This window comes from Thamnophis sirtalis, unplaced genomic scaffold, assembly GCF_051295495.1.
Source record: "Thamnophis sirtalis isolate CommonGarterSnake01/CBP01778 unplaced genomic scaffold, rThaSir2_p1.2 scaffold_8, whole genome shotgun sequence".
In the NCBI taxonomy this organism is placed as follows: Eukaryota; Metazoa; Chordata; class Lepidosauria; order Squamata; family Natricidae; genus Thamnophis; species Thamnophis sirtalis.
The window spans coordinates 34547202-34691380 of NW_028261388.1; the positions used below are offsets into that span (position 1 = coordinate 34547202).

At 39.1% G+C, this 144179-nt stretch overlaps 1 protein-coding gene across 7 annotated transcripts; it reads right to left on the bottom strand.

Moving 5' to 3' along the window:
- Positions 1 to 4845: 4845 nt before the first annotated feature.
- CD47 (CD47 molecule) lies at positions 4846 to 86624 on the bottom strand. Of its 7 annotated transcripts, XR_015697479.1 has the most exons (13): positions 86028 to 86624; positions 72825 to 73178; positions 55032 to 55058; positions 42468 to 42557; positions 27847 to 27948; positions 26535 to 26627; positions 21723 to 21818; positions 20063 to 20155; positions 17902 to 17960; positions 15524 to 15555; positions 11685 to 11709; positions 11075 to 11105; positions 4846 to 4965 (listed from the first exon to the last, which is right to left on the bottom strand). XR_015697479.1 is itself a non-coding variant. In XM_087721428.1 (12 exons), exons 1-11 carry the CDS (start codon positions 86074 to 86076, stop codon positions 11080 to 11082), a joined length of 987 nt encoding a protein of 328 aa, XP_087577554.1. In that variant the 5' UTR covers positions 86077 to 86622; the 3' UTR covers positions 4846 to 4965; positions 11075 to 11079. The 7 variants fall into 7 exon arrangements, 5 of the variants coding, with proteins under 5 accessions (XP_087577554.1, XP_087577556.1, XP_087577557.1 ...); XM_087721428.1 differs by lacking the exon at positions 17902 to 17960 and having other exon boundaries at positions 86028 to 86622; XM_087721429.1 differs by lacking the exons at positions 4846 to 4965; positions 17902 to 17960 and adding an exon at positions 9634 to 9719 and having other exon boundaries at positions 86028 to 86623.
- Positions 86625 to 144179: the final 57555 nt, after the last annotated feature.

The following is a 144179-nucleotide window of genomic DNA, read 5'->3' on the forward strand; positions in this document are numbered from 1 at the left end:
TTCAATTTCACACTCAAGTACATCCCTGGGGGGAAAAATTTCATGGCGGACGCTTTGTCCAGACTCCCTCAATACAACTGCTCTAAACTGAGCATTGTTCAGCCTGTTGTTCCCACTTCCAGCCTGGGGGCTCCGGTGGTCACTCGCCAACAAGCACGCTCGAAAGTGGAGGTGCCTCAAGATTTTCTCTCTGACCTCAAACGCGCTCTTCCCCAGGATGACTGGTTCCAGAAGCATCTAGATGAGTGCACGATGAGGGACGATTTACCGTGGATCAGAGCCAAGCTTTATGTCCCCACCTCTCTTTGTCTCGTCGTCCTCCAACGAGCTCACGATTCCAAGTTGGCGGGTCATTTTGGTTTCATCCAAACTTTACATCTAGTCAAGAGGCAATTCTGGTGGCCCTCTTTGAAAAAGGACATTGAACTGTATATTGCTAGTTGTCCGGTTTGTGCTGCTGCTAAAAGGCCACCTGGAAAACCACAAGGACTGCTCCAATCTGTGGCACGGCCTGTCGCCCCTTGGAAGGAAATTTCGATGGACTTCATTGTTGAGCTTCCAGAGAGCCAAGGGCATACCGTCATTTGGGTCATTACGGACTTATTTTCGAAACAAGTTCATTTTGTACCTTGCCACAAAATTCCTTCTGCTAAGGCTCTCGCTAAACTCTTCATTTCCCACATTTACCGTTTGCATGGAGTACCTGATCGCATTATTTCTGATAGAGGTGTCCAATTCACCTCAACTTTCTGGAAGGAATTTCTTAAGCGCATTGGCTCCGCCCAGGGCCTTAGCTCCGCCCACCATCCTCAGACTAATGGGGCCTGTGAAAGGACCAATTCTGTTTTGGAACAATATTTACGTTGTTTCATCAATTATCAGCAGGATGATTGGGTTGACTTGCTATCGCACGCTGAGGTGGCCTACAACAATTCTGTTCATAGCAGCACTGGTTTTACCCCTTTCCGGGTTGTTTTTGGTCAGGATTTTGTTCCTATTCCTGAGTTGCCTCGTGACCAACCGCAGGTTTCTTCCGTCGCTGACTGGAGTGAGCGTCTGAGCCATGTTTGGCCTTTAACTCTTGCTACTTTGGATGCTGCACATCGCGCTCATAAGAAACAAGCTGATAGGAAGCGTACGCAGCCTTATCAGTACAAGGAGGGTGACCTGGTCTACTTGTCCACAAAGTTCCTTCAGACCACACAAAAATCCAAAAAGTTGGGGCCTAAGTATGTTGGTCCTTTCCCCATTATCAAGATCATCAATCCTGTTTCTGTTCGTTTGCAGCTGCCTAAGCATCTCAACCGTGTTCATCCCGTGTTCCACGTTAACCTCATTAAGCCTGTTCGTGTTTCAACTTTACGTCCGCCTGATGATCCTCCACCTGCTCCCTTGTTGATTGATGGTGAACGGCACTTTGAAGTCCGTGAAATACTGGACTCCCGCAGGCGGCGTAATCGCATTCAATACTTGGTGGCTTGGAAACATTTTCCTCCCTCGCATACGGAATGGGTTGACAAGTCCCATGTTCGTGCCCCCGACTACTTCCGAAGTTTTATGCTGCTTATCCTGACAAGCCTTAATTTTCTCTTCCCCCCCCCATCTCTCTTCTATGTTTTGTTGTTCGTCTGTTTGTTTGTGCTTTCTCGTTTTCTAGGCCTGGTCGCCTTTTTCCAGGGGACAGCCGGATGTCAGCTTCTGCTTTGCTGTCGCTTCAGCTGCCATGAAACGGGGAGGGAGGGCATGGTATTTGGGAGGGGTTACTCATTGTGCTGGAGGAAGGTTCTGGAGTTCACCGACTGATCGGACTACGCATGCGTGGGTGTTTCCCGCCAGGACTAACGGCACTGACATTCCATCTTCGTGATGCCTTTTGAAGTTATCTCACACCTGACACTTAAAAGAATTATGATTGGACTGGGACTATGATGCCAAAGGGTGGGGAATGGGCTATTCTATATATCAATTGCTTTCGCGCCTAAATAATCAGACTTCGCTACGCTTTGCCTTTAACCATTCTTAATTAGTAAAAGTACACTTGATTTCTACACATGGAGTCTCGTGGTCTTTCTTTCCTAATTAATTAATTAATGGAGAGGAGCTGACAGCTACCTGCTCTTTGAGCAGCAGTCAGGAGTCTAAGAGAACTGGAAAATTGCAGACCGGGTCTTTCTAGGATAGTGCCACCCCAACCTAAGGATGTCAAAGTCCCGGATCAATACAATACAATAGCAGAGTTGAAAGGGACCTTGGAGGTCTTCTAGTCCAAACCCCTGCCCAGGCAGGAAACCCTATACTGTTTCAGACAAATGGCTATCCAACATCTTCTTAAAGACTTCCAGTATTGGGGCATTCACAACTTCTGGAGGCAAGCTGTTCCACTGATTAATTGTTCTAACTGTCAGGAAATTTCTCCTCAGTTCTAAGTTGCTTCTCTCCTTGATTAGTTTCCACCTGTTGCTTCTTGGGGCTCCAGGCACCCATTCAGTCTTCCCAGGGTTCAGCCGAAGCCTATTGTCTCATCCAGCACCCAAAGTTTCCAGGCACTGCAAGACAGCAGCAACAGCATCACTTGGGTCACTAGGTGTGGGGACAGAGTATCATCAGTGTACTGATGCTACCTCAATCCATGGTGACGGATGACCTCACCCAGCAGCTTCATGTAGATGTTAAAAAGGAGTGGGGACATACTGAGCCCTGTGGCATATCCCAACAAAGTAGTCATGGGCTGGAACTCTTACTCCTCAGTATCACCAATTGTGACTGGCTTTGAGAAAGGAGCCAAACCAGGGCAATATTTTGCTATCCAGCTTCAACCCCCACAGCCAGCCCAAAAAGATAGCATAGTTAATGATAACGAATATTGCTGAGTGGTCAAGGAGAGCAAGGATGGTTGTATTACTATTAGAAAGAAGCAAATTAGATCTACACGTGAGATGTGCTACATAGGAAATCTTTACTGTCCAGAAAGAACATTAAGTCAAGACTAAAGTTTGCTCACAAACACTTGGTAGGCAAAGATAAGGATTTATGGAACAATGTGCTCTGGACACATACAAGCCAAAGATACTTTTATTCTATTACCATAACAAAAAAAAATATTTGGCACGAACCAAAGATAGCATTTCACCAGAAGAACCTAATAAGGAACTATAAACGGTGCATGAGGCTGCAAATCAGGACCTGGGCAGCTCATCACCACAAAATCCACTATGAATTCTTCATTGTAACAAAAGGTGTTTGAGAATAATGTGATATCATCTTGCAGAAGACTGAAAGTCAAGCATAAGAGAAAGAAAGAAAAAGAGACAGAAAGAAAGAAAGAAATAGAAGGAGGGAAGGAAGGAAAAGAAAGAAAGATAGATAGATGGATGAATACTGGAATGGCCAAGTCAAAGCATAGATCTAAATTCCACTGAGATGCTATCAGGTGATTTGAAATTTGAAACAGCCCAAACACAGCACAGGTGAAAAGAAAATCTGCAAAAAAGTAGGGAAAAAATTCCTCACAGTGCCAAGCCTGAAAGCCATCTTTTCCTTTTTGGACTTTAGGCCTGCCACACTTTTTATTATTCTATTATGCATTTTCTATTATGGGACAATGGGAGGTGGGATTATACAGAGTTGGGTGATATGTAGCCATAACAAAATTCTTTCTAGAAAGCCACGGTCATCCTTTGTCTCTACACCTAGCCGGAACTGGATGGGTGGAAGCTGCCAGCGTGGCAGGAGAAGATTGGACCATATGATGGACTTGTGGGTGTAGGGGGAGGATCTTGAACTTTCAAGTGGGTGGGAAAACCTGGAAGCTTTCAGATTCGGGTTTTCCCAGATGTGCCAACATGGCTCTCTTAATAAATTGGAACTTTGAGGAATTATTGGTCTTGGACTCTGATTTACTTTTGGATGCTATTTGGAACCCTGACACCCAGGCAATGTCAGGCAATAGTAAATGATTGATTGAAAAAAGGTTAAATTGAGGTTGTTTCTGTCAAAGGGCTCTACCAGGTGCAGTATTAGAGCCACAGATGTACGTAATCTTCTTCATAGAAGAAAATGGCACATCTTTTAATTTTCTGGTGAAAAAATGGTTGCAAAATCATTTTTTTTCTTTTTAAAGTTCATTTAAGTCACCTTTATATATTATTTAAATAAGAAAAATATTGATATTTCCATATATATATCTTAGAGAAAACTTTACATGGGGTGTACTTACTTTTTCACATGACAGTATAGATTGAGAATGCAGTTGTTTTTAGAGAACAGTGAACAAAAATTCAAGAAAGAAAATCATACAATCTATCATGCATTACAAATATTCGTTTAAGTGGTCTCCTAGAAATCTCTTCTGTGACCTTGAGATACTTTCAAACATTCCAGTGCTGGCTTGGCTAAACTTTTTTTAAAAAGTGGGGCTAGAGTTCATCACTTTTTAAGGTGTGGGCGAGAGGATTGGCAAATAAATACATACATACATTTTTCTGGAAGGAAAGGAGAACCTTTGAGCAATCCCCACTTTAGCAAAACTGAAAACAAACAAACAAAAACCCTGGCCCAGAGGTGACGACAGCCAATGTATCAAGATTGTGATGTCCAAAAGTAGTCCCTCGTGATGTTTGGTCTCTATGCAAAACAGCATTTTCAAGATCCTCTGAGAAGTGCAGCACTAAAGAGAAAGTGGACCAAGAGTGTTGTGGTTTTTGCTCTCATCCATCTGTAAGGAAGGGAAAGGGGGGAACCTCACGTGCATACACTTACTTCTCTTTTAAAATTACTACAGCTGCTGTGACTATAAAGTTACATCAGGTGAGCCATTACAGCACTTTTCCAAACATGCAAAACAACTAATTTCCTGATTTTATTTCTCTTTGAGTAGTGCATCTTCAAGGCCACGGTGTATCAACAAAAGTCTCTCTCCACTTGTTTCCATGTCCATAATTGGATTCAATTACCGTATAACCAGTGCTGGAAAATAAAAAAACAAAATCCTTATTCAAAACATGAGTTTTCTTCTTTTCTTTCTTTTTACAACTCCGTTGAGCATCTTGCTCATGAATTACTTTTATACCTCCAGAATAAAAGGGAAGGCAAAAGGACAACTGTAACATTGTCATTTCATAGATAACTCTCTATGTAAAATTGCACAAAATTTTCACAATTATTTTCAGTTTCCCCAACATTTATTTAAGTACATTTCTCATGTGTGACAAGATAAAAACATATTGGATCATCTTGAACAATAAAAGGAAGAAAGGCTCTTTGTTTACATTTAAGGAAGGTTTTTGCATCTAATGCTGAGTCATGAGGCTCCTTTTTCAACCAGATTAAATGTTTGTCAACTTTCAGAGACAGCATTCAGCAACCTCAATAGATTATTATAGGAATTTAAAACCCAATGGGCATATACGTTATTGCATGACTCTTTAGACTCACCAAATGTATTAAAATTAACTATAAAATTTGAGTAAATAAATTTATTTTTTGACTGAATCTAAAATAAGAATTTGCATGTGGAACAAACTGATGAAACACTCATCATTATCCAATTGATTAATTGCTTGACTGCATAAGACCTAATTACTTACTAGTTAGGACGCAGTGAAAGATTAATTAATCTCGATCCCCATGTAATGGCTTTAGTATAAAATAAAAATCAATGAAGTCTGAAGTAAATAGCAAGTCAGAGTGAAATGCTGCACACACAATATGAACATTTATTCAATAATTTTCCCTTTCAGCTGATTGATGGCAAATATGGCATTCGCTACTACTATTAAGCCAGTAAAGAAAAATACATTTTACAGACTGCGTGCTTGAGTCACTGCAGTCAGCTTCACAGCTATAAATTAGTGAAATGTATCTACCGTATATACTTGAGTATAGGCCGACCCGAATATAAGCCAAGGCACCTAATTTTACCACAAAAAACTGGAAAAGTTATTGACTCGAGTATAAGCCTAGGGTGGGAAATGCAGCAGCTACCGGTAAATTTCAAAAATAAAAATAGATACCAATAATGTTTTTGAATATTTATTTCAAAGAAAAACAGTAAACTAGCGGTGTATTCAATGAAATACTTCACTCACCTCATGATGCTGATGTCCCGCTGTGATGATGATGTCCCGTGCAGCCGCGGGAGCTATGTCCCGCCTCCTATGACACACGGCACAGTGATTCCTATCATTGGATCACTGTACCAGAGGAGGTGGGACATCGCTATGTGGCTGCTTGCCATAACAAGGAGGAGGTGGGACATCGTTGCAGAGCGGCAGGAGGGGGAGGAAGGGGAATCGTAAGACAGCCCTGCATTACATTAGAACGTGAGGAGGGGGGATGGTGCGGTGCGCGCTGCGCGGCAAACTGACACAGAGGGAGGGGAAACTCACAGGGGCACTGGACCATTCACGAGTGTCACCCAGCGGCATGGCCCCGCCCCTTTTTCTCCTCCATTTCGGGCAAATTTTTCACTGACTCAAGTATAAGCCGAGGCGGCTTTTTTCAGCCCAAAAAGTGGGCTGAAAAACTAGGCTTATACTCGAGTATATACAGTACTAAATTTTTAAAAATTGCAAAATCTCTGAAGTTGTGATGTTCTGACTAAAATTCTTTCAAATCCTTTGGAGGGGGATTCAAAATTTTGCACTATTTGGTGCTATATTGAGATCTTAGCTATTTTAAAATGACTTTATTTTATTTTGGTGCCTCTTTCCTGCTTGACCATGGATAGAAGTAGCATTGTTAACCAAATATTATATCTAATGTGATACAGCCTGGAATACTTCAATATATCTAAGAATTTATATTAAACCTAAGAACATAAATTTTCTCTATCCAAAATGGCAGTAAACATCCCATCAAACTGAACCATTCGCCTCAAATTCCTTATATATTCTAAAGACTTGGGAATTTTTTTTTCTTTACACTAGTTTAGGAATAAACATGAGCTCTTCAGCATTATTTTCATGTGGAGTTTTGAAATTCAACAGTTTACAGACATTTGAGGAGGTAATTATGTTTTCTTGATATGCCAGAGGGACAACAGGAACACTTACTTTAACAAATATATTTCTGGAGCAATTGTGTCAAAAATAACACTGAACAACAAAGATTTTGCTTCCTGAACACTTTTGGGCATATCTAAGATTTTTGGCAGCTAATCATATACAGGTGAAACTCAAAAAATTAGAAAATCGTGCAAAAGTTCATTTATTTCAGTAATGCAACTTAAAAGGTAAAACTAATATATGAGATAGAATCATTACATGCAAAGCAAGATAGTTCAAGCCATCATTTGTCATAATTGTGATGATTATGGCTTACAGCTCATGAAAACCCCAAATCCACAATCTCAGAAAATTAGAATATTACATGCAATCAATAAATCAAGGATTCTACATAGAACAATATCAGACCTCTGAAGAGTATAAGCATGCATATGTACTCAGTACTTGGTTTGGGCCCCTTTTGCAGCAATTACTGCCTCAATGCGGCATGGCATGGAAGCTATCAGCCTGTGGCACTGCTGAGGTGTTATGGAAGACCAGGATGCTTCAATAGCAGCCTTCAGATCTTCTGCATTGTTCGGTCTCATGTCTTTCATCTTTCTCTTGGCAATGTCCCATAGATTTTCTATGGGGTTCATGTCAGGCGAGTTTGCTGGCCAATCAAGCACAGTAATCCCACGGCCATTGAACCAGGTTTTGGTGCTTTTGACAGTGTGGGCAGGTGCCAAGTCCTGCTGGAAAATGAAGTCAGCATCCTCATAAAGCTCATCTGTGGAAGGAAGCATGAAGTGCTCCAAAATCTCCTGGTAGACGGTTACGTTGACCCTGGACTTAATGAAGCACAGTGGACCAACACCAGCAGATGACATGGCTCCCCAAATCAACAGAGACTGTGGACACTTCACACTGGACTTCAAGCATCTTGCAGTGTGTGCCTCTCCATTCTTCCATACTCTGGGTCCTTGGTTTCCAAATGAGATGCAAAAGTTGCTCTCATCAGAAAAGAGAACTTTGGACCACTGAGCAACAGGCCAGGTCTGTTTTTCTTTAGCCCAGGTAAAATGCCTCTGACGTTGTTTGTTGTTCAGGAGCGGCTTGAGAAGAGGAATATGACATTTGAAGCCCATGTCCAGGATCCATCTGTGTGTGGTGGCTCTTGATGCACTGACTCCAGTCTCAGTCCACTCCTTGTGAAAGTCCCCAACACTTTTGAACGGCCTTTTCCTGACAATCCTCTTCAGGCTGCAGTCATCCCTGCTGCTTGTGCACCTTCTTCTTCCACACTTTTCCCTTTCAGATAACTTTCTATTAATGTGCTTTGATACAGCACTTTGGGAACATCCAACTTCGTTTGCAATTACCTTTTGAGGCGTTCCCTCCTTATGGACGGTGTCAATAATGGTTTTCTGCACAACTGTCAGGTCAGCAGTCTTTCCCATGATTGTGATTCCTACTGAACCAGACTGAGAGACCATTTAAAGGCTCAGGAACCCTTTGCAGATATTATGGCTTAATTCGCTGATTAGAGTGGGACATTTTGAGCCTAGAATATTGCACCTTTTCACAATATTCTAATTTTCTGAGATTGTGGATTTGGGGTTTTCATGAGCTGTAAGCCACAATCATCACAATTATGACAAATAGAGGCTTGAACTATCTTGCTTTGCATGTAATGAGTCTATCTCATATATTAGTTTCACCTTTCAAGTTGCATTGCTGAAATAAATGAACTTTTGCACAATATTCTAATTTTTCGAGTTTCACCTGTATTTATAACATTGCACCAAAAGAGCCATGGTGGCGCAGTAGTTACAATGCAGTATTGCAGGCTAACTCTGCCAACTACAGTTTGATCCTGACCATCTCAAGACTGACTCAGCCTTCCATTATTCCGAGCTCAGTAAGAGGAGGACCCAGACAGTTGGGGGCAATATGCTGACTCTGAAAACAGCTTAGAGAGAGCTGTAAAGCACTGTGAAGTGGTATATAAGTCCAAGTGATATTGCTATTTCTGGAAGAGGTACAGTTTGGGCATACCTAGACATACTTAGGGTGGCTGGATGCTGCCTGCAAAGCTTGCATGCATAGATGCTGCTCATTTTATTGATACCAGTTTCCATGTATTTTGATATAACTGTTTTAATACATAGGATAGTCTAGGCACATGTAATTTACATAACAAGTAAGCCAGTTATAGACTTGCTATGGGACAACTAGTGATAGCAGAAATGTCTCACTCATGTTGGAACAGTGGTGATATGTTTTACATTTGTATCAAGTACAGCTTAAGCCTCAAAGATGCACCACAACCGTACTTGTTAAGGAAGCATATGAACTTATTCTGGTTATGAGATTGGTGATCAAAACAACTGGGTTCCTCCCATTTGCTATGCAAGATGTACTGTTTATCTTAGATCTTGACTCAGGTGAACTTGGAACTCAATGTCATTTGTTATCCCAATGATAGAACAGAATGATCACATGAAAGTCTGTAACTTCTGTCTGATGAATGTCACTTGCACCTCTGCTAAAAATAAGAAATAAATTAAATACTCCAATCTGCCTTTAGCCATAAGACAAGGGTCACATGATAACAATCTGCCAGTACTGAAGCTATCAAAGAAATGAAGCTTAGACGAAATAGACGAAGATGCTGCAACCAGGAAGGAACAGTGACGATGATCTGGATTTTGAAGTGTGCTTGTCTGGTGACAACTGAAATTAAACGATGAAAAGCTGGGTTCAAAACTGCTAGAACGGTGTTTGCTATCACCAGTACGAAGCTTTATGTCTTTCAAAGCCGCCAAGATGATTTAACAAATTTCTTTGCACAGGTTAAAACCTTGGTTTTTGTACTGACATTGATGATTTGTTCAAAATTTTGGGTTGTGAGCATGACCCACTAGAATGGCATCTCTTTATTGATTCATCAGTGTTAAGCCTCAAAGCTGCCTTGCTACACAATGGCAATGTACATCCTTCAGTTCCTATTGTCTATGCTAAACACATGAAAGAAACGAATGTAAACAAGGAACTGCCGTTGAAGCATATCCAATACACCAAGTGCAACTGGAATATCTGTGGATATCTAAAAGTACTCACTGCTGCTTGCGATGCAGCTTGGCTATATCAAGTACTGTTGTTACAAAAGAATGTGCAAAAGAATCACATTACATGAAAGAAATGGCTACTCCAAAAGAATTTGGTTCCAGGCCAGAAAAACATGAACCACTTGTTGACCCAAAAAAATATTTTGGCCTCCACTTCATATAAAATGTGGACTGAAGAAAAAAATTGTGAAAGTAGTGAAGAAGGAAGGTGCAGGTTTTCATTATTTGAAACAGATGTTTCCATGAATATAATGCTAAGATTAAGGAAAGTATTTTTTGTTGATCCACAGATCTCTAATGGAAAACAGTTCGAAGATCTGTCAGTAGCGTGAGCTGAAATCACCTGGAAATCATTCAAAGATGTTGTTGAGAATTTTCTTGGCAACTGCAGAGCACCAGATTATATTCAATTGGTTGACAAGTTTCTTACAGCACACAAGATTGTAAAGTGTAACATGTCACTGAAGATTCATTTTCTGCAACTGAAATTCATCAATGCTGGCTGACTATTGTTGGATACTGCAGTGAAATGCATCAGACACTTAGTACAAGTGAAAATTAGCAGCAAAACACTTTTAGGCTGTTAAACTCGTGCAGTATGTTGGAAACATTATGCAATTAAATAAATTATAGCCAATAAAAGAATTTCATATTTGTCAAAATTACTATGATTTTGAAATCATATTTGTGTTCAGTCTGAAGGGGGTCTAATCCTAATCATCAAAAGGTTTTCAGGAAGCAAAACTTTTGAAAAAAAATGTGCAGTGTAATATGCACCAAGATTCTGAAAAATAAGAAGAGCAATAGTTTGCAGCACGTTGCTGCTGCACATTAGAAAAGAAACAAGGCCTACGGTTGTGAGATATAGGAGCGTAAGTCATAATGTAAAGTCCATATCATAACCAAGCTGTATGCCATGTTGACAAAAATGCACCCCAAATACAGACAATGGCTACTCACCATCATCATTCTAACATTACTCCTTTTGCATCTTTTGAAAAAGCAAGCAAAGAGTTAGTAATTTGTCAAACAAACAACAGAATAGTTCAAGCATGCCATAGTTCCATGTAACATGAAAGGAATGGGAGCACCAGCGTTAACAAAAATAGCCCTGGATAATCCAAAAACAATTAGCATTCCTCTTGATTTCAAATCAGCTGAACCAAATCACCAAATAAGAAATTGGATATCCAATAGGAAACAAAGCAAAAGAAAAAGAAAAAAGCACAGCACAATCCCAGAAATGCATGCACCCCATGCAAAAGGCAGGGTAACATCTACCTTTAAGAAGAAATCTGCTTTCACATTAAGAGACTGATTCTTTTGGCCAAGCAATATATATGGTCACTATCCCATTTATCCTAAAAAAATACCATCCAGTAGACATACCAAAAACTACTGCATCGCAAAGCATTTAGTAACACCAGAAGACCACCAGTGATTTGATGCCATGATTCATGTTACATTATCCTGCATACATGTCTATTTCTAAATGGCACCAACAATCATTCTCTGATGTCAATCAAACCACCAAGATCAAATCTCCCAACTAGACAAAATTACCACCTACCATTAAGTGAGTCTTCAACAGCTTTCTGTAAAATATTTAAAATACGTAAAGCTTTCAAGCCTAGTTTGGAGGTCCAAAATTTAAACAACTCTAATTGATATATACAATAAATAGTGATTCTATAAAAGAAATAAAAGAGGTAGCAAAACATTAGCAAGATTAGTGACAGGTTTGGTTATTTCCAGGTTATAAATGATGATGACATGCCTGCTTCAGAAGTACTTCAGTGGCAATAGCTTCTCTTTGCAAGTTAGCAGTAATGCAGAAAACAAACACTACAAAGAACAAGTAGCTGTATTCAGCAAGATCGTGTCGGCAATGACAACTGTGGAATACATTTCATTAAACTGGCAGCAAACTGCAAATCACAGAAACAAGCTGAACAACCAAATCTTTCAAACACATCATCAAAACTTTAACAAAAATAGTAATCAGTTAAATTTATGTCAAAATATTGGAATACAACAGCATTACTGCTTTAACGGTGCCCCCCCCCAAAAAGTACAGTTAAGGAAAGGGATGTGATGACCTCATCAGGAATATACAAATGCTGTAACTGAAAACTACCAATATGCACCCCTTTTCTTTTTATTTCAATTAATTTCAATATGTTCATTATTTTTTTAATGACATCACTAAAATGCCCAAAAAATAACCTAGATACTAAAATAATAATCTTAGGAATGCTTTATTTAACCACATTCATTTTGGCCAGGCACTAACTATTTAAACTGGACTAAAGTTTGTCTATGTATGTTGCATGAGACACAAAGCATAGATCTCAGTACCTAATTTCTATTTCTGTATTTTTTTTTTCAGCCTGAATCAATCCACTGGCCTGTTTGTTCATCTAGTCCAGTAAAGATTGGTAGATATGTATTTTCTACTTTCCAGTCTAAGGCTGAGAGTGAGTGACTGGCCCAAAATCACTCAGTTGGTTTGTCTGGCTAAGGGAGGACTAAGAACCTGGGTCTCCCAATCTTAGTCCAGCATATTTCCCACTGTACCACACTGGCTCTCAGAGAGATAATAAGTTATGTTGGTACATTGATGGACAAGACATGCACAAACACACATGCTTTACGTACACAGAGAAAAAACTGAGTCTTTGCCAGGTAATGATTGTATTTAAATGTTTTTTTGTTTTTCTGATTACTGAATTGTACAGATAATTTAAGAACTTTCCAGAAAAAGGGCACACAATAGAATAAGATATAAATCATTTAAGAAAATCTGGTTAGCCTAAACCAGGATGCCCACAAAAGCTGTATTAACAGGATTTGTATTGCAGATTATGTTTTCATGTATTGTTAGAAAACTAGTAACAATAGACTAGAAATCAGGTTTAGGAATTATTTCAAACTTAACAAATCTAAAGATTTGGCCAATGCCATTGCAGACGTAATGCCACGCTATGGTTAAAGCAAGCCAGAAGAGATGGAGTCACAAATAGAACAGGTGTAAGAAATTTGAAACCCAATTTCTGTTCTGTTATTTAAAGTTAACTTCTCCACCATGTCTGAGTGCAAAACCTGACACACCCACAACAGTGCACTGCACATTACACACCTGCTTTAAAGAAAAGAAAAATACATTTGTTGCCAAACTAATAAAAAAACCAAGCCAAAGAGTGGCTGAAGTTTGATGACTGAATTTCAAGTAGTCCTTGACTTACAACCATCATGAAATCTGCCCATTTACATTTGTAAGTTGTGAACTTGTAAACTTTTGTGACCAACCCAATTTTGCATTATTATTTTTTTTTTGCAGTGCTCTTAAAGTGGATGTTGTGATCACAAACCAACTGCCAGGGTTGGTAAGCAAATACCACTGTTGTTAAGCAAACCAGTGATTTGTTATAGGTTGGTTTTGGTGGAAACCAGCGGTAAATGCTGTTTTTCAGTACAAATGCAAAACTCAGTTTATATGACTGCAGGATGGTGCAACTGGCTATAAATACAGAATGGTTTCCAAGTGCCTGACATGCAGTTATATGTTCATCGGAGAGACTGGCGACCATCGGAATGTTGGAGTCATAAATATCCGAGGAAGCCCACTGTAATCTCAAATGGTTAAGTGACCAGTCATAAGTCAAGCACTACCAATATTAAAAGGATTTGTAGTACAGCTTATTTTTTCATGTACTGTTGGAAAACTAGTAACAATAAACTCAAGTAGTACACTGAGTTACAGCAAAGGCCTAGAACACCCTATCTACATTTTATTAGACACGGATTTGCACCAATGTTCACAGGTTCTTCCTACTTTCCATGCATATCTAAAGTGACAATCTTCCTACTTTCCATGCGTATCAAAGGGAAAGGAGCATAATAAAGGCAGCATCAATGAAAGACAGTAGAGATGGCATCTCTAATCATCTCAGGCAGCAGGTACTCTTGGGAAATTTTGCATCGTAATTAATTAATTTTTATAGCCACCCATCTCAATTAATAACTCTGGATGGCTTACAATTCCAAATCTTGTGATTTCATGAGGTCTCATTAATAACCAATGTTATAATATTTCAGACGTATTTTTTTGTCTCTGGATGGCCAGTTTAGCACACCTTCTGAAGCTGTCCATAGATTTGCATTACCCATCACTATTGTGCAGTCTGTGATTTCTAATCACTTCATAGTATGATACTGGCTTTCTTCAATCGTTCAAGAATTTATAGGGGATCATGCAAGACAATAATTCACACATAACATATTTGCATTGCCTGTACCAGTTATCCAAAACTTAGCAAAATATCTATCTTAAAAATGCAAATGTTCATCCAAATCAACATAGCAGTGAATCTTTTAAATGTGTTTAATAATTAAATTATAAAGTAGAGATAAGACAGCAGAAAAAAAGAAATAATAATTAATTAACCCAGAAATTGATTTAATTGTTAAATTCTATTTTAGTCAGATGGACATTTCACTAAGCTTTTACTTTGTCCAACTTCTTTGTATTAGTTTAGCTACTTTTTTTATTTGGCCACTGACATGCCACCCAAAATTGGCCTCCAGTTAGACTAGGATGGAGTGGGGGATTACAGTAGGCAGCACTCTTAGAGAATACATATTAGTTTAGCTATTCTTTCATAACTAAGCATGAATAAGTCAATTGCAATTTGGTTCAAACCCTAAATTAATTAGCATGACTGTATTTTTCCAACATTTTTGGGTTTTGTTTTCTAAATGGCATTTCCTCCATAAATGGTATTTTAGTTTTTTATTGTTTTAATATAAAAATAAAGAAGAAGAAAGGATATAAAGAGATTGTAAAGAGACTGTATAATGGCACCCAGAGGAAAAAAGGAGAAAGAAACCAAATCAAATGAGTCCCCTGGACTTGGATAGCTTATAGTTTCAAATAAAATTGAATGAATGAATGAAATGTAATTAATCTATTACATGCAGATAATAATTCAACCTAATTTTAAATTCCTCATTAAATCTTCACCATATGTAATAATATAATAATACTGATCACCCATTGACAGAACATCCTGATTCCAGTGGATAACTGTTCAAGCTGCAAGTCAAGTTTGCATTTTGCAGTTTCAATATGAAACAGGGTAAGAAAAGATATTGCCAGAAAGACTTCTTACAGTGTAGAATGAAAAATGTGGAAACCCAGGTTTAATGATTTCCAAGATAGCTGATACTGACTTGATGGCACAAAATCAGTAAAGATCCTTGAAGAAAGTATAGATAGCCAGTTGCTGACAACCAATAGTTTTCTGTGGGTTTTGCTATCTACCAACCTGCAATTATGAAAGCTCAGCATCTCATTACAAATTTCCCCGAGCCATGTAGACACCCCAAATACATTAATGGTAAGCTTACCCTTGGAGGCTGATGATCTTTCAAGTTGCAACCTAGGTTAAAAATATAGAACACATTTTCTAATTAGATAACCAAAGCACAAATATCTAATCACTTTGCATAGGTGATATCATCAGAATTTAAACCTAGTGTCTCATTAATTATTTTTAAATGAGAGATTATTTCTATCTTTCAGTTATTACAATATGACATCCTTCATAAGCTAAATTAAGGGGGGAAAGTAAGAAAAAAGCCACTGCAATGTTAAGGAAAACTCTAAATAGTTGAATTGCCTAAGACAGGAATGAAAACTTAACTGAAAACTAACAAACTCTCCTTCTACGATCATTTTTCTAAAACAGGGTTTGTTGTTGTTAGTTGTGAACTTGCATCTGACCCACTGCAACCTCTGAACAATGTTCTGCCAGGCCTTCCTGTCCTCTACCATACTCTGGAATCCATTTAAGCTCACACCTTCTGTTCATTTTCTTGTATCTGGAGCATAAACGCTGGGACACCCACCTATGTCACCTTACAGAAGGCATAGGAAGAAAATTGGGTAACTGAAACAATTCTAATAATGGAAGAAGTGATACTGGGATACAGGCATTGAGGATGATCCTGGAATTACTATCTAATCTGACCACATGAAAGAATTATTTCCTGGTAAGACTATAGTAAATCTATAATATCCTTTACCTCCCATCTCCTAGAATTCTAAGCATGCAGGTAGAAAATTAATGTTGTGTTAAAATAGTCTCAACATTCTAAGATCACCCCACATATTTTTGTCCCTTTTTGGTGTTTGCATGAAGGGGAAAAGAAGACTTTTTGGAAGAAAATATAAAGTTGCTTTTTAGGTATGAGAAATCTATTAATACAGTAAATACTAATTACAGACACTGTATGATGAAACTGCATGTGTGAACTGGTTTTCAGGAACACACCAAACAATGCTTATTGTAGACTGTCATTCTTGATTTTTTTTCTCTCTGTTGATTGAAGTTTGCTTTCTCACGCTATAATTTAATCATTTGATTTATATTTTCCATTAGGTGCAGCTATTTGTAACAAAACAACAGGATATAAATATTTTTAAACTAACCATGACTTCATTCCAGCTGGCACTACATATAAGGGCAATAACTCTCCACATCAAAGCTGACTCAAATCATTTATTATTTAATGCAGTTTTAGATTGCTTTATTTGTTATTTCAAAGCAGTCTTTTATCAGCACCTTTGTACACTGAAATCTTGCTGTTTAAATTAAGAAATAATAATGGGACATCAAAATTCTAATTCTACTATAGAACAAAGGGCCACGTAAAGCGAACCTCTGGGATTTGTATGCAAGATAATCAGATGTGAGCCATCAATTTGAGTTCTCTGAAGCTCCTTTAAACTGTGCCGCTGAAATTCAATAGCAAAATGACAATTTTATTGGATTTTTAACTAACTGCCTTTAGTTTAAACTGTTTTAAACTAAAACAGTTTATTGATTATTTATTTATTTATTTATTCTGTGCTGCCCATCTCAATAGTAAGTGACTGTAGCCAGTTTACAATATAATAAAAGTTAAAAAGTGCAAAAAGCAATTTAAAAAAAGAGTAAAAATTAATAAAAAATAAAAAATAAAACCAAAATTATACACAACCTCGGGGAAAGAATCTTCTCTATCCTATCAGGCACCCCTCAATGTAGAGGACCCCAGGAGGGCCACAGGCCAAGCAGCAGAGCCAGGTTTTTAAGTTCTTCTGGAAGGCCAGGAGTATGGGAGCGAATCTCACCTCTGACAGGGGAATATTCCAGAGGGCAATTATATCATGGATTATATCATGGGTAGAATTATTTCATGCATGAGCAACCTTGCCCTACATCTAAGGCTCCAGAGTACCTATGGATTGCACTATAGAAATTTCCTGATAACTCTACCAACATTATTTGATGTAATTTTCTCAAAAATGGCAAAACAGGTTTTGTATCTTAAGCCTTTCAACCTTGCACATTGAGTATGGTCTCCTTCTAGAAAAAAATGTTTGGATTTCATTTGATTATTCTTCTGGTTTAATATTAGTACTCTAAATACCACACTGTCCTTCCTTCTTCTCTGATCACTATCCTATTCCCTCTAGCCTTAGGAGGCCAACATGAGGGAAACTGATCATCTGCAACAGTACTCACTGCAACAGAGAGTACTAAGATAGAAAAGATCAAGTGGCTTGAACAAAAATAAAGCAACTTGCAGTACTTCTGTCTGCTAACTGAATGCACAAATGTATTATAATTATAATTAAGTTCCTAATGGGAAATATATAACTTATAAATTGTGGGGTTACTATTAACCCAATATAGTACACCTTTTTCTCTTTGTACTATAATAGAAATAAAATTAGGTACCTGATACACCTTTGGAAGATTGTAGCATACCAATCATATATGATGAGATATGCCTTTCACTGAAAAACATGCATAACAACGCAATGCCTGAATAAATTAATGCAAAACATATACTAAAAAGTAACTCTAAATGTAACGCTTGAGTAGATAATTCTGGACTCAAATACTTCTCTGTATTTGATATAACTCAGGATTAAACAGCCACTATTGAATAATGTTTGTTTGACTTTTACTTGTTTAAATAGTCACAGTCATGCCTTTGCTTATATTTCTACCTAGTATGATCAGTTCTCTATCTATGCAGCAGTGAAGATTTATGCACAACGAAAATCATCATTGTCTGAAGTAATTATTGAGGATGAAAGCTCCAGTCACAGCAGGTTCTTCATCATATATATTACAAACATTTTCTATAGGCACAAATTTAAATTTCTATGAACAGAAACAGAATGGTTGAAATTCACACACTAATCCAATATTTTAAATATGGCTTGCTAAACAGGCCAGGGTCCCGGTCTACACAAAATACTATGATGTTATCTCATGATAAAACATAGGCTAATAGCACATTATGCTTAGCACTGTATCTGAACCAATTAAAAATAGTAATTCCATGCAAAGTAAAGAAATAATTTATGGCATTGAATACAATGATAATACAGTCATCTTCAATTTTTTAAGATACTGATTATTAGACCATTGGATAAATGTCCACAATCAGCTGATCATCTATACTCTTAATGATGTTGAACGCTCCTTTAATTTTGGCAGCTTTTAATTAATTTAAGTCATAAATTAATACCATAAATGTCATAGTTTTTACTCTTTCACTCTAATCTATTATAAAGTTTCCTAATTTTGCCCTAATTGCTTGAGACTTCAAATATTCAAATGTAAAAGTATGGCAAAAGTAATTTAAAAAATGAAATGTTTCTGATCAAGGATATATTAAAACATATTCCAGTTGTGGCTCATGTGAAATATATCACATAACTGTTAATTCAGCTAAAGGTCTTAAGTGCTGTTGTAGTGTTATTATTGAGTCTATAACCAACCAAACAGTGCTATATGAACTTTCCCAACAACCAAGGCTACATTTTCTAACTGCATGTTCATTAAGCAATATCTTTTGTCAGAAGAAACTTAGATAAGTAATAGAAAAAGCATATATTAAGTGTGATTCATTCAGATATTTATATGCCTAAGCATAGATATATGATAATTATTTAAACTAAACTTTAAAAAAACAACATGTGACCACAGATGATTGACTGGATTTAATTGCTGTATATGTGAATTGCATACAGGAGGGGGAAAAGTATGGTCTGTGGACATTGATTAAAAACAATAACCTTGTAAATGTAACATATGACTGAGTGCCATGATAGGAAAGGCCACACATCGTATTAACTTTCTTCATTCGCAAACAATACTATGATCCAAATATTTGTTTTGTTAAAAAAAAGATTGAATAAGAATTCCTTTTTAAAAATCAATAATTTTCTTAACTGAATACTTATATCTTAAGCCTGTTGTGCCTGTTCCTGACTATTCAGACAATCACTCACACCCTAGTCATCTCATAAATGGGTAACTACCTTGTGCTCCACATCAGGCTTTCTGTAAAGGCCACCCAGAAGCTACAGCTGCCTCAGAATACAAGAACACCCACAATTATAAGCATCTTCTATTATGCCCATGTGATGACAGAACTCAAGTGCAATTTCAGGTGACAGTTATTATATAAAAAGTCTATTATGACACATAGCCTGGATATTGATACTGAATGTACTATATTGGGTTATAGCTGAATGTTTCTGCCCAAAGTGATTGGGCAGAGTGGGATGCCTTCAATGAAACAATATCATTGTGCGTTCTTCTCTAACAACACCTGCCTTTTGGAATAGCATCCCACCAGCTGCCACCCTGATGACATTCTGAAAATCTCTGAAAATGTGGCTACACATCCAGGTATAGAAGTAATTGAGTTGGATATTGTGCCATTACACAGTTTGCCTTCTGGATGCTGATCATCTGTTTCTTTTTCTTTTGTCATAATTGTTTTTTTTTTTAAAGAAAAGTAACCTACCCAGAATAATCTGGGAGCAAATAATCTTAGTATGAAATAAACGAGCAAACATTTTCTACAGAAATTACTTACCAATAATAATAATGTAAATTAAGCCAATTGCTGCTACAGCACTAATAATTGCTAAGCCTGCAATCAGAACAGCTCCTTTTGTCGGCTGGCATTCTGTTGAGAGAAAAAAGGAGGTCATTTAAGTTAGCGGTGAAAGATGATGATGAGGAGGCTGGTACTTTCACCAGCTCTGAACAATACTGTATAGATGTTTGAGTGTCCACATACTTTAGATTTTTCAGACATGATAGTAAAACATGCAAGGACATGTTGAAATTATATACACAAATGAGGCTTGCTTTTTTTCATGGCTTTGCTATATAAAAGTTAGGACTAACAGAATTTTTTTATTATTATTTTCATAGCAGAATAGTTTGTGCATGAGTCTGCTTAACCTGTATAGGGAAGGTTGTATCAGTTAAAACAGTTACATAACAATTAAACATTTTCAGTTGTAAGAAGCCACCCACAACCCAGAGGCCTGACAGGCATATCTGGAATTTTAAGAGACTGCAAACTCTTACAAATATATGCCATGAAGGAAGCCTGACCTGCATGCCAAAATGTCTGTCATGGTAACATATCTGTTCTCACAAACACTAATTCATCAGATAGCAGGATATAGTAGAGAAATAGTGGAGAAAACTGTAAGCTCAAAAATGATACTATTTAAATTGTATCAAAATGCTTCACAGTTCATATTATACAGAACTTCCATATCTGGGCTTCCAAAAAAAGTGCAATAATCACTAGGTGGCAGCAAAGAGAGTTTTATCTGTTATTTGGAATTTTACAGCTCTGATATGGTAGCCCCATATTAAGGTAGTATCTTCATTTATAGCTTTATGTGTTATATTTGTATATCCCACCTGTTACACAGGCATTCAAGGTGGGAAACATGAAAGCAATGCAAAAGATTAAAATACTAATCTTGGTCAAAAGAAACAAATAGTCAAATGTAATGTTTTTGTCCTCTTTGGCAGCTCCTTAAAGCATCCATGTCTTTTCCCAGAGTTGAGTATCAGCTACAAACAGCTGCTGCAGCAAAACCCCAGGAAAATCTATGCTTGGCTTTAGAAGATGCAATGGATGCTTACATGCAGGCCAATGTGCAAAGTGCCTTTTCCCTCTTGAAACTGAAGCCATGCACAACCATAGCACGTAGCAACTAGAAGGAAGGAAGAAAGGAAGGAAGGAAGGAAGGGACCATACTGAAATGGGTTAAGAAGATAGGAAGGAAAGCAAAAGGGGGAGAGGGGGAATAAAATGAATAAAGAGAAGGTAAAGGGGGATCATTGGGCAAGGAAGGGGAAAAAAACAGAGACAGCAAGCTACAGAAATTAAGCTACAGCTAAGCTAATCTTCAAAGATATTCATTCTTTTCAGCAGTGATGCTTGCGATAATTTGCACTTTTGATTTATTACCTTCTTTTCAAGACCCTCTAAGATGATGCTGAGCTGCAAGGGCCAGCATTCTTTCCCATGCTAACTAGGACACTGGAAGTCCAGAAGCATTTGATATGGGTTGATAATATCTGAAAAGTATTGAATTTGATATAGACATATAGCTACGCTTTGTTGTCATTTTGTTTTAGTTTGTGACAGTCACAGTAGAAAAGTTAAGTAACTTCTTCAGAACCAAGCTGTAACACATATTACTTTGATAAAGTACATAGTTTACCTGTCACGCACAAAGCAAATCCAGCCACAGCAATTACATATCCAAGTGCTTTCAGAGCTAGCAAAATAACTGCAAAAAGTGGTTGCTTCTCAAAAACTAGGGAAAGAACAATAATGTTACTGAGAAAAGAACATATTCAGAAACAAATGAGAAATAGAACAAGTCAGGATCTTTTAAAAAATAATTTAAACTTGTGCAAATATGTCTCTGGCATCAGGTATGAAGCAGATAAAGATATCAGGATGGACGAATGAAATAATCCCAGGGTAACTCTTTTTTATGTGCAATTCCCAATTATTTTTTCTTGTGTTCCAATTGTATCTGATGCTCAAAGAGTGGCAGGAGAAGTCCCTAAGTTTTCTTGGCAAGGTTTTTCAGAAGATGCTTGCCATTGCCACCTTCTTAAAGCTGAGAGAAAGTGACTTGCCCAAGATCACCCAGGTAACTTTGTGCCTAAGGCAGAACTACAACTTCTGGTCTCCTGGTTACCACCCTGATGCAATCACTACGCCAAGGAGGCTCTCACAACTCTTAGTATAATGTAGTAGAACAGAATTTGGATACTAAAGGCAAACAAACAATACTGGCTGACACAAGACTATATGGAACTCCTAGGCCACAATGACTTATGGCTCCATCTTCTACTGATGCAAATATTTCTATATTTCATTTCATTTCATTTCCTTTATTTGTATGCCGCCCTTTTCCCTGGGGGGACTCAGGGCGGCTCACAATTCAAAAAGGGAGGGGGGGAAAGACAAACAGTATTCCAAAATGGAAACAATACAACATATTAAAAGAGAGCACAACAGTCACACAATTCGGGTGGGGTTGGAATCTTAACCCCAGGCCAGCCGGGACAGCCAGATCTTCAAAGCGGCGCGGAAGGATTGGAGGGTGGTGAGGGTCCGAATCTCCATGGGGAGTTCGTTCCAGAGGGTCGGAGCAGCCACCGAGAAGGCTCTCCTCCGGGTAGTTGCCAGTTTGCACTGGCTAGTAGATGGAATTCGGAGGAGGCCTAATCGATGCGATCGTATCGGTCTAGTGGAGGTAATTGGCAGTAGGCGGTCTCTCAAATACCCAGGCCCACTACCATGAAGGGCTTTATAGGTGATAAGTAGCACCTTGAAGCGCACCCGGAGATCGACAGGCAGCCAGTGCAGCTCGCGGAGGATAGGTGTAACGTGGGTGAAGCGAGGTGCACCCACAATCGCTCACGCGGCCGCATTCTGGACTAGCTGAAGTCGCCGAATGCTCTTCAAGGGCAGCCCCATGTAGAGCACATTGCAGTATTCCAGCCTAGAGGTCACAAGGGCATGAGTGACTGTTGTGAGGGCCTCCCGGTTCAGGTAGGGACGCAACTGGTGTACCAGGTGAACCTGGGCAAATGCCCCCCTGGTCACAGCTGACAAATGATGTTCGAAGGTCAGCTGTGGGTCCAGGAGGACTCCCAAGTTGCGAACCCTGTCTGAGGGGCGTATAATTTGACCCCCCAGCCTGAGAGATGGAACACTTGGCCAATTCGCGGGACGGAAACACAGCAGCCACTCGGTCTTTTCTGGATTGAGCACAAGCTTGTTGGCCCCCATCCAGTCTTTAACAGCCTCCAGACCCTGGCTCATCACATCCATCGCTTCGTTGAGTTGGCACGGGGCGGACAGATACAACTGGGTATCGTCCGCATATTGGTGGTATTTTATCCCGTGCCGTCGAATGATCTCACCCAGCGGTTTCATGTAGATGTTGAAAAGTAAGGGGGACAGGACCGAACCCTGCGGCACCCCATACGTTAGGGGCCTAGGGTTCAATCTCTGCTCCCCAACTAACACCGACTGCGACCTGTCCGAGAGGTAGAAGGGGAACCACTGTAGAACAGCACCACCCACCCCCACCTCCCGCAGTCGTCGCAGAAGGATACCATGGTCGATGGTATCGAAAGCCACTGAGAGGTCAAGGAGCACCAGGATGGAGGCGTGGCCTCCATCCCTGGCTCTCCAAAGATCATCGGTCAACGCGACCAAAGCGGTTTCTGTGCTGCAGCCAGGTCTGAAGCCTGACTGGAAAGGATCGAGATAACTGGCTTCCTCCAAGGACCGCTGGAGCTGAAAGGCCACCACCTTCTCAACAACCTTCCCCACAAAGGGGAGGTTGGAGACCGGACAATAGTTATTTAAAACAGCTGGATCCAAGGATGGTTTCTTCAGGAGGGGTCTCACCACCGCCACCTTTAAAGCGGGGGGAAAGACCCCCTCCCGAAGAGAGGCGGTAACAACCGCCTGGATCCAGCCTCGTGTCACCTCTCTGCTGTTGACAACCAGCCAGGAGGGGCATGGGTCCAGCACACATGTGGAGGCTCCTACAGCTCTCATCGCCTTGTCCACATCCTCAGGGGTAACAGCTTGAAACTCAACCCAGCGATGGCTTACCAGATCATCCCTTAGTGCCTTGGCTGGTTCTGCAGAATTGGAGTCCAGGTCCGCCCGGAACCGAGCAACCTTGTCTGCGAGGAACTGGACGTAATCCTCAGCCCTACCCTGCAGCGGATCGCCCGTATCCCTCCTATTTAGGAGGGAACGGGTTATCCTAAACAGGGCGGCTGGGCGCGACTCAGCAGACGCAACCAGAGAGGCAATGTATGTTCTCTTAGCCATCCTAATTGCCCGAATGTACTCTTTGGTGCAGGTTGTTAAACGTGCTCGGTTCGGTTCGGATTTACTGGTCCTCCATAAGTGCTCTAGGCGTCTCCTTTGGGGCTTCCTCTCCCGGAGTTCCTCAGTAAACCAAGGAGCCCTCCAAGATCCACTGCCTCGGAGCGGCCTTAGAGGCGCAATCCGATTAAGAGACTTCGTCGCTGCCAAGTGCCAGGCAGCAACCAGAGTCTCTGCCCGACTGCAGGCGAGAGTATCAGGAATAACCCCAAGTTCCGTCTGGAACCCCAAAGGGTCCATAAGTCACCTGGGGCGGAACCACCTGGTCGGCTCCTCCTCCCTACAGTGGGGGTTTGGTCTCCGAAAGTCAAGCCTCAATAGGTAGTGGTCTGACCATGACAGGGGCAAGATCTCACTACCCCTCAGACCAAGATCACAATTCCACTGCTCCGAGAGGAATACGAGGTCGAGCGTGTGACCCGCTGAGTGGGTCGGTCCTCAGATTACTTGGGTCAAGCCCATGGTTGTCATGGAAGCCATGAACTCCTGCGCTCCGTCAGAGTGACCACTGAGCAAAGGCAGATTGAAATCCCCCAGAACCATAAGTCTGGGGAACTCAACTGCCAGCTCGGCTATCGACTTGAGGAGCGAGGGGAGGGCTGCTGCAACGCAGTTGGGAGGCAGGTACGTTAGCAGCAAACCCACTTGACCCTTGAGGTCCAACTTCACCAGCAGGGACTCACACCCGACAAGCTCCGGAGCAGGGATCCTACGAGGTGCTAGAGACTCTCGGATAACAACGGCCACACCCCCACCCCTTCCCTGAGCTCTCGGCTGATGGAGCACCTGAAAACCTTCTGGGCACGAGTCCCACTCCAAAGCCAGGTGGTGTGAGTAATCAGGACCCTGGCCTCAGGCTGCTGGCGCTAAATGCCAGGTCTGCCCTCTCATCCAAAATTAAGTCCCGGACGAGAGGAGCTTTCTGAACTACAGACCTGGCATTTAGCGCCAGCAGCCTGAGGCCAGGGTCCTGATTACTCACACCACCTGGCTTTGGAGTGGGACTCGTAGGGCCGGAAGGAGGGATCTCTGTAACGTAGCGAGCCCTCCTTCCCCGGTAATGGCCAGCCCTAAAGTCCCCGCCATATCTGCCCCTCCCTGTTATGACCGTAATGCTCTGGCCCACTCCCGTGTCCGTAGTCCCATCAACCACCCCTATGGTTCCCGCGTTCCCCGACAGGCCCTCCGAATCAAACACACTCATTTGTTCACTCAAACAGTCCCCACGTAATAATTAAAAACACATAAAATACAACAATAATGGGGTAATAAAAAAGTGGGATCATTCACACATGCAAGTCCCATACACTCACCATACCAATTTAAAATTGCGCAGCGTGCAAAGGTCGTACAAGAAAACCCAGCCACAATCCACAGATGGTATACAGAGGGGGAGGATAACGTTTCCCCCCTCTAGTAAAGCTGAAAAAAGTCCCAAATGTCTAAGAAAGTAATGTGAAACCGGGAGTCCTCCTACGCCCAGATGTTTAGAGGCCCAGCTGGAAAAGGGCCAAATGGCCAAGGGGGGAGATAAACTGAGGCTCCCCACTGTCAATAACAGGCAGTAGAAAAAAAAAATTAGAACGATTGGTATTGGTACTTTCTAAGCTTTGGTGCTCTAAGCTAGTGCCTACTTGGCCTTAACCTAATGCCAACCCCAACCACAAGTACAGTCCATAAACAGCCCATCAGTTATAGTACATCTACTTATAAGCAAAAGTTTTATACATTTTTCCCCAGTGGGTATTTTTAGCTCAAATTCTTCTCTCCCAAAGGACAGTAAAAGATCATCACTTCAAGAAAAGTGATACCTTCATAGATCAAAGGAATCTCTAACTGATGCTTTGACCTATCAACGAAAAAAAAAATCTCCTTGGCAATGTCACAAATTGGTACTCTGGTACCAATTCAAAATTTGAATCCTTTCCTCCTTCTCCGCAAATGTTGTCTAAAACTCAACGAGAATACTGTTGTTCAGTACCAATAGATCTCTACTAATTCTATGATTTATTTCCCTTCTGCATTCCCCCTGCCCCTTCAGAATTACATTTAACTTAGTCTCTAAAAAGAAATACAGTAATCAAATAAATTAGAAGATTCTTACCTGATGTGAACAGGAAGTATAAAAGAGGCACTACGATGATTGCAGGGATGACAATGAGGCCAATACCAGTTTTAGTCAATGTTGTATATCCATCTGGATGAGGTCAATTTTTTTTAAAAAAAATCAATTCAGTCTTTACTGTCAAACTATTATGTAAGAATACTATTTATATTAAGAATAACTGCAATGGGAATCACAATAAATAGACCATCAAGTTTAAGCCAAAGGATATTTCTACTTTTTCCAAGTTTTTATTTTATTTTATTCCTATCTTTCCCCATCATTAGCCATACTGGCTAGGAATAAAATTGCTACATCTGAAGAAAAAAGTTGTCTCTTAGCTCTGAAATGTGCAACTAATAAAGCTACAGTTGGAAAGTAAGAGAGGGAACAAATTTGAGTTATGACTAAATATATACCTTCATCAATTCATATTTAATCCATAGAATTTTTGGATATGTCCACTAATTATTAGTTCTTAGCTAGGATGCAATATTAACATTGGAAGAGAACATGTAAAATAGCTTATTATAAGAGTTTCATTCTTGGAAATAATTGTGATGATTGTATTCTAAAATTAGCAGAAAATTATGAAGGTGACCTACTTAAGTGCCTCCTGAGGGGAAGAACGGCACAAGAGAAATACCATTTTCCTGTTAAATGTTTACCCAATAGTAAGGGGAATGTATCCTACTAATACAGGATGAAAATATTCATGCAAATATTTTTATATGACAAGAATTAATACTGGACATGCTTCATCTATTTGAACAATTCTATATTTTAATAAAGGATTTCTACTCTTTCTAGTCTCAATTTTGGCTGTTTATGACTGCAAATTATTTGAACAAATAACAATGCATTCAAGATTCCATTTATTTTATATCTGTGGTGATTTATTAAACAAGAAAAAAAAGTATGTTTTATATAGTAAGGTAAAAATCAGCAAGGACAGGGAGAGGTACCATGACCAAATATTACATGCGCTCTGAGATACCTGTTTTTGTAATATTTTTAATAAATAAATATTTACTATTTAGCAAGAATAATATACACCCAATATATTCAAAAGATATGTTGAACATATAAAACTAGGGCAGTTACAATAATAGAATTAGAAGTAGTAATTTAATCAGGGTTAGGAATAATATCTTTAATTCACTTGGTGACATTTTGAATCTTTCATACATTAAATTGCCTGTTTTTATATAAAAATTATCACATATTGGCTATTATCAAATTCAGTCTTGCTATATGTAGCTTAAGGCCCAATTTAACTTGATGGAATACATTTATTTATTAAAATTCTTACCGTTGGCATAATAAATGGCACCAATCACAGATAAAAGTGATAGTAATACTCCTGTAACACTTAAGCCAATTTTCTTTTTTAATGGGATGTCAAACTTTGTAGCTAAAAGAAAAATAAAAGATAAAAACAACAATTAGAGACTAAACACTTAAATAAATACATGGCTTTCAAATTATGCTTTTGAACAGCATCAACTGAATATGAATGATGTATGTACGTATGTATATATAACTTTGTTTAGATTACATTCCCATATTATTTATTTATTTAGATCCAATGCTCCTGTGGTTTTACAAACTACAGGAAAAAACATGAGAGCCCACACAAAAATCAATGTACACTTCCAATGTGTTTATTTTCCTCTAATGAAATGATTTTAATCTAGTACACAATATATTTTTGCACAATATGCTTTGATTTAAAATTTAAGTCAATTTAGAAATTTATCCAGAGGTGTGGAGGAGGAGGAGGGATCTTTCTTTTCCTGGAAATGCTCTAATGTAGGGTTATTACAGTAAATCATCTGGATGGTCCTTAGAACTGTGGTTACACGTGTAAGTACAAACTGCAGCAATCTGCAGCTATTCTTTACTTGTCAGCTATTCTTTGCTGTTGCAGTGTGTTTCCCAGGCATGAACAAGGACACGGGATGATACAATGTAATGAACCTGTAACATTCACTTATTTGAATGTATAACACTTGATTCTTTCAGTGTGTGAGAACATGCACATTCTCATGAACACCAATGATGTAATGACTAACCAATTATTGTGCCTTGGAGGCTTGTTAACCAATAATGTAATAACACGTAAAGTAAGTGAGAACTAAGAAGCTGCAAATGCTATAAAAATGATGTCTCATGATTAATAAGCTGCTGTTGATTCTGTAGTTTCTGATATCCATGGAATGCTTAATGATGTTGATTCTTATGTCAATTCTGGATGCTCAATAAACTTCTGTTGGTTCAGCTATCTGTGGATTGGATTATTTTCATTTCATCGTCAGCCTCAGGACCCTAATGCAAAAAAATGGAGCAGCTGGACAGGCATCTGATAGGGTTGCTGTGACCTGAATTTCTGCATTGAGCAAGGGCTTTGGACTCAATGGCATGTATGGCCTCTTCCAACTTTATTTTTCATCTGCTTTGTAAAATTCTGAAAAGCATGGATTTAAACGAAATCCAGATCACACGTAGGTTTGGGAGGTGCAAATTGTGTATCTCCAGCTTTAAAACAATCCAGAATGAATTTTGTAAGGCAAAATAACTCTTACACTGCCAGAGATCTAATCTTAAAAAATCACACATAAGGAAGATTAACAAGAAAACAATTAAGACAACTACCTAAAAGGAAAGCTAGACAGAGGGGGGGGCACCACACCCAAAAAACAAACGTACAATTCTTAGGCATGCTTGCTCTTTGGAAGCGCACCCCCCCCCCAAAAAAATCTGTATGATCCCAATTTTGCTGTCTGTTGGGAGAGTACTTAAACCATCCTAACTAAAGCTCTCACAGGTTCTGCTGTGACATTAATCACTGAACAATTGCTATGTAACTATTTAATTGTTCCACATTTTATCTTTTTTCTTCCTTGGTGTGGTTATCTTTTACACTATTCTTTCCATTGATTTTTTTAAAAGTCTCTGGCAGAAGTCTTGGCAAGTGGGCAAGCTTTAGAAATTGATTAAACAATAAAAAATAAATACATTCAGCTTCCCCATTTATTATCCAACACTTAGCATTTCCAACTGAAATTGTCACATAACTTAGGTAGCAGTCATGGAAAAACTTAAAACAAAAAAATACAATTAAAAGCCAATTATCTAGGAAAATAGAAAAATCATGGAAAATAGAAAGGTTTTGACCCAGCACTGAACAATGCCAATGTGCATGCAAATGAAACCTTTCTGGAGAACATCAATGATATGTTGCCTCAAAAAAATCCTAGGTTCTAAAGATCGTTAGAATTACATAAGATTCCAATACCACTGTACTTGCCATTAAATTATACCTCTCTTGTCTAAATCTAGGTAAGGCTTATCGCTAGCTAACACTTGTTTTCGTTCTTATAATCCAGCAGGATGCAGTGTATCAAAGCTTGAAAGAAAGACAAGGAGAGCCAGTCTTAATGTAGGCATGAAGCTGTTAAGTATGTTAAACTAAAAAAAATTAAACAAACAAGTTTGCAAACAATTTATTGAGAAATTAATGCAAATCACCAAGGAAATATAATGATCTTGTTTATTATTTGTATGGAATGATAGCAATTGCAGTAAATATAATGAGCAACTATGACTGATATAATGAAAACATAAATGATCAATTTATAATCATTATGAATAATAATAATAATAATAATAATAATAATAATAATAATAATAATAATGAGGAAAGGCAACGTTTACCATCACTAAAAACTGTGCCCCTATCATGAAAACGGTTAATGCAGTGTTTTCAACAATTGAACCGAGATCCATCTTGGAAACAAACCAGTTAATGTACAGCGCAGCTGTAATAGTCACTAATGAACTAGGCATTAAAATTAAAGTACCTAGTCACAAAACAGAAAAAGCATCAAAGCCAAAGTGGAAAATCCGTTTGAACAAAAAATCAAAAAATTAAGGGCAGATGCTAGTAACTTAAAGAACATGCATGAGCAACGGCTTAAAAACAACAAAATCATAGATCGGCTAATCAGAAGATATAGATTGGATACAAGAAACATCAATGAAGCTGTAGAGATTGTAAAACAGCAGATAACAGCAACAGCTAGAAAAATTGAAAGATATGAGGCACGAATCATCCAATATAAACAAAATCAGCAATTTCGATCAGACCAATGGCGTTTTTATCAAAGTCTTAATGTGAATGGTGACACCAAAAGTGAAAAACCAGAAAAACAGGCCACAGTTGAATTCTGGAAAGAATTGTGGGAAAATGCAAAGGACTACAACAAGGAAGCAAAGTGGATACATGACTTTGAGAAAAGCATTGGCAACAAACAAATGCAAGTATTAGAAATAACAACTGAGATGGTCAAAAATCGAGTTAAAAAGGTAAAGAATTGGACATCACCTGGAAACGACCAATTACATGGTTTCTGGCTCAAATATCTGACCAGTTTACATGCAATATTGGCCAGGCAACTGAATGAAATTTTACAAAAGGGCCAAATTGATGAATGGTTGACAACTGGAAAAACATACTTGATTCAGAAAGATGCAACTAAAGGAACAACACCTGAAAACTACAGACCAATAACATGCTTGCCAACAACCTTCAAATTACTCACAGGCATTATTGCAGATAACATGATGGATTATTTGGAAACAAACAACATCTTGCCAGTAGAGCAAAAAGGCAACAAAAGAAGGAGCAGGGGCACAAAAGATCAGCTTCTAATTGATAAAATGATATTAGAAAATTGTAAGAACAGAAAAACGAACTTGAATATGGTCTGGATTGATTACAAAAAGGCATTTGACTCACTGCCACATAGTTGGATCATAAATGCTTAGAAACAACTGGCATTAGCAAAAATATTACATCCTTTACTGAAAAGGTGATGAAACAATGGAGAACTGAGTTGGCAGTAGGGAATGAGATCTACGGAATGGTTAATATCAAGCAAGGAATTTTCCAGGGTGATTCACTTTCACCTCTTCTCTTCATCATCACAATGATCCCACTATCAGTAATCTTAAAAAAATGAAATTAGGCTACCAAACAGCCAAAGAAGCTGAAAAAATTTCGCATTTACTATATATGGATGATTTGAAACTCTATGGAAAGTCAGAAATAGAAATCCAATCATTGACAAACACAGTCCGAGTATTCAGCACCGATATTTCAATGCAGTTTGGCATGGAAAAATGTGCCACTGTATCCATAAAAAGGGGCAAAATCACTGCATGTGAGGGAATTGAAATGCCCAATGGCCAATTAATTAAATGCAAAGAAAATGAAGCCTACAAATACTTAGGCATTCTGCAGTTGGATAACATCAAGCATGGAGAAGTAAAAACTATTGTCAGGTGAGAGTACACCAACAGAGTTAGGAAAATTTTGAAATCTAAATTGAATGGTGGAAATACAATCAAGGCCATAAATACCTGGGCAATACCAGTTATAAGATACACAGCTGGTATAGTTAACTGGACACAAGCTGATTTGGACCTTTTGGACCGAAAAACCATGAAACTAATGACAATGCACTACAGTTTACATCCACGTGGTGATACTGATAGACTATACCTGCCCAGAAAATCAGGTGGCAGAGGATTATTACAAGTGAAGCAAACAGTTGAAGAAGAAAAACATGCACTGGCTGATTATTTAAAAGAAAGTCAAGAACATCTATTAATCGAAGTGAAGAACAAAAATCTACTGAAGGCCCAACAGACGAAACAAGAATACAGAAAAGATGTGATAAAATCAAGAATGGAGAGTTGGCAGAACAAAGCACTGCATGGCCAATTCCTGGAAAAAATAAAAGATAAAGTGGACAGTGAACAAACTTGGTTATGGTTAACAACAGGTACATTAAAGAAAGAAACAGAGTCACTAATCCTGGCTGCGCAAGAACAAGCTATCCACACAAATGCCATTAAGGCCAAAATCGAAAAATCCTCTGATGATGCCAAATGCAGACTTTGCAAAGAAGCTGATGAAACTGTTGATCACATACTCAGCTGCTGTAAAAAAATCACGCAGACTGATTATAAATTGCGGCACAATTCAGTAGCACAAATGATCCATTGGAATTTGTGCAAAAATTATAATATTAAAACAGCAACAAACTGGTGGGAACATCAGCCTGAAAAAGTCACCAAAAATCAGATGGTCAAGATCTTGTGGGATTTCCGTATACAAACAGACAAAATACTGGCGGATAACACCAGACATCACACTGGTTGAGAAAAATAAGGTCACAATCATAGACATCGCAATACCAGGTGATAGCAGGGTCGCCGAGAAGGAACATGAAAAAATTGCAAAATACCAGGACTTGAAAATCGAAATTCAACGACTATGGCACAAACCAGCAGTGATAATTCCAGTGGTAATTGGCGCACTGGGTGCTATTCCAAAAGCACTGGAATTACATTTAAAACAGTTAAAAATTGACAAAATCACCATCAGTCAAATGCAAAAAGCCGCACTGCTTGGATCTGCACGCATATTACAAAAATACGTTACGACGTCCTAGGCCCCTGGGTGGGACCTGACTAGTAACCAATGCCAAATCCAGCAAAACAACTGGCCGCTGTGATACAATTGTATAATAATAATAATAATAAATCTACAGATACACTCATGATTTGTGACTCATAATTTGTGGCTGTAACTCTTTAAGTAGTTTATAACTCTTGTATAAATGGAGGATATGAAAATAACAAACGAAATGGTGCAAAGACAGTGAAGAAAAGTGAAGAACTGGAGGGCACCTGGACCAGATGATTAAAGGCACTTACAATTGTGCACAACAGCCCAAATGAACCAGATCTTAAAAACACCTGAAAATGGTGAATGGATGACAACTGGAAGGACATTTTTGATCCAAAAAGATAAAGAAAAAGGAAAGGATCCTGGAAACCATAGGCCAATCACCTGTTTGCCAACAATATACAAGCTCCTTACTGGTATCATTGCAAACCAAATTTATGGATACTTGGAAAGAAATAACTTGCTTCCTGTAGAACAGAAAGGATGCTGCAAAAATTCAAGAGGAACAAAGGACCAACTGCTAATTGACAAACTAATCCTAAAGAATTCAAAGAAAAGACCAACCAACCTGTTCGTGGCTTGGATAGACTATAAGAAAGCATTTGATTCAGTTCCCCATAGCTGGATCAAGAAATGCCTGAAAATCTTTGGCATCAGCAGCAACATACAAAAATTCATGGAAACTTCAATGAACCTCTGGAAAATGAAGCTTATAGCTAATGAAGAAGTACTGGGCGAAGTTGAAATTAAACGAGGCATTTTCCAAGGTGATTCCCTTTCACCCCTACTTTTTATACTCTCAATGCTACCACTGACAATCATTTTAAAGAAGATGAACTATGGATATGAATTTGTAAAGAAAGGACTGAAAATTTCGCACTTGGTGTACATGGATGATTTGAAGCTGTTTGGTAAAACAAAAGCTGAACTCAATTTATTAATTGAAAGCACAAAAGAATTTAGCCAAGACATTGGTATGCAGTTTGGAATTGACAAATGTGCAACAATGGCAACCAAAGCAGGCAAGGTCATAGAAGATGATGGAATAGAACTTGAGAATGAAGAAATGATAAAGGCAGTAAAACCAGAAGAGGGCTACAAATACTTGGGAATTTTAGAGGCCTCTGACTTAATGCATAATAAAGTCAAGGAATTAACTTCAGCCAAGTACATTCGACGAATTCGCAAGATATTAAAAGTCCAAATTGAGTGGAGGAAACATCATAAAAGCCATAAATACCTGGGCTATACCTGTGATTCGATACTCTGCAGGAATAATTGACTGGACCCAGATGGAGTTGGACAATTTGGACAGAAAAACAAGGAAGCTTATGACAACGAATCATGCTTTACACCCTAAAAGTGATGTTGACCGATTATATCTACCAAGAGCAGAGGGTGGTCGAGGACTTCTACAAGTAAAACAGACTGTGGAAGAAGAAAAACACACCTTGAATGATTACATCCAGAAAAGTGAAGAACTAATGATTAAGGAAGTAAATAAAGGAAACCTTTTAAAGACAACTAAGTCAAAAGCTGAATATAAGAACGAAATAATTGAGAAGCGAGCTGAAAATTGGAAAAACAAAGCTATGCATAGCCAATACTTGAAAAGTATTGAAGGCAAAGCTGACCAAAAGCTAACTTGGAACTGGTTAAATCAGGAGCACTGAAAAAAGAAACGAAGGCTTTATTTTGGCAGCTGAAGAACAAGTCTTAGCCACAAACTGCATGAAGGCAAAAATTCAACATGTTACCAGCAACAGCAAATGTCGCCTCTGTAATGAGAAAGATGAGACAATCGACCACTTGATCAATGGGTGCAGGAAAAATTCACAAACTGACTACCTACAATGCCATGACCACGTTGCTAAGATCATTCACTAGAAATTGTGCCAAAAGTTTGGATTTGAGTGCAGCAAAAACCACTGGAAACATCAGGTTCAGAAGGTTTTAGAGAATGAGAAAGTCAAGATCTTGTGGGACTTCAGAATTCAGACTGACAGGCACTTGGCCCACAACACACCTGACATAACAATAGTTGAAAAGAAAAAAGTATGGTTCATTGACATTGCAATACCTGGAGATGCACAAATTGAAGATAAACAGCAAGAAAAAATCACAAAGTACCGGGGCTTGCAAATTGAAGTTGAGCGACTATGGAAAAAGAAATTGTGCTTTCTCCCAATTGTAATTGGAGCCCTTGGAGCAATACCCAAAGGGCTACCTCGCTTTTTGGAAATTTTAAATTTATCAAACTTGAACATTCTGATTCTACAAAAAACCACCCTACTTATATCCTCAGTTCCTAGGTCCTTGGTGAGGATTTGAGCTATTGAGCTACCAACCAGCCCCAAAGGCTGTGAATCTCACCAAAGATTAACCACATAATAATAGATCTACAGACACACTCATGATTTGTGACTGATACAGCTGGAAAGGCTGTAACTCTTTAAGTAATTCATAACTCTTGAACTTTAAATAGTTTATAAGCCACTGTGCTATTCCATTAAAGGCAGGAACTGAGATCTAGGTTGGGAAAAGAGAGTCCCTCCTCCCATCTTCATCCAGTCCAAACTATCCTGGGATACTGTAGAAGTTTATTGGTTTGACTCGGGATTTGGATTTTCCGCCTAAAAGCCTTGGGAGAACTGGAATCACTACAATAAAGCTGTCAAAGATACAAAATCATGGGTGCTTTCCTATTTTTAAACAGTTTCCTCCACCTCATTTAGCTTTATCTTTGCTTCCTTTCCTTGTCTTTCTGTTTAATTGTATGATCTGTTTAACGTTTAAAGATTTCTAGGTCAAAATATAATACAAAGTTCCTATAAATGGAGCCACAATGGAGCTTGTTTCATCACTGGTATTTACTTAATTTCCTGTAAACTGCTTCTGGTACATGAGTCACTTGCTCTTTGCAAGCAAGTCTGGACTTTTTATGTTGTCATGGTTATGATTACAGGATCAAAGCTACAATACCTTGTACTTCCCTCAAATAAAGGCAGCTTGAGTTACAAGATGTTAATATTGTGAAATTTACTTCAACTGAATTTGGTTGGAACTGTTAATGTTAATAAATACCTCAGACTAATTTACGCTGGTTTGAATGAAATATTGCATAAGGCAGACATACAGTAGTACAGGTTAATTTAAAATATTTATTTTCTAAAATATAAGATTCGTATCACTGATTTAAACAAAGATTCTAATTTGAAAGAAAGACATAGGGAAATCAATATTGCCACTATATGGCGTTCATGATATTTTTTTTTTGCAATGTACTTCAAATTATGAAACATGTTTTTTCCTATATTTTATACTAGCAAATTATTGCTTACTAGAGATAACCTATCCAAACTCCCTTAACTAACAGGATTTCCCCAACAGCAATGCAAGTCTGCCTTTTTTACCAGCAAAAGCAAGGCTTTTTAAATGGACTATTCCAACTAGTGGTTGTTAAGGTCATGTAGCTCCTAAAGAGAGGTATTTGGAATTACCGAACACTATTACCAACCATTCTTATTTTTGCCAGAAGCACTTTTAACAAACTGGCCATTTCTATTCTAGACACTACAATTTCAGATATTGCATGAACCAGGAAACTCAGCACGATTTTTGATATGTACGAGAAAATACACCTTATAAATCAATATTATCGCTGTAGCTGTTGCACAAGGCGAAAAAACACAGCATGGTTTTTGATATATAGAAAGCAATCAGTTCTAAAGAACAACTTTTAACAAATGAAAAGCTACTAATAATTTCTTTCTACAACCTATTTTTTAGATGTTTTTCTTGCCTTTATAAATTCTTATAAATGACTCAAGGTGGCAAACATAACTAATGCTCTTTCCTCTTCCTATTTTCTCCGCAACAGCCCAGTGAGGTAAGATGTGACTGGCCCAGAGTCATCTTTTATGCCTACGACAGTCTCCTGATTTCTAGCCTGGTATCTTAACCATTGGAACTGGATTTTTTTTTTGAAGAAATGTTTGAAAATTAAAGTCATATGGATGTGGTACATAACACCACGTAAATTAAATCAAATAGATGACAAATATACAAATATTTGTTGGAGGTGCAAGAAAGAGGTCGGAACATATAAACATATGTGGTGGATTTTGATAGTGCACAAAAAATATGAGACATAGTATTTAGAGAAATTAGAGCACTTTTGAATGTAAATGTAGATATGTCACTGAGGATTGCATTACTGTTGCTGGTGGAAAAACCGGATATAAATGAAACAAAAAAGGAATTAATTGTAAATTTGATAACGGCAGCTAGATTAGTGATGGGTAAATATTGGGGACGAAATTGGAATATTCAAAGAAATGAGTGGTGTAATGAAATTTGGAGTATGGTAACAAATGATAAATTAACAATAGAAATTAAATTTAAAAAAGGGATGATTAAAGCAAACAACATAATGAAATATGAGGGGATTTTATAAAAATAATATTAGTGAAAGGCAAAGGGAATAAACCTACTCAAGAATTGTGCCCTTGGAGGGCACAAGGGCAGAATTGGAATATATTGTATATCTTTTAGTTGTTATAGAAGAAGAAATATAAGGAAAAATTGTCTCAGGGAAGGGTGAACTATAATATTTGTATTTTCCCCCTTTTTTGAATTTAGCTTCATATGTACTATGTTTGCATTATTTGTATTTAAAATAAAAAAATATTTTTAAAAAAGAAATGTTTGAAAACAGTTTTATATTGATTTACATAATCAGTGTGCCATGAAGTAAGGCCAGTAGGTATAGAGTTAGCATCTTCAAGAAAGATTATACTGCACAGATATAAGAAAAATATAAAGCAATTAAGTTATTATACAGTTAACATCATAATTAATAAACCTAAATATTATAGCAAAATAATTTGCTACTGCCTTGGATATAAAGATTTGTGACTCACATTTTAAATTTCTTTAATGTCTACAATGGATTGTATTAGTGTGTTAAGATATTTTAAATGATAAAAGTATTATAAATACAGTAGCTTTTTAAGAGCTCCACTTACTGTATGAACCAAAAGCAAACCGTATCTTTTTATTTTAGATTTATGTTTTATAATATTCTTAACACGCTGTTTTCTGTACCATTTGGTGCTCCTAGTGCAGTACAGCGTACTTACTACAGTGCAAATAAAAATAGTAAAATAGCCAGCACAGAGAAATTTATTTATTTAATTTGTGTGCCATCCATCTCACCACAAAGTTTACAAATATTTCTAAGTAAATTGGAGAAGAATATTATTTAGTAAGTAAAATAAAAAACTTGTTCTTTCTCATATATGCTACCAATTAGAAATATGATTCAGTATAGAATGAAAAGTATATTAAGATTGGCCATAAAATTTTCACTCAGAGAACTAAGTGAACATTTCCAACAACTGGGATTGAAGATTAGCTTTATTTTTTCTTTTTTTTCATCAGCAACCTGATTTAAATGATACCTTTCATTTTGATATTTGGAGTTAATGCCACATCATTCTACTTAATCTCTATTGATTCCATATAGATAGGAAGGATTACTATGATTTTTGCCATAAAATCAGATTTCACGCATAGGGATTACGTAGACAAATCTATGCAGTTTTTAGACAACATTTTTGGAAGTGCCATTGGTATCTATCTAAGGCTGAGAGAGAGTGACTGGCCCAAAGTTAACCAGTTTCTAGTTTCTCTGCCTATGACAAGACTAGAACTCTGGCTTCTGCACTCCTATTAACCCTTTAACTACTGAACCAACTGAGCTCTCATGAATATGCTTATTCCATCTTTAATAAAAATTACCACAGGATTTACAATATAAATCTATTTACAAAATAAGCAAAAATTATATTAAGGAAGACATTCTTACTTAATGTTGATAAAATGATAACATAAACATAAAAATGTATCCAAGATTAAAACAAAAGAGGTTCAAAGTAAGTTATCTTAAAGAAAGCATTAAGCATTAGATTGCCCCCACCCAAAACTCTTTCAGAAGGCACTGAAGACGTGGTTCTGCCAGCAGACCAGGGGAACCCAAAGCAGGATGGAGCACATTAAATGGTTTGTATGAATGTGTGTTGTTGCTGGGGTGGGGGTTATTATTTTACTAATCTATTATTTTATTATTATACTTTTTATTTCTTTCATATAATTTTTATATTAGTGTTAAGTCGTGTAAGAGTGGGGAACGACTAGCACATGTGTGCACAGAGAACTTTTACCTTACCTTAAGCCCCCCTTGAGTCGCCATGTGTGAGTAGGGGGCAATATAAATTTTCTTAAATAACCAAATAAAGAAATCTTATCTTCCCCTGATATGATGTGATGATGGAATTCTGTTGGTTATACTTTTTCTGTTTTAATGGAATTTTTTGTGAACCACCCAGGATTAGCATGTATAAGACAGGCAGCTAAATAAATAATTGTTCAGCTTGTTTATAACATCAAATATAAATCGTATGATACAAAAATACTGAAACACATTAATCTGATCTAATAAGAGAGCCCTCGTATTCACAAAACAATCTGTAGTCCCAATGATAGAGTAGGAAAATCCTCAGACTATGAACCTTCATTTAACTGTAAATGAACAGCTCCTTCAATCCCTACAAATTCAAAGTAATTATGATGGCTTTATGATCATTATTTACTGACTAAACTCTATTTCTTTCCCATAAGGTAAAGGTAAAGGTTCCCCCACACATGTGTGCTAGTTGTTTCTGGCTCTAGGGGGCAGTGCTCATCTCTGTTTCAAAGCCAAAAAGCCATCGCTGTCTGGTCACCTCCATGATCATGTGGCCGGCCTGACTAAATACCGAAGGTGCACGGACCATTGTTACCTTCCCACCAAAGATGGTCCCTATTTTTCTACTTGCATTTTTACATGCTTTCGAACTGCTAGGTTGGTAGAAGCTGGGACAAATAATGGGAGCTCACTCCATTATGTGGCGCTTAGGGATTTGAATTGCCAAACTGCCGACCTTTCTGATTGACAAGCTCAGTGTCTTAGCCACTGAGCCACCACATCTTATCTTTCCCATATCTCTCCCATAGAAAGATATAAATGTAGTATTTACTTAAACTGGAGGAAAATATACAGTAAATAAAGCAAAATCTATGTTTGGATGATATCATTTTATAAGTATGACATGAAAATATAAACTAAATGGCATAGCTAAAAACCTTGTAGAATAGATTTTTATCGAATATCAGAATTTTTTTAAAAAAATAAATGAACAATAGTCTCCTCACACTATGTTTTGAAGCTAGATATGAAACAATTTTTCCAGTTCCCAATCTAAAGAAACAAGTTTTATCATTAATAACATTAAAAGCCATTAAGATATGAAGCTGAAGCAAGAGAATTACAGTTGGTCCTTCCTTCTTGCCTACTTTTCTGCCTGCCTATTAAAGTACCATGTTTCCCAGAAAATAAGAGAGGGTCTTATTTTCTTTGCCCCCCCCCCCAAAATAAGTGCTTGGCCTTATTTTCGGGGAGGCCTTATTATTTTTGAGGTGCAGGAGGCAGCGAACGTGGTCACCTAAAGGCTGCTGCTGTGTTGCAATATTTTCAGGGAGGGCTTATTTTAGCGCATCCGCTCAAAAGCCCAATTGGACTTATTACCTGGGGAGGTCTTATTTTCGGGGAAACAGGGTAGTACCTGATCAAAGTTCTAGCATACATCTTAATTTCATCCATAAATCCTTAGAAATGTATATCATAGGATACTTTGTAGCATATAAGTAAGTTATATTACATCAGGTAATAGTACCACTGCTTTCAGTGAAACAGTAGTTACTTATTAGATCTTCAGGATCACACCCTTTTATATGTTATTAGAAGCCTGAAAATTCAGGATTGCAAAAGAATATATACATCTGGATGCAAAAGAATATATCTATCTGGATGGTTGCAAATTTGAAATAATATTGTATAAAAAAATTACATAAATATAAAAATAAATAATAAAAATAAAATTTGCCCAGACTTATGTGTAAATATTATCATATTAAAATATGAAGCCTATTTTGAATTATGTTCCAAAATATTCCATGTTTTATGGGGATTTTAATACCTCAGGAAAATGGATGCTATCTATACCTCTGGTTGGGGGCTGTGACAAAGAAACTACCATGCTTCCTGGGTCCCACACAATGGCAACATTTAATAGAAGGGATCTAGAGAGAAGGGGCAGTAGTAGCAAGCATATTAGGTAGGCAGAAACAATGGGAGACCTGCAGTACCTGAGGTGATCTCCAGTTATCTCAGGCACGGGGCATAGCAAAAAGAATTATATTAAGAAACTAACAAGACTCCCAGAGTGCACTAGACTATCTATGACAGTGTTTCTCAACCTTGGTGATTTTAAGTCCTGTGGACTTCAACTCCCAGAATTCCCCATAGCTGGCTGGGGAATTCTGGGAGTTGAAGTCCACAGGACTTAAAGTCACCAAGGCTGAGAAACACTGATCTATGACAAATGATCATTAAACCTTTAAAGAACTCTACTAACTTCTTCACTTCAGGTGGCAACCTGTTCACATAGCTCATACAGTTAGGCAATTCCTACTGAACGTAGCCTGAAGCACTTTTCATTGGTTCTGGTTTTGCCTTGTGCACAAAGTACGGTAAGTCTACTCTCTTTTCAATATGACATTCAGTTCTTCAAACAGAAGTAGAACCATTCATTAGCATTATTTGGGCATGATCACTCAACCAAGTCTTTTTAACAATAGGACCCTCTTGTCCACATTTTACCATTTTATTAAGGAAAATTTCATTCAAGATACTGTTGAAGACCAAGAACTGAGGTCCAAGTACTCTCAACAAAATTCTCCTAATCTCCTAATCTAGTAATTCTATAAAGTAAATGGATTTGCTCTGGCATTGCAGAAGACACATACTGATTCCTTCTCATTGTAGCATATCTATCAAAGTTCAGAAACATATTGCTTTTATATTATTAATATAAAACTTAATTTATAGAAATAATGACATTAAAAGAAATGACATTTTCTACAGAATGATAGTTGTTTGTATTCAATTTGTGTCACTCTATGGCCAAATGCTGAACACCCACAGCCAAGTACAAACTTTTTTTTTAGTGCAGAGTGTTATAGAAGGTATTAATAAATACTCATAGATGTCACAAATGAAAGGGTAGCAGTTTTTAATTAATTACAGTGTCACCTTTTATTCTGTTATTTCCGCAGTCAAAAAAACATTAGTAAGCAATTACACAAACTGCTCAAAATGAAGATGCTTACATAAGTTTTTAATCATGTAAAGCACAAACTTCTTTTGCATTATTCCATACATATTCCAAACATACACACATTAACAAACTTTATTGATATCAGTATTAATAAAGAAAAAGGAATTTAGTACTTACCTACTGTAGCGAACTGGCACCAGTACAAAATAACAATCACTATTATGATGGAAATGATAGAGTACCGCTCCATAGGCTGAAACCAAGGTTCTATAAACAAAACAAACACAGTACAGCTTCAGGAATGAGTGCATATTTATAATATCTTTCACATTATTTTTGTGCTGACCATTTAGACATTTCTTTATCATTATAGCAAAAAAAAAGCCAAATTATTTACAGTACAATTGTTATAGTTTCCACATTAAAAGCATAGTACAATTGAGTATTTCTTGATATCTTAAATAACTTCTGTTAGCAGATTCTTCATCTAACTAGCAGTGTCCTATATTTAGAGGGCAAGGTTTCTTCAAATCATTCATCCTGAAATGTGCCACTCCTCTACTATTGTCTGCCTATCCACGACAATAAACATACTTAAATCTAATAAACTTGTGTTTATTACATTCAATTTACAACTTTTGTGATTTCCAGCATAATGTAAGTAAGAGCAGTTACTAAAAATGTAAGCAATACTGAAGGACTGGCAGCACGTAACAATACCTTTGGCATCTGCAAGTGGCATTTGAAAAATATTCTCAGAATAGGTCACAACGAAACCAAGATGAGCAAGCTCATAAAACAAAGTGGACCTTTGTCCTAACATGCAATCTATTGCAGACAAAAGCAAGGCTTAATAAAACAACTCAATTTGTCATTTCTATTGCCTTAGTTCAAACCATGGAACAACTCAGTCTTTTGGTTGTGTTTCAAATTATCATGCTAGCACTATCATCAGAGGTGGGTTGCTCCTTGTTTGGCACAGATCAGGCAAATCAGTAGTGGCGGCGGTGGGAGGCTCCACTCACCCGCTTCTGCACATGTGCAGAAGCATTGTGCATGCACACAAGCATGGGCGAACTGGGAGTGCAGGGACTTGCGACCCACTTCTGACTATCATCCTGAAGTTTTGGAAATCTGTCCCCAACATTCTTGCACATTTTTATTTCCTTCACTTTCCTGCCCAGTCACAGACTTTTCTTATGAGAATTAGCATACTACATTCTATTAATTGCAACTATTGCATCCCAGAGGCTTTGTAATTTTCCACTTGTGACCTTAAACTGTAACTGTAATCTTTTGTCATGGCTTTAAAAAGCACTTTCAATAAATATTTGGATGTAAATATAAAAAAACCAGTCACATACTTTTTGGCTGCAAACTGTGGTCTGCAGAAAGGGCTACCTTCTTAGATTCTTATTTAAAATCTAAAAATTATGAGGGTACCCAAAAGTGTTACTTTTTGCTATTTTCTATAGCATTAGTGAGACTGTACTCTTTATTTCAAAGGCTCTTTTGAAGACTGTAGAAATAAAACTTACTATAAGCATGTCCTATTTTTATCTATTTGTATATTAGTTTATATAGTTGATACGGTCAAATGACTTAATCAATAAAGACTATATTCCCTTCCCTTCCCTTCTACAATTTCAACAAGGGAATGAAAACATACCTTCTTACCTGAACGTTGTTTCTCATGGATCAGCAGGACGGCTCAGAAGTGGGTATTCTCATGCTCTGATTGGTCCAGAGACTGAGTCAATAATTCTGAAGCCACACCTATGACTCTCCTCTTCCTTGGCCCCAGTTTAACAAGGACATAGCATCAAGGATGTCAAACAAATAAGGGAAGACAAACAAGGGAGCTTCTCCCCACCAACTAGCTAACAACCAGCTCCAACCATTGGGAGGGACCTGAGCCATCCTGCTGATCCATGAGAAACAACGTTCAGGTAAGACAACATATGTTCTCCATAGATGTAGCAGGATGGCTCAAGAGTGGGACGTACCAGAGTTAACATCCTGATGGGTGGGTCACTAAGACTGTTCTGTCCATCTGGATGAGTGTACTTGCTGAAGCACTCTGCGGCCAAACTACACATCCGCTGATGCAAATGCATCCAGCCGATAGTGCCAAATAAATGGAAACGGTGATGTCCAGGGCGCTGCTCTGCAGATATCCTCTATGGGGACACTGGTACTCCAGGCAGCTGAGGTGGCAGCACTCCTTGTGGAATGCACCGTTATTCCTTCTGGGACTGGAGGTGGTGTGCCTTGTAGGCCCTCACAATTGCACCTCTTAACCACCTTCTGATTGTGGACGGGGATACCCTAGCCCCCAAGAAGGAAAGCTGGAAGGAGACAAAAAGAGCCTCCAATCTTCGGAACAGGGCTGTCCTTTTCAGGTATATTTGTAGAGACCTACGGACATCGAATCTAAGCCACTGACATTCCCTCTCCCCAGATGACCCCAGGCAAAGGTCCGGGAGGACCATCTCCTGAGATCTGTGGAAAATAGAATTGACCTTTGAGAGGAAGGTTTGGTCCAATCGAAAAACCACTCTGTTCTCGTAGAAGATGCATAGGTGAGGTTGTGAGGAAAGTGCCCTGAGTTCCGAGATGTGCCTAGCTGAGGTGACCGCCACCATTAAGCATTAGGAACTGGAGTGAGACTGTTCTAATGTGCTCAAATGGTTCGCCCACTAGGGCTTGTAGAACTGTGGGGAGATCAAATGAGGAGAACCTGTGGACCACCAGGGGCCACAAATTGGAGGCCCCTTTCAGGAAACGACAGTTGATCAGCTGTTGGGTTAAGGGTGGAAGATGACCATCTCCCAGAACTGTGGATAGTGCGGCCACCTGGCGATGGAGTGTGTTATGCAATAGGCCTCTCTCAAGGCCATCCTGCAGAAACTCCAGAACCTGTGGTGGGAATGCTACAATGGGATCGATGACCTTCCCCACGTACCACCTAGCAAACACCGACCAAATCACGTTGTAGATGTGAGTTGTCGAGTCCTGGAGGCCTTGATGGTCGAGATCATCCTATCTGAAATGTTGGCCACCCTCAGGATCTGCCTTTCATGTGCCAGGTGGTCAGCTGGAACAACTGGGGCTCCGGGTGGAGCAGGACCCCCTGACACAAGACAATTTTATCCCGAGGAATCCTCCATGGGGGGAGACTGACAGGCGGAAGAGGTCCACAAACCAGGCCCTCCTGGGCCAGTGTGGAGCCACTAGTAACACCTCTGGCCCTTCTGCCTCCAGCTTTCTGATAACCCCTGGGAGGAGTGGGAGGGGAAGGAAGGCATAGAGAAGGCCTGCCAGCCAGCGGCAACAGAATACATCTATGTCCTCTGCTCCATGTATCAGGAACCGGGAAAAGAATCGTGGGAGCTGAGTGTTCACCAGTATCGCAAAAAGGTCGACCTCTGGCATCCCAACTTCCCATGGTCTACCATGGCCCTGCTGAGCCAATCGGCCTGTATATTCGCCATTCCCGAGATGTATTCCGCCACAATCGATGCCAGGTGTCTCTCCGCCCACGTGCTCAGCTTCAGGGCCTTCACCCATAAGACTTTGGAGTGGGTGCCCCAATGTTGATGTACATGGGCCTTCACCACCACAATGTCTGTTAGCAGGAGCACATGTTGGCCCCTGAGCCGAGTCTGGAAGTGGAGGAGTGCTAGACAGGCTTCTTTGAGCTCCAGCCAGTTTACATTGTGCGGGAGGTCGGCCTCCATCCACCGTCCCTGCGCGAACTGGTTTTCTAGCACTGCTCCCCAACCATAAAGGATGGCATCTGTGGTGAGCATTAGGTGAGGTGACTCCCAAATCTCGGAATCCACATTCAGGGCTGGGGACAGCCACCATCGCAGGGAGAGAAGAACTTATTGAGAGATGTGTAACAACACTGTGGATCCGTTGGTGCTCTGGCACTGGAATGTAATTAGCATCCACTGCAAGGTCCTGGCATGCAAGCAGGCCCAAGGCACAATGCTAATACAAGAAATCATATTTCCTATGAGGCTGGACTACGTGAATACAGACACCGACCGAGCCTGATGTACCTGGCATATTAGTTGGACGAGGCTGTCTCTTTGGTCCGGCGACAGGAAGACCTGCCCCGCACCTGTCGATGATAGCCCCCAGATGCTGAAGTCTCATGATGGGTTGCAGGTGGCTCTTTTGAAAGTTCACAGAGAACCCCAGATTTTGCAATGTCTGTACCGTCAACTGCAGATCGTACCGTGCCCAGGCCACAGATGTTGAACCAACTAGGATGTTGTCCAGGTAGCACTGGATCCTCAATGATCTGCCCAAAGATAAGCCACCACTGCCAACACCTTTGTGAAAGTTATGGGCGCCAACGCTAAACCAAACAGGAGTGCTCTGTATTGGTAATGTATGCCTGCATATGAAAATCTGAAAAAATTCCTATGATCTGAAAAAATCAGGACGTGCAGGTACGCCTCTATTAGGTCAATGGAGGCCAAATAGTCTCTCTCCCTTAATGCCCGCTAGGATTAATTTCAATGATGACATATTGAATCTGCAATACACCAGATGACGGTTGAGGGATTTTAGGTCTAGGTAGCTCTCCAACCCCCTGATGCTTTAGGGACCACAAAGACGTTGGAGTAGAACCCCAACCTTTTTTTGCTTCCGGGACCTGTTCTATTGCCTGAATGTCAGGGAGATGAGAGATTGCCATTCTCATGAGCTTACTCTTTTCCTTGACCTTGGACATAGGGAATATTCTAAAGCAATTGGGGAAAAAGGAAAAGAACTTGAGCCTAAGACCCTGACATACTGTGCTAAGTACCCAGGCATCTGTGGTGACTGCCTCCCAAGAACCCACAAAGATGGCAAGGTGACCGCCATTTGGAGGATCCCCGAAGGAATTACTTCCCCCTGCAGAAGGAACGGCCACTTTCCCTTCTAAAGGGCCTTCTGTTCTGGGACTGATAGTGGGACTGATATTGAAGGTGGTACCTCTGTTTGTCCCTGTTAAATCCTCTATCCGCCTGTCTATCCAAGTGAGGCTGGTAATACCTATAAGATGGTGTTTCCTGGGCCGGCAGTGGTAGGCCAGTCTGTGGTAGTAAAGCGTTGTGCCTTGTTCCAAATGCTTGGAGGCTGATGTGGGAAGGACTTTCTTCTAGTGACTCAGGTGACCCAAGGTGGCGCAGTGGTTAAATGCAGCACTGCAGGCTACTGCTAGATCAGCAGTTCAGCGGTTCAAATCTCACCGGCTCAGGGTTGACTCAGCCTTCCATCCTTCCGAGGTGGGTAAAATGAGGACCCAGATTGTTGGGGGCAATATGCTGACTCTCTGTAAAACCGCTTAGAGAGGCCTGAAAGGCCTATGAAGCGGTATATAAGTCTACTGCTATTGCTATTGCTATTCTTATCCTTATTCCTGACCAGTATTGGTTCGGGGGACTCCCTGAATAAGGAAACCCGAGTAAGGTGCAACTGCTAAGCTCCACTTGGATTTAGCATCCACCTGCCAGTTGCACAACCACACCAATCTTCTGGTAGCAATTGACGAAGCCAAAGCTCGGGATGCGAACTTCACCACTGTAAGGGTGGCGTCCGCTGAGAACTGAGTCACAGCCAGCAGTTTATTGAAATCCTGCTGAAGGCGGACATCCTGGGGGCGAGATCCTTTCCTGGATATGTTGTAACCACAACAAGGAAGTTCTATTAAAAAACAAGGCAGCTGAGGCAGCTTTAATTGCCCAGGCAGCCGATTGGAAGTTCTTCCAAAGGGTGAGTTCTGCCTTTTTGTCCTCCGGTTTAAGATTGTCTGCAATGTCCCCTGCCACTAGGGCGGAAGATGTGGCCAGGGTCATCACTGGTGCATCGACTGTTGGGATCTGAAGGATCTTAGAGAATGCTTGGTCCATGTTATAGAACCGGCGGTCATTGCTCCCTGGTTCTTTACTACTTCGGAAAATAACTGTGAGGCAGGAATTTCCTCCTTGTCCAGTTGGGCCTGAGTAAAGAGGGCATCGCCCCAAGCCAACTGGGAAGGCTGAGTCACTGGTGTCTGGGCAGGTGGGACCTGGGAAGGTATCTCTAAATCAACTGTTCCCCAGGCCTTGTGAAGGAGGGACTTAAGCAACAAAGGAGGAAAGCAACCCGAAAATGTAGAGGATCTGGGTTGGATGAATCCTCATCCTCCGATATATGTAAGTCCCTCTGAGGCTCCTCCCCCAACAGAAAACTTCACTAGCCACTCAAGGTGAAGCAGGCCTGGCCTCCATGGGAGCCCTGGCCTCCCTGCTGTGGATGGAGTTATGCCCTTTGTTCCCAAGTTGCTTGGCTGGGGCCTTGTCCTTCTGGCATAAGCCAGACACAATGTCATGGGAAATGGCCTGCGCAATGATTTTCTGCATGTGCTCAGGAATGTCCTTCATGAAGTCCTTGGGGGAGGGATTCATGTCTGGGAGGAAAATCATCTCTAAGGATTGAGGGTCCCTGTGGGCCAAGGGAGCATGTGGGATCATGTTGGACACAGAGCAACCAAATGGATCCCCCTGGAGTTTCCCCACATCTCTCCCAGACAAGGGAGGAGACAATGAAATTTCCCTTCCCCTCCTAAAACGTTTGGGGGAAGGAGAAAGGGAAAGAACCGCCCTTCCTCTATCAGTAGATCTGGATCTTTGGACAGGTGGGCTAACCCTGTGGTTTGCAGAGGCTATTTGTCTCTCTGCTCTAGCTATCCTCTTTTCTAGGGCCCTCTGCCTGCGTTGTTATCCCTCTCCACTGCTTTGGATTGGTGTTGAACCACAGGTGCCCTGCCTTGTTTGGACTTCGACGTGGCCTTCCTGGGAGGGCTGCCCTGGCTCTGGGCACTGGAAGTGCCTGCCTGCCTATTGGGGCTGTTGTTGGCCACGGCTGTGCCTGGCTCTCCACTCATGGTCCTTTGTGTTAACAGCAGTGCTCCAATTATGTCCTTGGCTCTGGCAGCCTTCTGCGGCTCTCTCTCGCCTCTCTGCTTGTTGCCGCCGCAATTTCAAAGCAATCAGCTTATCTCTAAGCCAATCGCAGCGCTTTCCACGTGGCAGAGCTTAAAATGGCCACTGTGATGTGGTCCGGCTGTCAGAGCTCCAAAATGGCCACTGTGCATTGCTGGAGAAGTTTGCTGAGGCGCCGCTGCTCGCTCCTGCTGCTTGTTTAAAGGAGCTGTCACATTCTGAGCATGCGCTAAAATAAAGAGTTTAAGCGGGAAGCGCTCGACACCCGATTGGCTGATCGTTTGACAGCTCCTGTATAAAAAGGGAGCTGTCCAAACGAGCAGCGCGCATTCCTGTCTAAGAGCCGGTTCTGAAAGTTAGCCTGTATTTGTTAGGGAATAAAACTTGTTAGCCTTTATTCCCGTCTCCGCCTCAGTTATTCTGACTACCCACGGTCCTTTGGTACACACCACTGGCGACGAGGGTGGGATTTTCCAACTGAGGTGTGAGTAGCTGAAGTCACTCGCTGAGTCACTAGAACCGCGTTTTCCATTCTAACCCTGCCGCGACGAGACGTCGCTGATTCACTGACAGGAATGGTCACGTTAAACTTCGCGTCATTCAGTTATGGCTCCGAGACATGGGAGTCATACACCGCCCATTTTGAATGCTTCCTGGTCGCCCACGACCTTACCGAGCTGACGGATGAAAGGAAATGCGCATTTTTCCTGTCAGTCTGTGGAACGGACGTGTTCCACACTGCCAGGGCTCTCACAGCCCCTGAATCTATCAAGGCCGTGCCATGGCCCGTCCTGATGGCAAAGCTGACGAGCCATTATGCCCTGTCCCCATCCAAAATAGCCCGCCGGCACGCATTCCATCAATGCAGCCAAGCCGAGGGAGAGTCAGTCAGCACCTATGTCACCGCCCTGAGATCGGCCGCCCTCCACTGCGAATTCCGGGATCTTGACGAGGCCCTCCTCGATCGCCTGGTGTGTGGCCTCAGAATCTCAAACTGCAAAAGCGGTTGTTGACCAAGGCAGACCTCTCCTTCCAATCCGCATTCGATGAGGTTCGGGCTTCCGAAATGGCCATGGCATCCCTAGCTACCATTGCGAAGAGCCGGTCTACCTCGACCGCACAGCCTGCCAATACATTCAATACAGTTGCCGGTCTACCTGATACGGAGAGCGATGAATCGGACGCCGAAGGGCAAGAGGAGGACATTAACCGCCTTTATGAGGCGAACAGAAAGAGCTTACCACGGCGGAAGGGCGATCCTAAATCTGCATGTAGTGGGTGCGGAAGCAACCATGAGAGAGCCGAGTGCAGATTTAGGCAAGCCCTCTGCCAGCGGTGTGGCAGAAAGGGCCACATCGCTCGGGTGTGCCGAGCCGTGCAGCCCATGTCCTCCTCAGAGTTACAGGGCGATCGGTCCCGACAACCTCGGAACCAGACGGAGGGCCCAAAGAAAGCTAGGATGGACTGCCATGCCATCCTCCGGAATGCCAACCAGGGCCTCTCATGCCACAATCTTCAGAAAAAGATTCAGCTGACTGTTAACCTTGAAGGGAGGCCCTGCGAAATGGAGCTGGACACCGGCTCCGCAACATCCATAGTGTCCTGAAGTACGATTAAGCGCCTTTTGCCCCAGCTGTCAAAGTGCCAACTACAAGACTGTAACCTTACATTACGGGACTATCAGGGCAACCTGATTCCAGTGATTGGCACCTGCAAGGTCAGGGTGCAGTTTAAGGGGTTTGATGGCCGGTTACCCCTCATCATAGTCGAGGGGCGGTTGCCCAGCCTTCTCGGCCTCGACTGGTTCCAGTCCCTCGGCCTTCAAATCAGTGGCATCCACCACCTAAGCACGTCGGCCCTAGACTGCCTGGTCAATGAGTTCTTTGCCGTGTTTGATGGCACCCTGGGCAAATACACTGGCACACCCGTGTCGTTCAACCTCGACCCGTCCGTGCAACCGGTACAAATGAAGCCACACCAAGTACCCATCGCGCTCAAGCCGAAAGTGGACGCCGAGCTAGATAAGCTCATGGCTCAAGGCGTCCTGGAGCCAGTGGACCATGCACGATGGGAAACACCCATCGTGTTACCAATCAAACCAGACAGCAGCGTGAGGATTTGCGCAGACTACCGCTGCTCTATCAACTGCGCTCTGCCCTCCAACGCGTACCTGGTGCCAGTGGTTCAGCACCTTCTCCACACCTTGGGCGAGGGGTCTATCTTCGCAAAGCTCGACTTCGCCCAAGCTTACCAACAACTAGTGGTGGACAATGAGGCAGCTGAGGCGCAAATGATCGTCACGCACCGGGGCGCATTCTGATGCCGCAGATTACAGTTTGGAGTCAGCATCGCCCCAGGACTCTTTCAAAGCTTGATGGAGCGGCTGCTCCAAGGACTCTGAGGCGTCGTTCCCTATTTTGACAACGTCCTCATATCCGCAGCCTCCCTCGATGAACTCATGGCCCGCCTGCGGGAGGTTCTCCGTAAATTCCAACAAGTGGGACTCAAAGTCAAAAGAGACAAGTGCCAGATCGCGGTGCCCCAGATAGAATTCCTAGGGTTTCTCATTGATGGCAGCGGCATTCACCCCACGGCTGCCAAGACCAAGGCCATCGTGGAAGCCCCTGCACCTACCAATAGAGCTGAACTACAGGCCTTTTTACTACTAAACTTCTATGCTATGTTCCTGCCACATAAGGCGTCTGTCGCTGGGCCACTTCACCGCCTCCTTGACTCACGCGTGGCCTGGGTTTGGGGCCGCCGGGAGGCCTCCGCATTCCTAGCTGTTAAACACCTCCTCATCTCCAACGACGTCCTCGTCCAATATAGCGAGCACCTGCCTCTCGTGCTCGCTTGCGACGCTTCACCCTATGGGGTGGGCGCCGTCCTCTGCCACCAGCTACCCAGTGGGGCAGAGGTGCCTGTAGCCTTTTTCTCCCGTACCCTATCTGCCTCCAAACGCAATTATGCCCAAATCGATAAGGAGGCTCTTGCTATTGTGGCCGGGGTGCGGCATTTTCACCACTACTTATACGGCCGCACTTTCGGGATTGTCACCGACCACAAGCCGCTGCTCGGGTTGCTGGCCGGCAACCACCCTGCCCCGCAGGTTCTCTCCCCACGGATGACACGCTGGTTTGTCTTCCTCGCCTCCTACGAATACCAGCTGCACCACCGCCCGGGGAAGCAGATCACCCATGCCGACGCATTCAGCTGTTGCCCCCTGCCGGAGGCCCCTGAAGACCCTGCTGCTGTCGCCCCAGTATTCCTGATTGACGACCTCAATCTGCCAACTTCTGCCGCCGACATCGCCCGGTTGTCCGCAAGGGATCAGGTAATTTCCCGGGTGCTAGACTGGGTTAGGCGAGGGTGGCCAAAAGACCCCGTGGATCGTGCTTTCCTTCCCTTCAAGTCCCGCCTGGCGGAGCTGTCCGTCCAGCGCAGCTGCCTACTCTGGGGCCACCAAGTAGTGGTGCCGGCCTCACTGAGGACTACCGTTCTGCAGCAGCTACATCACGCCCACCCCGGCATCGTCCGGATGAAGGCCCTGGGCCGTAGCTATGTGTGGTGGCCTAAGCTTGACCAAGACATAGCAGCCCATGTCGCGGGGTGCCCGCAGTGCCAGGGCACCCAGGCCTTGCCTCCCAAAGCTGAGCCCCGTACATGGGAACCGCCATCCACACCCTGGTCCCAAGTGTACGTCGACTTCGCGGGCCCCATTCAGGGCCGCATGCTATTCATTGCCGTGGACGCCTTCTCAAAATGGGTTGAGGTCGTCCACATGCTATCCACCACTGCAGACGCACTCATTGCGATCCTTCGCCACCTATTTGCCACTCATGGCCTTCCCGACGTGCTGGTGTCCGATAACGGACCACAGTTAACGTCTACCAAACTTGAGGCGTTCCTGGCTTCCCAGGGTATCCGACATGCCCTCACCTCCCCCTTCCACCCGGCTAGCAATGGCTTGGCGGAGCACGCTGTGCGCTCCGTCAAAGGCGCCCTCGCCAAAATGGATCACCTTCCCTGGCAAGAGCGCATAGACGCCTTCTTGCTCGCCCACCACTCCACCCCATCACCAGACTCCAATACTAGCCCGGCTGAGCTACTCATGGGTCGGCGGTTACGAACAACCCTCGACTGCATGCACCCTGCTTACTCCACCCCAACTCCCTTAGATTCCCATGGGGGTGCCCGATCCTTCGCCCAGGGGGAGGCAGTGTATGCCCGGAATTACGGAGGGCATCCCTTGTGGCTACAGGGCATTGTGATTGACCAGACCGGGCCCTGCTCCTACAGGGTCAGGCTCCATGACGGCATAACTTGGAGATGCCACTGTGACCAGCTGCGGAGCAGACGCCAACCACCAACCGACCAGCAGCCACCGACCGACCCACAAACTCCGGCGAGCGACGCGGGGCCCAGAAACGAGGAGGCCGCAAGAGAACAAGCAGCCAGTGCCCCAAACCGAAGCGGCGACTTACTTGGTGGACAAGCACCATCCTTAGCTCTTCGACGGCCCGGGCGATCACCATCCTCCGAAGCAGAGTCCTCAGCCGAGCATCCAGAGTCGCCAGGCAGCGCCGGAGGGCCTTGAGCGTCTGGCCGAATCAGGCGGCGTCCAGCATATTTACAAGACTACGCTTGCGCGAGCTTAGGGGGAAGGAGTGTCACATTCTGAGCATGCGCTAAAATAAAGAGTTTAAGCGGAAAGCGCTCGACACCTGATTGGCTGATCGTTTGACAGCTCCTGTATAAAAAGGGAGCTGTCCAAATGAGCAGCGCACATTCCTGTCTAAGAGCCGGTTCTGAAAGTTAGCCTGTATTTGTTAGGGAATAAAACTTGTTAGCCTTTATTCCCGTCTCCGCCTCAGTTCTTCTGGCTACCCACGGTCCTTTGGTACACACCAGGAGCCACGCAACCTCCGCTAGTCTAGAGAATTCCTCTGCTCCCTAATGCCAGTAAGGTGAGGGTTTTCCCCTTTTGGAGTAAGGCAACCACATAGAATAGGGGGCTGTGTTAGAATGCTCCTCTAGTAACTCCCAATATTGTTAGAAGTTAGTTTTACACATTGATGTAATTTAAGCTTTAATCCAAAGACTGAGGAATAATTCAGAAGTGGAGCCAAGGAAAATAAATCCTCTCTTAGATCAGACTGAGTTAAACTGGGGCCAAGGAAGAGTAGAGTCATAGGCGTGGCTTCAGAATAATTGACTCAGTCTCTGGACCAATCAGGGCATGAGAATAACCAATCCTGCTGCATCCATGGAGAAAAGGGTAGACTCTTTGGACATCCTTTTCAAACATAGTGCTACGTCCTTCCACAGAACATAGCAGTGCTTGAGCTAAATCTACTGTGCTGCCCAAGGGCTAACAAAGTAAACCTCACCAATTCTCTGCTGGCACAGGGATCAGGGGATACCAGGCACTTCCTGCAGGAACCAAGGCTTCTGCATTTCCTCAATTGCAGATTTTGACCCAGTTAATGTGGTAGTATATGCTATTTATACCACAAACTATGATTGGATCAAATATGCTTTTTGAATTAAAGAAGTAATATGTTGATCACCCAATTCTGCTATGACAATATTGAGTACATTATGATCCCATTCTTAATTTCTTTTTAACAGCAGCTGTGAAAGAAGAAAGGCTGATGCAGTTGCCAGGCTAACTGAAGTGGGAGGACTAATTCAGAAAAATTGTCAGAAAGAGTGAACAAGCCTTTGTGCAGCTTCATTTTCCAGATATTCTTCTTACCGATTTCTGATGACTTATTTAGGAAGGCTGTAAGGGGGAAAAAAAAAAACAGGGACAACTCTAATTTATATGTTTGGATATGGTTAATATAAGGTACAATTCATTAGCCCACTGAGTTTCCCACCGCACTTTGTTGCTAGAAAAACATGGCCAGTCTTAGGCACAGATAAATGTCTAATCTTCAACTTGTCAAACTAGTTCCGACTTCAAATCTACTATTATTTTTTTTAAAAAAGCAAAATAATATTTGGAAGTGGGCTACTATTACATTAACTGAAGCTATCTCCATTTAAATCCTTTTAGTTTTTCACTTCACTTACCCTATTTGTTGATCTAAACCTACCACCAAGTTAATCTTTGCATAATTCTGGATCAATATATAGATTCAGGCTCAATTAATGACAATGTTCTAAATTCATCTCAAATACTTACAGAATTGATGTTACCACAGTTTTCTTACCATCTGATACTTTCTCTATAATATCACTTATTCCATGAAAAAGCAAGACCTTAAATAAACTACAATAGATGAAAGATATGAAAGGGAAGTGGAAGAGGGGACCAGCTTCTGTCTATTTATTATGATATAAGAAGAATATACCGCATATAACCTAATGACAATTCATAAAGTTTCACATATTACTTCTATCTGTTTGGGTGGATGGATGTAACATTTTTATTGAAGTTTTGTCCGTGTAAGCTGCCTGGAATCACCAAGAGTAAGTTGGATGGCCATTTATTTTTTCTTTTAACAACTCTAAATCCCTTGCATTGGGGTGGAGTTGGGGTGACTGAATGGAACTAAGAGTTTAAATGGCCTGATGTCTATGTGGAGCTCACAGCAGATATATTCTCATTATGACCAGAGAGAGAAATATCTGCTGCTACCTGGGACCGAACTCACGGCCTACTGATTGTGAGGCGAGAGCTCCACCTCTAGGGGGTGGCCCATACATGTTCTTAAATAAAATAAAATGTCAGCAAATAATTCTAGCATGCAAATAAGTAAGATGGAATGTAGATACCTCCAGACAAGACTTCAACTGAATAGTCATTGTATCCTCCTGTCTTTTTTTAAACTGAAAGTGTACTGTTTTTCAGGGACACAACCAATCCAGAAAAAACAGGACAGTGGAGGCTTTTATGCTTTTCACTATACAGCAGTTATCACTTAATAACTGTTTGAGACAATGACCCTTCACCATTGTGATGGTGTTAAAGAAATAACTTCACCACCAATGCCTCCATCAATGAGCTTTGCGGGTCTGTAAAGCAGAGGAAAGATAAATAAAATCATAAGTACATAAGTCACATAATATCTCACTTAGTGACTGCATTGCTTAATGAACGTTACCAATCCCACCTTTGGTAGCTAAAAAGGACTACCTGTATATAATGGGGTTATTTACAGCAGGCACTTACAAAAGATATATACTATACAATACTGGTGTTCACTTGGTGTCAATTTCCTTCTACTCTACCTCAAGAGTTTCTATTGTATTCTGATTTTTTAAAGACTACTTTAAGTGGTGTTTCGAACTTAATGTATCCCAATCACAACCAAATTGGTGCAAAATAGAAAACGTTTGGTCTTTCCAATATTCAAGTGTTGGGATGAGGAGGGCAAGAAATCTGCTAATTAGAACCATGCCGAGATGAAAACTCTGAAAATATACTGTCCAGTGTCCCCCAGGTAGTGTACATATGCCTAACTTTACTCTTTTATTCATGGCATAGCACTATACTTTTTTTTAAAGGAGGACAATTGTTTTGTATGTAGAGGACAATTGTTGGAGTTACTGTTTTTTATGATACATTTTTTCATTATTCCGAAGCACAGCTGGCTGCCCACACTTCTCAGTATAAAAAAAGCTCAATGGAAGATGCTCCTTCACGGTGGTGTTTAAATGAAGTATGGAAAGACAGAGATGCCGTACACCTTGGACAATGGAGCAGGATATTTTCAACTCTCCCCTACCATCTCCTACATGTTAAATAAAAATATAACACATTAAATTCTTAACACTCAATATTTCAAAGAAATGTATTTATTTAGGTAAAGGTAAAGGTTTCCCTCGCACATGCATGCTAGTCGTATGCATGCTAGCCTGCATCTCTGCTTAGAGAACAAGGTAGCAAGCCCAAACTCTAGCTAGGACCACTTTGACTGCCTGCAAAGTTCAGCAAAGCTTTATGGTCAACCTGGGTCCTTTCATACTGGACATCCGTGGGAATTAGAATGGCTGCCGAACCCCACCGCTCCGAATGTTTGCGATCAAGAAGAGACTAACCGTGGCGCCCAGGACCCCAAATATGGTAACGGAGGGGTTCCTTTTGGGTATCAGCCTTCAGCCTTTCCAGGGAGGTGGTCGTTTCGGGTGGGGGCCGCTTTTAAGCGGCTCCAGGAACAGCTCCGGAACGACGAGACCCCCCCTGGCATGGCTTTTTACCTCGGACGTTCTAAACAGCTGGGAAGCGGCGGCGACGGCTCTGTGCGAGAGGCGGAGGCTTTGGCCCTGCCGTTTGGAGGAGTGCCGAACCCCCTCACTGATAGATCAACATTTTGGGGCTGGTTTATGCCCCGAAGAGGAAGTGGGAGGCCCAGGAGAGATGCCTAGACTGGACTGGGACTGGGACCGGGAGGCAGAGGAATTGATTTCCTGTCTCCATTACAGCTTCGCTCCTATCCCTCCCTGCATTTTAAAAGGGCGTTTTGCCACGATTTCATCACTGTGTTTGCAGGACTTTAAAAGATCTGACCATTTATTGGCTTGGCTTAGGAGAAAAACTGGAAAAACTAATCTACGGACTCCCTGTGGCAGCCATTACCATCAGCTGCCACCATTACAATTATCACTGCCTCAGGAGTGCTGTGCTAGCTGGGAAACTGAACTCCCTCTAGTGGTCATTACGGGTATTTATCTGAAACCTTTACCATCACCCAGCACTATTACATCAGAGAGACAGTGTGTTAAGAACTTGGACTCCCTCCAGTGGACATTGTTAGTATTTCTTTTTGGACATATACTTTTCTGGACCATTTACAGCTTTCTATCGGACTCCCATTAGACTTTATTAACGAGAAGGCCAATTCTAAGATCCTGCCTTCACCAATCTGCACAACCGTTTATCCGCGCAATTTTTATCTGGTATGAGGAGTGCATGGGAGTGTATGTGCTTGAGTGAATGATCCCACTTTTATTATCCATTATCATTGTATTTTTATGTGTTTTAACTTTTTGTGGGGACTGCTTGGGTGAATGAATGAGTATGCCTGATTCGGAGGACCTGCCGGGAGAAGTGGGGGCCATGGGGGTGGTTGGGGGAACTAGAGACACGGGAGAGGGTCGGGGTATTACGGTCGTAACAGGGAGGGGCAGATATGGCGGGGACTTCAGGGCAGGCCATTACCGGGGAAGGAGGGTTCACTACATTACAGAGATCCCTCCTTCCGGCCCTGTGAGTCCCACTCCGAGACCAGATGGCGTAAGTAATCAGGACCCTGGACTCAGGCTGCTGTCGCTAAATGCCAGGTCTGTGGTACATAAAGCTCCTCTCGTCCGGGACTTAATTTTAGACGAGAGGGCAGACCTGGCATGTATTACTGAAACCTGGCTGGGCCCAGAGGGAGGAGTCCCCCTTGTAGAACTGTGCCCAGAAGGATTTCAGGTGCTGCATCAGCCGAGAGCCCAGGGAAGGGGTGGGGGTGTGGCCGCTGTTATCCGGGAGTCGTTAGTTCCTCGTAGGGTCCCTGCTCCGGAGATTGTCGGGTGTGAGTCTTTGCTGTTAAAGTTGGACCTCAAGGGTCAAGTGGGTTTGCTGCTAACGTACCTGCCTCCCAACAGCGTTGCAGCAGCCCTCCCCTCGCTCCTCGAGTCAGTAGCCGAGCTGGCAGTTGAGTTCCCTAGGCTGATGGTCCTGGGGGACTTTAATCTGCCGACGCTCGGTGAAAACTCTGATGGGGCGCAGGAGTTCATGGCTTCCATGACAGCCATGGGCTTGACTCAAGTAATCCGAGGCCCAACCCATTCGGCGGGACACATGCTTGACCTTGTATTTCTCTCGGAGCAGTGGATGTGTGATCTTGGTCTGAGGGGGAGTGACATCGTACCCCTGTCGTGGTCAGACCATTGCCTACTGAGGCTCGACTTCCGGAGGCCAAACCCCCACTGTAGGGAGGAGGAACCGACCAGGTGGTTCCGCCCCAGGCGTCTTATGGAGCCAGTAAGGTTCCAGACAGAGCTTGGGGTTATTCCTGATACTTTCACCCACAGTCCGGTAGAGACTCTGGCTGCTGCGTGGCACTCGGCAGCGTCAGAGGCCCTCGACCGGATTGCGCCACTGCGGCCCCTCCGTGGCAGCGGATCCCGGAGACCACCTTGGTTCACCGAGGAGCTCCGGGAGATGAAGCGCCGGAGGAGATGCCTAGAGCACCGTTGGAGGTCCGATAAGTCCGCATCGAACCGAGCAATGGTAACCACCTGCACCAGGGAATATACTAGGGCACTTAGGGCAGCTAAAAGATCACATATAGCCTCCCTGGTTGCGTCCGCTGAGTCCCGTCCAGCCGCCCTGTTTAGGATAACCCGCTCCCTGTTGAATAAAAGGGAGGCGGGGGAACCCTTGCAGGGCAGAGCTGAAGAATATGCCCAATTCTTAGCGGACAAAATTGCTCGGTTTCGGACGGACTTGGACTCCACATCTGCAGTTCCAGCCGAGACTCAGGGGGACCAAGTTCAACAGCTCTGGGTTGAGTTTCAGGAGGTTACCCCCGGGGATGTGGACAAGGCCATGAGAGCTGTGAGTTCCTCCACCTGTGCTTTGGATCCGTGTCCCTCATGGCTGGTTTCTAACTGCAGTGAGGTGACACGAGGCTGGATCCAGGCGGTTGTAACCGCCTCCCTTCGGGAGGGGAACTTCCCCGCCGCACTGAAGGCGGCGGTGGTGAGACCCCTCCTGAAGAAGTCATCCCTAGATCCAGCTGTCCTTAATAACTACCGCCCGGTCTCCAACCTCCCCTTTCTGGGGAAGGTTGTTGAGAAGGTGGTGGCCTTCCAGCTCCAACGGTCCTTGGAGGAAGCAGACTATCTAGACCCTTTCCAGTCAGGCTTCAGACCCGGTTACAGCACTGAAACCGCCTTGGTCGCATTGATGGATGATCTCTGGAGAGCCAGAGATGAAGGACATCCCTCCATCCTGGTCCTCCTTGACCTCTCAGCGGCTTTCGATACCATCGACCATGGTATCCTTCTGCGAAGACTGCGGGAGGTGGGAGTGGGAGGCACCGTGTTACGGTGGTTCTCCTCCTACCTCTCGGACAGGTCGCAGTCGGTGTTAGTGGGAGGGCAGAGATCGTCCCCAAGGCCCCTAAAATATGGGGTGCCGCAGGGTTCGGTCTTATCCCCCCTACTATTTAACATTTACATGAAACCGCTGGGAGAGATCATCCGTAGGCACGGGATTAGATACCATCAATATGCGGACGATACTCAATTGTATCTGTCCGCCCCGTGCCAAATCAATGAAGCGGTTGACGTAATGGACCGGGGACTCGAAGCCGTCATGGACTGGATGAGGATTAACAAGCTTGTGCTCAACCCAGAAAAGACCGAGTGGCTGTTGTGTTTTCCTCCCAAAAATTCGGCTATTAATCCAACACTCAGGCTGGGGGGTCAAATTTTACACCCCTCAGAGAGGGTTCGCAACTTGGGAGTCCTCCTGGATCCACAGCTGTCATTCGACCATCATATAGCGGCTGTGACCAGGGGGGCATTCGCCCAGGTACGCCTGGTGCGCCAGTTGCGACCCTACCTGAACCGGGAAGCTCTCACAACAGTCACTCGGGCCCTCGTGATCTCTAGGCTGGAATACTGCAATGTGCTCTACATGGGGCTGCCCTTGAGGAACATCCGGCGACTTCAGCTAGTACAGAACGCGGCCGCGCGAGTGATCGCGGGTGCACCCCGATTCACCCGCATTACACCTATCCTCCGCGAGCTGCGCTGGCTACCTGTCGATCTCCGGATGCGCTTCAAGGTGCTATTGACCACCCATAAAGCCCTACATGGCAGTGGATCTGGATACTTGAGAGACCGCCTTCTGCCAATTACCTCCCTACGGCCTATAAGATCTCATAGGTTAGGCCTCCTCCGCATTCCATCGGCCAGCCAATGCCGGCTGGCAACCACAAGGAGGAGGGCCTTCTCAGTAGCGGCCCCGACCCTTTGGAACGAGCTCCCCGTAGAGATCCGTACCCTCACCACCGTCCAGGCCTTCCGCACAGCCTTGAAGAACTGGCTCGCCCGTCAGGCCTGGGGATAAGGACCATTACCCCGCCCGAATGTTGTATGCATGTTGCGTATTATTTTATTATGTGTTGTTGTCTTAGTATTGTATTGTATTGTATTCCCCTCTCCCTGGTTTCTGTGAGCCGCCCTGAGTCCCCTCAGGGAAAAGGGCGGCCTACAAATAAAGTCAAACTGAAACTGAACTGAAACTAGTCGTTCCCGACTCTAGAAGGCGGTGTTCATCACTGTTTCAAAGCCGAAGAGCCAGCACTGTCAAAAGACGTCTCCGTGGTCAAGTGGCCAGCATGACTAAATGCCGAAGGTGCACGGAATGGTGTTACCTGTCCATCAAAGGTGGTGCCTATTTTTCTCCTTGTATTTTTACATGCTTTCAAACTGCTAGATTGGCAGAAGCTGGGACCAGTAATGGGAGCTCACTCCGTTATGCAGCGCTAGGGATTCGAATCGCTGAACTGCCGACCTTTCTGATCGACAAGCTAAGCGTCTTAGCCACTGAGCCACCAAATGTATTCATTTAATCCTAAAATACCCATGCTGCTCCATTCCAGACTAGCCAAATTAAATTGTTTCAATTTACATCAGAACTGATTTTAAAAGAAATATTTTTTTCCTGCAGAGTACCAGGTTTTATATTACTAAAACAAAAACTAATGAAAAAACAATTAGAAGACTCAAACAAGGACCTAATCTCTTGCCTCTCTCAAGATTAGCAACTACCAGCTCTAGACAGGTGGTCTCTGATTTGAATGAATCAAGAAAACCATAGAGGAATAAAAAAATCCTATCCACATGAAAAAATTATTCCTGGGATAAAACTGGGATAAAAATGTTACACTACAGATGATTGCAGAAAAGCGGTTTAAGAACAATCATATGAGTTTGCTTTCTTGCTTTCCTTTCCCTTTTAAGCCTTTTTCCTCTTTTCTGCCTCATCTTTACATTGCAAGCCTTCAGGCAGAGAATGTCGTCGTCTTCTTTTTTTTTTTTACTGACTTTATGTAAGCTCTCTTAGAGCCTTTTGAACTGAAGAAGATATAAATACTTTAAACCAGAGGTAAGTGCAATCTGTGCTCTTAATTTAATTTCAAATTTCTGGCCCATTACACAGAATAGGGAGGACGTATTAGGACAAAAATCAAGATGGGAATGTTGTGTTCAGCAGAGCTTCTTAAAGACTGTTCAGTAAACAACTATCAGTAAAATACCTATACTGATATAATATATATACTGATATATTTTACTGATCAGCATATAGTTTATTTGCAAGCCTGGAAGGGGCCTGTGAATATTGTTGTTCTTTAAACTACTAACTTTATTTTTACAGTATTACATCTCATAGGACACACTTGAAAGTCTTTGCAACAATAGCATGAATTCCAGGTGTCCAGCATTTTAACATTTCATGTCTTTCGCTTGTCTGATCCTGTTCTTCACCAAATCATGAAACAAACTCCTTGTCCCGAAAAAAAACACTTTTTATTTGGCTAATGTGAATTCCTAGCATTCACATCCAGCAAAGTCTTGGCAAACAGTCTTTCAAGGGTGAATTGCAAATACAGACATTATCAGTCCTTGGATAGCTTCCAGCAGGGGTGGGTTTCTCGCCCCGTTCCAACCGGTTTGGTTGGAACGGGGCTGGCGGCGTCCTCGTGCACGTGCGCAGTGCATGCATGCGTACTAGCATCTGTGCGATGCTCCAGCTGCTCCTGGAGGATCGCGCAGGCACTGTATGCGTCCTGCGCATGCGTGGAAGCGCAGAACTTGTCAAAACCGGGTAAGAAACGCGGGCAGGCGGGTGGACCCTTCGGCGTTCCCGGAAGTTACTTACTTCCGGGTTCGCCGACCAACCGGTTCGCGGGGACCGCTGCGAACCGCCTGAAACCCACCCCTGGCTTCCAGGCACAACTTTGAAAAATGAAATACTTGAAACACAGAAAGTCTTTCTGTGAGGCACAGACTCAGATAAGCAAATCTTCACACTAATAAACGAATTAAGTGTCTCCTGCAAACGCCACTCCTTTTTTGCTTCTATTTGTTTCCTATGGGAGGCATCATTTAGCATCCACTTGTGCCTTTACTCCCGAGTCGACCCCTGTTCCTTAATTGTTCCCTTTCCCTGACAGCTCTGAGCATGCACACATCCAGGAACAAGTTCCAGCTGTTCTTCTGTCCCACTTATCTCTGACTCTGATAACTGCCAGATGGCCCTGGCCCCATCTCTGCCTCCAACACAGAGCACTCCTCAGAGCCTTCCCCACACTCCAGGACTGCCCCATGTCTCTCCCCAACCCCCTCACTGTCTAAATCTGCCACCAGCTCTGCTGGCTGCTAGAGGGCCACAATAGAACCGCAGACTATATAGGAAGCAAGAAAGGACTTCGGGAAAGAGCTAGCTTTGAAATGCCTAGGTGTTTCTAAATATCCGAAGCATCCTGTGGCCAACCTGCTTCTTACCTTCTCAAATGTTGGAAGAAGAGGCCAAAGACTGAACCAGACACACAGTAACATGGATGAAGTTTTATAAATGAAAACTTATTTGCATTGGGCCCAGAAAGCACATTGCTGATCTGCTGCATCAGTCCATTCATTAGCAGGAAGGCCAGAAAGTGCAGATATTCTGACAACTGCCAAAGGAGCGGGCAAGATGAGAGATTCCATTAGTCGGCAATAAGAGCCTCATGTTTAATACGAGTGCCAGCGGAAGCTAAGAATTTCCACTGTTTCTACAATTGATCAAAATCATGTAAAACCTCAAACACAGATCTAGTATCAATATATATACTGGCCCAGTATATATACTGGTATCAGTATATATACAATCTTCAGCAATTTCACAAGCCCTATTAAAAGCAAAGATGTCTGCAAATTAGACAGCCAGGCTAGCTACATCAAAGTTCTCCCCATACTTTAAAAATTGCTGGAAAGTGATTAACTGCAACCCTTTAACTCAGGCAATAAAAAGCCAATAGGTCCTCAGCAAAAACTCTCACCTTACTGAGAGAAAGTCTTTCAGAAAGCCTTTTCTTGTTTCATTCCCCCAGTGTCTTTTCTTTTCCTGATAAATCAAACAGTTGGGTAAACATTCAAAGTGTGTGTGTGCACACTGCCTGTCTTGAGTGCTAAAAGAGAATGGGTGAAAAGGGGCAGGAAGAAGGGAAGTGTATAAAAAAAGCTGAATTGATTTTGGAGGTTTGACTTAACCATCTCTTCTTTCTCAATGTATTGTAGTTTTAAATTAGTATGTTTGCTTATTGTTTTTCAATTGGCAATGGCCTTTTTGCTTACGACACTGAGGATATTTTTTCAGATAAATAAGTTTTTGAACCATTTTTCTCCTTCGTGCACCTTTCATTTAATAAATTAAAAATCAATATAAGTTCCTTGCAGCTATATATGTACAGATTCATTTTTCAATGTTTCTATCATTTGGTTGAGTTTATGTGAGTTGTTTATATTGTATCATAAACAAAGTTTAATGATTAATAAAGTTGATGCGAAAAGAAGCTTTAAACCTTCGCCTTGGTAACTGGAAATTTGCACATGCTCAGCTATTATAATAGGGATTTTATAAATGCCCCTCTCCTCCAACCCATGCACAATTAAACCTTTTAAACCTGTGAAACCTCCTAAGAGGGATTTACTGCATACAATTGGATTTAATTTTGTTTTATTCTTGTGGGAGATATACTTAATTTTTTAAATTCATGCTCTCACTAAGAAAAAACAATGGATTCTCCCAATGGATTCTTCCAGTGGTCACAGGAAGATTTCTTTCTGACCCCACATTTGTAGAGATCCTCTTTTTTATATGGTAGCCATGAGATTCCAACAAAGAGGAAGATAATACAAGAAAAGATTTCATCTCAGGAAACATTTTTAGTGTGCTCTTTCTCCCTACAAACTTCTGGCACAGAGAAATCTTAATATTTACTGTTTTATCTTGTAATACGTTCCTTCCTTCCCTAGCCTAGATGGGTGGAAAAGAGGGATACAATTTCAGGTTTGTATTTATTCATTGGATAAAATAATTTTAAAGTGGGTTTTCATCAAAGATTCTTTTATTACATTTTCATTTTCCTTTATACAATCACTTAAATGCTGTGCAGTTAAAAAAAAAAAGAAACAATAAACAACTCATAACACTTCTATCCTACATACACCCTTCCTTCTACCCCTCCAACTTTCATTTCCCCCTTCCAACAATCCCCTCTTCTACTTCCCTTCCCCCTCAGCCATTCCTTTCTCCCCTTCCCACCATCTCACCCTCCTTACATTCCCTTCTCACTCCCTCTTAATTCCCCCCTCTTCTTTCCCTCTACACCTCGCTTCGGTGTATTTCTAGTATTCATTGGTCTATTTGTTTTATACTAAAACAAAAGAAAAATAAAAGGAAAAGAACGAAGAAAAGAAAAAAAAAGGAAAAAAAAGCAACAGTATCCAAGTGCATTCATTGTTCTGAAAATTGAGTCTATATTTCCACCCTCCCCCCCCACCCACCCCCTGAACCCCCCTACCTGACCCCCTTCCGACTTCCCAGGTCCCATTCCCGGCATCGTTCTTTATCAAGCAAAGTCTGGAGTATATTGAAACCAAATAGATTAGAAGTTACAAAAAAAATAAAAAATAAAATAAAGAACAAAAAAGAAAAGAATAATAAAAAGAAAAAAAAGGGGGGAAACCCCCCCCCAAGAAAGAGAAGTCAATATACTCTCTAACATTAACCTCAGCTTCTCATTATTTTTAAAATCTTAAACAATATCTTTACCTGCTTCCGCATATAAATTCTATACCTCCCATCCTGCCTTTACCCGTGTCCGCATATATATTTTATCCTCATCCATTGCTCCTCTCATATTTACTCCACCCTCGTGTAGACTCTCCAGATAATCTTTCTTAACCTTGTATTCAAATAACAATTTATACAAAAATCAGCTTACATTCTGGATCAAGGTAATCTAATTGAACTTTCACTACCCTTCCATCTACCCCACACCACCCGACTCCATTCATCCCAAACCACAATCAAAAAAAAACTACGATCTCCGCTCTCCTCGCCCCAAAGAATAGATCATGCACAGTTTAAATTAAGATTCAAACAAGTCTTATATAAGTCCCATACAATATTTGTCCAAATTCAGCACCGCTTCGTATCTTCCATTGTTTGAGCAATCTTGGCGTCCAGTTTATCATATAAGTCCGATAAAAGTTGTTTAATTTCCTGTCTGAACTCTTTAAGGGTTTCAAAAAGAAATTCTTGCGTTAAGAGATCTCCAGTAGAGGGCGTGGGAGGCAAGGGACAAAGCACTGCATGGCCAATTTCTGGGGGGGGAAAAGATAAAGTGGACAGTGAACAAACCTGGTTATGGTTAACAACAGGTACATTAAAGAAAGAAACAGAGTCACTAATCCTGGCTGCGCAAGAACAAGGTATCCGCACAAATGCCATTAAGGCCAAAATCGAAAAATCCTCTGATGATGCCAAATGAAGACTTTGCAAAGAAGCTGATGAAACTGTTGATCACATACTCAGCTGCTGTAAAAAAATCGTGCAGACTGATTATAAATTGCGGCACAATTCAGTAGCGCAAATGATCCATTGGAATTTGTGCAAAAATTTTAATATTAAAACAGCAACAAACTGGTGAGAACATCAGCCTGAAAAAGTCACCGAAAATCAGATGGTCAAGATCTTGTGGGATTTCTGTATACAAACGGACAAAATACTGGTGCATAATACACCAGACATCACACAGGTTGAGAAAAATAAGGTTACAATCATAGACATTGCAATACCAGGTGATAGCAGGGTCGCCAAGAAGGAACATGAAAAAATCGCAAAATACCAGGACTTAAAAATTGAAATTCAATGACTATGGCATAAAACAGCAGTGGTAATTCCAGTGGTAATTGGCACACTGGGTGCTATTCCAAAAGCACTGGAATTATATTTAAAACAGTTAAAAATTGACAAAATCACCATCAGTCAAATGCAAAAAGCCGCACTACTTGGATCTGCACGCATATTACGAAAATACGTTACGACGTCCTAGGCCCCTGGGTGGGGCCCGACTAGTAACCAATGCCAAATCCGGCGAAACAACTGGCTGCTGTGATACAATTGTATAATAATAATAATAATAATAATAATGTTTATGTTTATGTTTATGTTTATGTTTATTATAATTTATAGGCCGCCCTTTTCCCTGAGGGGACTCAGGGCGGCTTACAAAACACGGGAAAGGGGGTACAAAGACAAAAAACATAAGACAATACATAATATTAAAAAATAGGGCACAACATTCATTCATCATTCGGGAGGGGACGAACTAAGATTTTTTATCCCCAGGCCTGACGGGATAGCCAGATCTTAAGGGCCGTGCGGAAGGCCTGGGCGGTGGTGAGGGTGCGGATCTCCACGGGGAGATTGTTCCATAGCGTCGGAGCTGCAACTGAGAAGGCTCTCCTCCGCGTAGTCGCCAGTCGGCACTGACTGGCGGATGGAATTCGGAGGAGGCCTACCCTGTGCGATCTGATGGGACGCAGGGAGGTAATTACTACTACTGCTGCTGCTGCTATATTTGATAAAATTCAGATTTCTTCCCAAAGAAGTTCACCCCTCACAAAATAACTTTTACACAAAATGGTGAACACATTATCTAATGTCCAGAATTATTAAAATGTTACTATATCATTTTTATAATTATGCATTCATATTTCTAAATGCTACATTTGGTACAAAATAAAATAAAATAAAAATAAAGATGTTCACAGTCATGTAATTTTACAAGACTGCACATTTTAATCATGGGTGGGTTCTAGCCAGTGTTATGGCTGGTTCGCTCGTGTGCAAACTTCATGCACATGCGTGTGCTGGATGCATGCTGCATGAGCATGCACATTCAATGGAAATTTAAAAAGGTGATGACAGTGACCGATGAACCGGTTCGGGGGTGTGGCCAGCCTGGGTTGCTGCCAGTTCTGAGACCCAGGCAGGCATATCACTACCAGTTTGGCCGAACTGGGCCGAACCGGAAGGAACCCACCTCTGATTTTAATCTAATAATCCAGATACAACCATAGTTTGAATGTGAAAGAAAGTCAAAAATCTACGTTTTGCTCTTATCAATTTATTCATCCATAAAACTTATTTTTCTGTGTCCTGATTTTCAGATAGGCAAAAGGAGGCGACACAGCATGCATTAAAATCTCAAAAGACTTGGGGAAGTTCAAGCTTTGCAGAAATATAAAAGGACTTTTAAAATGAACTGGAATAAACAGCCAGCAGCTGCTGAAACACTTGCTTTATTGCTTCAAACTCCATAAAAATCATATTTTTCCATTTTAGAAAAAGTAAGGGGGAAGAGAGAGAGACAGAATTAAGGAATTTATTTCAAGTTCATTTAAATATCTCTAAAAACCAAAGATGAAACATACTTTAAGTTGCTCCTGGCTGCAAGATAATTACCTGCTTCCTTTTCCATTGAAGGTAAAAGTAGAGACTAGTTTGATTTAAAGTTGACTCTTAGTGACAACGTGGAACTATTCATGTAATTTTTTTGACAAATATTCTGAAGCACTGTAGTTTTTGGCTACTTTCAATAGGATGTTTTATAATCTTTAGATTCTATCCTATACCCCAGAATTAATGATAATCCTTCACATAAATAATTTGACTCTCTTAAAATTCTGGAAACTAAGCCATCTAGGTTCTGAAGCCTACTTTAAGCCTCAAATTCCAACTAGAGTTGGTTAATTAAAAAAAAATTAGTATAATGAATGTAGATGGGAAAAAATCTTGTTGGCTGTTATCAGAAAAAGAACTGGAACAGGAACTGAGCAAAAAGGAAGTTTGGCCCATATAGTGTAATCTGCAGCTACCATCCTTAAGATAATTGTTTCTCTTAGGACTGGAGGAATATACTATCACTTCCACTTCCACCTTCTATATATTATGTGCAATTTATTAATCTCAAACGACTTACTTAGCATATTTTGTCTAATATGTGGTTTTATTTTAAGGAACTTTTAAATTTTGCTCACTAGCTACAGTTCTTTGCAGTATCCAAAGTAATTGCAACATGATATTTACTGAATGGTATTACAGTTCTTTGAATCAAATATATTCAGTTGCTATGATGTGTCAAAACACAGATAGTCCTTGACATATGACCACAATTGAGCCCAACATTTATGTTACTAAGCGAGACAATTGTTAAGTGAATTTTCCCCCGGTTTACAACATTTTTGCAGTTGTTAAGTTTGTAACACGGTGAATCCCATTGGTTTTGCTTGTCAGAAGTTTGCAAAAGGTGATCACAAAATCCCAGGACACTGCAGCCATCATAAACATGAGTCAATTGCCAACTGTTTGAATTTTGATTATGTGACTCTGGAGATGCTGCAATGGCCGTAAGTGTGAAAAATAGTCATGATCACTTTTTTCAGTGATATAACTTTGGAGAGTTACTAAATGAATTGTAAATCGAGGATTACCTGTAGTGCAAACAATAGTACTCCTTGTGACACTCTATGGAACATTGGACTTTAAAGAACCAGAAAAGAAATAATAGTGATGTTTGGAACTTTGATGTTGGAAAAAACAATCCCTAAGAATTACATAGATAGCTAAGGAAAAATCCACCCACAAATGACCAGACTCAAATTATCTGACTTTGGACACATTATGCAAGAACTTAATTCTCTACCGAATGCTGAGAAAGATGGAAGAAAGAAAAGAAAAGGCTGACCAGCAGCAAGCTGGACAGACTCAGTTACAGTACTATTAGGCGCACCATGGGAAGATTTGAAAGACCAGATTAGGGAATGATCATTCAGTATTGCACAACTATAATCTGAAAAACTGGCTCACATTTTATGTTTTTTTACATATTTCTATAATATGAAATTAACTTGTACCAAGCAAGCTTGTGGGTCTATCTAGTCTAAAGGGGTCAAACTTGCATCATCACATGAAATATCATGACTTTTTTCCCCTTCATTAAACTGGACGTGGCCAGCACGTGACGCATCAGGGCCGTGGGCTGTGTGTTTGACAGCCCTGATCTAGTTGAAGTACAGCCAGAGGAACAGTAGCAGTAGCAGTACAAGGTTCCACAGAGACAGAAAATCTTTGCACCAGCAGCTTTTGATCCAAATGCACTAGGAGAAACCTTTCTGGCATACTATTACAAGAAACATTTGACTTTTTACAGGCTTTCCTTCCTTGGACATGCATATATTATAGATAAATCACAAGTGCACTCGAAAATATTAGAAATGGTTTTAAGAAACATCCAGCTATAGGTCATTTATTTCTGGTCTTAGATACAGTTAGGATTAGATGCTAACATTAAGATCATTTAAGGTGTTCCTTAACAGAGATTGTACCGCATGTAAATTAGATAATATTCCAACATTATGCTAAAATCATATAATGACAAAGAGTCAAAGTTAGCTAAAAGATGAAAAGACTAAATGGAGCAAATGGATGATCAGATAAAGAAACAAATTTATGAACAAAGAGCTTTTATTTCTTATGATTATTAATCATAATTGGTGGACTGGTTCTCTCAAAAGTTAGCCTAACCATTTTCATAACTATTCCAATGATAATTACACTATTGTGCAGAACTGCATTTGATCACATAATTAAATATCATTAGCTACCATTTCCCTTCATTCTGATTCTTCTCTACTCATTCAATATATTCCAATCTTTTAGGAAAAATACATGTCTCTACATATTTTCTTCATGTAATAATACTTATTTTTAAAACAACTGACTTTATTACTCTCAAAAATATTGATTTGCTTGGGAAATACATTGAAAATATTGTTCAGTTTCAAACCTGCAAAATTTTTCATTTAATTCCGTTCTTCTCCTTTCGGTCTTAAGGTGCACATTCATCCTGTATGTCCAACGTACTATGTCTAATACAATATTTCTTGGAGTAATTTCATCTTACCTTTATCATTAAAGAACTGAACCTCATTCATTCGTTCAATTATGTGTATACCTCGTCTACAATCATTTCACCTTTAGGCTCAGAGGAACTGAAAACAATATCTGGAGAATATTGTGTCTATGATGGGTTTATCTTCATCTCCCTAATCCTGGTTGAATATTTTTATCAGAGTTTTCTACAGAGAAGAATTTGTATTTGCTGGGCATTTTAATTGGCTTTTCTTTGCATTTCTGAAGTATGGCTGCAAAATTATATGGCTGAGAATAACGGCATGGCATTTAACCACACTATTTTCCCCATCCAACAGATTTACCGGGTACTTCAACATTTACCATAAAGTTTTCTTCCTAAGTAAATAAAGAAATAATCCTATTGACTTTTGGGAGAAAATGTTTTTTTAGTCTTATTGGAAAATGGCATGGGATAGTCTTAGCTAACAATTAGATTTTACGTCTATTTTCAAGCCTTCGTAGCATGTGTCAAAAATCACCTTACTCTGCCTATTTTATATACTTCTCATATTACTTGCTACAAACAGGCTTTAGGGAAATGGATATTATGATTGATAAACCCAAATTAGGAAAAGCTATATTAAGCCATAGCCATTGTTCAGTTAAAGTTTTCATGGTTCTTTACAGTTCCAAAGGGACTCAGGACAGCTAAAGTTTGGCAAACCAAATACTTGAAGATGGAGGAGAAGTGGAGAAACCTTATATGAGAGTATTCTAATTTCAATTATTTGCTAATGATTCATTTCCAGTCAATTTTCCACTCTGAACAAATCTCCAAGGAGAGAAGATCATTTCAAAACCAACCAATCTATATTTTTGGGTTAGAGTTTTTGTTCACCATTGTTAGTTTACCTGTTTATATTAAATGCAAATCTTTATTCCATTGATCTATTATTAGATGACATGACTCAGGCCATGGAAAGTAGAAGATTAAGCCTGCAAAGTCAGACTTTTCAAGCAGAGTGTAGTGATGTCCTCTGAAAGGACAGAATAAAGACAGTGCATATGCACAAAACAGTCTGCATGCCCTTCGTTTAAAGCAAAAAGTCCTTCCTTTAGCAACATTATTTGGCATAGGAACACATACAGGAGGGCAATGAAAACTATTTCTCAAACACCACCTGAAAAGTAAATTGCATTCTGCTGTGAAACTACCAAATTTGCCCTAAGTGGGGAAATTTTTAGATTCTTTAATTCACATTTCTTTATTTCCCTGTCCTACTCATGGATATGGAGTGGTAGAATTTCTGAGATTTGAAAGAGAGAAAAAAAATCACCTTACTCTGCCTATTTTATATACCTCTCATATTACTTGATACAAACAGGCTTCAGGGAAATGGATATTATGATTGATAAACCCAAATTAGGACAAGCTATATTAAGCCAAGCCTAACATCTGTATTCTTCTGATGATCGCATGATCTTCTCCAACATCTGAATAGTTCATGGATAGATTTTAAAAATCAAAGTTTCAATGGATTCCACAGAAAATCTAAACAAGTAACTTACGTGAACTCGTTATCAGTTCAACTCTTGTTTTTCCTTCTCTGTTTCCTTCTACTACTTCACAAGTATAATTTCCAAGAGCAGCCTGGCTTGTCGATATATTAAGTGAAGCAATGCCGTAGGGTACCATCGAGCGGTTGAGAAAAGTTGCAGTATCGAAACTACTGTTTCTGGTAATGTTACCCGAAGCTCCATCATAAATGAAAAAATGATTTCCTTGATATTGCCATGACAGAAACATTGAATTTTTGTCATGGTCTTTCAGATTAGTTACCACACAAGGGAGGATGACATGGGGTCCATTGCAGTAGTTTATTTCAAGAAATGGGACACTCTCAAAGAACAGCTGGGCTGAACCTAAAAGAAAGAGAAATAAAAATATTAATGTTTGTGTTTTAAGAAGGAAATGTAGCTAATGCAGGAATACGTGTATTTTATCTTAGCTGAAGATGAGCCAAAAGTCTTTTGCTGGAAGAGGCCATTCTCAAAGCTTGAATCTTTGCTTTATCTCAGCAAAGTTTCCCCCCCCCCAAAGGTTTTATTTCTTTTAAAACACAAATATTTCATCATTCGTCAATCATTAAAACATCGAAGTACAATTTTTTTGTATGCCCCTCCCTCCCTCCACCCCCCCTACCCCCCTCCTTCTTCCCCCCCCCCGACTTCCCAGAACCCGTACACGGTATGGATTTTTAACAAACATAGTCTAAAATCTATTGAGAAAAAAGAAATAAAGAAATTAATGACATTCTACATTGACCTTAGCTTCTTCTTGCTGAACTAACTTTAAACAATTTAAATCATTTCTGATCTTAAGCATAGGCTAACTGGAGTTTCTTGGTCCCGTATTTATTTTGTATATACATTTTTTCCAGTCTCGTTTATATCTCTCATTTGAGTGATCTTTAAGATATGCCGATATTTTAGCCATCTTGGGAGTGAAAGTCTTGTAAAAATGTAACTAGTTAAAAAGCTTCTGCTGGCCGATTGTAAAACAAGTGATAAGCATGCTCCTTTGAAGTTTTGAGTTCTTGTGATAATTAGCAAAAAGTATTCATTATTACCGGAGAAACCAGCCTGCTCGGCGCCATTTTAAAAGCCTCTAAGTAAATAGATTTTCAGAGGAGAAAAAGAAAAGCTAAAATCTTGATAAACAATTATTGTGCACGCAAACGGATCCAGCTCGTGATAAGATTAAATCAATCAAAACTTTGAACTGAGTGGGGGAGACCTACTTTGTTCCGCACAAGGCAGTTTGAAGTTCCCAGAACGGAGGTCGTTCTGCTTTGGGCTAGCCCCCCTCTCTCTGCAAGCACAAAAGCTGCAAAAATCGAAGAGCATTTGCCAGCAAAACTATTTCTTCTTTCCTTCTTGCCTGAACGGTAAGAAAACCTCTTAAGACATCAGATGGAAGATCCTCTAAACAGGTACGTAGCCAGGAATTCAGAGGCAGCTGGTTTTTTGCTGCCACCAGCAGCAGGCTCCACCCAGGAAGTCGCTTTATCTCAGCAAAGTTTTTGAGATTTCAACGATCCACCCACTCCCACTTTGGTGAAGGAACCAATTAGAAGGCAAAATTGTCAAATAGAAAATGAATTTAAGAGTTTTAAAAGGAAGGGAAGATGCTGCAAGCAGAAAGGATAGTTTTCTTCTCTTTCATCAAACCATATCTTTGAACACATCAACTACAAGCCACAGGAGACATTTGCTTCCTGTTTGACAAAAGAAGCTTCCCTTTCCTTAAGCTTACTTCTTAAGCTTTTTTTAAAGGAGGAATTTCTTGACAGTGAGAACAATTAATCAATGAAACAACTTGCCTCCAAGAGTTGTGGGTGAAGAGAAATTCCTCCATTGCTGGAGGTTTTCTAACAAAGATTGGACAACCATTTGCCTGGAATGGAATAAGGACCCCTCCCTCCAAGGTCCCTTCCAGCCCTATGATTCCCCCCACCCTTTTGCCTCTCTTCTCCCTTTACTATGCAGTCTTCTCTTTCCTCTCCTTTCCCACTGATATGTATAGAGCAATTAATAACCATTAGTTGACCTTCAGGCAGAGATAGAAATAATTCACTGTATGAAAAACATTTCTGAGCTTCAGAAAAGAAACAAAAGATTAATCCTGGTTTGGTTCTTGAAAAAGAACAAATGGGAATATAATTTAAATGTACACAAATTGGATTGCCAGAGTGATAAAATGTAGCATACATATGTACAGTTGGGCGCATGTATGAATAAGTCATTGTTCCCAAGGGAAGGAAATGTTGGCTCCATGCAACAGGCAGAAGATGATCAGTACCTCACTGTGACAATAACACCCAAATGTGAGAAACTGACAATCTCCAGTTAGAGGGTAGAAGACTATCAGTCCCCTGGTGGCAAGGCCTATTCAGAGAGCTTGAAAGTGACAGATCTCAATCAGAATCCAGAAGATCATTAGTTCCTTGAGAGTAGAAAGCTGGTAGTCAGCACTTCTTGGCACCTTAAGAAGTGGGCAGAGGGTGGAGTGTCCACATATAACCTGAGCCTTTTTAAGGTTTTTCGGAGCTGTATTGGGCATAGCAATGTAACAAAATCTGAATGTTTTTTAAATCATTTTTCTTAAAATCCTAAAGCAAAAAATGTAAGGTACCTGGCATACCTGTTCTCAATTTGTTTTATAAAAAGAAAAGAAAAAATTTACATGCAAAGTACCTCTTATACATTCCTGTTGAAGTGTCTGTAACAGAAAAAGAAGAGTGTTCTGTACAAATACATTAAACATGATTTAAGAACAAATCAGGGCATGTTATGCTATTTATTTTATAAATGTTCAACCTGGCCTTCAGTCAAAAATATGCTTAAGTAAATTATCTACAGGTCAGGGAATGGCAGACTAAGACAATGGCTGGGTGAGAAACCCAGGCCAAAAGAGCCTCTCCTCACAATGAAAAAACAAGAATCAACAAGAAAAAACAAGATCATCCACTTATGCTTCAGACAGCTTCTCCTTGGAACCCAGAGTCTGAGAGATGGGAGTAAGAGAGAAGTCAATAAACTCACACCTGCAGTGTAGTCTGTAAGGAAACTAGCTCCCCTAAAATTCTCACTTTCTTAAGCATGTTTGATTATAGCTATTTTACAGCTAAAAGAGATCTCTGAGACACGGGAAAAACAAAAGCACTCTTTATTCCAGATTAAAGATTAAAGAAAAGGTTGAAAAACGTATGTTGCCTCACTTAGCAACCTAAATTTTGGGCACAATTGTGGTCGTAAGTTGAGTACTACCTATTTTGAGAAGTTATTTTAGCTTTAACTAAAGAAGGCTTACAATAGGCTCATTTGAACTTTGGGGGCTACATAAGATTAAGCATTCGATTACTCTATTCAGGCTCCAAATTGAGTTTGGTATAAAGTGGGATAGGTGTCATATGGTTGTTATATGCAGCTGCTAACAAGCTAATGTCATATTATTCTACATGAAAATGGGAGAGAATATTTCATAAAAGAAAAGTACTGGGAGTTCAAATAAGGAAGTGTCATTTGGATGGAAGAGCCAAGGAAAAAGAGAGCAGGAATAATTCTGCCAAAAGATTGATTGAGTAAAATGCCCCCAGGGGTAGCTAGATTTGTCAAAATAGGGACTGGACTATTCAACAGCATGACTGTCAGGCTTACAGTTAGATGCAAAAGTTTAGGCACCCCTGGTCAAACTGTACACTTCAATGAATCCTTAAGTGAATAGAAGCTGACACAACTCCTACATAATACAAAATGAAGATAATTTACTCTTACAAAGCAGGGTGAGGGTATAAACAATTTTCTAAAGACTTCTGGCTACCAATTTCAGCTGTGACAAACAGAGTTAAGAAATGGAAGTTATATTGAACTGTTGAAATCAAGACAAGGGAAGATTTGGAAAATCAAGAGAAATCTTCACTAAAGCTACCTGAAATCTAGTTAGATCTACAAAGCAGAATCCACAAATCATGTCAACAACCTGCTCAAAAGTATAATTGCACTGTAGTATATGTCTATAGATACACAGTACAACACTGCCTATACACAATGAACTGCATGAGAGAATCTCAACCTTTCCCTCTCCTTCTCTCTCTCTCTCTCCTTCTCCATCTCTGACGTCATTACAGAAGTTGTTTAAAATATGGGGGGGGGGGGGAAACTTCAATAAGTTTGAAATAATTTTATCTGATTAAATTCAAATTGAAATGTTTGCCTACATCAAATAAGTTTGAAGAAAACACCATCTTGCCAATTGAAAGAACTACCAAGGAGAATCACATCAACTCTGGAAGGCCAAGCTACTATATATAAATAGAAAGCAAATCCTACCCTCATTAGCAGTGATGGTGTTACCTAGTTAGGTAGTCTGCAAGCATACAACCCAGCTCAGAAAGCATCAAGGACTCAACAAAAGTTCTATTATGCTTTGGGGTTGTGTGACATCTAGTGTCAAGGAAATGTGCTGGTAAAAGGAAGAAATACATTCATCTTGGTATCAATGTATCCTAGAAGTCCTGCAGGCAGGGAAGATACTGGAAAAAAAAAAGGTTGACTAGTTCAACAAGATAAAAATGTGAAACACATTTCCGAATCAATTGTGAAATAGGAAGGAGAGATAAAAGATTTTTGGATGTCCTTCACATTTCTCGCAGTTGAATACTATTGAAAAATCTGGAGAGAAATATCAAATGTATAGCATAATCAAATAGAAGAACATTTCTGAACTAGAAAGTTCTCCAAGGAAGAATGGACAAAAAATCCTAAAAGCAAGAATAGAAGGATTCTTCTTTCACTACAGATATTGTTTGAAATCCATTAATTGTGCCAATGAAGAGTTGGAATTTAGTAAGTGAAAAAATGTCCAATATTCTGTACCTGCCATTTTTCTTTTTCTTATGTGTAAACAACTGCACATAAATAGGAAGTACCAGTATATACTCATATTTGCATAGAGACATCATGTTTAATCTTGTACCATATAGAAGTTATGTCAGCTTCTATTAATGTAGGGATTTAGGGATTTCAAATGCTTTGAAATAAGCATTTCAAAGACATATCTAAACTTTTGCATACAACTATATCTTTTTTTGTTTGTTTGAGCTGAGTTGGAATGATACTTCTTTACATTTTCTTGCTGTCTGGTTTGAGGTGTTTTTTTTTCTTAGTATTCATAGATCTGTGTTTAGGTAGGAAGTAGATTCTTCTTTAAATATCCAAATCACCCTCATCCATCCTTTTCCTAATACTTTCTTTCACTGGGATTCTTATATTGTGGTAAAGTGGTTTTAGATGTTCATGTGTTCGTAATATTAAGTTCCAAACTGAATAGCTGAATGTGCATGACTCAAGTCGTAAACTAAAAAAAAAACCTCAATTTGGCAGAATATTGAAATCCAGTTTTTGCCTGTATTATATAGTGCACAACTACTGTCCTCCTTCTTTGTTACTCTTCTGCCATATTGTTCTGTATATTTACAGTGATGAGAGACAGTTTGTGAATGTTTGTGGCCTGCAAAATTCAATATTGTATTGAATGCTTAGGGCAAGTTTGTTAGACAAACAATCCTGGAAAGAGTAACAGTGGCGCCACATTTCTCCATTTATACACACTCTATTAGCTGATAGAGCACTTTCTATGGCAATGATTTTGTAGGCTTTTTCAGCAAATTGAAACCTTTTTTCTGAGCTCCACAGAAATATTTTTGATTGGGGCATGAATTATTTTTATAGAAATATACATCCCATGCTGTGAATAGTAGATTGCAATGGTAGAAACCAATATGTTTTGTTTTATTTAATAAGAGAGAGTTCTCCAAATCACAGATATGTCAGAACATCTATAAGTAGTTCTCAACTGATGACCATAGTAACATTTGAACAATTATAGTTGTTAAGTACCATGTTTCCCCCGAAACTACGACATGTTCTGATAATAAGACCATGCCATATTTTTCCTGTGGGCAAAACTATGTGCCCTCCCCCAATAATAAGCCCTCTGGACAATCCCCCCTCCAGCCAGGCAGAGCGTCACTGCCTTCCATGCCTTCCAGCGTCACCATACCCTTGCCCAGCTCTCCCTGCAGGGCCAGGCCGCTGCCGCTGTGCTCCAAGCATAACCGGCTTCCAAACTCCAAGACCCGCTGCCGAGTCTTCCAGCAGCAGTCACTCTGGGACTATGCTCTATGGTTGTGGGCTGGCTGTTGGAAGACTCTGGTGGGACAGAGAGTCTTCCCGCAGCCAGCCCACAATCAAAGAGCATAGTCCTAGAGGGGCCACTGCCAGAAAACTCGGCAGCGGATCTCCGGAGTTTGGAAGCCGGTTATGCTTGGAGTATGGCAGCGGTGGCAGCAGCATGGCGGTGGCAGTGCCCTGGCCCTGCAGGGAGAGCTGGGGCAGGGCATGGTGAGGCTGGGAGGCATGTGAGCTAGAGCAGATTTCCAGATGGGCAGAGCACCACGCAGCTTAGTGCCTTTGGGATATTACTGGGTTTGTGAGTGGTGCTCTGCTCGGCTAGAAAGGGTTGCCGGAGAGCTGCTCATAAGCGTGGTCACCTCATGGCGGCTTTGTTGAGCTGCTGTGACAGCGCAACACAGCCGTTTGCCCCTGAGGCTGTGCCCAGCTCTTTGGGCGCCCGCTCGCAAGAGAGCAGCCACCTGACAACCCAAAACCAACCTCCCCAATAATAAGGCCCAAGCAACATTTGGGGGGGGGGGACACGGTAGTGATGGTTGTTAAGAGGATCGTCATATTGCAGCATTCATTAAGAAAAAACAGCTGTTACTCAGCAAATGCGGAAGTTGTTAAACAAACCCGTCGTTTGTTATGGGCCATTTTTTGCCAGAAACCAAAAATAAATTCTGGTTTTCAACAAAAACAATACAAATCATAGTTACATGATTTCAGGATGCTGCAAAGAGTTGTAAATATGGGTGAGTTAACAAATGCCCAAAATGCAGTATATGACTGCAGGGTTGGGATGGGCAGGTCAGTTTTTGGAATCTCACAACTTTGTTGTAAGTAGCTTTTTCAGGATCTATCATAACTTCAAAAGCTCACTAAGCAATCAGTCATAAGTTGAGGGCTACCTGTATCTCAACTGATCTCCTGCTGATTATCCCTGGGCTAGGGTTAGGGTTTCTAATAATAACATAGTGAAAGTTGGCTCAGTTTCAATACAGAGATGGCACAATACATTGCTTGGGACATTGTTTACTTTAACAAGAATATCTTGATGTATTTGACTTTTTTTGATGTTTGAATCACCTTGCAGGTCACACTACTACACAATAGTTTACCATTATTTCCTCCATGCTATATTAACTTGCTCTTTAGGGCTAATTTTTTAATTTTTACTTCTCCCAAATACTGCTTGGGTTTTATCAAAAATATCAGAAGAAAAGTATCTTTTTAATTCAATGCAGTTTAAAAAGGTGGGTAAATATGTGATCTATGTAATCAAGAGTGTTACTATCACATTTATAGTAGAAAATAAATTCACTTTCTAGGTATTTTATACCAATTCTTCACTTCAAGGAATCACCACATCAGCAATTCTCAATTCAGACCCAAAAACTCATCAACATAATAATTAACTTTTCAAGCTATTAAGTTGTAATTGTGTCCTGGCACTGTACACATTTAGAATTCATGTCCCAAATTTCCTTCATAGTTCAACTATGTATTTACAGCATACATTGTCATGGCCTGGAATCAGAGTTTGATTATGAAAAAGCTGCTACAGCTGAAACAGTAGAATATCAGCCCCAGGAGACACCAAACAAGGAATAAACTTTGATTGTTTAAACACAAGGACCATCAGAAAAGCTGGATCAGTGGGATGCTGAGGCATGTTCTTCCACTCCTTTGGACTGGCAAGCAGAATGAAGATGCTCAATGAGACTCCTTGCCATATAAGGGAATAATTGTCTTAGTTAAGGATAGCTGGCTGCACTCTGACTTAGGAACACTCCTGACCAGAGGTGAAATCCAGCAGGTTCTGACAGGTTCTGGAGAACCAGTAGTGGAAATTTTGAGTAGTTCGGAGAACCGGCAAATGCCACCTCTGGCTGGCTCCAGAGTGGGGAGGGAATGGAGATTTTGCAGTATCCTTCCCCTACCATGCCCACCAAGCCACACCACACCCAAGCCACAACCACAGAAACTGTAGTAAAAAAAAATGAATTTCACCACTGCTCCTGACCCATGTTTCTCTATTGAAACAACTGACTTATCTCCTATTTCAATATCTTGTTCTTATAAAAAGTTCCCGAAACTCTGATCTTTGGACTGGCTGATAAACTGACTTGGAGGTTGGACTTTTAGCTTGGATTTTTATTTTTCTGTGTGTTCCTGTTAAAAACGAAACTGCTCAGGCAAGCTTCCTTTCCGAAAGACTCTGTTTTGATATAAATCCCTTTACTTAGTACTGTTTATCTAACCAGCCTAAGTACTAAATTGCTATTAGCAACAACAATAGCACTTAGACATATACCCCTTTACAGCCCTCTCTAAACAGTTACAGAGTCAGCATATTGCCCCCAACAATTTGGGTCTTCATTTTACCCATCTTGGAAGGATGGAAGACTGAGTCAACCTTGAGCCTGGTGAGATTAGAACTGCCAAATTGCAGTAAGCTGGCAGTCAGCAGAAGTAGCTTGCAATACTGCACTCTAACCACTGTGCCTCCATGGCTCATTATCACTAACAACGGTGCCTGAAAGTTTAAAACCTAAAACAGGCCACTCATCCACCCTGGAATCCATTCAACTAAATACAAGAGAATCATGTCTCATGCTTTCCCTATAATGACATTTCTCCAGCAGCAGTTAAATTGTGCTCCGATAAAGGCAGAATGAGAAATTATTGGCTGAAATAAGTCTACAAGCATGTTTTTAGCAGTTTATCCTAGTTGAGAAATTCATCTGTTCTTGGAAGAGGCAAATAACCACTGAGTTGGCTAACAAGGACTCTCACCTCAACTTCTGCTTATGATAGCAGTAGAAAAAGAATGGCTGAAGGCAAGCAAAGGGTATTCAACTCAGATCTGTTAGCCAATAAAACCAGTTCCTCACATTGCTGCTACTTTACTTTCATTGATGCGCTATATGCCACTCCAAAATACCTCTACAATGTCCTCCCTGCCAAACAAGGACAGGCATTCACCCTGGCAATAGTTGATATCCTACCTTCACAAATAATAGAGGCACAGTTTAACAATATATCCCTTTTCAAAAATGCATTTGTATCTATGCACAGTGCATCTTTTTTCTAAGCTACCCCGTATCATTGTTTGCAATTAGAGTTAATGACCCCACATATTAGCTGATGCTTCAAATGGCTTCCCTCTGAAACTCTGCTCTTTCCACTAAGGGATCAGTCCAGGGCAATCACCACAAAGATCATAAAATTCAGCACTATTGAAATTAGAAGACAGTAAGTTTAGCTTGGAGCCCAACTGTAGGTATTTGACTGACTCTTCACAGGTAGTCCTCAACTTACAACCACAATTGAGCTTCAAAATTCTGTTGTTAAGAGGGACAACTGTTGTGAATTTTTCCCCATTTTATGACATTTCTTGCATAGTGAATCACTGCGGTTGTAAGTTAGTAACCCAATTGTTAAGTGAATCTGGTTTCCCTGTTGACTGTTTTTGTCAGGTCACAAAAAGTGAACACATGATCCTGGGACCCAGCAATCGTCATAAATATGAACTAATTGTCAAACATCTAAATTATGATCATGGGGAAGCTTCAAAAGTTATAACTATGAAAAATTGTCATGTCACTTTTTTCAGTGCTGTTGTAACTTTGAACGGTCACTAAATGAACTCTTGTAAGTTGTAAGTTGAGGACTACCTGTATGAAGTCAAGCTGGGGTGAAGTATGTATATAGGTAGTCCTCAGCTTATGACTGGTCACTCAGTGACTGTTCAAAATTATGGACTTGCCCAGAACGACCCAGTTCTGACATTCCAAAGTCTGCCTCCCCAAGGTCACATGACCACATCTGAAGCACTTGGCTATCGGCCCACCCTTACAGCTGTTTGCAGCGTCCCATGATCATGTGATTGTATTTTATATTTTTGCTGAAAAATGACATTTACTACCGTTTTTTGGCAAAACTGCCCCATAGCCAATCAGTTTCCTTAACAACTGTGGCATTCACTTAACCACCACTACAAAAAAGATCATAAATTAAGTCAGTTACATGACTTAATGTGTCACCCTTTATGACCTCAGGACTTACAGCCATAACGGGCAGGCTCCATATATCATAGGGCTTGACTTAATATATATGTAAATGACATGAATGGCCAGAAAACATGATTTTCAAATTTGCAGATAATATCTTAAAGCAGGGGTTTCAATCTCGGCCACTGCGGACCGGGATAGCAGAATCAGGGTTTTGTTTGCCCTTGAGAGGCCGGGGTGGGCATGGCCTGGTTGTTGCAGCCGACTGGGTGGACATGGCCAGGGTGGGCCAGGGCCAAGGCGGCAAGGGCTGGACCTGTCACAGGCCAGATCCGGCCTAAGGCCACATGTTTGACATGTCTACCTGAAAGGATATGAACAAGGTTGAAGAAAAGTTTGACAAGCTGAAAAATTAGGCCCCAAAATAGCAGAATGAATCTCAGTTCAACAGGGACAGTGTACAATATCCTAAATTTGTATAGGAAAAATCAAAGGCATGGGAATAAAATGAGAGAGATGTAATACTTTGCCATGCAAAAAGGTTCTGAATATCTCAGTGCATAATATGAGCCAATAGTGTATAATGCAGCTGCATAACTAATTAAATGTGATCCTGGTTGAACCTGCAATTCAGGAAGAACAGCCGACAGGCAGAACATGTCCAGAGGAAAACAGTCAAAATAATAAGAGGCTAGAAGAAAAATTAATTTTATGAACTATTTAATCTTAATATCTACAAGAACCTGAGGAGGCATCATGCAGCCCCTGGTACTCTCCAGTTATACTGTAGATCCATTATCACAATTAGTTTTGTTTGGAGACTTTGAAACTGTAAAGTTATAGAATTGGTATGGGTAGTCCTTGACTTACAACTATTTGTTTAGTGACCATTTGGCACTAAAAAAAAGTGACTTAAGACCATTTTCACCCTTATGACCATTGCTGCTACATCCCTATGGTCACATGATCAAAATTCAAATGCTTGGCAAGAGGCGTGAATTTATGGCAATTGCAGTGTTCCAGGGTCATGTGATTTTTGCTATCTTCTGACAAGCAAAGTCAATGGGGGCACCATATTCACGTAAGAACTGTGTTACTAACCTAACAACTGCAGCAATTCACTTAAGATCATAAAATGTGGCAAAACTCACTTTACACCTGTCTTGCTTAGCAATGGAAATTTTGGGCTCAATTGCGCTCATAAGTCAATGGAAACAAGGTGTATACCACCTTGTACTATTTTTCAAGGTGTATATACCTGTAGCATATTTCAGTAGCAAGTCCTATCCTGTTCCAGAAATTCAAATTAAGGCAACCAAGAGAAATAGCTCACTAGACTCTGCTTGAATATATCTAGTAAAGATCACTACCCTACTGATTTATTGGTTCCACTGTCAAACTACTGTAGTCTTAGTTGTGTTCAACATATCTGACAGGAGTACCAAGCTCTGGAAATCAATTCCTAAGGTGACAATCTGATGGTCACCTTGCATTAGAAGGAAAAAAGCTCATTAGCATTTCCAAATGATAGAAATAATTTTTGGGGGAATCTGAAACTGATTTGTCCAATAAATGAAGCCAGGTTGTCAATAAATCTTTAAAGATAAATGTTAAAATTACCGCAGAACGCTTACCAATTTTAGTTATTCTCAAAAACCTGGAAAGTGTCAAAGATAATTTATTACTTCCATTTCTTAAAGAAGAGCTGTGTGAAATGCATAACTTGAGCTTTCATAATCCCCACACAACTCAACAATCTGTTTGCAACAAAAATCTTCATTAACAGTCTGATTAAAAAGTATGCTAGCGCAATGTTGTCACTCTGCATGATTCATTTAATCTCGAAAGCTAGGTTTGGGGATTACATTAGTCGCATCCTGTGTTGCTGGAAATGTGCTGTGTACATGCAATACTGCAAGCCTGAACTAGATTATTCAGTTTTTCTGCTCTCTTTCCCGCAACCATATATGGCAGGGGTCCAGGTGAAACAAAATACTGGTTACTTTCACCCACCAGGTTACTCTCCCTTTGCTAGTGTATATCAGAGTGTGTGGGAAGTTGCTGTGCACACGTGCTCCGAAGTTTTAACGTCAAAAAGAAGAGGCGGCTTCTACACTGTCACAATCCTTGAGCAGGGTTCTTCCAAGGGCAGCACAAGCAACCATCAACAGTAGCCATTAACCCGAAGGGAAGGGAGAAAAAACAAAACAAAACCAGGACTGTCTCGCAAGCCAAACCAACCAGAAGGTGGGAAAGCGGCACCCCAGAAAGGTTTTCGGCATATTCCGAAGCAGGGCGAATGCCGGAGTCACATTCAAAACCTCCCCCCCACCCACCCAACACACACACGCATACACCCGCCAGCCTGCTGTCACTTCTGCCACCGCACATTCGGAGCAGCAGGACTCCTGAAGCGAAGCGTATGGGAAGCATCAGGCGTTAGAAGAGGTAGCCAATCCCAGAGCTCAGCACCCTACGCCTGTCGAAATAATTGGGCTCGCTCGGGGGGACGGGGAGGGAGAGAGGGGAGAGGAGGACGTGTGGTGCAAGGCAGCGGCACACTCCAGCCAAACAAACCGAAAAGCCTCAGCTTCGTGGCGCAGTCAGTGGATAAGACGGGAAGCTAAAAGTCTCACCAGCTCCCCGGGTGGGTGGCTGGGGATAAGGGAGGAGGCAGTTTCTCTCCCTTCCTCTCCTATTTTTTTTCTTTTCTTTTAAAGAGCCGTACTCTATCGTCCTTGGAGCCCCAAAAACAACCCAGCTCCCCCTCCCTCTCCCGGGGGGCTTTAGGACACGGCCAAGCAGAAATGGGGGAAAGGAACAGCGCAGCTTACTCCAAAACCGCCGCGGAGGAAAAAAAGCGCGGGGTATCTGCTAGCTCTTTTTTTTTAATTTTTTGACACGGGGGGAGGCGAAAGGCCGAGAGAGAGACAGAGCGAAGCGAGGGATAGCAGCAATTGGAGCGGGAACAACGCCGCCGAGAGGGAGAGCAGCAAAAGAAGCGAGAACCGACACTCACCGGTGCCCAGAGTGCCCAGCAGCACCCACCACACGCATAACATCCACATGTCCAGGCTGGCTCAAGGGAGGGCGATCCGCTTTCTTGCTGCGACGATCCTCTCGCAGGCCAAAGGGAAAGACCAGGGGCGGGGGGGAGGAGATCCGGAGCGCGGACCTGGAGCCGCCCAGCCCGCAGCCTGTGAAGCTTCGACGGTTCCCTCCAGCTGCAGCAAGCGGGGCGGAGCCACACCCGGCTTTCGCTTTCGCTCTCCGCCGCAGGAGGGGAGACGAAGGCGTAGGTGGAAGGACGTCCCCGCTCCGTAGCCGGCTGCCGGACTGATGCTCCGCGCTACAACTTGAGAGCAGGTGGGCTTTTTTTCGTGAAGAGCCGGGCGAAAGACCTCCAGGTTCTCCCCCTCTTCCGGCTTGGTCCGCGGTAAAACGCAGGAAGGGGCTACGGTGGTCCTCGAGAACCGCCGCACCCCTTTAGAAGACCTTGAAATCGTCCCCCGAAAGTTTCCAACCTGGCGAGGCGACGTTTTCGGCAGCTGCCGTGTCTTCTAACGACGCAGGAATTGCGCAGACTTGGAAATGAACGCTGGGCTCTTGGCGTGACAAAGGAGGAACTCTGCGTCATACTGAAGCTTGCGATCGTCAGGGAAAGCCGACGCCGCCAAAGAGAAGTCTTCGCCCATCTTATGTACTGTACAGTATGTGCAAGTCTGAGATGGCGCAGCAGACTGGCCCTGAGGCTCCGGAGAAGCCCGAAGCCAAAACTCCCAGTGAAATCTTTACAACACTCTTCCATGAGTGTTTCCGCTCAGCTTTATGATAAGGCGATGTTATGAAGTGAGGTTTCTGGAGCCTTGAAACACGCACAGTTGCAGAAAAAGCAGTAGCCATTAATAAGAGATGTATGAGTTTCCTGGTCTCATCTGAGGTTTCTACACCGGGGAATTAAGATTGCAGATTTTTTGGGGGGGCTGGTGTCTTTTCAGCCCCCCTGCCCCCCCTCCTCCTGTGCTGGTGCCTATCATTTTTCATAACCTATATAATAAATGCATCATGCTTTAGGAACATTTGAAGTTAAAGCCATATAATCATTATAGAAGCTGGCGTTTTAAAGTCAACTATAAATCACACTAGATAGCATCACAAGTAAATTAATTTAGAATAACAGAGATAAATATGGCCTTTCTACAGCCTTTTCAATATGCTGCTATATAATAAATACCATGCTGTCAACATATTAGGACTTACACTCAGACATGTGGAGAGAATTGGCCATCTTTCAGAAAATCATTCTTGATGCTTCCTTCATCAAGAGCAATTATTGGTGGCAATGTTAATAATAAGCCAAAGCAACTGTTCGTTTAAATCATAGCATATAAATAAAGACAAATTAAGTAATCCAGGTTCAACAGAATCTAGAGGCAGCCTTATCTTCTTTTTAATCCAGAATATCCTGGATTTTTTAAAATATCTTTTGTTTGAAGAACACTAGGGAAATCATTTCTTCTCTACATGCTCCTGACTGATTTTTTTTTTTTTTTTTTTTTGTGGCTTTGGAAAATTCAGGATTAATAGGCAAGATCACAGAGATGTACCAAGTTGTATCATTGTTTAAACAATGACTGTGACAGGTGCCTGTTTGGATATCCTTTCAGTCTTGACTTAGTAAAAACTCCTTTGCCCAAAAAAACAACCCCATCTTCTGAGCATTTTTGTAGACAACTGACAGACTACTTTTGCTTTAAAACTCTTTTCCTTGCAAAACACTAATAGCTTGGAAATATTCTTACATAAACTTTGTTTCAGAACTCCACACAGATTTTCACACAATCCAAGTCTGGGGATTGTGAATGTTATTCCAAGACTTCATATTTCCTTCATGAAATTACTTCATGGTTAAATTGGAGATACTTTTCTGAAATATCCAATCTACTTTCAGCTTCATTTCCCCCCACCCCACCCCCACCCCCACTGACTCTGGGATTCTTCCCTAATTTTAGAATTTAATTGTCTTATCTTGGGACAGGGACAAATATTGCATTGAAAACTGATGCCTGACATGATAGAAAGTTTATTTATTAATGGCGTTCATATCTTATGCTTTTTTCTAGTAAAACTCGTTAATGTGTGTTTCTCTTTCCTTTTTACATTCTCAAAAACTAATTTGAATAATTTGCAAATGAACTAGACCAGACCTATTTTTATTTTCAAATAATGCCACATTGTCTTGTAAATAACTTCCTTATACTAGATGGATATTTGTTTACACCTGGGAACAACCTATTTATTCATGCAATTTAGCTACTTCCTTAATCCTTATGGACTCTGGACAGTTTGAGATATTAAAATATTAAGAATAAAATACATTTAATTTTTTCAATAATTAATTATAACAAGAAATAATAAACATTCATACATGCATGCACTCATTCGCACACAAAGAATAAATTGTGGCTTTATTATCAGTTCCCAAAGGCATTCTGGAAAAGCCAGGGTTTTGCTAGCTGCCAGAATGCCATAAGGATGGGGGTTGATAGTCACCTCAGGGGGCAAGCTGTTCCATAGGAAGAAATCTGCCCTTGAGAACACCTGACGTTGTCATCTTCTCTTGCCTTATCTTCTAATAGATGGAAACTCTTAGAAGAGGCTATTGGGCCATCTGGTTCAATAGTTCTGAAGCTATTTTATAAAGGGAATCTCTTAGATACCCTGGTCCCAAACAATATAGGCCTTTAAAAGTAGCACCACACCTTCAACTGCACTCATAAACATGCTATCAAATAGTGCAGCTCCTGCAGCAGTGGTATGACAATACAGATGCTGTATTAGCTTTTGAGTATGTGGAGCAAAGTGTTTTGGCCAGCTGAAGGTTCTAATTGATCTTCATCCCCATGTAGAGCAATTTACAATAATCTAAATGGGAGATAACAAAGACATGAATGGCTGTGATCAGAGCCTTGGGTTTTTTTTTATTATCTCACAAGATGCTTCAGCATCCAAGAATGTACTGTGTTAGATGAGGCAGAGGAAGGTCAGTTGAAAATGATAGAAGTAAGGTGTGTACATTGATAACACAGAACACAATATAATTAAGGATAATAAATTTTCTAAATTAATCCTAAATACAGCATCAAATATTTCAACTTAGGAAGACTGAGAAACCAGTGTATTCCTATCCATTAGCAATTTGTTCTGATTTCTTACTAAAATAAAGTTTGTTAAAACACCTGACCAAAAACATTGACTTAATTTTCTTCCCCAATACATTAAGGTGGGTAAATTTTGTATAAATAAATCTGTACCTTCAGACAAAAATCTATGACTCCTGTGATTTTTTTTAATAGTCCAAACTTTTGTGACCAGCAGTCTACTTAATTAAATTCATGAAGAGCAGTTTTCTCTAGCTAAGGATAATCATGCATTTGTTGAAGCTGCAGTATTTACAAAAGATTATGCGACAATATATTTTCTGTCCATAAGCTGCCATTTTTAATTATTGCCAAAACAAACCATTACGTTTAGAAATAGGATAAAATAAGTACCGTTTCATTGTTTTTCTGCTTGAAGAAGGTTAAGTGGGAATATTCACATAAGTGTTTGAGTTCTGCTGGCAGCCTGGCACATTTGCAAAAGTGGGCTATGTGTTGTGACTGAAAATTAAGTCCAGTGGAGCTTTCTGATGTATAGAAGTGTAAGTGAGATAAATGTAAATATATTCCAGCAAAGATGTGCATAAAGGAATGTATTAAAATATGATGAAATTATAGCTGTTAGTTTTTTTAAAAATCTTCCTAAAAGCAACAATTAATTGCTAAGGATCAAGATTGACTATGTTCAGTGAGGGAATAGAATATTTTATCTACTTGAAAGGACTTCTTTGTTTTAGAAATAAACACTAGTTTGGGGGCTGAGCCCAGCCTGATGTGTTAGTACTCATTTTCAATATAACTCTTAGCATACAATTTGATGATGTGAAGTGTGGCTGTCTGTGTGCGTGTATCTATCTGTGAAGGAATATTTTATTCTCTGTTCCCATCTAGTAAATGCTTTGAATCCTCCTGCACCTTGACCCTAGACAAAACATACTTTCTACCTGAAAAGTCATAACACAGTCAGAAATCTGCCAGTAATCAGGATTTCCTATAGCATTCCAATCCAGCTGGCTGTGGAAAAGAAATCAAATAGAAAGGGTAAAGCTTTCAAAGGGGTGGAGGCAGATATAATACCCAGTTAGTCTCCTCTCTGCAGAGGGAGTCAAAAGGCACTCATTTATAGCCAACAGAAACTAACTGAAGCTCAGGGAATATACAAAGGGAGAAATTCTTGATTCAGTTCTCTAGATAATAACCGAATAGACCGAAACACAGGCTGGCTTCTTTCTGGCAATACTGGCCTTGCATTCAGGTGCACAGTGTCTGAATGTGCAATGACTGTGCAATGCTACCTCTGCGCTGCTGAGTCCAGATCGTTGCAGCTGCAGCACACCCACTCATCTTTTGGCTGCCAAGGCAGCTCTCAGAGCACACCCACTCCCGGCTGCCTAGTACACCCACACTCTGTTAGAAGCAGCCATGGCACGTCCACACAACCAGTTACTGATGCTGCCTCTCAAGAGGGTGTGCTGCGTAGGAAAGCAGATGTGTAACAAACATGCTGAGTTCTCTGCAAAAGGAGGAGGGGAGTGAAGCTGTATTGTGACAGCTACTATGGAAAGATGGTATTAGCAGCAGCATTTGTTCTGTATAATACTGAAGTTGGTTACTGATTTCCATCTGGATGTTGTTGTAAGCTCTGAAACACAGCTCAGTCAATCCAATGAATATAGACCTAAACTTAAAAAAGGAATGCATAATCACAGCATCTGATAATTACACTCAAAATTTTGACAGTGGAGCTTTGGACAATTGCACATACATGTCTAAAACTTCCTTTACACATAGAGCAATATCAATTAATGTGTGACAGATCGTGTTGGCAAAGATAACTGGGGAAAAATAAGGAATCTCTGCACCATGGTGAGTGATAGGTCATGGTAGTTATACCTACATATCCAGGAATCAGTTTTTAACACAATAGAACTAAAACATGTCCAAAGCTCTGCATACATAAGGCACACCATCAAATATGGCATGACAAACCTATTTCCTCTGTATGGACTATTAGATATTCTAGGTTCGCATATCCATGAGAATATTGGTAGTGTGCTCAGAAGTAGAAAAATTCTACTTCTATCCACCATAGAAGAATGTTTGGTGAGGATGATGAAACTTGCAGAAATGGCTAAATTGACTTTCTTGATTGGAGAAAAAAATTACATTTATGGCTGATTACAAATCCTGTATTGCATAAACTTTTGTATGAAACAAAAAAAAAAACCCTGCACAAATGATTTGCACTTTTAATGAATGGAAAAAATGGTAACACAAGATAGTGAGCGTTTTTACAGTCAAAACAGTAAATCATAACTTTGTAATTATATTTACTGCAAAGAAAATTTTAAGTTTTGTCTATGTACGGTATATCCTTTCTGTACAATTTTTTTCATTTCTTTGTTTTATTTTATGTTATGTTAGGTTATGGTAGTTTTCATGTTTGATATATGGTTACCCATTTATCCATTTTCTCATACCAAATTGGAACAAGTATTCAGATCTACTAGTTTTACCCATTGCTGAATTGTGAAGTCTCTTGCACTACCAGGTAGTAGTGAAAAGTCTTCACAATTCAGCAATAAGTAAACCTGGTAGATCTGCATGCTTGCTCCCTTCTGCTATCAGAAAATGGATAAAGAGGGTTCCCTTTAATTCTCTATTTCTTTCTCTCCCCCCTCACATACATATTGAGATTATTACAATCCAGAACAATCAAGTGATACGAATTTATAGAAGAATACCTCTTCACCTAACACATAATTAACATTTGAAATCTGCAACAGCAAAGTATATACTACCCATCAGGTTGGATGGCTTCAAAAGGAAATTAGTCAAATTCAAGGAGAAAAATACTAACAACTACTAATTATGATGACTAAATACTGCTTCTGATATAGAAGACTGAGTCCCAATACTATTTATTAGGGAATATGAGTGGGAGCATGCTATCTTAACATACTTTTGAACTTCCCACTGGTTTGGCCCCTGTGATAAAACAATACTGGGGTAGAAAGGCTTCTTAAATGTCATTATTCAAGGAAGAAAGTAAATGATATTGATAGTTTATTCAGCTGTAGGTGAAGAACTGTAGATGACTACATTTTAAACCCCGAAGGCTCGGAAACTAAGATAATACCATAAAAAGGAAGTGAGAAGTCAAAGGTGATGGAACAGATCTATGTTATACAAGGTGTTTTCTTGAGGAGCACATAAATCGATGGGAATATACCATGCGTGCTCATGAAATCAAGACATACTTCACAACATAAAAGCACTTGAGAATGGGTCATAGCAATTGACAAACAGCAAATAGCAGTTAAATAGCTGCTTGACTTTAAAAAAAATACTGAAAATGGCCCCAGTCACTCAGATAGAATTGAACATTAGATTAGCAGTTTTAGTAGGTGAAGAAAAAAAAATACATTTTTAAAATATTGTTCAGGTAGAAGAAAAGAGCATTAGTTGTTAAGATACAGCAAAGACCTGCTGGATCAGGTCACCACACTATAGCTTCAGAGACCAGTTGATTAAGAGTTATTGATATACTTCTCTTTTTAAGGTTATCTTAGCTGGATGAGGGGGAGAAATCACCACACTTTTTGGCAGTAGGTATCATCAATCAGAAAGCATTAAATGTAGGATTGATTTATATTCTCATTTCTTAATTTATTGCCAGCTTTACTGGGTTACTCTAACATGGTGATTAGTTTTATTCCAGGTAACATTATTTTCTAAAATTCACATTCCTATCACAGTATATTGAATCCTTTTATGCATAGTTTTGTTCCTTAGCAATTTCTCCCTGTCTCCCATTCTCTGCAATAATTTAAAAGCACATTCCCGTGTCTAGCCTGAGATTTCAAAGAAACTAAAGTAGTTTGTCATAGGAAAGTGTGGTTACAAAAATCTGAGAAATCAGCAGCCAATCTTCAGCAAATTATAACAGTCAGAGATTGTTTTACTTGGGTGATAGTCTGCTGAAAGAAAATGATGGAAATAAACCTTCTCCTGCTCTTGTCTTCTGCCAGCTTGCCTGCTTTACAAATGCCTCACTGAAGAAGTGAGTCAAAAGACAGCTGCATTTTAGTGTTTTCCAGTTATTACTTCCCTATGTAGCATCTGTCAAAAGGAAAATAAGTATCTTACAATTATAAACATTGCACTTCCAATATTTTTCATGCTACTTCTGAACCACTTGTTTTTGAAACAGTAGCTAAGTGTGTCACAGGGTAGAGGTGAATAGTGTAATAAACAGTTCTGTATTCACACAATGTGAAGGCATTCTATAACAATTTAAGTACTAAAGAACACTTATAGTTGCTGTATTAGAACAGTCAATCTTACCAACAGGATGACTCTCTTATATCTAATAAGTTGCATGCAATTGTCCATCTTCAGATCCTAGTTTTACAGAAAGATGTTACACAGATAGCACCGTTGAAGACTATAAGACATTCTGACATTCTAGATACAGAGCCTATATGAAACAGATGGAAGGATCAGGCCTGTGAAGGGTGCATGTGAATTCATGTTTGCCTAGTTATAGCTAAGAGAAGATTTGCTGATTCAAATCTCTTTATTTTTCTCTTGATGAATGTTGGCATCCCTAACCACAAAATGTCCTCCAGCTGTTTTCTTCTCTGCACAACATTTTGTAGTCATGCACGCAATTGTAAATGACTGCATGGATGAGTTTCCTAGTATACAGAGCCCCTAAGAATCCCATATACAACAAGAGGCATGCAGGTGCTTATGAGACTTGCTTGTGTGTGTATGAGAGAGAGAGGAAGAGAAAGTTTTACCACACATTTTTAACCACTCCACATCTTTTTGTCATGCTAACATACGCATAATGTTAAAGAAGTAGTATTTTGGATTCTCTCCCCTCCCCTCTCTCTCTCTTACACACACACACACACACACACACACACACACACACACACACACACAGAGTGAGCAAAGACATTCTCAGCTGGAAGAAGCATTTCAAATGCTAGTAGCATTTCTTTGCCATAGAGCTCATTGTAAAGCAAAACAACTTCCCCTTTATTTGCATTCAAAAATATCAGCACTCCAATAGTACTGTTCCTGCCCTGGGAAGCTTGTCCATCTGTAAAGAGGACAGAAAACTTAGCAGCCTGACAGGCCAAATGGGCCTTGAACAATGACAAAGGCTCCTTCTTGTGTAGCATGAGAAAGCTCTAAACAGAACTGTGCTAGGCAAAGGAAGACAAGAAATGCTGGTACAGTATTAAAAAGTAAAAGGAAATAAAACATTAAGCTGCTGCTATAAGACTCAAAATTATTACGAGACTTACTTATCCTGGTTCATGCAATACTTTGTTATTTGGAATGATAGAATATAGCCTGTGTGTGAGAACTTTGATGGGAACAATTCTAGGATTAGCAGCAATGACAACAGCTCTGTGTGGCCCTTATTGCAAGCAGATTGCGCACAACATCAGACAAAAGTTTAAGCCAGAAGGTGTTCATCATGTAAGCTGTGTCAGGAACTGATAGTGATATTTCTACAAGATATCTGCCCTGATATGTTAATATGTGGCTTATTGAGCCATTTTTCCCTCAAAAATTAACACAATTGCCTATCTTTGCATCACATACAGAACCATAAATTAATTATACTGGCTAGGTATTTACCACACACCGAGCTACAAACTACATTACCATATTTTAGCCTTCTGTGTTGAGCAAGCTCAGTCATAATAATGGCATCAAGAATCATGCCTATGGTCTAATAAACACTTGCTGAACAGTGTGAAACCTAAAATGTATGACTTTTTGTGAGCCAAATAAGATATTTTAATGTTTAAATTATATAATTCCAAGCTTCAACAGCTTTAGTTTTTAAAAAAAAAATATTACTAAACAGAATGGTACATATTCAATTAAGATGTAATTAAATGATTACATTTCATTCAAAGTCTCAGACAGCAGTGTCCTAGGTTCTCTGAATGTCTTATTTGACCACCACAGCCTTTGGATATTATCTTACAAGTCATATAGTTCTTGCTGAGCAAAAGAAAAAGTACTAAGATAGCTGGTACACACAGAACTAGGATTTACAATCAATTGAATATTCAGATTAGAATAGAATAGAATAGAATTCCTTATTGGCCAAGTGTGATTGGACACACAAGGAATTTGTCTTTGGTGTATATGCTCTCCGTATACATAAGATTAAAATAAATTTGTAAAATTGTGATTCAGAAAATTCTGTGATCCACCATTATCTTAAACTATAATATGGATTTGTTTGTTTATTGTTTAGGAATAATAAGATATATTTTAGTAACTCTTCGAATTTAATTTATTTATTTAACATATACCGTTTTTGGATAGTTGTTTAAAAACCACTCCGATCCTAAAGAAATCTGGGAAGTGAACAAAGAAATGAAAATTACATTTAGAAAACAGAAATGAGAAGATAGTTAAAAGAATCTTATATTCATACTTCTTATAATATGCACCTTCGTGAACTATCAAATATGTTCTACATGGGGCTGCCCCTGAAAAGTGTTTGGAGACTACAATTAGTCCAGAATGCAGCTGCGCGAGCGATACTGGGTGTACCAAGGTACACCCACACTAAACCTATCCTCCGTGAGCTGCACTGGCTTCCTATCGGTCTCCGAGCACGATTCAAGGTGCTGGTTATCACCTTTAAAGCCCTACATGGCCTAGGACCCGGATATCTGGGTCATAGCACCCGTATATCTACGAGACCGTCTTCTGCCGCACATCTCCCAACGACTGATAAGATTGCACAGGATGGGCCTTCTCCAGGTGCCATCAGCTAGACAATGTCGGCTGGCGGCGCCACGGGGAGGCCCTTTTCTGTAGCTGCTCCAGCCCTATGGAATGAACTACCCTCAGAGATCCGGACCCTACCCACTCTCATGGCCTTCCGAAAGGCTATCAAAACCTGGCTATTCTGGCAGGCCTGGGGCTGTTGACCTCTCGACTGAGGTCCAGCCCCGATTAGACTGGGTGCATGATGCATTTCTTTAAATCCGCTTCTTCTATTTGTTTTTAACCCTTCTCTTAAAATTTTATTTTCTGTAAGCCGCCCAGAGTCCTTCGGGATTGGGCAGCCAATAAATTTAATAAACCCAATCCAATCCAAATCCAATGTTATCGCTTCCTAGTCAGGGGTTTTATCTCAATTAGGCAAGAGTGAATTCCAGCTTCTTTTCTTCCCTTCCTCTCAAGATTTTGTTTGCAACCAAAGTATAATATTTTGCCTCAGCACCCAGGCATATGCTCATTAAACAAAGCCAGTTCATTCCTGTTCTTTTTCTTCCCCCAACTCCAACACAGAAGAGTGATTCTAGTACTGATTCTTTTCCCTGTCCAACCCACGCAAATATGAAGAGATTGAAAGCTCTTCAGCAGCCTAGTAAAAAGATAATTATTCTAAGGCACACTACACGTGACCTCCCATCATGAAGGGCCATCCTCCTGCAATAAGCAGAAGAAGCCTAGAAGACAGCCCTTGCGTTGGCCTGGATCATACACAAAGGTTCAGCACCAAGACCCAGTGTGATCCATCTCAGGTAGAAGCTTAGCAGAAAAGAGGAGAAGACATTTAACAACTAATTCTTGCAAATTAATTAGGATTATCTAAGTAGCATTCTCAACCTAATCAGAAGAGAAGCAACATTAATAATTTCAGTCCCAATTCTGTGTGGCCCTTGTTACTTACTTCAGGATGGCTTGCCTAACTTTTGACAAATCAAAATGGATATTTTGAGCAAAGGCATTGGGAAAATGTACAGGGAATATAAATGACATAAAAATACACGAACAGAGAGCTAGCATGCCTGAGCTGTTCTGAATCACAGCATCAAAGAACTTGCCATTTAAACCATTGAGTCTTCTCAGTGAGGGAATCCAAATTAAGGCATTGCTGGCAGGTAGCTGTCCAGCTTCTGCCTGAAGACATGTAGAAAAGAGAAGCTCACTATTCCGCTTAGTAACTGGCTGCAGTATTGAACTGTTCTTATTGTTGGAAGGCTTTTCCTAACATAATCTGCCTTCCTATAACATAAGGCCATTATTCCACAATACTGGTGTTTGAGACAATAAAGAGCAGGCCTTGGTCCTCAGTGATACATGTTTCAAGTGTTTGAAAATGTGATCCTATCTTTTTTCAGTGATCATTTTTAAAGATCAAACACACACAGTTTTCTAAGTGTCCTCTCATAAGTCTTATTTTTCAGTTCTCATTTTCCTTTCTTTGCATGAGCTCCAGTTTCTCATATGGGTGAACTTGTTAGAAACTTAGAGTAGGTGAATAGAAGGGGACTGGCATGTCAAGAATTATATGCAGATGTTCTGAACAGCACTGATTATAGTGATAATTTTATTTAGAAAGCTATATGTTTACTTAATACAACCAAAAACTATATGTGCAGCATATCAGTGTTTCTTGTATTGAACTGTACTCAAGTTTGCTTTCTAGGAGAAAAGGATATCACAGGATCAGGGGTGCAAACACAAACAGAGAAAGTTGGGAATAAAGCAGCTGTACAAGCTTTGGAAACAACATGGCTCCTTTCACCTTGCAAAAAGAAATGCTTTATTAAGTTCTTCAACATTGATCAACGTTCCTTTGAATCTTTTTCACAGACCTACTGTGAAAAATGATAGATTTGGTACCTAGACATTTTACAAAACTATCAGTTCTAGCCTGGTTGGTTTAGCTAGGTAGCTTCTCATTAAACTGTCCAATGACTAAAACAAGAGACTTCATCTCATGTATTTCCTCCTGTGAACTTCTGTTACTTTGATGTGATTTTCTGGGGGTGTCTTTAGAACATATTGTGCGTATCTGGACAGTTTTATAATGTTAATGGTAAATGGGCATATGTGGGCACTGTGACAAAATGACTGTCATACCAGATGTGACTAATCATCATTTTATCAGAAAAGAAATGGAGAAGCTCTGTAGTTAATCTCAGCCTTTTTTCCTAAGTAAATGGGCTTCCATACAAAATCTTAGAAGCAATTACTTCCACTTATAAACATCAGGCCCAGGGGCATCCTTGAGAATAAATAATGCTTTTAATTAAAAACAATATCTAGAAATATTTTTAAAAGTCAGGTGGAGCAGTACTATTCACTGAAGTATCTCCTGCTGTCACTGATATTTTTTTTCTTCATCACTATGAGCACACCATGAAGTATAATAACCCTGGATATTTTTTTCTTCACTCTTCCAGACCTGACAACAGCAATAAATTATAAGTAGTCTTACTATAGATTAAAATTAACTGCCATTAATTGTCATTTCATGTTTAGGTTAGCTGTAATTTTTTAAAAATAAATACAAAATATTGTCGGCCTCATTTGCATGCTTAGTCATATTTATTTAGGCAAATAGATTCATTATGAAATTTCTCTGTGCTTAGTCACTTCTCTCAAACTTTTTTTAAAATTTAAAAGTGCTTTTTTCTGACTTTTAAAAAAATGTTGCCTTAGTTACTTGGTGTCTTCTTTCTTTCTCTCATCTCCCTCCTCCATCTCTTCTTGGCATGGTGTTTAATTGATTATAATGTTTGAAAATGCTTGGCATGATTCACTCAAATAGAGGAATAAAACTGAGTGTTCCTATTTTCCCTTCCTCCAAGTTAGTTTACAAAAATGATTGTTGCTTATGCCAAGCAGGAAATATCTAGATTTTAAAATTCTAAGTAGGATCAGTGAGCTAACGATAACATGAGCCATTGTTCCATCAATAATTTTATCCATTGTTGCCACAATTCAACTTAAGGTGAACCACCTTTTCAGGCAAGTTTCTATATGCCTGTTATTTTCTGGACCAGAAACCATCACTGTAAATTAATGGTTATACAGTCACAGATGTCAGCTAACTACAGTGCACTTGTTTCAAAGGCATGCACATTCTACTCTGTGTTTAAATAATTGATCTTATCAACATTCTGGCACAACTTTCTAGAGTTGCTAGCGCTGGACTGAAATGGAAGCCAAATACATATTATAAAGGGCCTCTTTGCATAACTGCAAGTTCATGCTCTGATGCAAGAAAGAGCCATATCAGTCCATGTTAAAAACTTACATATGGAAAAAGCAGTATATATTGTCAATGCTCAGAAGAATGCTGTTTGTGTAGAGGTTCAGGTTGGCTTTTGCACATTATTGCAAATAACTGAATACTGTTGGAAGAAATGTCCTCCTTGGTTCAATTCCAAGTAGAAAAAAGACACTGGAAACATGGAGGCTGCTTGGAAAGATGGTTTTAATGATGGATAGGCCACATGGTTTGAGATTCTGTGTAAAAAGGTGATCACATGTTTCAAGAAGTTGGGTGAAGAAGAAAAAGGGCCAAGATGCTGAAAGTCCCTGGTTTTATGCCCTCTCTGAGCTGTGAACTTGAGCTTGTATTCTGATTGGTTGTCAGACTCCTTGGGGTCACGCAGGAGCAACTATGTAGGCTGTGTTTTGAATCCAAATTTGTTTGAGCATTGCTTCTTCCAAGGTGCCATGTGGTGAGATGGGTAGAAGGCTAATCCTACCTTTGTTATGTAGAATATACTGGTCCAGGCCTCTAATGGCCTATTGTCAAAGATGATGGTGGCAAAGTTTCTGCCTCTCTTGCGTTTTTATTTCTCTTTTTAAGGAAAATATTCTGCCTTTTTAATATTTCCTAGGATAGTTAATTCTTCTAGGAGACCTACTACTAGATAAAGTAGAAGAATGTGGGTTGGACAGCATCACCACCAGATGGATTAGCAACTGGCTGACCAACCACACTCAACATGTAGTCCTCAATGAAACTGCATCAACATGGAGGGAAGTATGCAGTGGAGTACCCCAAGGCTCTGTTTAAGGCCCAGTACTCTTCAACATCTTCATCAATGATTTAGATGAGGGAATAAATTAGGAACTCATCAAATTTGCAGATGACACCAAGCTGGCAGGAATAGCTAACACTCTAGAGGACAGACTTAAGATACAGAATGGTCTTGACAAACTTGAACATTAGGCACTATCTAATAAAATTAAATTCAATGGTGAAAAGAGTAACGTTCTATATTTAGGCAAGAAAAACAAAATGCATAGGTACAGTATAGCTGGTACCTTGCCAGTGGTGGGTTCCTGCCAGTTCTAACCTCTTCTATAGAAGAGGTTCCACAAATCTACAGTGCCTTTTAGAACTGGTTCCACTCCCTCCCCCCGCCCGTCCGCACATCATCAAGATGAAGAGTGAGAGGAGGAGTTCTGGGAGTTGAAGTCCACAGGTCTTAAAGCTGTCAAGTTTGAACATCCCTGGGTTTTTTTTTCTAAAGGGTTAAAGGTACAAGGGTTTTGTAACTTGACAGCTTTAAGATTTGCGTGCTTCAAATGCCAGAGTTTCTGAGCCAACATTTTGGTTGCTAAGCAAAAGCGTTGTTAAGTGAGTTTCACCACATTTTACAAGTTGGCCATGCCCACCTAGTCACATGGCCGGCAAGCCACTCCCACCCGGTCACATGGCCAGCGAGCCACTCCCACCCAGTCATATGGCTGGCAAACCACTCCCACAAAGCAGGCCATACCTACAGAAGAGGTTCTAAAACATTTTGAAACCCACCACTGTATCTTGCTCAATAATAGTAACTGTGAGCGGGATCTTGGAGTCCTAGTGAACAACCATTTAAATATGAGCCAGCAGTGTGCAGCAGCTGTCAAAAAAGCCAACACAGTTCTAGACTACATAAACACAGGGATAGAATCAAGATCACGTGAAGTGTTAATACCACTTTATAATGCCTTGGTAAGGCCACACTTGGAATACTGCATTCAGTTTTGATCACCATGATGTAGAAAAGATGTGGAGACTCTAGAAAAAGGGCAGATAAGAGCAACAAAGATGGTTAGGGGGACTGGAGACTAAAACATATGAAGAACGGTTGCAGGAACTGGGTATGTTTAGTTTAATGAAAAGAAGGACTAGAGGAAACATGATAGCAGTGTTCCAATATCTCAGGGGTTGCCACAAAGAAGAGGGAGTCAAACTATTCTCCAAGGCACCTGAGGGTAGAACAAGAAGCAACGGGTGGAAACTAATCAAGGAGAGAAGCAACTTAGAATTAAGGAGAAATTTCCTGACAGTTAGAACAATTAATCAGTGGAACAGCTTGCCTCCAGAAGTTGTGAATGCCCCAACACTGGAAGTCTTTAAGAAGATGTTGGATAGCCATTTGTCTGAAACTGTATAGGGTTTCCTGCCTAGGCAGCGGGTTGGACTAGAAGACCCCCAAGGTCCCTTCCAACTTTACTATTGTATTGTAAGACTGGATGCTAACTTCCTACAATACCTTATATAGTGATGATAAGAAAGCAGATCAGATAGCATTACTAAATGTACTGCATACATTTAATTAGCTTAGCCAATCTTTATTCAAGTGCACACAGGATATGTTTATTATCAAGAGAATCAGTTGTGATGGTAATAGCAATTATTAAGAATGGGGAAACGCTACCTTCATTGAAGCTTACTGGGTGAGTGTCAGCTACTCTCATTCTTGAAATCATATCTTCATAACAAGACCAGACTTGTTGTGGAGATAAAATGTAAATCATGCATTCAGCCTTGAGCTTCCTAAGGTGGACTATACATATAAATCATGAATAATAAACATTGCATAAATTTTCCACTTTGTTGTTTATAATTCATTAACTACGTTACTTGGCTCATTAAATGCATGAAGATTCTATGGACTGGATCTGATTCCCTTCAGTGTGGAAAGCTATGTATTCTATCAGTTCAGTATAGTTTTCCCCAGCACGTATTATATGCAACAGATAATATTAAGTTAAATGTAATTGTTTTCTAACTCCTTGTTAAATTAGTTAACAAGGTAATTTAACAAGACTTTCTAAAAGTCTGAATCTATTCTTTGTTCGAAGAAATGTCCTTCTGGGTTCAGTTGCAAGTGGGGAAAAAGACACTGGAAACATGGAGGGTGCTTGGAAAGATGGTTTAATGGTGAACAGGATCACATGGCTTGATTCCTGAACAAAAAAAAAGATGACCACATGCTTCTTCCTGAAGAAGAAAAGAGGCTGAGATGCTGAAAGTTCCTGGATTTATGCCCTCTCTGGCTTTTGAACTTGATCTTGTATTCTGTTTGGTTGTCAGACTCCCATGGGGCCATGTTGGGGCAACTCTCTAGGCTGTGTTTTGAGTCCAAGTTTGGTTGAGCATTGCTTCTTCCCAGGTGCCCTGTGGTAAGATGGGTAAAGGGATAATACTATCATGCCTTAATCCTATCACCTTAGAGCTGAAGTGGGAATATCTTTGTTATTTAGAATAGACTGGCTCAGGGCTTTTAATGGCCCATTGACAAAGGTGGGGGCTATTAAGAGTGAGTCTGTTTCCTGCCTAAAAACATGTTTCTCCATTTCTTATCCAGGGAAATATAATATTCTGCCTTTTCAATATTTCCCAGGATATTTCATTTTTCTAGGAGAGGGGTGGGCGTTAACGTTCTACATCCTAAAGTAAATAAATTAATAAAGCTGTTTTCTATTTACTTATAATCAAAAATTGTTCTTTTTCTGAACCAAACATTTTTGAGTAGCTAAGTATCTTCCAAAACAACAAAGCATTCCACTCCACAAAAATGAATTTTAATAGGAAGTGATTTAAGTGTGTAGCTTTTGCAAGTTGTCATGTTTTAAACAATATTTTTAAAGGAAAAGAAGTTCAGAATGAACAACTTTTTTCTTTCTTTCTGTGTAGTCTTTTTCTCTGATGGCCCAACATATTTAGTTCATTTGATGAGCTTTTATAACATTTTGTACAAATACTGTCAGATTGCATGATGGATGCTTATGTGGATCCGAAAGACAGAATCATTTTGATGTTTTTGTTTTATTTAGTTTATTTTTATTTTATTTTTTATTTCTTGTTTTTCTAAACTCAACATCAAACTGCTCGCTAGTAAATCTCTACATGATTTATGTAATTAATGGACAGTACATAAGCTGAAGCTTTATTGCCAATTGCTGCCTTCCCTCCAAAGCCTTGGTTGTGCCCCTCACAGCCCCTTCAAAAGCTATTACAGTGTTGTCAATTTGGAGGCAATTCCATACCACAGGCTTTGCTATTTCTCTCCCATGCTGCTTCCATTTTTCTAGAAGATGACTTTAAAAATTCCAGACCATACTATAGAGGATGGGATGTCAAACTTGCGTCATCACAGCACCAACACATGATGTGTCAGGACTTTTTTTCTCCTTCACTAAACCGGGCCTGGATGTGGCCAGCGAATGATGCATCTGGCTCATGGGCCACAAGTTTGACAGATTCTTCAATTTTAGTTGAATCAGAAATGTTTCTACTAATGCATCAATGGAGATACGGCAATTAGCCAATCAACATGTGACAAAGAAAAAAACAGTGCAGTTGTGGAAAAACCCAAAGAAATACAAGAACGCAGATTGGATAAAGTAGGTAGATAACTATAAAAAATAACTTGAAATGAAAAAAACTTGTAATAAAGCCAAAATGATAGAGAAAGGGGGAAGGAAGATCAAGAATTGGTCAGCACCGATTGAAGAGGAACTTTTTGGTTGAAATATTTGATTGGTCTACACCCACTTATTGACAAGCAGTTTAACAACATACTATAAACAGGTAAAATTGATAATTGGTTAATATCTGGAAAACCATACCTGATAATGAAAGATCCAACAAAATACATAATATGTATGTTGTTGTTGTTGTTGTTGTTGTTGTTATTATTATTATTATTAAACAGTGATACCTATTGTCATCGGGCCACTTGGCACCATGTCCAAGAATTTAATAAAACACATCAAGAAATTTCAGCTTCCTGCAATAACACCAGCAGAACTGCAAAAAAACTGTGCTACTTGGAACATCGTACATCTTAAGAAGGTACTTGGTTGATATCTAGGACGCTGGCAGCAACCCGTATCAACCATTAGCAACAGTCAATGGATTTGTGATGCGCTTTTGAATGTTCAGTTGACTGAGTATCATGTTTAATGAACAAAGTATAGAATAATAAATTGATTAGATTTTATAAATTAGGCATATAGGATTACCATGTTTCTTTTTTACAGTCACTATTTACAAGAGCCAATTACTCATGTTATACATGTAGATTTTATTGTTACCAATTATCATTCACACCAGCAGTATTTGAATTGTTTACTTCCAGTCACTTGAAAATGGTCATTTCTTTCCCTCAGTGATGGGATTTAAAATGATGGTGGAATGAATTTAATTCATCAATGACACCATCAAGATCATTACCTGATTTTACATGTGACAGAGTCTTCTCGTATGTTCAAATTCCAAGTGCAGACATTGGTTTAAGGGGTTGCACACTTCTTCTATGCAGCCCCTTTCACAAGAAGGAACTTGTTTTCAGTGAAGCTGACTCAGATTAGTATGCACAGAATTACAATTGCCCACCTACTTAAGACTAAGATCCATTAAAATTAATGGGAACCTCATATAAAGTAGTTTTATATTCAATAGTACCATAAATCATTATGTGATAGATCAATGTGACTTATTTATTTATTTACTGTATGGCAATCAATGTGACTGAGAATGTCTATCAGCATCCGCAAATGAGCTCATACAGATGCATTACTAATTTTTTTTGCCATTTGAATTGTCTGTTTAAACAGTATGAGGATTGACTCACAAATTACTTGCATCACCAGGTGGTCCTTTTAAATCAGCAGTCACTAATGTGGAAGCTCATTGGGCCAATGATCTGTTGCCATAAAAATTAGAGTTGTTCTTGTTCTTACTTTTAAGAGGTATGTGGTTAGCATAGGGGGGTTGTCTCCATCTTTACCAATATGCCGTGTCTCAGAAAGGATTGATTGGCAAACAACCACTCCTTTTTAGTGTCTACTTTGCTATGGCACATTGCTACTCAGGCAAATTTACATCTGGATTTTTGGGCATAAATTTGCTAATCCTTTTAGATGTAATGTGATGTTGTATTTATTTTTAAAACCTATGAAGTAGCTTGGGTACACGGAGTCTACCTGCAAATGATAATCCAGTAAATCAGCAAATCAACATTTGACAAGAGGCTCATACTACTTTTAGTATGAGAGGGTGTTTTTGAAAAATTAATTTCACCAACCAATTGCTAAGAAATACAATTGGAAATTGCCAAGAATAAAAGAGAAGCCAAAGAAAGACAAAAATCTCAACGTACCAAAAAGTTTCAAAGAGTTAGGAGAGACAGGTATTACAACATTTGTAATGACATTGACAAGGGAAACAGCATTGGAAAAATAAGGGAATACTTCCAAAATATCTCTGGAAACTCAAAAGGAAGTTTCAACCTCAGATTCGAAAGTATGCCAATGATGATAATTGAATCAAAGAAGAGCAAAGAAAGATGGTAGTTGTATATTGAAGTACGGTACAGTAACAATCCAATAGCTAAGATGCGTAGGAAGATATTCCCTGCTTACAAGAACCTCTAGTATTATAAAACATAATTATATCAGAACTCCATTCTGCTGGAATACCCACAAAAATCTGACAAACAGTAGCAAAACAACCAAGAAGGATAATTACCAAGCTGTAATGGAAAATCTGAATAATGACATAGTGGTCAATAGATTGGAAAAAAACAATTCACATTCCAGTGTAGAAAATGGAGACTTATCAGAAAGTACAAATTATTGTACAATATTCTTAATTTAGCAAAATAATGCATAAAATTGTTCAACACAGATTAGAGTCCTACATGGAAAGGGAGATGCCAGATACTCAAGGTGGCTTTTGAAAAGGCGAAGGAACATGAGACATTATTGCTGATGCCTGCTGAATATGTGAAAAATCCAAAGAATATTAAAAAGAAGTCATTATATGCTTCATTGTTTGTAGAAAGGCATTCAATTGTATTGAACATGTCAAGCTGTAGATAATGGGGGTCACAGAATATTTTATTGTCTTCAAGTAAAACCTATATACAGGTCAGGAAATCAAAATATGGACAGAGCATGAGAAAATACTGTAAACCAACTCTAGTCACTGCTGTAATTTCAAACAGTTGGCAAATGAAGCAGCTGCTAAAGAAGAACTAAAAAATTGAAGAAAGAAACATCAATAACCTGCACTATCTTGTTGAAACTATCCTCATAGTCAACAATGCAAAGAATCTGCAAGCTCTAATTGTAAAAGTGAAGGAGTGCAATGAAAAATATGAGACTGTTATTAAATGTGAAGGCAGCAAGGAGAAAATATAATGACAACAGGTAAAAGAAGCACCATCAGAATTTATAATGAAGATATCAATGTGGAAGAAAGCTTCTGCCTTTCGGGATAATGTAGGAAAAGTTGATGTAGGTGTTGGAGAAAACTTCTGAAAATACCATGGACAGCCAAATAAACAAACAAATGGGTCATCAAATAAATCAACCCGGCTAATGATTATTAGCTCTCTAGAAAATAAAACTCTAATGCTGGAAAAGGTAGAAGGAAAGAAAAGAAGAGGATGACCAGCAACATGGTGAATGGATTTAATTACAGTGGCAATGAGTGCACCATTAGAAAACCTGAAGGAGTTAAGGATAGATCATCATGAAGAAATTCTATCTGTGTAGTAATTAAGAACAACTTAATTCAATCTTTATTATGGTCACAGACCAAACAAAAAATTGAACATTAAAATAAAACTGAACAGAATCGAAGACAACAAGCCATAATAACATATTACAATTGATGGTGAAATCAAAGTCTAATTTTACAGAAAGTGTAACAAAACTTAGTTATGTCTAGTTATGTCTACAAAGGAAAGGAAACTGAATCATACTGATCCAACAATAATAATTTAACACAAAAATGATCAGAGTATCTGGGATATTTAGTCAGGTAAAGTGTTAAGATGAGTTCATGAGTCCTGATAGAGCAGGCAATATAATAGGACATAACAGGGCAGAGCATTACAATGTTCAAAAAGATAATGCCTAAGTTAATGCCTTATGAAATTTAGAAATAGTTACATAATATAAATATTTTGCTGGTTTGTGCGGGGGAAGGCTATCTATTCAAAATATGTTCTTGGGACTTGTTGGCACATAAACAAAACAACCTATCAAAATGTTCATGTAATCCATTCATTTATCCAAAGGGTTGACATTTTTGCCATGCAACATTAGGACAAGCAGAAATAGATTTGTGGAGATATGATCAAAATTATCCAATCCATATGATTTGGTTAAAGCATTTTATTTGTTCATGATTTAGCAACAAACAACACTATTCTTTCCAGATTTGAGATTAGCAATGCTTAGAGTTCATCTGAAGTGTAAGACTTAATATTCATCAGATACTATATAATAATTAAATTGTTTAATCAGATTTTCATTAATATGAATTTTATTCAAAGAGGCAAAATTTGAATTAATTTGCCTGAAAGTAGAAATATATACAATATTTTAATCTTTCATGATTGTGAACTTACATTTATTTACCTATGAATATTTATGTATTTATTTATCATATTTAAGAAGTGCCCATATCCTTCACAGAGGGAGGTTTAATAACAATATTAAAGTTGAGTAAACTTATGGGCTCATCTAGAAATAATGTGGATGATGTGCAGCAATATCTCTTTTCCATTTAGACAGACTATGGAGTTAGTTTAAGAGGGTTAAAAGTATCAAAAACATTGTTAAAACAAGTGAGGTTAAGGACAAGCAAAATAAAAAAATGGGTGTAAGGATAGAAAAATAAAACCATCTGTCCAGAAGTATGCAATTTGTTTTAGATGCAATTTTCTGTCTTAAAATTATAAAAAGATATTCCCACAAAGATATTTAATTTAATTAAGCATTTTAAAATAAACAATATTCCAAATAAAGTTGATCTCGTAATCCATTTTAGATTTTTGTAGTTCAAACTTAATAGGCTTCTTGATTTAAATTAATTTTAAATAATAATTATTTCTTTACATTTCACTTTACTCTTGTCCCAACTCAAAAGAACACTCACCATGTGGTCCAGTTGCTATGCTGTTCCAAAGAATTTGGATTTAGCCCAATGTGCTTTGATTGATTTATGTTCCTCGCAGTTTATTAGTGGTTCACCTATAATTCTCTACCACAGATACTGCAGGTTTCCTTGCAAAAAGCAGCCTTCAACAGTACATGTGGCCAATCTCTGAAAGAGTGTCCTCTATTAATTAAGGATGCTTGTTTCTCATGTTTCATAACATTTTATAATTCTTGTATCTGAACAAACTAAAATATATCGAATGTGTTATGGTTATATAAGCTACCTTGCAAGAAGTCCCAAAAAGCTGGACTATTTTATCATTAAAATTAGGACTAGCAGTAACAGTAATTATGTTAGCATTATCATTTGTTTCAAATTGTTCTGATGATCTAATACTTGTTTTGCTATCAAATAAAAAGGAGCAGATGTATTTAAACATTTGAGTATTAGTATATTAAATATTTGAATATTGTTCTCTTGAACAATTGAATTCCATAAAAGCAGCGGTTGTATCTATTGAAGTGGCAGACTGTGGGATTTCAAGAAAGACAGGGTGGCATTTGTGCCAATAAGTTGGAAGACATTCCCCTTTTATGGCTCCCCCCCCCCAAAATGAGTCTTTGATTATGATGAATCAATCTACTTCTTGTCTTTTCTTACTCTTCCTGCAGATACCCTTGAAGAAGATGCACATCTTGGCTTATTAGACTTCTTCAAACTCATTCTAAATGTAGTTTTATATGGGTATCTTTTTCTCATACTCCTTAATCTGTGCTACACTTTGCAGCAAACTCTCTTTGTTCTTTATTTCAACAGATTAACATAGTTCTTTACCTTATATCTATGGAGTACTAGGTATATTTTCTTTTCTCCTTTCTTCATGCTATCACCTTAAGACGTCTAACTTGTCACTCAGAATTGGTGTCAATGGAGGTAAAATAAAAGATAATTCCATACAAATCTCTTCAAGCTCTTGAAGGAAATGATTTAAATCTAAGAAACATGTAAGTAAACATGCCTGAAAGGTGACAGATTGAAGAACACTGCAGTTTTGCCTCTTAGCTTGAGAGACTGCCACTCATTTGTTTGCTTACTTTGTATTTCATAATCACACAATATCTCAGTTTGACCATGATTTTCATAGCTGGCCTGTTCTCCGAATTTATTATCTATGATGATGATGACCTGGGTAACTATCCTTTTTTTAAAATAATAATAATAATCTGCTACCCTAGAGGAGTTGTTCTTTTGCACTGCTTTTATCAAAGTCCTTGAAACACCATTGACAAGAAAAAAGATAAAAAACATCTAATGCATTAATAAACCATGTTAGACAAATCTAAGAGGGAAAAACCCATAAGTGATATAATCTATGCAGTTCTAATGAATAAAGATAAAATATGTTTTAGCCAATCTGTGCATGGTGGAGTAATGAACTATGTAAGAGTGTGTGGGTGGATCAGAGATTGAATTGCTTGGGAAATGGAATGGCATGAAAATGGAATGTTAAAAACAGAGGAACTGAGTGCAGTATATTGGAGTGGCATTTGTCACTGGCATTTGTCAGTGATACGTTTGACTGCTAGGATCTTAGTATGCAGAAATGAGAATTTGAATTACTAAATAATTATAAAAGTAAGTGCACTGTATGCAATTCACAATTACATGATAAGATGAGAACAACTTTCTTGTCATATTCAAGCTTCACATGTTGAGTAGGACACCTACTCTTACATTCTTTCTGTTGCTGACTTGCTTACTTTATTCATCTTGAGAGATTTTAGAATAGGAAGTTTTCTGTATACATATGATATTTCAGATTAATCAGGCATCTTCAAAGAGATGCCATCTTCTACTAGCAAAGCTTTAGAATGCATGGGCTTAAACATTAAGCATGGCATTCATACATCAAACATTAATCTATGGATGCTAGTTCTAATAAGGGTCAAATAATAGTTTCTATATAGAAACAGATTTAATGTTCTGAAGGAGAGAAAATTCAGAATCCAAAGTTAATGCAAAATGCTTTTGGATTGTGAGAAAGAGATGGAAGAAAGTTAGGAAGGAAAGAAAATGAAAATGTCCAATATCTGTCACCTATCATTCTTCATGTGTTCAAATCAGGTTGTAGAATATTACATAAAAAGGCAAGATAGAAAGCAAATAATACAGGTAGGCCTTGATTGACAACCATTTGTTTAATGACTGTTCAGCTCTTTTATGAATATTCAAAGATAAAACAGCACTGAAAAAAAGTGACACAACCAGTTCTATATTTATGACTGTGCAGCATCTCCACAGTAACATGATCAAACTTCAGGTGTTTGCCACCTGGCCTGGATTTACAATTGTTGCAGCATCTCAAGGTCCAGGGATTATTTCCTGAAATCTTTGAAGGAGCTTCTGTCCAGCAAAGTCAATGGGCGGGGGAGCAAGATTTGCTTAATGACTGCATGAATTACTTTCGACATGTAGTGATTCACTTAGCAACACAGCAAAAAGGTTGTAAAATGGGGCATTTCTCAATTAACAACTGTCTTGCTTAGCAATAGAAATTTTGTGCTCAATTGTGATTGCAAATTGAGGACTACCTGTAAAACCATCTTTTGGTGGGGGTGGGTGGTGGGTGGGAGAGAAATTGAAAGAACCGTAGTTATCTGCTCTGATCAATGCTACCCAGAGACACTTTGGAATTGAACAGCAATTTTTTAAAAAAAGTAGAAAATAAAGACGTTATTATGAGGACCGTTTGTTTAGTACAGTTGCCAGTGAGTTCCAAGTCAGTTTTGTTTCTCAAATGTATTAGAATGGGATTGCTAGAAAGAACGCTTGGGTGTCACACAACATGTGTTATATGTTGGAATAAACATGGGTTGCATTACGGTGGCCATGCTCACCCAGCAACTGGGCAGACAACCTGTTGCTGAAATTTTTGAAGCCTAACCCGATGGACCAAATCCAATATCTAAGGGGCTGCCATAAAGAAGAAGGAGGTCCATTTATTTTCCAAAACACCTAAAATCTGAACAAAAAGCAATGGATGGAAACTAACCAAGGAGAGAACCAATCTAGAACTAAAGAGAAATTTTCTGGCAGTTAGAGCAATTAATCAGTGAAACAACTTGCCTCCACAGGGTATGGGTGTTCCATTACTGGAGGTTTTTAAGAAGAAATTGGACAACCTTTTGTCTGAAATGGTATAACGTTTCCTGCAGAGGGTTGGACTAGCGGATCTTCAAGGTCCCTTCCAATTCTGTTACTGAATTATTTTCATTCCCAAATCTGGAAAATAGTGCATACAGTAATGCAACCAAGTGCACCATGGGGGATGGGGGCACATTTCCTCCCTTCCCTGAGTCTGCACATGGGCCCTACACTTACCTCGCACCAAAATGGACCATGTGGAGACTCCTGAGAGGGGTGGGCTGGGGTGGGAGGGTAGGCGGGGTCAGCCAGGGGTGGGGTTTGGAGGTTCTCCGAACTGGCCATTGTTATTTGATGGAATTAAAGGTATGGTCACAGGATGTAAGCTGTTCCAAGTACATCTGCTTCTTGCAGTTAACTGATGGTTATTTGGTCAATGCCAGAGGTGTTCTAGTGGTGCTCCATTGTTTTGGATTGCACCCAGGATGTCTATTACTATTGGTACTACCTTTGCTTTCTTTTTACCATTCTATTTGTCATTCTATTTCTATTTGCAGATCTTTGTATTTTGTGATTTTCTCCAATTCTTTCTCTTCAAATCTGTTATTTTCAGCTACTGCCACATTCATTCTCCAGACGTTTTTCTCTTTCTAATTGACAATTGTTAAGCCTGGGCATTGTGCGGTAGATGTTTGTATGTTTGAATTCTAAAGTCCCAAAGCACTTTAGCTTCTTTGATTTATATGCCTTTGTTTATTTTGTAGTCCCACCAGTTTTCACTTGTAGGCAAATGTTGCTATTTCCTTTTTCAATCTCTGAAATAAAAGTATTTATTGGAAAATGTTTGTGAATGTCTTTCTTTTCAAGTACCGCTGCTTTTACTCATAAATATATGTCAACTCTGAGACACAACATAGTGCTCTTCATCTTTCAATGTAGGGTTTGGTGTTGAATAATAAATAAATATATAAATAGATGTTTAGCTGTCTAACACAGAAGGAGTTTAGAACCTTTCTTGGAGCACAACCAAGAATAAGTAGATGATGTAAAAATGTCAGCTGATAATAAAAAATAAAATAGCCCATTGTTTTGTATTTTAGAAGTTTGTTATTTATAAATTCTTGAAACGTCATGCTTACAAGATAATTCAGCTCACTCAAATGCTTATTGGTTTAGAAATTGATATAATGGTTTTATATAAAGGTTGTGTTTCTTATGTATTTCGTGTCAGTGTTTGGGGGGGATAGTTTTAAGTTAACTTCTAAGATAGACTTATAACAGCTGTGCACTGATTTGGATTTGAAGGGAAAAATCTGTTTCAGAGTATGTGTGGATATACATGAATTATTTATTGGTAGATCCTTAAATCAGATTGGCTTTTTTCTAGGATTGCATGGGAACTATAGAAGATACTCATGTAACTTGAAAAAAGATGCTGCTGCATAGGGGTTTGATGACAGATGTTATGTGAGTATCTGGCACATCTGAAGCACCTTTTCCAGGGGTGAAATTCAGCAGGTTCTGACTGGTTCTGAAGAACTGGTAGCAGAAATTTTGAGTAGTTTGGGGAAACAGCAAATACCACCTCTGACTGGCCCCAGAGTGGAGTGGGAATGGGAATTTTGCAGCATCCTTCCCCTGCTATGCCCACCAAGCCACATCCACAGAACCAGTAGTAAAAAAAATTGAATTTCATCACTGACCTTTTCCTTTCAAATCCCAAGGTGCTTTTGCAGCCCCAATTCACAGAGGATTTTCTTTAGTTAGTTTCGCCTGAACTAAAATCACAATTCTTGAAACATAAAGACTAGTATCACCATTTAAATTTCTGAATTTTTCCAATTCCTTACCATTTAGATTGATTAATGATCTAACTTTTTTTATACTATAGACCAAGGCCATTTCTTCAGCATTACCATTTCTTTTCCCCAATCCCTCAAAAGCAGCTCAACATCTATCCTCAATTGTCTTCACTTCTGGCAAACTCAAAATGGCTGAAAACAAAGGAGCTATAACTCTGCAGGGGAGAGAGGATGAATTCTCACCACAAGGAAAATGGACTGCTTATAAGCTCCACAAAGCTGCAGCGCTTCAAGTGAAAAGATCAACTGATGTGATTTAAGAAACACTGCAGTTAAGCCAGCAACAAATCAATTTGATTTCCAGGCAAAGCCAATATTTAAGATTGAACAGATCCAGGTCTGGTGCAAACACCTTTATGGAGAACTTCTTACAAGTTTTTTTTTCTCTTTTTCTCTTGAGAAAAAGACTTTCTAAGTGATTTTACTCCTGCTAACTTCAATTATCAGTCACTTGTATCATACCTCACCCAGCACCTCTACCACATATAATAAAAATAAACAAATAAATATGTCATAGACTGGGGTCATATAACCTGCTAGACTCGAAAATAAGCTTAACAAATACGTAATTGCTCTATTGATCTAATATTCTGTACTCAAACCAATAAACTGTATAGTGACTAGCTGAATACCCGTGCTCTGCTACCAAACTATGTGATTGGGCTTGATAAATCAATACTTCCAGCTTGAAAATTAATGAGCGGTTACCATCGACCTTTCCTCTCCCCTTCTCTCCCTCAGCCTGGGCTATGCTATTCTCTTCTCTTCTTCAGGCTTGTCCCACAGAAGCCCCACCTATCCTATCCCCTTATCTGCCTCAGGCTTGCCCCACAGAAGCCCCACCTATCTTATCACCTTCTCTCCCTTGGGTTTGCCCCACAGAAGCCCCACCTATCTTATCACCTTCTTTCCCTCAGGCTCCTTTCCAAACTCCCAGCCAGCAGATTGGCCACGCCCACGTCCAAATTTTCAGGTTGGGAGGGATAGTAGTACATCCAACTCCTGTGCATCAGAGCGTGTTAATAATAATATACAAAATACTAATGCTCTGATGATCATTTCGAAAAATCCTTTGTTACCAAGCACCTAGAAGCCAGGAGGAACATACGTGCCTAATTTCAAGTTTGTAGGCTTTATGGTTCTGGAGATTTCGTGATTCCTGCGTGAGTGTTTTCACGTTTATATATAGAAATTGGATATGTTGGCCTAATTTTCATAGCATACTAAGAAAACAGCTGAATTCCAACAACACATTAATTACAGTTATCAAGTCCACTGTAATCTCATTTAGTATGTTATGTGGTGCCAGCCATTATGCAATAGTTCACTCCAAACTATACAATAATAGAGTAAAATTTACAATTAACAATTGTACAATTTTTACAATTAAGCAGAATCACTACCACTGGTAAATGTAGAGGATTTATAAATTCTGTTTTTGATCAAATTATTTGTTGCTAAGGTTTTATGGATCTTGTGCGTCTTAAAGTGAACATGGAGGATGAATCTAATAGAAAATCAAATTTGAATTAACATTAAGTTGTAAGTAACTATCAATTAATCATTCATATGAACTGATTGATCATGAGCCATCATGTTACTTTTGATGCTTAGTGACCAAATAGATAATTTTATCAAAGGCGATCTGTCTGTAAACTGTTCTTTCAAGTATTTCAATGTTGTACTCATCACCACTGTCACTGAATCAGTCCATCTTAGAATATAATAGAATAACAGAGTTGGAAGGGACTTGGAGGTCTTCTAGTCCAACCCACTGCTTAGGTAGGAAACCCTACACCACTTCAGACAAATGGTTATCCAACATTTTAAAAACTTCCAGTGTTGGACCATTCACAACCTCTGTAGGCAAGTTGGTCCACTAATTAATTGTTCTAACTATCAGGAAATTTCTTCTCAGTTCTAAGTTGCTTCTGTCCTTGATTAGTTTCCACCCATTGCTTCTTGTTCTACCCTCAGGTGCTTTGGAGAATGGCTTGACTCCCTCTTCTTTTTGGCAACTCCTGAGATATTGGAACACTGCTATCCTGTCTCCCCTAGTCCTTCTTTTCATTAAACTAGACATACCCAGTTCCTGCAACCATTCTTCATATGTTTTAGCCTTTTACATCGTGGCAACCAAAACAGAATCTTGCTGCTGTTCATCCTCTTTCACCTTTCCAGCACTAGAGTTTTTCCACAGAGCTGGGTCCTCACACAATGTGTTGGAAGTAGGATAATTTGAATCTGATCATTTCAGTTTCAAGTGAGAACTCTGGATAAAAATGTTCAATGTTTCTTTTTTTTAAAAAAAATAATGTTTTTTTATTTTATAACATTAAAAAATTCCATTTTCAATTAAAAAGTGTGTGGTCTGGGTACAAATAGTTTTAGGAAATTGTAGAAAATATCTACAACAGTGTTTATTACATTAGTATTGATTCTATAATAGTAGTAATAACATCCATTTTAACATACCTCCTTTATATCATTGATCCTTTCTCTATATTTCTGTTTCTAATGACTGTTTTTATCAGCAAAGTTATGTTCAATGTTTCATTGGTTTGTTTTCTTAGCTGTGTGCTCAGGAGTATTCTCCAACACCAAAAACTTGTAATTGCTTTTATCCAAGATATCTTTGTTGCCTTTGAATGTTATTTATTTATTATATTTTGACAGAAGAGGCTGATACAGTATGTGTACATTAGCTTAATACATTATATGATCCTAGAACTTTGTCATTCTCATTCATAACTGTAAAACTTATGAAATTACCCCATTGGCAGCATTATCTTTTGTTTTTATTGTTTGAAATGAGACAAACTTGTACAAAATGAGCATGATAATTTTGTCCTCCAATAAATGACATTCAAGAGATAAGATGGTCTTTAGGTTGCAATATAGGAATGATTTCATAAGTATGATTGTATGGAAGAATAAGATCTGAAATAAAGGAAAACCTCAATTCACAAGGCTATTTATTCCTAACTTATATGAACTAATGTTAGGTGGGAGGAGGAAATAGATAGTACCTAAAATCTATACAATTTGCAGAATTGAAGTTTCCATGCATCACAGATATAATTGCAGGCTGGTAAAGAAATCTAATTCATCTTTTCAAAGTGCTTCAAGGCCAGAGGCTCTGAGAAATATGGCAGTCTGCCAACAAAAGACAGATATGTCAGAGAAAAAAGTATTTGCCTTCCTATTTCTTCTCAGCAATTTTGTATTTTAAAAATCAATTTTGTCCTATGATTTGTTGAGAAGTTAAATGTGAGAGATGCTAAGAGATTCAAAATCCTTCTCAGTTTTCCCTTTCTTAATACTAGTTCCAGATTTTTCTGCAGACAATTCCAGGTCCATAAAATGTTTACAAAATTGCATTTAAATTGGAAATCCAATATCATAAGGTTCTATTTAAATTTGGAAGGTTTGGATTGCAAGTAATACATAGCAAACCACTGTTAGCTGAGATTCAGTTCAATAACAATATCGGTTCAATAAGACTCAATTTAAGCACAATATGTTGTTGAAAAATCCTCTTTCAATGCGCAGTGTCTATATTACAGGAATGGGGAATACAAGGCAGTCCTTGAATTACAACAGTTCATTTAGCGACTGTTCAGTGTTACATCACCTGCTGAAAAAAGTGACTTATGACCATTTTTCACATTTACGACTGTTGCAGCATCCCCATGGTCATGTGATTAAAATTCAGAGGCTTCGCAACTGACTCATATTTTTGATGGTTGCAGTGTCCCCTGGTCATATGATCCCCTTTTGTGACATGACAAGCAAAGCCAAGGGGGAAACCATATTCATTTAACAACTATGTTACTAAGTTAACAACTGCAGTGTTTCGCTTAAGAACTGTGGCAAGAAAGGTTGTAAAATGGGGCAAAAATCACTTAACAACAAAAATTTTGGAATTAATTGTGGTCGAGCACTACCTGTATAATGCAAGTTTCTGAGTTATCCAGCAAAAAAGCTGTAGAAAAATTGTTCCGAATTATTGTAGAAATTCTCCTACAATTAAAATAACTGTTTCAATAAAAGTAACATCAAACTAAAAATTGAAATGTGTGTCATCTTTTGGCCTACTTGTTTTCTTAGGCTGACAGTTTTACTAGCATAAATCATAACCTCCTCTGAGATAGATGTTATTTTCTAAATGTATAGCAATTAAAGCCGAGAAAAGTGTGTTTTATCATTGCTACATATAACAGTCAATATTATAAACAATAGCCCAACGGCAAGCATACTATCTTGGACACATTCCTGCAGTGAAAAAGACACACTCTGTCTTTATAAAATAAGAAAGAGACCGTTAAGTAACAGTATGAAAACAGGAACTTTGAAGAGAGAGTATAGAGAAAAGAATGAATGGTAGGGAAAGTGCTAAAGAATTATAATCAAACTGCGTATGGAGATGAATAGGAAATATATTACAAGATAGAGAGACTAAAAATTAATGAAACAAAAGGATAAAAATGATTGGATTTGTGAAAAGGTAGAAAACCATTTATGGAAGGCCAACCAAAATTTAAGTGGCAGAATAAATCTTACTTTCCATTTCCTGTCTTTTGATCCCTCCTCCAGGTGAACCTGATAAATTAAATATTAAGTAAGACACAAACTCTAAATTAACATTTCCCCCAAGCACTCTAAGTTGGAGTTTATGGAGGTGATAAAACTCATTGACCACCCATTCATATCAGCATCAGAGAGAGCCCATTGTGCTATTTCATTCTCCCAGTTGTCCATTATCGAAGAAAAGATGCAGTGATGATTGATGCTTTTGAAAGCTTAAAAAAAAAAAATCAAATCTCTGAATCACCTTCAGACTTGCCAAAGAGGTTTTTAAAAAGTATTTGATTCAATTCAGAGCTTTGAAGTGATTTAAAGATTTTGTTCAAGGATTCAGTCAGAAAAGATGATTCAACACAATCTACTTTAAATCTAATTACCTCTTCAAAGATTTGCATAGCCCAAGGAAGGGTGTGCATAGCTCTGTCCCTATCCTTCTCTATATGATTCTGTTACATTTTGGAATAGTATAGAAATAAATAGTAAATTGTGTTCATTTAAGATTACATTATCTGAGATCAAAAGAGGAAAAAATAGTGAGAGATTGGCGAGAAGGTCATTCTGTGTGTAGGTTATTTGATGATAATATTCAACTCTTTGTAAACGTTTTTTTTATAAGTAATTATAACATTTGCATAATTCATAATGTAATGATGTTTGTTTTTTTTCTAAAAACAAACCTTTTAAAGAAGAAAGAATTAAACTGTCAGAAACAACAGCAATAGTGACAACAAAATGATTGCAGATAATTATGGTAAATAACCAGCTACGTAAATCCAGCATCTAAAGGCCAACTGTCTGTTCTAACCCATAACATAGAAGAAAGGCAGGATGGAGACCCAAATTAATTCTTATAGACCAAAGTTCAAAAATATGAAAGGCAAGACTTGACCTTTATTCTCTCTTGGCCAAAATAAACAACAGTTGGAGCAGAGGATAGTCTCCTAACATACGTTGCAGACAGCCAAGAGTGAAACCTTCAAATGCAAATCCCATTTGAAGCAAATCAACATACATGGAAATGTATCCTTGTTATTATATGTAATTCTCTGCTATAAGCTTCTGACAATACTTTTTGCCGTTTCCAACTCATACAGCCTGTGGCATTAGAATGACTGATTTCACTGGCTTAAACGACTCTGACCATATCTCTCTCTGGGTGTCCTTTCCACTGATTGCCTGGAGGGCAAAAGAATTAAATTCAGCATCACAGGATTTCTTATTAAAGCCTTGCATAAATCCTGGCCACCTTGTGCCTTGGAATCCCAAATTATACACAGCTACCATATTTTCTTTGGGGATCCTGCCATCATGCCAAATAACCATACTATAATTTTAGGTTGCAGTCTTAGAAGTGCTGATTTCAGAGTAATATACATTGAAGTCAGGGCCCTTTCTCTTATATATAAACATTAATAAAGCTAAAGCTCTTCTCATGACCTTTACCTAGGCAAACAGTGCATCGTACAGTAACAATTTTTAAGCCAAGTTATCAATGGGCTATCTTGCAGAACATGCCCAAAATCTAGGACCCATGACTCCCAAGAGAATGAATTTTGAGAAAGAGGAGGTTGTTTCAGTGCTATCGACTTCAGTGCTGCTGCAGGCACTTGATCTTCATTTTCACTGTTTAGTGACAGGTTCTTCTCAGTCAATCTTGTAATCCCCTGCTCCCTTCCCCACCCAGCAGCAAGGAATTGATTCATCATGTGGCTCTTAAAGAAACGACAACTTTAAGCTCATGAAGAAAAGCTTGGATATTTTTATTGTGTTATGTACCCCTCCCTGCCTGGCACACAAGCATGCATATGAATCTATAACCCATTGTTGTTCAGGACATAAAAGCACACATGTAGTGCTCTAGCCTCCTATATTTCTTCACAACAACCCTATGAGTTAGGTTGGATTAAAAGTTACCAAGTGAGCTACTAGATGGGGTAGAAACTGGATCTCGATGATGTCTGCCAAATGTATCAACCACTATACCTTAGACCTTGCCTAACCTGTTTCATTTTTCAACTGCTTTCTATTCTGAAAGTATCAGTAGCAATAGCTTTTTCCTCTCTATTTTGCTTTCCCCCCCACCAGGGGTGGGCTGCTACGGGTTTGCCCAGGTTTGGGAGAACCCATAGCTAATGTTATGGTTGGTTCGGAGAACTTCCAAATCCCACCCCTGGCTGGCCCTGCCCACACTGCCCATTCTCTCCCAAGAATCTCCATGTGGCCTGTTTTGGATGCAAAGTAAGTGCAGAACTCACACGGAGGCTCTGGGAGGGGGAAAAATGGGCTTCCCGGAAGTTCTGGAAGGCCAGAAATGGGCCTGAAAGGTCTCCGGAACCTGGGGGAAGCAGTTTTTGCCCTCCCAGAGGCTCGAGGAGTAAATTTATAAAGCTGTCTCTCTGTTTATCTCCTGGATGAGGGCTGTAGCAAAGCATTTCTGAATTATTGCCAATAAAATGGTACAAATGTGTCTAGAAAGTCATTTGGAGCTGAGTCCACCTTTAAGGAAAATTCTCTTTTAAAGCCTTTTGATTCCCTAGTTACTGATTAGGCTAGTGATAGTTATCCCTCACTTTGTTCTCTGCCTTATTCTTTTCTCTCTATTATTTATTCACTTATTTTTTAAAAAATATTTCATTGGTTTAAAGGAAGATTCATTGACTATATTACATCTGGTTAATATCAACTCTTAATAAATGCATAGATAGAGAGATGTTCTCCCTAATTTATGATAATCCTTCATTTCCAATGATGCAACTATCACCCCTGTGACTGTGTTCTTCTCTCTTCTTCCACTTTTTCCAGAATAATAGCACTCCAGAGAGCTAGATCTTCACATAGTATTCTCAGAGTAGGATAATATTACCTTGTACGACATTTGTACCTTGAGTTAATTTCTTTGATTATTAGCCTGTGTCTTTTTATTGGATGTCCATATAACTGAAGATCACTACCTACTTATTCCAAGAACAAGAACAGTTAAATTCTGATGTGAGGCATATGTGGAAAATGATGACATATGCATTATAGCTTTAGAATGCAAATGCTTATACATATATCAAACACTTTGAAGCCTGAAAATAATTATGATAATCACTTGATGATGTCATCATGCAATATATCATTTTGAACCAAGTGGGGATAATTATCAATATAGAAACAGTTGTGCCATTCAATATTGCTCTCCCTTTTTGCTACAGAGAGTGAAACATTTTGGTATAATATGGACATCACTTTTTTTTTTTTTACAATAAGAGACATCCCCATCTAGATTATTCTGGGTGACAAAGAATGCAGTTGAACTAGAAAAGGTACACAAAGAGGAAATCAAAATGATTAATGGGCAAAGCAGCTTTCTGTGAAAAGAGAACAAAATGTCCAAGGTTTTTGTTAGAATTTAGGAAAAGTAAGAAGAAACATGATAGTGATATATAAAAAATCATGCACAGAATGGAGAATGCCCATTCAGAGAAAAATTTCTGCCTATTGCAGTGTTAGATCTGTCGTGCTTTAAAACTCAGTGCACTGAGATTCAGGACCCAGCAGGGATATGAAGGGAGTTGGATTTAATTACAAGAATGAATAGAGGGATCTATCAGAAGGGATGATGACCACCAATTGAGACATTTTTAAAATTGGATTGGCTAAATTTAGGAAATGCTATCAATTATTAGCTATCTTAATAGTTGTTCCTACTTTTGGAACTTTAGCAATGTGCTTCAATCTTAGCTGCTAGGATACTAGATTAGAAGAGATCCAGGGGTGGGATTCACTTAGGTTTACCACTGATTAGCAACTATGAGCACGCATGCGCCTTCTGTGCATGCGTGCAGCCTTCCATGCATGTGCTTTGCATGCATGCGTGCGGCATAAAAAACAAAGCTACATAGGATGTTTTGGAGCCCGGGTGGGTGGGTGGCCCCACTTCATCCCATCTACAGTTCAGCACTAACGGTTCGTGCGAACCAGTCTGAACCGGCTGAATACCACCTCTGAAGAGGTCAATCATCCCTTGATCCACTTTTGTGATCTTCCTGAATGCATATTATTGTCCATTACAAGACAGAGAATGCTGGTTTAGATGGGACTAAATCGTTCACATTTTAATATTTTTAATAATATTTATTCATGAAGTTTAGCAAAAAAGCAAATCATAGTAAGACTTCAATGAAAGGTTAAAAGAACCTCATACATTATAGAGAAACATAATGAATAAAACATAAAAGGAAGGGAAAAAAACTAGGAAAATCCATATAATAGCAATATAACATGAATTTAGTTCTTAAATTTGTCATTAAAGTCAGACCATATAGAAATATGTTGCTCCAACTTCTAATTTGTAGAATATAAAGACATTTTAAAAACTGATAACAAATAAGAGTCTATTCTTTAACATCAGGATACTTGATCCAGCAGGGATATTCACACATTTTGTTTTGTTTTTATGGCTACAACTCTCAGACTTAGGAGTATAGTGGGATTTTTAAGAAGGCTGTGTAGAGCTTAACCTGCATTTAAAACAAATTATATAACACAATAAGTAAAACCAAAATCCACACAACCCCAATGTTAGAAACTCTTGGGACTAATATTACAATATTGTTGGCTTTGCTACAGTAATTTAATATTATAGTGTACTGTAGTGAGATCTCTAGTCCTTAATATTTAAGCTACAAGGCTCTTCATTACTTTAATTGCTACCCAGAAAGTAGTAGTAACAGGCAACTTGAACAGCATAAGAATGGGCACATACTGTTTATGTGTTATGCAATGCAGTTATACTTTCTGCATGAAGTATTCCAATGTGGTTTCATTAACATTTACATTGTTGCACAATTTCCTTTTTGGGTATTTGGGTTGCCTGAAATATATTTTTATTAGACAAGACTCCAAATTAAGCTGTTTGGTAAGCTGTTATAAAGAGGTAGGAATAAACACTGGGGAATCTCCTGTAAGTGATAGGGACAATAACAAGTGTTTAAAGAAGACTAAAGAGTTTTGCATCGATTTACAATATATATATATATATATATATATATATATATATATATATATATATATATATATATATATATATATATATATATATATATATATATATATATATATATATATATATATATATATATATATATATATATATATATATATATCAGTAATTTTACTCATCAGTAAAATGTGAAATCATCCATTACCACAGGATGAGGTATTATCAGTATATGGATGATACCCAGGTATACATCTCTGTCCTGAGTGAAGTCAGGGATGCTGTGGAGGTCTGTTCAGTGCTTAGAGGATGTGGGGGATCTGGACAGGGAATAGACTTCAACTGAAATCTGGTAAGATGGAATGGTTATGGGTGGGAGGCTCTTTTGTATCTAGGGTATCCATCTTTGGTCCTGGTTGGGATTGTACTACCACTCACAGAGCCTGGTATGTAATCTGGAGGTCTTCATAGAATCATAATTCCTGTTTAAGGAACAGATGAGAGTTGTAGCTAGGAGAGCTTTTGCTCAATTTTATGTTGTGCACCATTATACCCTTTCCTGGATCAAGAAGCCCTTTTTTCAATTACTCATGCCCTGATCAACTCCGATAAAAAGTTCTGCAATATTCTCTATTGATAAACAAATAGATATGGCCTATGTAAAGAATAATTGATACTCAATCTTGGCATCTGGAAGAAAAGGATGGTGGGAAAACCATGAAAATAGTAATAAGGTAACAGAGACTAGGCACCAGGGAAATTGAGGGACAAAAGTAATTTGATCTATTTTTGGTCTCAGGCAATGTGGAGGATTAAAATACTTTTAAAAGAATATTTGATGGAGCACTTTTGTAAATTTAGGATGTGATGCTTCTTGACTCATACAATTCATGCACAGATTTGCATTTACATCATGATGGTTTTATGATACGTAGACAGCACAAGCATGGGAAGTGCACACATGCAATTTAATCCAGTAGAAATGAACCATCCTAAAGAAAAAGTAAGCTTTACAAATTAGTTCTAATTAAAAAAAAACCATACCCAGCTAACACAAGTAAATTGAAAGAATGACTTATTTCTTCAGATAAAGAAACTGGCAATTTTCATACTGGAATTTGTCCCATCCCTCATGGAGACAGGTTCTGCACATGTTCACAGATGTGTTTGCTTAGACATTCGCCATCAGCCATCAAGAGGCCAGCTGATCAGCCATCAACAGTTTTGTTCATCAGTTGGTTGATTAGCTATCAAAAGGCACACAGAGATAAACAATATTCACACACAATTCCAAAGGTACCATGCAAAAGCTAAAAAGGAACAAGAAGACCAGAACACATTTTTGCCAGCAATCAACACCCAGATAAGCAGTGATTAACACCAGGATTAACACCAGCCAAACAATCAAGCAGTGAACAGCCTAATCAAGGAATATCAAGGAGAACACTATATGCCCACCTATACTGGCAGGGCAAATTAGTATATATAAACAGAAAGAAAACTTCACTCCCTTCTCACACTGAAATATTACATAGTCAGATAACAAAACATTTGCAAGCAAACAAACAAACTCAGAGAACACCAAGAACTCCATAGTTCAACTCTGAGCTACCTGTATTATCTTTTATTGGTAATATTCTCCAATATGGTTGCACACCTTGCCTGTATTTCCCAAAGGACTAATAAATGTCTCCATTCCTAAGCAAAGATGGAGGTAAACACTAATTCCTTTTTAGTAAGAAAGAGACTTTTCTTTTCTAATTTAACACTTAAAAGCTGTTGCCTGAAGCAGCCTATTCCTTGTTTAATTGTTTAGTTGATTGTTAGTTATAGACCAAAGCTCACATGGGCTTAAATACATTTCTGTTGATTTCATAGGATGTTCTCCATAATGACAATGGAAGATAGATTTTGCTTCAAATGAAGGGTTTTTAAAAGAATTAATAGAATTCTGTTTTTATTCCTTAGAACCTCTATAAGAATAAAATCTAAATTCTCCAGAGCATGCTTGCTCTAATTTTATTTATTATCACCTTCTCCAGCTGAATCTATGTGGATTTATTTTTATAAAGCCAAAGTGGAGTGCAAAGATACTATTAATGCCATGTGTAATTTGGACAAATAATCCCCACCCATTGCAGGAGAATCAGAAAGTTACAGTGTTACCATCTTCCTCATTCTTGGGGGATGTGTTAGTCTAGATTATTTATTTATATGTTTATTTTATTTTACTTTATTTGTTAAATTTATTTGCCCTTCGGGCTACTCTAAGCAGTTTACAACAATAAGAAGGAAGAAATGAAAAGAGTGTATAAACAAAACAGAAGTAAAATAATTATAATAATAGAACAATAAAACAAACAATGAAAAATGAAACAATGAAAATAATCAATATAACAATCATTATGCCATATAATGCATGAATGTTAAACCCAATTAATCATTAATACACCAATGAATGATGTAATGCTGTGGTAGTGCTAAATTGAATTATATATTTCTATAGTCATAATTCTGTAGTTTTATTGGAAATGAAATCTAGATTGTCATCTTTTAGTTGATATTGTTTTGCTGAATAAAGCTGCAGACTGTGCTTTTTGGAAGCATGAACTAATTGTAGGGCAAACAGTTTAGACTTTTTAGCAGTGCTCTGATGAGGAGCAAAAAATGAAAGAAAACTAGCTAGGTGAAAGTGCAATTGAGGAATTCTTCCCCTTTTCTTCCTTTTAGGGAAAAGGGGCAGAGGATCAAGCAAACAATGGGAGTGTTATCCCAATTTATAGACACTGCAAAAAGGCTACATTTTGTATCAGCCAATGTTGCATTAGGGTCCCGAGACTGAAGATGAATGAAAATAATCTGTTGGATAGCTGAACCAACAGAAGTTTATTGAGCATCCAGAATTAACAGAAGAATCAACAGCATTAAGCATTCCATGGATAGCAGAAATAACAACAGAATCAACAGCAGCTTATTGATCATCAAACATCATTCTTATAGTTCCTCAGATTCTTACTCCTCACCTACTTTACGTGTTATATCACTATTGGTTAACAAGTCTCCAAGCCACAATAATTGGCTAGTAATTACATCATTGGTGTTCGTGAGAATGTGCATGTTCTCACACACTGAAAGAATTAAGTGTTATCAAATGAGTAAATGTTATAGGTTATAGGTTATACTTTGTATCATGCCGTGTCCTTGTCCTGGGAACACTGCAAGCAAAGAATCGCTGACAGTTTGCAATCACGTGTAACCACAGTTCTAAGAACCATCCAGATGATTTACTGTAATAACCCTACAAGCCAACACTTATCTTAACAGACTCTTTGTGATTGTGGAAGATACGTAATACCCCTCTTCACATCAACTGGAATGTTTTCAGCTATTCAGAGAAAAGAACTGAAAGAGCTGTGTGAAAAACATCCTTATTGCTCAGGTTTTTTTTAGCTTTCCCGTTTCTTCTTTCTTTACTTATGCCTTTTACTTCTGTTTCTCTCCCTCTGATCTCTGATGGTATCTGTCCTAACTTAACCTCCTATGTGTTTTCACTCCCTTTCATAAGTGTTTCCTTTCACACGCTTAACATCTTCTCTGCATTTCCTATTGCAGCTCCTATCTGCAAACAGAAATTGCACCAATTTATGTTTGCTATTCTCTGAATGGTCATGTGTTTTTCTCTTTCATTTAGACTCTTCTGTGCTCTCTCAACACCCTTATACAAAAATAGATTTCAGAGCTAATCTTCCATAGCTTACATAAAAATTGTATTTCTGACTTCAGTCCTCTTATTATTATTATTATGCATTTACCAAGTACCATCAGTGTGTATGTTGCTATAAAAAAACATCAATTCAATGGATAGAAAAGCATGTGGACTGGTAAAAGATAAAACTGGACTACTAAGTAATTTGTATGAACAAAGTCACACTGTAAAGGACTTTAAATAATGACCTTCAACAGAAGGAGAAACAGTTGAATGTGAACAAGGCAACAAATGATGCCTCACTGTGGAAGTCAGACCTGCAGAGCTTAGAGATCAACAATGGGGAAAAAAATAAAGTTACATGAGAAAAATTGCTAACAATGCATAGGATTGCATTAGAATGGTGAAAAATATTAATTATTTAGATAAACAGAAAAGAGGACAAGTTGGTTCTGAATGAATAGGACACTTTCACATTGCAGTGTTTTAATATATTTATTTGGTTTATATAGCCACCTAACTTGTATAAGTGATTCTGGTGGGCTTACAATCAAATATATAAAAACAATAAAATACATAATGTATTTAAAATAAAATAAAAACACACAGCAACCAAGCTTCATAAATAATCATCAATAAAGTCAAGGGATAGGTTCTATCACATTTCCAGGATCCCAAATCTGGATAGAATCTGCCAACCTTGAAAGCATGTAAAAATGTAAGTAGAAAGATAGGAACCATCTTTGGTGGGAAGATAATAGCGTTCCATGTGCCTTTGGCATTTAGTCATGCCGGTGACATGACCACGGAGACATCTTTGGGCAGTGCTGACTCTTCGGCTTTGAAATAGAGATGACCACCACCCCCTAGAGTCAGGAACAACTAGAACATATGTGCAAGGGAAACTTTACCTTTAACCTTTATTCTGTTTAATGCAATTTTAAGCCTAAAATCTGCTTCAGACTTGTCAATGTTATGATATAATTAATGTATTTCTGACTTTTCTCCAGTCTATATGAAAATATTAAAGCTGGTATTTTTCTTTAAATCACCATCATTCTTCAGATTTTGTGGGTAATCTATATTCTCAGGCCTCAATGGCCTCCTAGGTTCATGCTTCCCATTAATCCCTCTACCTTCAATGTCTGGGTTCAATTCCTAGAACTTGTCTCTTCCTGTTTATATAGTTTGAATTTATAGAGCCCTCCGCAGTTGAGATGCCAAAAAACTGTTTCTCAACCTTGGGAAATTTAAGTTGAAGTTACAGTTTTACACATAATTTAAAGTTGCCAAGGTTGAGAAACATTGCCATAAAAGCATACAATGATGGCCAAAACTATTTCAAAAAGCATCTATTTGCCAAATTGCAAGCATGTCAACATGTTACTCTCATAATTCAAACTGACTTTTAAATGCACCAGAATAACAGCAGTGAGGTTGCTGGGAACAATTTGCATTGCTTATATTTTTATGGGTTCTCACCATAGCAATCTCTCAGTTTTTGGGAAAACTCCAATTTGCAGACAAATACAAATACCAAAAAGCATAGAAATGTTTTAAATAAAAAGGAGAGCTACTAACAATTAGGTATTTTTGAGAGATGTGGACAGATGATGAAATTTATGTTACTCAAGAATTAATGATAACTATGGGTGTAGGGTACAGATTGAGTGACATTCTTTCCTAGACATACTAATCTAGGCGGCAAAAATCCAGTCAATAACTCCATGGTTGCAAAGAGAATCATAAAATTCTGTCCATTTTGTGACATCTAGAGATAGTTTAGTGCTTTGCAATCCAGAACTGGTAGCCCTAACCAAACACAGTGGTACTGATCTTAGAGAGAAGACCAATAATTGTTCTGGGATTGATTAGATCAGGGGTCTGTAACCTTAAATACTCAAAGACCCATTTGGACCTGTTTCCCCAGTAAAGAAAACATTGGGAGCCACAAAACCTCAGTGGATGTGACATCACTCACTCCCACCCAGTCACCACCCTAGCCACCCCTACCCAGTCATTAGGGCAGAGAACTGGTTGTTAAAAAACATCTGGAACCACAAAAACATTTTGACATCTCTCTCTCTCTCTCTCTCCTGCTTCTGCATCCCCCACCTTTGCCCTTACCTTCTCAGTCCAGGCAAGGAGTGACTGGGAGGGGAGAGCGGGGCTAGCCAGTGGTGGCATCACCCAACAGGGAGCCACAGCAGGGGTCACAAAGAGTTTCCAGAGCCGCAGGTTGCAGACACCCAGATTAGATCTACTCATTTACCCACTAACGCTTTGCTGCCATCTGATAAGTCTGTCAGAATGTTCCAGCCTAGAAATGATATGCCTTTTCTTTGGTCAATATCAAGGAAAATAGATGAGCACTGACTGAGTTGTGCAGGTCTTTGCATATTCTCTGTATTTTAAGGTTACAAGGGAGATTTCAACGAAACAGATGTGTTTCAAAGCAATTCCACACTGTCTAAGTCTTGAAATAAAAACAATTGATTGGAAGCAACTGTCTCAGAGGACACTGTTTTTTTGTAAATGGAAAACATAAATAACAACACCAGGAGGAATAGCAACAAATTTCAGAACAAAAAGAACAAAGGAAGGAATCATCACAGGAAGAGCTACTAATCTTTAACATCTACCAAATGCTCTAAACAACTCAAAATAGATGAGTTACTGCTGCACAGAGAAGCAACAAGTGACCTTAATGGTTTTTTTATTTATCTAACAGACATGCAGGGCAATTGAATTGGGGCATTCTGCCATGGCTCATAGGATAGCAATTTCAGTGTATGGCATATTGTAAATGCAATAGTGTATGGTGAAATTAGAAGAACCCCAGACACTAAAAACAAGTAAATCTGGAAATGGAACCATGGTTTCAACTGGGAAACTGAGAGCATTTTAGAGCAAGCTGAGTTCAAAAGTGCTAAAGAATTCCTGGAAGCCTTGCACTTAGACAAATCGCCCATCATAGGCATAGACAGATAAATAACTTCTACATGCCATTCAAAAGAGACAATCGAAAAGCCAAAAAGGAAACAAAATAGATAAAACACCTCCTCACCACCCAGATGAGCAGAGATTAATATTAGACCAGCAATCAAGAAGCAAATAATATCCCAATCAAGGAACTATCAACTATCCCATCAACAGGGCAAGCACTATGGAATCGGGAGAGAAAAAGAGATGGCAAGTTACAATAAGAATTATCCCTTCCTTCACGTTCCTTAACCATATAGGTTGTTACTTCAAACCCTTACACAGAATGCAACACTCATGTGTTTCAGTTAAACAGTGTGAGGCTTCAGATGGTCTTGAAAGATACGAACAAGGGCATATGGCACAACAGGTGAGCGATAATATTCCCTTACACAACCACAGCAATGTCAGGTCCATCCTAGTAATTGAACAAAATCATATAGCTGCCTAGCTGCTCTGAATTGAAGATAATCATATTAATATTTAAACATTTTACTTTGTCATTAATGATCATAGAGATGAAAGAATTTCTGATGGGTATTCAACTGCCTTTGAATGTTTAAGAATCATTATGCTCATCTTTGCTTTAGGATAGAGAATACCACCCAGCCAAATGACAATGGCAGGGGAGACTGTTCCTGTAACGCTTCTAATCAGGTAGACATAATGTGTCACTTAGCAACTCTTTTAAGGCCAGAGAAGGCTAGGCCTAACTTAACTGGGCAGAAAAGAAGAGAGGAGGAGGAGGAGGTTTAATTCAATCATTTGGAACCTTCCCTACAGAGATTAGAGACATTAAATAGTTCATTAACAATCAGCACCATAACAGAATCGCTTAAAGAGATCTCATAAAGCCAAAGTGATACCAAAGATAATAATTAGCACTATATAAAAATTAACAACACTACAGATTGCATCAAAGTATTTGTTGTATAATAAAAATATCAGTCTTGAGCTGATTAGTGTTAAGATCTCCATTGTGTTATTAATATCATATCATATATCTCATGATGTATAATTTCATATCATAATAAAATATTGGGAGTCAGTTCAGTATAGTGTTTAAGGCATCAAGAATTGGGAACCCATGAGTTCTAATCCTGTTTTAACACTACAGTACATTTCAGCTGCCAATAAGCTTTACATGAATAACCTGCAACATTTATTTATGGGATGGATTTGGGATTAGGAACTCAGGTATTTCTACCTGAGTCTTTCCTGTCAAGGTTTTAAGAAAAGTGTTCCAAGTGAAATTTCTGCAGGCATTCATGTCCAAAGTCAATACTAGTACCTGGGTAAGGATATAAAATATATGGTTAGGGTTAAATTTTCTGGTTCAAGGCTTAGGCTTACTGATATAGACACACTCCATCTATGTGCACTGGTAAGTTAGGGTAAAGCAAAAGATGGTACAATTTACCACTTGTCCCCATTTTTGATACTCTTGGAAATGGGATATGACCATACAAGAGATATGCTGAGACAGAGACCAATTGATATGGGCAAGAAGGAAGACCAAAACAAAATTTCTGCAATTGTGATTGCTAATTAGTATTTATTCTTCAAGCAACCCAATATATAATTCAAATCACTCCCCCTCAAATACACTAGATTGCCAAAAGTATTTGCTCACCTGCCTTTACTCGCATATGAACTTACTGTAAGTGACATCCCATTCCTAATCCATAGGGTTCAATATGACGTTGGTCCACCCTTTGCAGCTATAACAGCTTCAACTCTTCTGGCAAGGCTGTCCACAAGGTTTAGGAGTGTGTTTATGGGAATTTTTGACCATTCTTCCAGAAGCGCATTTGTGAGGTCACACACTGATGTTGGATGAGTTTACATGGCCTACCACTTCGTGGCTGAGTTGCTGTCGTTTCCAAAAACTTTCACCTTCTTATAATATAGCTGACAGTTGACTGTGGATTATTTAGGAGCGAGGAAATTTCACAACTGGATTTGTTGCACAGGTGGCATCCTATCACAGTTCCACATTGGAATTCACTGAGCTCTTGAGAGCGACACATTCTTTCATAAATGTTTGTAAAAACAGTCTGCATGAGTAGGTACTAGATTTTATACACCTGTGGCCATAGAAGTGATTGAAACACCCTGATTCTGATTATTTGGATGGGTAAACGACTACTTTTGGCAATATAGTGTAGGATGCCATGTGTGCAACAAATCCAGATCTGAATATAATGGAAAGCAAAGTATAGCCAGTTCAAGGTTGACTCAGCTTTCCCTTCCTTCCGAGGTGGGTAAAATGAGGACCCAGATTGTTGGGGGCAATATGCTGACTCTGTAAACCACTTAGAGAGGACTTAGAGAGGGCTGTAAAAACACTATGAAGCTAACACTATAAGTCTAAGTGCTATTGCTATTGCTATAGAGACACCAAAGCCTGGGGAAATATGGAATCTCAGCCTAGGTCAGATACACCTCACATAGCTCAAGTAAGTGGAAACATTAACTACTCTTAGCTGCTCTTGAAAGCTAGCAGAATTCAGTTAATACCAATACTAGACAGGTTTTTTTTTTAATGAAAAAAAAATCCCTTAAAATCCTGGGATTTCTCAATCCCAGAAGAAGGAAATGTAAACCACTTCTGTAATATCACCAAGAAACTTCAAGGGTGTGTCTATGGATATATCAGAAATCAAATTCTGTTTGAAGCACACTTTTCCTTTACATCTGACGTTGGTTGCATAGCTAGCAGCTACATGAGAGGGTTTTTTTTCTTTTAAATGAATAATAAACTGGGGAAATTCACTAGAAACCATAGTGTATGTAAAAGAACATTTTTAACTTTCCTTTTTTTTCTTACATGCTTAATGAAAACTCCTTCCCTTCACAGCAATTAGCGGGGTGGGGGTGGGGTGAGCTGACATTGATGCCAATAGAACTTTCCCCCTTCAGGCTAATTGCTGCATGGATGAAGAGAGGGACTTTAGTCTAGATCACAACTCAAGGAAGGGGATTGTAAAAATTGTCATCTTATGTCCTCCAGTCTCGGTGAAAATTGTGGTTTCCTGCCAAGCTTACTATTAATTAATTAATGTCAACAAAAATAGATGCAGCTCTAGCTGTGACCTTAGGAGTAGCTTAGAGTTTGTTTTTTAGCAAGATCTAACATTGTTGCCTTTACATAGGAAACTTCATGAAGCCTTATTAAAATTGCAGGCTGCTTCTCTGTTGGCTATTTATCCATTCCTAATACATTGTTCTGCTTAGGATGTGTATTTGGATATATTGGTCCAGTGAAATCCTCAGTGACTCTTTTTTAACTCTAACGGTAAAATATGGGAGGTGGCCTGTGAATTCCCTGAATTATATTTGCTTCACAAAACATGTCATAATATGATTTTTCCTCCATTATGGCCCTACCAATACCTCAGGAGTAGAATTCAGGCGTATCCTTACAGCAAAACTGTGAAATAGACTAGATTGAGAACTGTTAATAAGCAAAATGCCTATTAACAATCTGATGATTGTCATGGTTGAACATAAATATGAGTCCAGAACTTAAGTAAAACCAGAGCTTACATCATGCTGATTTTATAACACCTTATCTATATGATTACACATCACAACTACTGTAGATTGGACTGCTCAACCTGGAGACATTTAAGGAGGGAGATACATTAAAAAAAAGCCAACAGCATTCATGATTATGTCATTTGTTTTATGTGTGCCATGCATATACTGGATGCATAAAAGAGGTAGGACTTCACATAGTTGGAGCCACTGTCTTGTTTTTGTTTTTGTTTTGTTTTTCTTACCTTGGTTCCTGAACATTCTTGATTCAATTTCAGATTGCTTTCACTGAAAAAAAGATACAAAGTAATAACACTGGCAAATGTCTTTGAACCTGTGCAGAGTGCTTTTTATTCCCCTTTCGGTTCTCAGACACATTGATATATGCTTGCGGGATTCAAAGGCTTCCAAGCAGCAGAAGAAAAGTCTCTCTTGTTGAAAAAATATTGGTTTTTTGTAACAAAGCTTTCCATCTGGAAAATGTTATTTTTAATAACATCAAGGCCCAAAACAATGAAAGCAAACAAATCAAATCTAGACCCAGAACTGAATCCATGTCAATCGGAAGATAGTTTAACTACTGCCTAACTGACAAGCTACAATGAAATGAAAGGAGACCTTGATTTGCTAAGAAGCAGCTGCATCTCAACACTGGGTGAAAGGCACCAGTGAGTGGTGTGTAGGATTAACCTGGCCAGCACTGGAAAACAGAAGTCTGTTTGTTTTCCTTTTGTATTTGCATGCCAAATGGAACAAGTAAGTAATGGCACCATTGTCTCTGAAATGTGTGTGTGTGTATCCAGAAGAAAACATATGATATGAATAGAAAACAATTAACAATGAGACAGAGTCAAAGTGTGAAACAGATTAGGCTAAGAAATTCTTTTTACATTAGATACATAATGAACAATAATTTATAATTGAAGAAAGTGGCAAAGGTTCCTCACCAACCTCAAAATGTTATTTTTATATATATATAAATATGTGTGTGTGTGTTTGTGTGTGTGTGTGTATGTATGTATGTGATATATATATATATATATATATATATATATATATATATATATATATATATATATATATATATACATACATACATACATACATACATACATACATACATACATACATACATACATACATACATACATATATATATATATATATATATATATATATATATATATATATATAAAATTTACCATAATATTTACCCAAGGAAATAGACAAGGCTTGGATAAGGAAATAGACGAGGCTTGGGTAAATATTATGGTAAATTAAATATTTTAAATCAAATACAATAAACATAATTATTCCTCAATTATGTTTCTCTTGGTTATCTAAATTAGGCAACAGATGACTCAAACTCATAATGTTAACACTTTAAAACAAGGATATCAACATAGATAATCAGATTGTATCAACCTGTCTTTAAAAAAAATTGGAATTTACATCAAAGATAAGTCAAATAATCTTACAGATATTTCAATAACAATTTTCAGATACTCTTTTCATTTTGGATGATTTGTTGTCTACAAAATTTTCCACACATTGCTCAGCAGCTGATCTTTGTTGATTGCATAACCATGATTTTATCTCTCGTTGGGCACCGAAGTGATTGATATGTTTTTCCAAATGTTGATGTACACAAGATTGAATATTTTGCATATCAGGTGCAAGTTTCTATATTTTATTGGAATGACATTTAGCCAGCATTCTGTTTCAACACTGTTAATTGCAACAACGCATATAGCACATATTATCATATTGGCTCTAACTATAGATTCTGAATCTATAGTTCTTTTAGAAACTGTAGTTCTTTTTATAACATGAAGTCATGAATATTATTGGTAGAAATGTCAAAAATCATCTGGTGAGAACATTTTAAGTAGGTTTTCTCTGTTATACCAAAGGCAAATTAAGTTTTCTGGCTAATCTACTATTATTTCTAGTAGATTGAAGCAAGCTATTCATTCATGTAGCAAGGAAAATTGTGTTTTAAAAAAACTGTGGATACTAGTTGCACTTTTATTATTACACTTCCCTTGTTAATATCTTGGAAAAAATATTTGCCTTTCAGCCCTATACAAAAAGATGAGTTGTGGGCCACTCTCCAATAACTTTCAAGGCTCTAATAATCATTTTTATATAATAGTTTACTGTTGCAAAGGTCCTTATGCTTTTTTATAACTTCTTAAATGGCTGAACTCTTGAAGAATGTCAATAATTAGTGCCAAATTGATGATAAAATTAATTGACTGTAGTCTTTGTTTGATTCTTTACATCCTTTCATCTTCCAAAAAGTTTGCAAATAATATGATACTAATATTACTTATTCGATTGATGATACATTGAAGATAGTCTAAAAATATCTTGAAGTTGCTAACCTGGTTTATATTATATATGACTGAAGTAATGCTACTCAGCCAAATTGGGTACTTCTGTACAATATACATACCTAGCATTCTGTTGGTACTGTGTAAACATTATGCAATCAATTAAGAAGATATCTAACTAGATAAGAATAATCAACGAGTACATAAGCAGTTGCAAAGCCCGTTTTATACTGCTTCCATTTGAATTGCTGTAATTCAATATGATTTATAGGGTTTTCTGATTTTTTTATTTCACATCTTACACTGATGATCCAAGGCATAGCGACAGCATAGTTGAGACTTTGTCAATAATAATAATAATTACAACCATTTTGCTGACTATTTTTGTCCTTAGTTCTTGTGAGAAACTACTTATAATGGTACAAAAATATAGACTAGTATCTGACATTGGTCTCTTCCTTTTTTGCTAAAATCAGTATTGAAAATAAGAATTATTTCCCACATGTCATGAGAATTGAACCTGTCAAAAACTTTAGGAAGTTCATTCTCATCAGCATTTTCTAATGCTGTCCCAATCCTATATTAAGGATGCTATGTCTTATTTCTCCAGAACAATCGTTGTTTTACTGCCTTTGTTTCATCTGCACTGTCAACAAATATTCTTTCTCATTGCAGTGGCATAGGATCATTTTTTACAACAGTTCCAAGAATAGAACATATTTTGTGCACATTTTGCAACTGAAAAAAAAATCACTTTGCACTTCTGCTCCAGCTTCTGATTACTGAAATACTTAACCCTATTTTGATATTGATGAAAGAAAGGTCCTTCTGGGTTCAGCTCCAAGTGGGGAAAAAGACACTGGAGACATGGAGGCTGCTTGGAAAGATGGTTTATTGTTGGACAGGACCACATGGCTTGAGCCCTGAACAGAAAAGGTGATCACATGCTTCAATGTTGGTGGAGAAGAAGAGAAGGGCTGAAGGAGGGGCTTGCTAGGCTTTTTATAACCTGTTTAGTCCCACCTCTCTGTTTCCTGTTCCTGTGTAAGAAATGTATTCTGATTGGTTGTCAGACTCCCATGTGGCCATGCAGGGGCTACTCTCTAGGCTGTGTTTTGAATCCAGGTATGGATGAGTTCTCAGATGCCATGTGGTCAGTTGAGTAAAGGGCCAATATTATCATGCCTTTACTCCCATCCCCTTTGGGGCTGCAGTGGAGAAGTCTTTATTATGTAAAAGTGGACTAGGCTGGGCTTCTCAATGGCCCATTAACAGTGGGGATGGGCAGAAAGCTACAGGCAACTATTCTGTCTTTTAAAACATGTTTCTTTTCACATCCAGAGAAATATTCTGCCTTTTCAATATTTCCTAGGACATTCCATTTTTCTGGGAGAGGGCTGGAGGATAACTTCCCACAATATCTAGCAATCAGACAATAAACACAGCACCATGCAATGCTTTATGAACAGTAGCACAGGTCTCCTCATTATTTTTAGGAGTTTTTTTTTCCTTTAGGTTTTATTCCCCTGTTTATTGTATATTCCTCTTTTCAGCTTCTTGTAACAAATATCTCTTAAGATGAGCTGTGTTGAATGTTTTATGCTTTATTGAAATGCCATATTTCATTTCAAAACTCTTTCTTAAAAAACATTCATGTGATTTGGCTGAACAAACAATGAACTTTATGGTAAATCACTAGCACAGTAACAAGAGGTTTTTGCAAAAAATCTACCTCTACCTCTGCTTTTGCTACAGGGATGAAAAGAGATCTCTGAGATATGTGATGTGATGTTATCATTTTTGCTCTTCTCAAGAATCTGAGTCTCTTGATCAATTGAGATCTTTCTAGCGGTGGATTTTGAAATTCCACGCTAATGTTCTTCAATACTGTGGGGACAAGGATGACTCAGACTCACATCAGATGTTAACAGAGGGGAGAATAAACAGCATTCAACAAAAGCCAAGCATAATGTTTTCCTCAGTTTAGGACAAAATGACAATAATAATAATAATAATAAGATGTAACTATATGGAAAAAAAGAACAGCCAGTTTTATCTAGACTGAACTGGCTAGAGTTATGTGGCAATGAGAAAAATGACTGTATTAATAGCAAACATCTAAATTGAAATGAAACAGGAGGCCATCTATGTCAAAATTGAACAGCCCTCTCTCAACAGGGTGGGGGGATATCATCTATCTCCAGTCTACAACACAGTCCTTTCAGAAGTCCAAGAAGGCTCCACCCCACCATTGCACTACTCAGATGACCCTCATGATGCAGATAAACCTCCAAATGGCCTCAAGGACTTTCTAAATACTTTCTAAATGCAAATGATCAGCTTCCTGCAAGGAATATAAATCAGTGGTGGGATTCAAAAATGTTTACTACTGGTTCTGTGGGCATAGCTTGGTGGGTGTGGCAGGGAAGGATGCTGTAAAATCTCCATTCCCTCCCCAATCCAGGGGAAGGTTACTGCAAAATCCCCATTTCCTCCAGATCAGCAGGGTCTTGGGAGGCAGAGAATAGATGGGGGCGGAGCCAGTCAGAGGTGATAGTTACCAGTTCTCTGAACTACTCAAAATTTCCGCTACTGGTTCTCCAGAACTGGCCAGAACCTGCTGAATACCACCTCTGATATAAATCCTTCCATTCCCCACCATCCAGTCAGAGATGAAGAAGCTATTGGATGTGAAGCAAAATGTCTTCAAAGAAAAACAAAGTCTAGTTGCCTTTGAAAAAACATTGTTGGGGGGTTTGTTTATTAGATTTATATACATCAATCTTGTGTAGATTGATGTATATAAATCTATATAAGTCTTTTCCCCATTTGTATTAATTTCCCATTTATTCATTCCCAACTTTCACTTTCTCATAATGACCAGGATTCTCTACTTTATGCAGTTCCTTACCGTTTATGTGAAAACAACAACCAGGGAACGAAGACAAATTATCCAGGATTAATTAATTAATTAAAGAACAATGAAAAAAAACTTGAAAGCTTCTTTGGAAATGCAGCAGGATTAATATGATAACTGTGGTAGCCCAGATGTGGGCCTTGCTTTCCCCTTTAAGTCGTCTTTTTCCCCCCAGCACCCATATAGTTCTCTAGTTAGCATTTGAGCAGCATAAGCAGGCTGGGTTTACCAATTACATCAGGCCATTACATAGCTTATAGGACTTTGTTTGCAACCATGTTTCTTTAGCAAGTTATGGTTAAACAAGCAATTGCTTTTCACACTAAGTGAACCCTATGAGACTGATAAACACCTCAGTGATCGTTATTTGATCAGTGCAGGTTAATTGAGGTATAGAGGTATCCACAGAGGTTAAAAATAAACTTAAGATAGTGGCTGCCCAATTACACCACTGATCCTTTTTAAAGGAGAGATGGTTTTTTTTTTTTAAAAAAAAGGTTCTATGTCATTTTTTTGACCCCTGCCCCCTGCAAATCCCTGTCCTTGATTATATCTTTGCTTTGCGATGACTGTAGATCTTGAGCTGTTCTGTTGCTAACAAGACATGCAGTCTAGTTTTAATAATGCTTTTCTTCTCTTATTGAATACCTTCCTTACAGAACCTGAACCTATTTGAAAAACCTTTATCTTTAAAGACTTGGCAGTCTCAAGATGTTATAAAAACTCAAAGTACCCAAGCATAATAATTTTAAGAGTATTTTTATCCTGGTAATAGTGCCAGAAATGGATAGGATCAAGTTTATGGAAGTATCCTGATATAAGAATCAGTCTTTTCCCCATTTGTATTAATTTCCCATTTATTCATTCCCAAGTGTGTCATTTCTGCATTAAGGTATGTTTAAAAAAACAAGCAAACAAAAATAGCATTTAAGGAATTTAAGTATTTATTTTTTAATATATTTTCTTGAAAAACAAACATGTTTGTGTTTCTGTTTAATGTATCAATTACCAAAACATCCACTTGCAAGTGCAAATATATCTTCTTTTAAGATTTGTTTAATTGTAATTGTAGCCTCAATTATATAAGCATAACATGATTTTATCTTTTCTGCAGCCCAAGAATTCATTGATAATGGTTGACTGGGCATAATTTTTTTCTTTAGTCTCTTCTAGCTTCACCAGTAACCATATGTTGCTTTTCACAATCTCTTTATTTTTAAAAATTGTGGTGTTATTTTTTTTTTTCCTTCTGGCTGAATGGTGGTCCAGGAAATTGATAGTTTTTCCTCTCTACTCCATAACTAGGCAAAATGTGTGTCATATATGCGTGTCATGAAATCATATCATGGTAATCACTACTTTAAGAAATTTAAATACCTTCTTTATACTTTGACTTCATATTACTTCAGTATACATTGACTTAACTTACATATTGCTCTCAAAGAAGTAACTGAGATATGTTCATGCAGTCACAGGTATTGAACTTGACCAGAACAAAATAAACCATTAAAACTCTCTCACATCCTTATACTCTTCCCCAAGAAAGCATATAAATAATTTATCTTTAACGTGTGGGTTATGGCTCAAGTATTATTTGTATCAGGAGCTCAAATTCAGTAAGAATGCATGACAAATAATCTTATATAACATAATTCTTCTTAACTTGGAAGGTACCTCATAGAAGCTGGAGTTTTGCCCAGAACCAAGACAAAGTGAATAAAATGCAAAATTATAAATTGATCTTATGTAACCCAATTCATTTTAAGCCTCTATAGCATTAAAACAAAATAAGATGCCAAACTATACAAGAGGACTTTTTATACTGAACCAATATTCCATTTAATTCAGTGCACTTATGCTTAAATATATGAATAGGGCAAAAACAGTTCTTGATCTCTTTAATTTTCAGAAGTGGAGTGGTTTTTCCCCCCTTTGAATTCAAAAATAAGATGAGAGTCTATTCTTAAAAAATACAGCTGCAGTCTTTCAATGTTTTTCCATGGCAACTGCCCAGCATTGACTGAACAGAATTTCACTGCCTGTTAGAATGAATGTTCAGATTTTAAGAAATCAGCTTTACATTTGATAAGATTGGATGTTGTTAGACAGAGGCATTTTGTAGCATCTTGAAGGTTGTACTGAATTGATTAAAATGGGCAACTTATTAAAATATGAGACTGAAATACATAAAATCCAAACATTCTAAAATGTATTGGAGAAGAATGACTTTATTTATTTATTTGCTTTCAGCACTACTGAATTCCAAAATGAATTCGGGTTTATGTTCCACCTGAGCTGTGTGTATGCGTGCTTGCGCACATGCATGTGTATGCCCGCTACTCATGAAACACACACACACACAACACACACAAAAGTTGAACACCCACCCAATTGTTACCACAAAATAATAATAAATGTAGACGCCATAAAAACTGTAGAATGACAAATTGCAACTCACAAGGAGTCCTGCACAAATTGATTACCTTGGTTTTCACTGCAGAAATAAGGTCACTTGGCAGACTTTGGTGGAGGTAACTTTTATCTGGAACAGCAGACAGGTGATTCTTTCCTAGTTCCATTCCTTGCAGATGGAACTGAGCCAGAGGTGGTATTCAGCAGGTTTTGACCAGTTCTGGAAAACCATAGCGGAAATTTTGAGTAGTTCGGAGAACTGGTAAATACCACTTCTGATTGCCCCCCCCCAATCTATTCTCTGCCTCCCGAGTCCCAGTTGATTGGGAGGAAATGGGGATTTTGCATTAACCTTCCCCTGGAGTGGGGAAGGAATGGATATTTTATACTACTGTGCACAAAGGAGCACTTCTGTCTTTCCTCCCCCAAAAGTTTAATTAATATCAGCTGAGTTTCAGGCCACACAACAGCTATGATCATTATTAAGTTTATAAAAATTACATTTTAATTAATAATAATGTTTAAATAAATTCAGAACATGTATTTATATCTCACCTTTGTTATTATTTTTTACAAATGATTCAAGGTGACAAACATATTCAACACACATTCCTCCTCCTTTTTTTCCCACAACAACAACCCTGTGAGGTGGGTTGGACTGAGCGAGAGTGATGGCCCAAGGACCCCTTGCTGCCTCTCATAGCTGGCTTTCACATATCCAGAGAAGAAGGAAAGAATGGAGGTGGGGGTGGAAACCTTTTATATAAGGTTTATATAAACCTTTTCTTTCTAAACGTTCCTCTAATTACTAATTGGGGGGGGGGGAGCAAAAAGGAAATGAACAATTTTACAGTTGTAAAGTTGTACAGTTGTAGGCAAGGCACCAGGCTAGAAATCTGGAGACCATGAGCTCATGCCCCACCTCAGGTGTCTTTGAGCCAGTTATTCTCCCTCAGCTTCCGGAAGAAGGTAATGGCAAGATTCAGGGGCAATTGCCTGGAGCCAAAAATGACTCTAAGGCAAAATGTTTAAGCCTGTATCTGACACACAAGTATATTTATAGGTCATATAAATATGGAATATATACACACTTTAACATATTGTTATTACTTGTACTTCTAATTTACTGATATATTGTGGTGCACCAGTTTATTTTCAGGGTTTTTTTTTTACATAGCACGTCTGAAATTAGAGTGAACATTGCTCTGGGTGGCTTACATTGTTAGGATTCAAAGTTTTCTCCCATCAGGTTTCAGAAGCTAAAATTGAAATCTTAGCAACACTGAAGTCTATTTTAAAAGCACTCAGGGAAACAATGCTGTAAATTCTTTGAAAATGAAAACTGTAGTGAAGGAGGTTTTTGAATGGGAATTGTCTGCTCCTTTGATTTGTTTGTGTTAACTTGTTATATTTGATCTAGATCTTCCAATTAATGATAGAGATAGTAAGAAAAGGACAAGTACTATACTGAAACATCTCTCACATAGCCAGTTGATATAGACAAGTCAAGCCTTCAAAACTCTTATTGAAAGAGTGAATTGAAGCAGAAAGTGAAATGAAAATAACTAGGCAGAGGTTCAAAAAAGTGGTGTTCTTTAATCAGAAATCAAGATGGTGATTGTTATCAAAAAAATTGCTCATCCCCACTTGATGCTCAATTCACCCATAAATATCAACAAGACAGGATAAATAATCATTGCAAAAATTTCATCTGATTCTGGTTACACAACCTGATTCCTAATTCTGTTTACAAAGTGCTATTTTTGTGTGTAAGGTTATATATTTCTTCTCAGTAATAACTCAGCTGAGAATTCTAATTCATATTCTGGCAAATTTCTTTCACATGGCTACCAAAAACTGTCTATCATTTCATGTGCCAGTTTCTGTAGTAAATGTGGTATTCTTCCAAATGTCTATGCCATTTTTAAAGTTATTCTATTTTGTTTCTTTCAAAGTGTAGATGTTTATGAATTACGAGGATTTAATCACCTTTTGCTTTTTATGGGGGTAAAATTTCATCTGAAACCGAATGTAGTTCTTGCTTCATTTTCTCATTCCAATATTCAAACCATATTAAATACAATGTTTCTTTGAATTATATATTACTCAATTTTTCAGTTGCTTTTAAACAACAATTATATGTTTACATAAGTGGGCAAATTCTTATTCTCAAGATCATTTATATCTCCTGTACAAAAATACCATATAAAAATTCTTGCTGGATGCTTCCCCAACCTGTAATAGCTTTGCATAATGATTCCAAAGGACTCTATGGCCCCTCAAATGATACCACCAAGTTGCAAAATTTCTTGTAATGAAAAGGATGTTATAAAAGGATATTATGAGTAACCTTAACTGTATTTTATTTATTCAAATATAATTACCTGTAGTTTTGGACCTAGCTTGTCCTCTTTTTCGGAAGGAAGCCTTTGACATAACAAAGTTGATCCCTTGTTCTAAAAGGAGGAAAATAACAAAGAAAAATAGTAAGGGAAAATTTACTTTCCAAATCATGTCAGTGAAATGCATCTAGAGTAAGGGCAGATAAAATTAAGCTTCTAAACCTTACTTAACACTGCAATCTATTCTATATGCAACACAAAGAAATTTGATGACCCAATGTTATTTGACTATTCTTTCGGAAGTCTTCTAATTCAAGAAAGGCTTGAAAAGAGCCTATTTTCATAACTTTATCTGGAATTCAGATAAAAGTACACTTAGCGGCAATTTACAAAAAAGCATCAGCGACCCATTGTAAAACTGATGCCAAATGTTTCCACTATTATAAGGCATTGATGGTATGTTAATCCTTTACATATTCCTGATATTCCAAATTGTAGCCCTCCCGCAGTGCCAGTTCTGCAGAGGGTGGACAGACTTATTCATTCAGAAAGTAATTAATCATTAATAATAAATCAACCACAAATTATTAAAGAGTGATGCTAATGAAATACACACTAACAGCCTGTTCTTAATCTAAAACATCCTCATAATACTCAGTGACAAGTATACAAAATAATATAGCACCAATGCCTTAGACAGACTGAAAGGAAAGTAGAAAGGCCAAAGAGGGAGTGAGGTTAGGGAAAAGAAGGTTACAATAGGTAAATCACAATCAATGGGAAATTCATTGAATCAGAGGAGGTTGGAGAGCAAGTTCAAAGAAAGGTGAGGGAAGTAGGATTTCAAAAGGTGATTCTTTTTAGTACAACATGTAACTAGATATGTAGAAACCAGAAAAAAATATAAAATAGAAATGAAAAACCCTGCAAGGCTTCTTCCCAAAGCAACAAAATGTGTAGTTCAGAGCAAGATTGAAACTAGAAGCTGCTTGCTAAGCAAAGGAAGGAGAGATTTAAATATGTATCATTAATGTTTCCCATCGTGGGAAATAAAACAAGAGGTTCAATGAGACAACATTCATAGTACAATTGCATAGTCGCAACTTACTTGGGAGGGAGAGAGGGAGAGTGGGAAGGAAGGAAGAAAGAAAGAAAGGAATTAATT

Coding starts and splice junctions, on each gene's coding strand:
- CD47 (XM_087721428.1), bottom strand. CDS start 86,076: ATGTGGATGTTATGCGTGTGGTGGGTGCTGCTGGGCACTCTGGGCACC. Junction 73,179..86,027: donor GCTGGGCACTCTGGGCACCG/GTGAGTGTCGGT, acceptor TCTTTCTTTTAG/GTTCAGCCCAGCTGTTCTTT. Junction 11,710..15,523: donor AAGATCATCAGCCTCCAAGG/GTAAGCTTACCA, acceptor AATATTTTACAG/AAAGCTGTTGAAGACTCACT.